This window comes from Argiope bruennichi, chromosome 3 (assembly GCF_947563725.1).
Source record: "Argiope bruennichi chromosome 3, qqArgBrue1.1, whole genome shotgun sequence".
Lineage (NCBI taxonomy): Eukaryota > Metazoa > Arthropoda > Arachnida > Araneae > Araneidae > Argiope > Argiope bruennichi.
The window spans coordinates 50,752,871-50,882,971 of NC_079153.1; the positions used below are offsets into that span (position 1 = coordinate 50,752,871).

A 130,101-nucleotide genomic window follows, 5' to 3' on the forward strand; every position below is an offset into this window, starting at 1 on the left:
GAACATTTGAAATATTTGTTTAGTTAACTTTAAAATATCAATTAAAGCAGACGATTTTAAAAGCCACTGGCAGCTGATTTTGTCCATAAATTAATAATATTTATTATATTTGCACAGCAAATTTTATTCACAAATGCTGAAATATAAGAAACATTTATAAAATATTTTGAAATAAATGCTTAATAATTAATTTTTAATTATATTAAAACACGAAAATAAACTAAAATATTAGTTTTCTTGATATAAACTGTTAGTCTGCTTTTAAAGTTTTCTCTTAGAATTTTGCTCCTCTCCTTTCGAAACAGCTCTTCATGTGTACGTTTGTTGTCAACAATAAGAAAGAATATTTAACATCTTTACCAAAAATTTACTTTCCTAGCCGTTATTTGAAATTCATTCTTTCAGTTGTTTTTATTTAATTATCATTAAAAAACTACTTTAAAGCAAGTAAAAATATTTTTAACTTATATGTATTAAAGTGAAATTTAAAAAAAAAATGGTAGTATTAACATTGCCTAGCAAAGCAGTACCAATAAATTTCCTTATTTCAGAATCACTTACTTATTATTTTTTTGTCATGAAGATGGTATAAAAATACATTTTCTAGAATAATTTTCTCCTAAGCTATAATGAAATAAAAGACAAAATTTTCTTCAATTTCACATATTCTTAAGTCACTTCTATTGTTGACCATTTGTTTCATTTCAAAAAGAAATTACTACTTTAATGCCGTTAAAAACGCTTCCAAAAGTTATTTTCAATATAAAAGAGAAATTAAAAATTGATAATATAATAGATCAAAGTCTTATTGTTACCCATCAAAAAGTATATATATATATATGTCAAAATCGCCTGCGTTAATTTTTTGAATTAATAACAATCGAAAAATAATTGCTCAGAAATGAAATTATTATCATTAAAGTACAAAATTTTGAATTTTAAGATAGTGTAAAATATTTTTTTTATATAAAAAGCCCTTTAGAAGTCACTGTGGGAAAAGTGCAAAACTTTGGTTAATTTCTAATTAATTGAATATTTAATTAATATTTGTTTTTTGAAAAGTTGACAGTATTCTTTCTATCGTTTTAAATCATAAGTGTGCAAAATTTGAATATGTTCGGGACAGTTGATTAGCAGGAAATGTGGAACAAATATACATACATGTATGTATACATATAGCCATAATGATTTTTATTTATATTCTGATAACGCTATCCTAAGATAGAGCCTAAAAATAATTTATTTCTTCATATTGTCAAAGTCCACCAATGCACACCAAATGTCAAGGTGGTTATTTCAGTATTCATTGAAGTGCAATACATTGAGGGTCACATGATAAAAGACAAATATGTCTAATTTATTCTGCATCTCTATATATCTTGCAAGAGAAAAAATTTAATATAGTATATAGGTTGAATTTAAATTACATATGCAATTATATATAAGTGAGCTAATATGAATAGAGTTGTTTTAATCCTTGTATTGAAACTATTGAAAAATAAAATCCAACTATTGAAAAATAAAATATTTAAATTGCAGTTATTCAAAAGTGCTTTCAAAATATTTGGAATGCATTCATTTCAATTTGTAAAAACAAAAACACATTCTTTGAGAAAGTTAATGTTTAACTGAATTTTAAAACTTAGCTAGCTTCATTTAAATCAAGATATTTCTGGACTAATTAAATACTACAGAATTTGATTTCAATATTTTAATACGATAGCCTTAAGTTAATAAAATATCCTTAAGAATTACTAAATAAATATCTATATTGGATCAGATCCAATTAATGAAGGAATGCGATTTAAAATAAATAGTTTCAGGGGCCGTTTTAAAATATCTACGCAATTAATAGCGAAGCCATTTTAATCGAAAAATATTCCTCGAATGGGATATTAATTTATGGAAATAGTATATTTGAGAAACTGTTATTTGCATAGTAAAATAGTTAATTTTATTTGTGAAATAAAGGTCATATAAATAGCAGAGAAAGGTAAATTTTAGATCGAAAATTTACATTTTAAAATTTATTAATTAAATATTGTTTAGTAGAAGCTTGTTTCTTTTAAAGCTCAAGTATTAAGAAACATAGAATACAGAGTTTCCTTTTCCATAAAAAAACCCTGCATATTCTGCGCCATTTGATTATTTAGCTATCTTGTCATCTATAAAGGTACTCAAATCTCAATTACACGTCCCCTCTGGTGTGGTGTGGAGAGGGGGTTGCCAGCTCAGGTGTCGTCCTCGTCATCCGAACGTGGTTCAAAATTACGAGGTCCGTCCCAAAAATAGCCCTAGTGTTACTTTACAATGGGACGTTAATATAACTAAACTAAACTAAACTCAATTGCACGTCATTGGCAAACTAGTATTAACCGCACCTTCGTGAACTTAGTCAAATTTTAATTATGATAGAATATAGTAGCTTGCGATCTTTCAATATTTTCTGCTTTCTTGTATACGTAGTATAGAGAACGTATAGTAACCGTCGAAAATTTCGAACCCCTGAATTTGACGAATCTCCATGTATCAAAACTTCCAGAATTCGAAAAACACATTTTTGGGAAATGTCTGTCTGACTATGACAAAAATAACTCAAAAACGCTTTGAACTAAACGTATAAAATTTGATATATGTTTTATATCAAATTTGTAGATTTCTGTCATATTCTGTATTAAATACGTTCAAAGAAGGTGTGTCTGTACGGTTATCCGAATATTCTCAAGCTACAAAACGAAGAGTGCTAGATAGATAAATTTTGGTACACAAATTTATCATTTTGCAAATTTTGAACTGAATCCAACAAGAAGTTGTCCGTCTGTCATTATGTGCTTTTAGAAACAAGTAAACTCGATAGCTCAAAGATGTAGTGACTTAAATACACTAAATTTGGTACGAGAGTTTGTGACTCAAGTATAGCTCTGTGTCAAATTTTCGTTTCAATCGCTTGGGATAAAACGTGTCTAAAACACAAATTCAATTATCGGATACTATTAATCGCATGCCAAAAAACTCGCCAAGGATTCAGTAAAAACGCCAAAGGTTAATATTTAGTGACCGTTGTACGCCAAACCCATGCAAGTCTTTCTCTGGGATAACACCTTTAATACAGAGAATGCGAGAAAATTTTGAGGAGCACATTCCGACTTATTTTATTTTGGCAATTAACTGCTGCTATGCGGTTTAGACGCAATTGCAGATAAACGCTTCTGAAAGAAATTAAAGCTCTTGGCTGTACTAATAATATAACAGGTAAATGGTTTCTCGCTTTCTCTTAAACGTCCTGAACAGATATATCCAACTTTTTTTATTCTAAACATCCTGTGTCATTAGTTTACCCTCTTATGTTACATTTACATCCGAATATATTAAAACGTGATAAGTTTGTGAGAATAACAAAGTCTCTACTTCACTCTCCAAGCATGCATGACACAAAAACTTTAGAATATGATAGGAAATATGACTACTGCTGTAAAACCAACAGAAATGATTTTCCGAACTTTTCCGCACATTTCCTTGTAAATAATTATCATTTCTCCCTCCCTCATAAAAATTGGGAAATCTGTGAAAGTCCACGGGTACTCAGAATTTTATTTTCAGAGTTACGCATATGAGTGTTTTTTCATTAATATTAAAGAAAAAACCTAATATACATTTTGGATGAATTTTTATACTTATCTGATGCAATCTGACTGAGAATTATTATTTTAACAGCAGTATAATTTAGTTTATATATTAAGTTTCTATTATTTAAGATATAGTGTTTTGTGAGTTATCGTTTTTATATAAATACGAAAGGGTGGCCTGAAGGTGTGGTCTCGCCTTCTAGACCAGAAGATTCCGTGTTCAAGACCAGATTCCACCGAAGAACCGTCTTGTAAGTAGGCTTAGTCCGGTACATCAGTCAAGCAAAATGTTCTCCCGCTGGTGTGGTACAGAAGTTTGGAGAGGGTGTGCCAACCCAGATGTCTTCCTAGTCGTCTGACCAGGGTTCAAAATTACGAGGTCCATTCCAAAATAGCCCGTGTTATTTTAAAATGGGATGTTAATATAACTAAACTAAAGTAAATGAATACGAAAGTACAAACCAATATTTAGTCATTTCTTTAAAAGATTTGGTTCAGTTTTGTGTCAAATCTATGTTCCAATCGGTTCAGAAAAACGTATCTAATGCGCACTTTTGATGTTTGATACTATTAACGTCACTCCAGGGATTAATCGTCAAAAACTCACCAAGATTGCACGAAAGATTCAGTAAAAGTGAAAATTCACGCCAAAAATTAATATCTCGTAACTATTGTAAGCCAATGCCATGCAAGGCGTTTTATACCATTACAGAGTATGCGAGAAAATTTGGGGGGGGGGGGGGGGCGGGGGCACTCACGCTGGTTTTACAGAAGAGGTTAAAATTGCAAAAATTCTAACCAAAAATCCAAAACCGTAGAAATTAATTTATTTGAAACAGTGAGAAATAAACGTCATAGATTTGAACTGCAAGATTAAGGTCAGGATTCCTTACAAACAAAAAAAATCCCCAAGGTGTTAAAAAAGCATCGTTTATTTTTTATTTTATTTTATTTTATTTTATTTATTTATTTGGGCAGATCATATTAACTACAAGTGAGATCGTCCCTAAAAGAGAGCGCTTACTTGGCTACAATTTGGAAAACAATTTACTAAAGAAAATCAAGGATTTAGAGTTAAGAAAAAAATCAGCAGAAGTATTTTCACATCGAAACTTTCTTATTATAATTTGGCATTTTTTTATATTTCATTGTACAATAAAGAAAACTGAGGACATCTGCCTTTTCTACGACTGAAACAAAAATTTGATACCATCGTAGATTTTTGAGATAAGACCATATATTGAATTTCATTTGCCTAGACCGTTGTACTCATGTTTTATAATAAGTTACTCGAGAAGAGACAGATGAAGAAACAGTCAAACGTTTGATGGATTTGGCCGAAAATGTGATACTGATATTAACAGAAATTTGATTCTGAACTTCAGAACCAAATGCTAAATTTAACTCGTCTGCCTTCGTGCCCGTGAGTCATTGGCGAATCAAATTATCACTTCTCAATTCGATAAGCAATAATTGAATCACTCAAAAATGTTGTAATTCGATGCAAAAATGACTCATATTCCACATATTCTATAATTTCGTAGTTAAATCGGTGGCATAGCACTTTCCCGAAATAAAAGGTGTTATCTTTGTGATAGTCCATTTGAAGATAAAGCAGTTATGAGGTTAATCCTTTTAATACCTTGCGTTTTTTCAGGTGTCGTATTCATATGCATACAGACCAAAAGACAGACTTCCAGTCGACGAAAGAATATATAATTTTATAGAAATCTACGAATTTAACTTTCTTACCTCAAATTTTATCCACCTATGTAATATGTTTTAAAGCCGGCGTCCTTGCATAGGGGTAGCGCGTCTTCCCCGTGATCTGGACGTCCAGGGTTCGAATCCCGGTTCGGGCATGGTTGTTCTTCATCTGTGTTCTGTCTGTGAGGTGTGTAAATGTGTCCCACTGTTAAAAGGGGTTGTGCGAGCGAATGTGTGAGTTCCATCTTCATATGAATTAGAAGTCAGACTTCTGCCCTTGGGTGCTCAGGGGTCTTTACCCTCAGAAGCTACTGCACCCCCTTTCCGTAGTAACGCGGACACGACATCATCAATTAGTTTTAAAGCTACCGTTACAGTCTTTCACAGCCAGATATAAATCTAAAAAAAAGCTCCAGACTAAGGAAATCTAGAGAGTAAAGAACTATTAATCTCTTCAGTTCTAATTTTTTGACTATTACTAGAGTTTTTCCTTTGTGTTCGTATATGAGGTAATAAAAATAAACCAGCAGAAATGATCTCATCGTAACTTTATGGTATACTCTGTAATAATTATACTTGATGCATTGCTGACTTTATGCTATTGGTGAATAATAGTTACGAAACAGCTCACTAATGTGCGATCTTGGACAATAAATCGCTAGAATGCGGTTAATGCATAAGTACCAGAAAACAGAATATGTATTCTGGACGCCCTTTTCACATCTACAGAAATCAAAATTTTATATAAAACTACAATTGTAGTCAATCTCACGTATTTAAGTCATTGTGATTTTATGTTAACGCGCTCATATGCATACAAAAGTACAGACAGACAGATGGGGAAACCGTTGACGGATTTGGCACAGAATTGACACAAGTCTATATTTTAGTAGCTAAATCTGTATACTGAATTTTTATTTATTTTTAATTTCGATAGTTATCATATTACATTGTATTCAGACAGCTGGACAGTCAAACTTCCTCACTTGGATTTCGTTAAGAATTTGGTAGCTATATATACATATTTAGTGTAAATATTATATGTCATATTTCACCATTTAGCTCAAAGAATTTTTGAATTAAAGTGTCGATGACAGATATAATTTCAAAAATGCGCTTTTCGGACTCAGGGAGCTCGCAAAACGTTGAGATTTATGAAAATATCGAATTCGAATTTTTTGAAAATTACAAATCTTTCTGTTTATGCACGAAAAAAAATAATAAATCTAAAATAAAAATTGTTGTCTAGCAATGGAGTCTCTACAGATTTCCTATTTCAAAATCATTTGCATATCCCTAGTTATTTGTTAAATTTCAAAAATATAATAAAATGTGTGGGTATGAAACTGGCATCGACGAGAGGATTAAAACATTGGTATAAAAATATTTGTAGGTTAATTCCTTAGTAATATCAGAAAAATAAAAAAAAATTCGGTTAGTTTGAAATTAATTTATTATTTATAATTAATTAAATATTATTTATTTACAAGAAATACTTAAGTTGGTAATATTCTTTATCTTAGCTTAAATAATAAATGCATGAAGTTTCATTCATTTCAGTCCAGTTATTAAAATCAAGATGCGAAACATATGACTATGGTTTTTATTTAAATTAATGCTGATTATCTTTGGCTTTTCTTATTTGCGATGCATTCATTGATTATCTTTGTCACCTACTGCTCGCTCAAATTTAAAGTGTTGCTTTATTTTATATCTTCGAAGATAGTTTCATTTTTTTCCCCTAAAAAATTTAAAAATATTGAAACTCAGAAAAATGATTTCAAAAAACTGCACAAATAATCTTTATTAATAGCAACCCGGACTAAAAACTTCTTCCTTTTTTTACAAAAAAAGCTATAAAAATCAATTATAATGTTAACAAAAATTACGACATTACAAAAATGATGCAAGACTATAAATATAAACATGATTTTTAATTACAATAGACAAATTTTATTTGGAAGCCAAAAAAAAAAATCTAGTTGCTGAAAACGATTTTTAAATCAAAAATAAACGACTCTGTATCAGTTTGCTACTTAGCTTTGAATAAAATTCTCTGCCTCTTTTTCGCAGATTTAATTCGTGTTTGCTTTTGTCAGTAGAACAGTCTATTAAAATTCGCTAATGAACCGCTGAAAAACTGGAAACACTATTTTATCATTACGCTTTAAGATATCAACGGAACAACAAAGAGCCAGTTGCGCTTTTTTGCAGATACAAACTAACTGGATGAAAATTCTAAAACTTTTTTAATGATGGCCCACATTAAAAAAATAAAATATAAAAGTTTCGATCGTTAAAAATACTTTTCAGTTAACTTTAATGTAAGGATGCGTTGCAAAAAAATAATAATGATGCATAGAAAGAAAAAGAGGAAAAAAACTGAATTGATAAAAAGATTAGACTATGTGAACTCCAGCTAAAGATGTATTCAGATTCTTTTAATTAAGAATGTAAATAAAGAATATTCTAATCCGAAAGGAAAATATCTTTTTTTTTTTTTTTATATTCATTGCATTTCCTGCTTGGCGATGTTTTACAGCAACAAATTTATTTTCTGAGTATCATGCATTGTTTAATATGTTAATTCTCTTGGATTGAAGGAAAATGTGGCTATGATTTAAATGGAATGTGTTTTTTTAACTCCTTTGTTGATGATTTGGAGATAGGATTGAATAAAATGTTTTTGTGGAGATTTTGTTTTTGAGTATGAAATAACAATCTTGATTTGTACTAGATTTCGGATTATTATTAAAAAGTGAACTATAGGAATGTTAGGACAACTTTAAATTTAATGATTCACAAATGAATGGAGTAAGAAATTTGTTATTTTCATAGAAAAAGCAGAAATGAAAATCAGATTTTTTTTTTGTTATGAAACCATTACTTATTGGTACATAGTATACAATTTAAATTTTAAATTCTTTTGCAATTGTTGGAGAGATACGTTGCAAAGAATAAGTCAGGGGGGGGGGGTTACAAAGTTCTTTTGATAGCAAAAAAAATTACTGCAAAATTTGTCATATTGTTGTTTTGATATATTGCAAAGATGTTTATATAGTTTTTAATAAAACCACTTACTTCAATATGAGCCCTATAAATAACTCGAAGAATATCAAGACAATATTCCAATTTTCGCTAAGTAATGTCCAACACTTCGGCTGTCACACTTGATAAAGCATCTATGATTCAGACTGTGAGTATGTCAATATCTTCTATGACTTTGTAAGCACATTATATAACTTCCGAATTGGCATTGAATAATAGGGATCGCTTTGAATTCATGAAAAAAAAAACATATTAAACTTTTTCATCCGTTGATGCCATTTTACTAAATAAATGTAAAACCACTATTTATGCATTAGTTCGAAATCTGTTGAACTAAAAAAAAAATAAGAGCACAACTACTCTATTATAAAAATTTTACGATTAAGAACCGAAATTTTTCAGCTTTAAACGCCATTTCAAATAGTACAACAGTGATAAAAAGGGTACAACAGCCATAATATATCGACAGTACAGGAGCTATAAAAATGGTATTTGACACAGTGTAATTTTGTAATTTCTTGTTTGGCAGTCGAGTTGGTGAAAGGAAGACGGCACACTGAGCATATGCAAGCAGTTACTCCATTTACGTTTCGATTATCTTATTCTTCTGCCAATAGCAAAAACCTCAGATAGCTCATGTTTTTTTTGTAAATGATGGAGGAAAACGAGAAACTAGATTAATTGATGCCAATCAACTCTAGTTTCGTGACATAAAATTTAAAGTCTGATCTCTGATCTTCCATTCCAAACAATATCCTTAAATTCTCCATCTTCTATGAAATATTGATTTCTAGTTTTATTTTTATTCTGTATTTTATCATTATAATCATTCTTCAATTAAATTTTCACTTCTAACGGGTAAACAAATCATTAAAAATAAGACTTAAGATTAGCATCCGATTCCTCGCCAAGCATGACAAAATCGTGCTAACCACCCAAATTATCCGATATCTTGGGTAATTAAAAGAAATGGGAACAATGAATTTTAGGATTGAAATAAAAAGTATTTACGATTTTAAATATTGATGAGAAATCGGCAAACAAATTCGCCAAACAACAGTTTTGGCGACAATCATTATTCTTAAATCGCGCCTAAGTATTAATTTTACTCGTCTATACTATGAATTTTTCAACAATTATAGTGATTTCGAACTTTATACCATACTTAAAAGATGACTGACGCATCCATAAATTAATTGCTGGACAAAAATTATTATAAAAAGGGTAGAAAGAAATAAAACTGGAATTTATTCGTAAATTTATAGATATTTCTATAAAATTAACAGAGTAAAGAAATCGGCACATATTTTCTCATCAGATTGCTTAGTAGATTGGGCAATTTTGTAAAGCTGATATTCATTAGATGATACTGTTTTCTTCCTTTATCAAAAATATACAAGTTTCTCTATTGCATTACACTTAAATTAAAATCGTGTTATAAAATAAATATCAATAGACAGTATTCACGTTCTTTTGTAACAACTTTATAAAATGTTTTAATCCAATATTTATTTTATAGATATCTTCTATTATATTGTGGCGGATTGATTTGAACGAGGATAGAACTTGGGACCTTGTGGTTCGCATCCCAGTAACATGACCACGATACAAAAGCAATTGCTCGTGTAGCGTAGCTGTTAATTGGCTTATAAGCTTTCACTAGACTCTCTCTCCAGTGAGTCAGAGGTGAGACGAACGATATGGCTGTTTAGTGGTGATGTATTTAGCTGTTGATTCTAATGCGCCTGTACCCATTTGAGTAGCGCTAAGCGTTACGGCGAGCGTGTGTGGTTGCTGTTGCTGCGTCAAGTGAATCTGACGACTTTGGTTTGCTGTGGGTAGATGGCACCACAACAGCTGTACGAAGGTTGAAGGTTCATCGTCCGAGGTCACCAACGTGGCGATTTGATATGAGCGAGGATGGAACTTGGGACCTTGTGGTTCGCAGCCCAGTAACATGACCACGATACAAAAGCAATTGCTCGTGTAGCGTAGCTGTTAGCTGGCTTATAAGCTTTCACTACAATATTTTAAATAGAAAGATAAACATAGAAAAATATCTGAAACAAATGAAGAAAAAAATGTATTTTATTTTCAAAAGGCTGTACATTTTATAATGTTGAATTTATGGAACATTTAAAAAAGGATTTTGCAATACGTATCATTTATGTAATTTTATTCCTTGCGAAATCACATGGCATATTTATACAAAATATTACAAATTCTTTTATAAATGTAAATCGGGTGGTTTTATGAAAAACGATTGAAAGATTAGATTTTAATACATGATTGAATTAATTTTACAAAATATATCACTCTTTGTATCGTGAATATGCTGTGTAAACGTTGACAGATTTGTACTAAAAATATTCTTCATTTACATAATAAGTACTTTATGAAGTTGTACAACAATATCCATATACAAAATAAACCGCATTCAAATATGCTTTGCGGTACAATTCCGGATATTTCGGCATATATAATAATCAAAATAGTTCGAAAATTTTCATACTAATAGAGTAAAGTTTCATATAAACAACAGACGAAGTACATAATAGGCAAACACAAAAAATTCCACCGAACGGATTTCTCGAAACAGATGGAAAAACTTCCACTAGTGTATGCATACAAAAAGTTTATATAACGGTGCCTGCAATCGTAATTAATACTTTTATGCTTCTAGCTTTCACGCTTTCCGCACAGAATGCTACGACTAGGTGGATACAGACGGTGGCACGGGCGATTCATATATGCTGATGGCGGCAGTTTTGTTGGTGGGACTCATCGAACAGTTGTAGAGACCATTGCTTTGTTTGGGAACATCGGCGAGGTTCACCTGCTGTAACATCGAGCTCAGCGTCTGGATGTGACGTATAGCTGCGTGAATGCGGTAATGGAGGAAGGATTCCAGGTGGTAATCGGTGTGGGCATGACTGAAATAAAGAAAAAAAAATGAAAGGAAGTTTCTTTTGGTATTTTTATTTTTGATAGTAAATGAGTTGTTAACCTGTTGACTACCATGTCAGATGACAACAAAAGTTCAGTTGACATGTTCAGATGTAAACGACAGTATTCAGATGACAGCAAAAATTCAGATGACATATGCAGATAGAGACAACAGTATTCAGATGACAGAAGAAGTAATGAGAATTGACAGTATATGAGCTGTTAGCATGTTGACTGCCCTGTCAGATGACAGCAAAAATTCAGATGACATATGCAGATATAGATAACAGTATTCAGATGACAGAAGAAGCAATGAGAATTGACAGTAAATGAGCTGTTAACATGTTGACTGCCCTGTCAGATGACAGCAAATGTTCAGTTGACATATGCAGATATAGACAACAGTATTCAGATGGCATCAAAAGTTTTCATTCAGTGTTCAGTTTGTGTGAGGTAAATGCCTATGTTTAAATCTTATTTTAATATGTTGCTTGTTTAAACAAGTGCTAATCGACTCTGACACCTATCTAATTAAATACTCTCTTTTCTACTAGAATTAAGAGAAAGCAAAGAAGTAAGCATCTTATTAAATAGTGGTCAAAATCACAGGCAAGCTTTTGGCAGCGAAAGTGTTAAGCACGTAATAAGCAGTTCGTGCAATAAACCTATCTAACAATGAACATGTTTGTTCAGACATGTATGAATAACTACGAGAATATCAGATCTTGTTTAAACTTCGTTCGATCAATGGGAATATCGGATATGCAAGCAATACCTGACCTTTCCAAAGGCCATGCGGCAACTTGATGGGACCTCTGGAGAGCAACCCCATCTAGCATGAAGGAACAATCGACACTTGATGATATTGGACACTTGCAAATAACAAAGGACCCCCTAGAGAGAACGCATATTGGTCTTTTTACATTAGAAGAGAACCAAAGACAGGAGATTTGATGAAATGTCCTTAATCGAAGATTTAATGACTGGAATTTTATCAGAGTTCTTCGATGTCAAAAGACGTCCAATTTTTTGGCCATCTGAGTCTGTGTTCTCGCCACAGTGCATTGGTTTTGATTAAGTGATTTATACAGCTTTCTTCAGTGCTACACTGACAAGTCGAAATTTTGTCAAAGAAACGGTTTTGATGTACAGAAAATACACCATGTCCAGTATATACTTGTTAAGATAAAAATCATCCGCAATTCGGTTAACAGAAACGTTTTTAAAATGTTGATAGGTAGTTCTCTCCCAGACGGAATTATTCCATCTCTATCGAACACATGTTCTAATAATGGGAATAATGATCGAATGACGAACATTATGGAGAACAAGCATAAAAAGTAGAAGAGTCGGTGTTCGCAATTTTTTTAGAATTGCATCTTATTACAAACTATTCATTTTACAAGAAATGAGTACAAATGCCAATGGGATATCAAATGGTTGCTGAGAAAAGCAGTGGTCTCTTTAGAAGTTAATGTAATGAATATTTTCGGACAACGAATACAAATCGGTCAACAAAACCAAATTCGGTTACAAAAACAAGTGGCATTTTGTGAAAAAAATTTTAGAGTTTTTGTCTTAACTGATATTTATTGAAGTCACAAAAAATATATTGGTTTATTCAGAAAAAATCTCGTCGAGCTCGGGGGAAAAAACTGAAAAACTGAAAAGAATAATTTTGTAATGATAATGAAGCTCATTCAATAATATATACAAACGTTTACGTGATAATGGCAAGTCATCATTTATGAAACTTCATTATCCTACTCACATAGAAGATCCTTGACTTATCTCTAAAAAAAACCCACCTAAAATGTTGTTCAAAATTCTCTAGCTAATTCAATTTCCCCCCTTTAACAAATTCTGAAATGAACAAAACAGATAGTTGCCCAGTATGGAGAGTAAAACATCCCATCTCTATTCCAATAACTTCAACGATGTAGCCAATTATATATATGGTTTAGCGCTATTCTGATGAAAGATTAACTTTTTGCGATTAGCCAATTCTGAGAACTTCCGATCAATGCTTTACTTCGAAATGTCTAGTTGGTTACTATGTTTAACCGTATTTCATTAGGAGGCGGTAGCTCGTAACAGATGTCGTTTTAATCTTACCGAAAATAGAAAATAATTTTCTATGCATGGATATTGATTGACCTTTAATGTGTTTGATGGCGTCTCATTCGAATAACTCCAAAGACCGTTTTCGCTTAGCATTTATGCAGATAATCCATTTGTCATCGCTCGTTACTATCTTTTGCAATAATACAGATGTTCGTTAATGAATATTGCAGCTTCGCAGGCCAATTAAAAGAAAAAACAAAGTGCAACCTTGTGTTTCATCGGAAGTCAAAAATAACAGTTGGAAGTTTACATTCAACACAGTTATTAGTGTTCTATGTGAATTTACCCAGAAATACAAATGATATTGAGGCGGTAAAATAACTCATTCCATACGTTTTTCTGTGTATCTTGGACTGAGGTTTTTGAAGGCTACAGATATGAGCGTATGGATGGCATAATCGATATTTTTTTCTGGGGATATAACACGTAAAAAGTGTTTGTTCTATCGTTATCAACTGTTGGTAACGAACATAAGGAACGTTCATCTGCAGCCTTTCAGATTTTCACACCAAACATGCTGAAAAAAACTTGTTGGATAAGTTATCGCCCCGCCAATCTAGAGAAGCTCATATTGAACACTTATAGTGTATTGAATTTAAGCATTCAACAATTATTTTTAATTTCCGGTGAGCAACAAGGTTGTGCTTTATTTTTTAATAACCCTGCAAATTTTGGGTTATTCAATTTTGGATCTCTGTATATTGTTTCGTTTGTGCTTCAGCAATAAATTTCACATGAAAATGCAGTCTATTTTTAAAATGTTCTTTTATTTTAGGGCGTACACAAACATCAATGTAATAACCGAAACCAAGTCCCATCAGATGCTTGTATTTGGTCAAATTTGATACTTCGAAACTCTTTGCTAAAAGATAAATGGAAATAAGATTATTTGTGATTATCACTTAAATCTAGCTGTTGTCAACCGTGAATTATCTACGGAGGTATTGCAGGTCTTAAACTTGAAATTCGGCCCGTCTGAATTTCATAAACCATTTGTACTCCGTTCATTTATTTGCAGCCTTATCTACGTTAATAATTCTTTTTTCCCACGGCTTGAAAAGTATTCTTGCTTTCACATTGGTGAAAAAATGAAAAGAAAATACTATTCATTACTAAAAGTATAATTTTCCAATCCTCGTGTTTGCTCTGATGCCTATCAAACACGATTAGATAAGTGTTGTTGATAGAAACAAATAATAAAGAAAATCCATCTTCCAAAAAGTACACCTTAGTTACAAAGGTTAATAACAGTAATTCAGCCTACCGTCAGTAATCAAGGCAAGAAATTGGAAAGCAGGAAAAACTTATAGAACAGCCAAATGTGAATGAAAGTGAAGTACTAAATGTTTGAAAGGATCAGAAGCGGAAGGAAGTCGAAAATGAAAAGTTTGAACTTGCATACATTTATAAATGACTTCTAGAACAAAATAAATAATTCTGCATGCATAGATTTTTAATGAATTATATAATTTATACCTATTATCTGACATTTATTAGCTGATTTTCTAAAATAATATTGTCACGAAGACGTAAAGAACTATACCGTTAGTTCAAACAAACAATTAGATTTATTAGAACGAAACAATTCACAATAGCACGAGACTGAGAACTTACCCATCACTGATGGGGCTCAGCTTTTGCACATATATAGAATATTCGAGAACAATCCAATTCGAATATTTAAGAAACATCTAGAAGCTTCCAGATCTTAGATAAACAATAGATTACAATTTATATAAAAAAATTCCAGTATTTATATAAACGTCGTAGTTGGTTGGCTTGGTTTGTCAGTTTTAATGGCCGAAGAGTCAGAAAAGGCTATGCTGCGCCAAACCGATGGCTAATAAAAAAGCCATGTTTTAAAAAAAATTCAAAGAGTCTTCAATAAAACAAAAGGTGCTTAAAAGTCAATGATAAAATTGTAAAAAAAATAGGATGATGGGTTAGACAATAAATACAATAGAGTTTTAGATAAGGTGATGACTACCAATTGCTTTCAAAAACTTAAGAATGTTTTTGTGTGGATTTTTCCCCAACAAGTTCGCATATCCAGGGATAGGGAGTTAAAAAAATATTAACGACGGAGCTTAAAATCAGGACATTCAATAAAAATATGATGAATTGTTAAAATCACCTGGCATTTTGAGCAGAAAGGAGCTTGATTGCCGAATAAAAGATATTTGTGGGTTAAGCGAGTATGACCAATGCGGAGTCGAGTCAACAATTTAACATCAAGTTCACGCATTGATTGGCAAGGCCATATTGTAGGTTTTATAAAAGGAGTTTGTTGCTAGTCTAATGATCCCATGTCTCCTGCCACTAAGTGTACAAATGATGAGCAAATGGTTGGTTGGAATTCGAACTATGGACTAACCAATCAGAATTGAGATACCATGTTGATTGAGCCACGGTTATTTGTGCAGCAATATTATGGAGGACAGTGGTGGATTTAGGTATTTCTGCAATCTATGCAGTACACTGACGCCCCTCTTTTAATAACATACGCAATTTAGTTTCACAGCACATTTTTAACATGTTGATGTTTTATTTTAAGTTAATATTACTTATTTTGTTAATTTTAAGAAAATGTCGCTTTTATCTATTATGACTCCAGATTTCCAATTATCCACGTTTGTACCTAATATTATTGAAGTGAAAGCCCGATTTTATAAGTAACCTAATAACTAAATTAATACAATGCACATGTAAGAGCCTGATTAATCATACTGGAATACGATTTCATATTAACCTAATATTTTATCACTGATAGAATTTGCAGTTTTTAAAAACTAATTTATTTGGCAACTAGGAAAATAAAGTTTTTAATTGACCTTTTTCTGGAACACCTCTCAACCTAAAGGTCCTGCAGCTACCTAATCCACCTAATTGGAAATCCGCCACTTAAGGAGAGTAACTTTGAAAAAATTATTGACAATTCTAGATGACTGTTGTAGCTAAGTTGTGTCATATTTCCAATCTTGCATACTACAGAAATTATACTTACGACCTTGGACTTAGCTGCTCTGAATTGAAAAATATGGATAAACGCTAAGGATAAGCACAGGAAAAATATATAATTATTATATTATATAAATCATTTTGAAAACTATTATATTTTAATTAATAAATTTTCCCTCTTGGCTTTTATTTCATGAAATAAAAATGATTCATATAACTTACCATGATCTATCTAACCACTGGATTGCTTCCTCGTAATGTCCTCTTTCCATGGCCATGTACCCTTTTTCAGCCATAGCATAAGTTGCCAGATAAATATCTTCACCCAAATGGCTTTCACTAAATTTTAGACAAATATTTGAATAAGTCCGAACGAATAAAAAAATAATCTATATTTAGTTAAGAATTCTTACAATATAAATTAAAATATAAAATACTTCGAGAAATACAAAAATGTCGTTTAAAGTATGCCATGCTATTTTCATTATTTAAAATAAATAGATTAAAATAAGAAAATGGCATTTCATATCGAATAAGCTATCTAGAAAACACCATTAAATTTCAACAAGAAGTGGATAAACTACGAAGAAAACCATGCTTATCTGACATTTATTAAACTTCTTCTTTCACCCGAAATAGCTTTTGATTTATATCAATTTCCAAAATTTCAATTAAAGTTATTTTTAATTGTGGATGAATGATCGAAAACGGCAAATAATCCGACACTTCATGTCACTGGAAAATGAGAACTTTTCTAACAGGTTACAAGTGCACGCATCTGAAAGTTGAGACATTTCTGTTCATGGAAGAAGCTGGCAAACCATAGCATTTCGTAAATTAACTTGGTTAGTTTAGTTATATTAACGTCCCATTTTAAAGTAACATTAGGACTATTTTGGGACGACCTCGCAATTTTGAACCTCAATCAGATGACGAAGATGACATCTGAGCTGTCTCACCCCTTTCCAAACTTCCGCACCAATCAGTCGCCCAGACGGATTTAAAATGCACCAGACCCGGTTACACGATGATCCTTCTGTGGAATCGGATCTCGAAACTGGAATCATTCGGTCCCGAATCAAGGGATTGACTCGGGACCAGAGTTTTATTTGAGTTAATCTGTCTGCTTAGATGATAGAACTAAGCTTCGAAGACACAATATCTGATGAAGATGTTAAAAGACGAAAGCCAATCAGATAGCGTGGTCTGCTTAGGAGTTGATAGAAGGGCAACCAATAAAAGAGCTGCAATTTCAAAAGTGTAGGAGGGAATGTTCATGATGATGTGTTTCTTTTTACAAATTTTTTTAAACTTTTAGGTATTTTCTAATATTTTTATTCCGTACAATCACAATGAGTCTAGTTATCGGATGGATTTGAATTTTAGAAACTATTCTATAAATGTGACAATCAGAATCAAGTTCCTTTTCCCTTTATTTCTTTTTTGAGTTGACATTTTACTGTCTCGATAAAAATCGTAATATTTGAACTACGAAAGCAGAAATGACATACACTTGTATAACCTACGAAATTGTTCTTTGGTGGAAACGAGTTTCAAGCAAAATTCTTTAGATCTGCATTCTAAAATTTCAAACCCATCAGCAGATCTAATGAACTAAAATACTGCTTATGATGACCATGCTGGTTTGATGGCAGAATCTCTATTTCCAGATCTGTCGATCATTGATTCAAAATTTGCTTCCATCGAAGACATATCTTAAACAGTGATCGGTTGGCGGAAGTTTAGAAAGAATAGCCCAAATCAAGAATCATCATCTGACAAGTGCTGAATATCAAACTCATGCAACCAAATATCCCTCATCCAACTCTGAATCCAGACTTTATACTAACTAAACCGTCTTCCTATTAGTTGAAGTATAGAAATGAGGGGATATCAAGTATCCTTCATATGGTTTTGCAACGAGAATCTAACTAAACTAAATTATGCGTTGTTCATGAGATAATTTATAAAAGATAACCATTGATTTCCCATGAAACCCTTCATAGAAAATAACAAACACTGGCCCATGAAATCATTCATAGAAGATAAATAATTTTTTTTAAAAATATGGCTTAGTTGAGGAACATAAATAAGAGGAAGAAAGTCCTGAGTTCTGTTACTGTGTCCTTATTCAGCATTATTCAAAGAATTAGTAGAACAAAGCACGCATGAACTGCAAAATGCTGCCTGGCTGGCCGATTGAATTTTCCCCATGAAGTGGAAGTATCAGTTAGTTTCTCCTAAAAGTCCACCAGAAATGCTACATACCTTCGTGAGCACGCACACACACATGCACATATATATATATAATATGAGAAGTCACACATCAGTTATGGGTGATCCTGGTTATTTTATCAATAAGAGTGGTTACATATTCCATTTATCATGAATCTTAGAACTTCTAAACAAAGTTGAATCAGTTAGCATTAAACTCACCACGCAATACTCAGTAAAGAGTTAACTTATCTTTTAAACGCAGAATTTTTTTTTTCCAAGAGACGATTTTATTTTTCTTGATTGCTATATACAAAGTCAAATTAGAATCGAACAGGAAATTAATATTTAACTTCAAAAGAAATTCGAAACCATTGCTAATAGCTATTTCATTAAGAGCTTCAAATTCATTTCAAACGCAGTCATTTGAAAAATGACTGCGTTCAATAAATAAAAAAAAGTGATAAAACTTAATATATTCAGCAAGATACATGTACATTATTTAGAAATAAACGGAACACTAACCATTTGGAAAAGGCGGAAATTAATTAAAAATGGAAGGTATTAATTGAAAATTTGAGACTAAAGCTGAGTATGAAGAAAAACTTAGTTTTAAAAAATAAAAAGCTATAAATGCTTTTTAAAAAAGCTTAAATGGAATCCAAATCGAAGAATTTGTAAAATATATTAGTCAAGATATTTCACATTTATAAAAATTAATTATTTATTTTGTTGTTTAACATGAAATTGGAGAAAAATTGATTAAATCTAAAATTAAAAAAGAGGAAATTAAATTTCAAAAATATCAGGATATAAAATTATAAGATGATATAAGCCGATATAAGACTATATAAAAGCTGTATTAAACGTGCTTGATTTTCATTTCCAGTTTTGATATCTTTCAGTCAAATTCATACATTATTTTACTTAATAAGATGTAAATTTATATTTAATTATTTAAATTTTTTTACAACAGTTTTAATACTGTTTCGTATATAATCCCAAGATTTAATAAGCATAACATTCAAATATTATTAATCCAAATGAGAAAGAAAGGAGTAAAAAACGTTCTTAATGCAGGAATTTTAAATAAATTCTAATGTGATGATAAGATAAATCCGAAGTATGGAAAGATAATTTTGAGATTGATTGAAAAATAACCCGAACTATATTTCGAATCCATCTTCTAACGAAACGATTCATTGTAATTTTAGACAAATTAGCATTCCCATAGGAAAAATTATTAAAATTATTATCCCATTGAGTAAATTACCATAGCGTTAGTTTGGGACTTAAAGACAGTGGCATCTTACTCTCCAATTATCAAATCATATCAACGTGAGAATATCTGATGTACTAAAATATATTTAATCAGCAACGCTCTAACACATAGATACGAAGCTTTTTACTTCCTAGTATATGTTGTATAGAGAAAGTATAGTAATCGTCAAATAATGTGGGCTGGAAGGTCTAAAATCTCCACGTTTTAGATCTTCCCTAAATTCGCAAAACACATTTTTGGGAAACATCCGTCTATTTGTGACAAAGATAACTTAAAACCACTTTGAGCTAGACTGTTGAAATTTGGTATACGGTCTTTATATCAAATTTGCCGATTTCCATCAAATTTTGTGTAAAATCTGTTCAGTGGAAGTCCGTCCAACTGTTCGAATAAAAGTTAACAACTACAAAGCGAAGAGACTTGGACAAATAGGATTCAGTACGTAGATTTAACACCTGTAGTGTAGACGAGGCCGCGGTGGCCTGGTGATAAGGTCTCGGCTTCGGAACCGGAGGGTTTCAGGTTCGAGACCCGATTCCACCGAAGAACTGTCGTGTAAGGAGGTCTGTTGCACGTTAAATCCGTCCTGACCAAACGTCCTCCCGCTGGTGTGGTGTTCTGTGGAGAGGGGGGTGCCAGCTCAGGTGTCGTCCTCGTCATCTGACCGCGGTTTAAAATTACAAGGTCCGTCCCAAAATAGCCCTAGTGTTGCTTTAAACTGGACGTTAATATAACTAAACTAAACTAAAACTGTAGTGTAGACACCTGTCAGATCTTGAGTCAAAACTAATACTTGGTTGACTGTCTGTCGGTCCAATGTCTTTCAGAAATATATAAACACAATAATTCAAAAACGCAGTTACTTAAATATATCAAATTAAGTATGGTATTTTGTGACTACAAGTGGAGTTTTGTGGATACTTAGGGCTTGGTTGCCAAATAACTAACCAAGGATGACACGAAGGAGTCAGTAAAAATGCCAAATTCACCCCAAAGATAAATATTTCGTAACTATTGCACGTCAGTGCCATGCAAGGAGTACTTTGGCATGACAAGTTTATTAGACAGTATGCAAGAAAGTTTTGAAGTGACCACTCCCACTTGTTTGCATTGGGATTCGTACGTATCTACTTAATTTATAATCAAAACTGTAAAATCCGGATAAGTAATTTAAAAATTGAATATAAACGAATCAGAATCAAAGCAACGGTTTTCGACGTTTAGAGCGGTAAGAGAGTTATCAGTTTTACAACCGAGCGGAGCTGTAAAAAATAATTTTCGAGCAAGTTCAATTGAACTCTCACTCTTCCTTTTTTTAAAGTAGCTTTACTTCTAAGTGGCTGAAAATTTTAAATTGTAATTATTTGAATTGTATTTAAGAAAATAATAGATGTGTTTTTTCAATGAGTCATTATTTTTTAACAAAAGAAAAATATTATTAAGCCAGATAAGTTTCTGTTGGAACAATATGAAACCGAAACCAAAGAAGGATAAAGTAGAAAAGACGAAAAAAAGAATTAAGAAATCAAATTCGGACCTTAGTAGAAGGGGAAGAGCTCCGTTAGACAACAAGGAACCGAAACCAAGAAATAGTAAAGTAAAAAAAAAGTGAAGAAAAACAAATCAAGAGAGTGAAGTTAAATTTTGGTGGGGGGGGGCTCATTCTGTTGGAACGATAAAAAAATTGAAACCAATGAATAGCAAAAATAAAAAAAATACGAAGGAAGACTAATCAAGAGAACGATAGAGCATCATGGATCATGGGCGTGAGGCGACTCCATTGCATCAACTTAAAACTGAAACCAAAGAAAAGTTACGAAAAAAAGGAGAAGAAATACAAATCAAGAAGGGAAAGTGAATTTTGAAAAGGAAGGAGAAAAAGTAAGCATCTGTTGGCTCAATACCAAATCACATAACAAAAATGGCAGCCAATCTTTGCGAAATTAAAAAAGAGAAAACGTCACTTTTTGCCCCGTGACATGTCTTAAGAGGTACACAAATTCGGAACAAATTTCAGTGCTTTCATAAGAATGCGGTATGCCTCTTCAACTTCTTTATTTATTTCCCTTTATCGTTATTATTATTATTATTTTGAATTCATTAAACAATTAACTCTTAATAAAAAATAAACAAATTAGATCTGAATGAAAATTATATATTTTTTAAAAATATAGGAAGCGATGAAGTTCTGCTATATTTATAAATAAACCACCATTAATTCAGACATTAGAATTAATTTATCTTTACATAAATAAATTTAGAACAATTATCAATGACATTTTTCAACAAAAAGTTTAAATGATTAGTTTTTGCAAAAATTATATACGAGTATTTAGAATAAATGAAAGTTTAGTCTATTCTATCTCTATCGATGTAAATGGTTTTTCTAAAGGTAAAAAAAAACTGCTGAGGTGAATATCGAGTCTATGGATTATGGTCCTGTTGTGATTTCTCTTAATGCATCAAAGGGCTGATGATAAATGAGCCATAATGGTTTAGACAGGAAAAAAATGAGTGATTATTCGGAACTAATGATGAAGTACTGTGCGGTAAGTCAACTTGGCAATAATTTGTCTTCCTTAAAACGATACCTTTTTATTCATCGCTGTTGTTGCCAATAGTGGAAGTATATTATCCTTTTCCTGTATATTAGCAAATAAAGTAATTCACAGCAAGTATCTTCTTACAATATGCTTGAAATTTTTCTTATTTTTATACAAATACCCAATTCAATTCGGTTATTTTATTGTTTATTTATTTTTTAATTCATTTATCTCTCTTTTATTTTATATATTTACTGTCAATCAAAATGATTCGAATGTAAATATTATAATAATATTCTGTTACGTTTTCTGTTTTATTAAAAGTGTTAAAAAAATCAAATTGCAACGATGTAAATCATTTATATTAGAAACCAAAACCGGCTAATACTTACTATTCCAGGAGTTCATCCAAAAGACTGTCAGCTTTTTCTGTATCGTCAAGAATCTTGTAACACATAGCTTTTAGCAGCAAAGAAAGGCAGTAATCTTCCACTTCTTCTTCAGTAAAATCTACAAAAAAGTAAAAGCATCATTCAATTCATTCATTTTCAGCAGATAAAAGCTTAGAGTGACAGAACTATAATACAAAATTTAAAATTAATTATAAAATTTAAAATAGGATAATGCATAAAAAATACAATTGAAATTTATAATGAATTTCGTATGGTTTAGATAAATAGCTTCACCATACACTGTCTAATAATAAAGACATTTTTTTAGAATTTTTAAACATAAACTTAAGAATAATTCGTCAAATGATTTTACATTCAAAAACGAAAGAAAAATAATAATAATAATTCTTCTAAAAACATAAATTAATTGGCAAATGTGAAATAGAATAATTATTCTAAAAAAATAATTTATGAACTTTTTCCGTTTTACCTACCGTATATGAAGCTCAATATAGAAGGAGCTAACATAATCCATTTATACATATATTCATAATTCATATATATTATACATAACTCCATAACTCAAAAATGCAACAAATTAGATGAAATGGATGAAATTATAAAATTTAAAGTTTAGGTCTTTATATCCACATTGTGGGAATGAATCAAATTTTCAACCCAATTCATCTATGAAAAAAAAGAAACTAAACATAAATGTATATCCGATTTCACTGTACGATAAAACTTTTTTTTAAAAATAAGGCTTATCATTTATTCTTCTACTCAAATTAAATAAAAAATTATGTATTTTTTTCAAATTTTTGAATTTATTTACCTTTGCATTCTCCTTTACGCCCAGCCAAGAAAGTACAATAGAATTTTATTTAACTCCACCATGTCATTTAGATTAGGGGAAATATTAGATACATTTGGCTGCAATCAAATTATTGTGGCAATAGTATTTTTTCAAATTTTGTAATATGTATTGTAATATGTATTTTGGCAATATGTATTTTTTTCAAATTTTTGAATTTATTTACCTTTGCATTGTCCTTTACGCCCAGCCAAAAAAGTACAATAGAATTTTATTTAACTCCACCATGTCATTTAGATTAGGGGAAATATTAGATACATTTGGCTGCAATCAAATTATTGTGGCAATAGTATTTTTTCAAATTTTGTAATATGTATTGTAATATGTATTTTGGCAATATGTATTTTTTTCAAATTTTTGAATTTATTTACCTTTGCATTGTCCTTTACGCCCAGCCAAGAAAGTACAATAGAATTTTATTTAACTCCACCATGTCATTTAGATTAGGGGAAATATTAGATACATTTGGCTGCAATCAAATTATTGTGGCAATAGTTTCATTTATTTTTTCAACGTGAAACATCAAAAAAAAGCACCTCGACAGTGGAACAATCCTCCATGAAAAGATAATATTTTGAAAATTTACCAATAAGTAAAAAATCGCTTTCTACGAATAAATGCAAAAAATACGAAACGAAGAAGCAAAAAAAGAAAAAGAAAAAAAAAGTACCAAACATTCAAAGGGAAAGGTGATTGTGTATAATGTTATTTTTATCGCTGCCATTCGAAAACGTTTGTTAAACAGTGCTTACGTAAAATCGCTTTTATCCACATGTTATTTGAAATATATGAGGGAACAATATTTTGATTTTTTTTAATGAATGAATACCCGTTCTCTTTAGCATAAAAAGAATGAGTTTCAAATAAAACTCGTCCTATTTCTTACCTTTGTCTTGGTTTACTACTGGAGCATCTTTCTCAATTATTGCGAGCATTCTTTTTATGGTTTCTGGATGTCTTTTAAACATTGGGAAGACGTTAAATACATACATCATTTCCTAAAGTAAAATTCAATAAAATTAATATTTTAATAACAATTTCTCAAAGAAAACGTTTTTATATAATCTATTTGCCTACTGCTAAAGAAAAAAACACAATTAACTACATATAAAAAGCTATAAGCTATAGCATGATGGGTAAATGAATTTCTACATGTTTGATGATGTGAGTTATTGTTTTTACAAACGCAATGATGAATATTTCTGTCTCTGTTGTAACTAGGGATTGCAATACTGGACCAAAATTTCAATACCGGTATTCGGTATTTTTTAAATGTTAATACCGGGATACCGGTTTTAATACCGGTATTAGAAATTTTAGAAAAAGAAAGAAAACACATGTGTTTCTTTGTTTTATTTGTCAATTTTGTTAGAGTGTAAATATCACAAAAAATAATTTGTAACTTATAAATTATAACAGTATATAATCACAAAAAAGTAAAGAAATATCTTATTTATTTAAATCACAAAATAGTGTAAATATCACTATTCAGTCTGTGATACTATTACAAATTTTTGAAATGTGATCTTAAAAAAACATAATGCATCCATTGTACTGTCATTAAGCCTGAAAAGTAATTTTGTGTAAAAATTACAGTCTATCGAAAACGCTCTTTCGGCATCTACGCTAGTTGGTGGTACTGTTAGCAATGCGCGATATACTTTTTGCAAGTATTTACCTCAAAATCCATCTTCTTCAAACAAATCGATTTCTCGTCGGATGGTTTTGGATGTAGCTGATTTCTGTATTGTGTTTTGGTTCGTTGAAATTTTTTTATTTATCGCTAATTCTAATTTTTGTTCAAGAGACAATTCCTTTTCACTATCGACATCATAAGTGATAATCTTCGATAATTGAACCGAATTCTTCTGAATGTGAATATGTTTGTGGGTGAAAAATTTTAAGAAAATTTACTCTAAACTTAATCAGATTTGAATTGGTTATATTCTTTTATTCTTTTTCATTTTTAAAATCATTATAATTATGTAAATACCATAAGACATTTTCTATTTCGGTATGCCTATCTTCTGTGCGATTTTCCAACGTAATATATAATTTTTCAGATAGTGATGTGTACTGTTCTTTCAGTGACTGCAACATGAAATTTATTGCTGAATTAGCTGTTAATAAATTAGAATCTCTCCGACATAATGCCTCAATAGTCAATTTTATTGGAAGTAGAGCTGACTCTTACTCTCTTCAAAGTTGGAATCCGAAATTTCTATATCCACAGTATTTGCTGATTATTATTTTTTTCTGTTCTTTATTTTTTTCGTATAATACATCTATTACTCCTAATTGAATTCCATGTGCATAGAACAACTGCTGATTTCAATAAACTTTGCAACCAATCAACTTTCCAACTTTTTTCATAATTGTTGCCCCATCAGTTGTACAATATTTTCTTTCAGCGATAATCCATGTTTCGCTAATTTAGATTAAAGCCATTAATTGGCTAATTAATTTCGCCCGTTAGGGAGACATAAAAACAAAAGCGTATACTATTTTTCTATGTTCGCGATACCTGAACATATAGTGGAGACAATTTTAAAAATTTCTAGTAAATACCGAAAAACCGGTATTTAAACTTGTGAATACCGGTATTACGAAATTGTACAAATGGCTCAAAATACCGGTATTCGGTATCCCGGTATACCGGTATTACAATCTCTAGTTGTAACAGTAAATAAATGTTTTGGTCTTTTCTGTCAATATAATTCTATCCACTTCTGATATTCAAAGGTTTAGATGATAACTTTGATTGTTCTAGAATGAAGAAGTTGAAGCAATTATAGAGGGCCGCGGTGGCCTTATGTAAAGTCTAGGCTTTGGAACCGGAGGAATTCAGGTTCGAGACTCGATTCCACCGAAGAAACGTAGTGTAAGCGGGTCTGGTGCACCCTAAATCCATCAAGGCCAAACGATTCCTGGAGAGGGGTGCCAGCTCAGGTGTACTCCTCGTCATCTGATCTAGGTTAAAATTTTCGAGGTCTGTCTCGAAATATCCCTAGTGTTGCTTTAAAAAACGGGACGTTACGATAATCTAACCAAACCAAGCTAAAGCAATTATAAATGAATTTATCAATATTAGTAATAAATGGAAATATGTGGCCTGTGCACTGTGTAACACTATATAAATCCTTACTGTTCATTTCAAAAAGCTACGTCAATCCCTCTTCGAGTATTTTGCACCTTGGAAAGATGATAAGGTTAGAGCAAGAAGAAAGCTTTTTTGAATATCCGAATGTAAATACCAGAATATAGAAAAAAATTATTTGCAATATTTTTAAAATTACTCCGAATTTACAACAAATAAGTTAATGAAAATAAAATGTTTCTGGAAATTAGTTAATAAAAAATAACTATCTCTTCTTTGATCTATCATCTTATTACTATTTTGGTGAAATGTAAATCAGTGATTACGTAGCATTTCTCTTTCGGTAGTAATGAGCTACGCAAGCGCATTGCATCAGTAAATGCAACATTATCTAAAATATTAACCGAACAAGCGTATTAGCGTTTGTCATGTGACTGTCATAACATTAAATTGGCTTCCTTATAAGAAAATAAAAGCAATTCAATACTTCGTTCTCATATTCTGTTTCTAATTAAAGGTGTTTTCCCTAATTCTGTCCATTTGCTTTCAAAAGTGGGAACCAAATGTCATCTCTAAATTTCAGATTAATCCGCGTTGTGTTTATTTGCAATTTAATGAGTAAAATCACATTTATTTTATATATTTAAAGAAACCTAATCAACATTTTAAGATCTGAATTCTTAACAGCAACATATTTTCTCATTTTAAATTTTAAATTACTGAATTAGCTTGATAAACAACACGAGTCTCGTAATATTAAGAATCCTTTATTCTATATTCATCTAATGAGAAATTATTTCAACGTTATCCTTTCAATAGAAAATTTAATACTTAGTAACTGGATAAACACGAACCCCTCCAAACTAATTAATTAATGATTTTAATTCGTTGTCTCTTTTGACAGAAAGACAGTGAAAGGAGAAGGGGATAAGCATCATAAACATGACAAGATAGAAATTATAAACCTTCACCTTCAAAATGCATTATTATAGAAATATATTAGACCGTAAATATTATTTTACAATTTATGCTTGAATGTCTAAGATTCGTGAAATTATCCGTTTAACGGAAGTGCAAAAGATTTAAATAAATATTTACAGATGATTTTTATCAAATTAATAACAATGGAATTTTTCTTTTTAAGTAATTATCGTCTGCATGCAAAAGTTTAGTTATTTCTATTTGAAATTATTTGCTTCGCTTTGTATTTTAATATGTTTTTGGATAATATATTAAAATTTATTGTGTATTTTATAAAGAGAAAGAGAAATATAGTTAAAATTTAGCTTATGACGCCAATTATAAAGTTTATAGAAAACTTTATATATGTCTTCACTAGCACTTGATAAGTTGACAAATATATTTTTTCCAGTGTAATTTTTTTTTTAAATTCTCATTTCTTTAAAACCTTGAAACATTAAATAAACGCTTTATTTAATCATAATAATTTTAATTAAAAACAGTTTTTAAAAGCTATTTTTTTATTTGCAGCAGAATTATATTTATTTTCAACATTTACAACTTCATTATTTATTTTAGAATGAAATCGAAATTTAATTTAATTAATTATTAAATAATATTTAAGTTCCGAAAATATCTAAAGAAATTTATCAGTAAAAGAAATACAGACTTCTACCATTTCAAGAAATGAGTAAATATTGTTATAAAAAAATTCATCCTTTTAAAGATGAAATAATAGTATCTTAAAAATAAAATTTCTACTGTTTATACTGTTTGAAAAGAGGGTTTGCAATTAAAGGAAGAAACTTTTGCATAATCTTTTATGGCATAATTACTATGACCATAAGAATCATGTACAATTTAAATTGAGACTTTATAATAATATATGATAGAAAGACTTTGTAAAAAAATTAGAAAACATGATTTTTTAATAATTTTTAAATGATTTATTTTTAATAACCGTCTATGGCTTCATTAGTTAAGAAATTATGTTTTTAGCTGGTTTAACTAAAATCTATCATCATTAGACCAAATCACCACTAATATCGAAAGAGATTCTGGACTTTCTGATGTGAATCAGAATCAACGGTGATTTTGAAAGGTCAATAAATTTTAAATTTAATTGCTAAAAAGATATGAATCTAATAGCAATAAAAATCAATGCATCAAACTTTCTAATAATCATCATCATACATATGTATAAAAATGCTTAACTATTTTTTAATTGAATAAATTTTTATAGACATTCTTTATAAAAGAATTACAATGTAACATCATATTTTGAACGTCAGAAAGTAATGCTGAATCTGTTATTAGCAATTTTTGGAAAAAATGAAAATCGATATTTTACATTTTATAATGAAACTGTTTTGATTTTGCTAAGTTTTCGTCTTTAATGTCAACTTATATATATATATATATATATATATATATATATATATATATATATATATATATATATATATATATATATATATATATATTATTTTCTATAAGATATAAAAGACTATTTTAAATACAAATAAATACTTTCCACTAACTGAATTTGATATGCTTAGAGTTGAAAACTATTTTGAAATTTCTTGCAATGTTTCAAATAAATGGAATATAAACGATTACTGTTACAATTAAAAAATATATCTGGTTCAATTAAATTTATTTTTAGACCATCATTCCAAAATATATTAGATTTCAATTCTTATTTTTAAGATAAAAACATTCCAAATGATTCTTTTCCAATTATCTTAAATTCTCAGCAATCCTTTTACATTTACAGCAGTCGGCCAAAACAAATTCTGTCGATACCGCTAAGTTCAATGGTGGCCGGGTGGTCGACTGTACACAAGAAGACATTTTAAATTTTATGACAAATCTGATACAATAATTTTTTTTAATTATTCAAGTCAAATATTCAATATTTTTTTTCCTAGCTTGGTACTAAATGAATCCACAATAAATTGTGGAATTTAATTTCCAAATATTCTATTCCAAAGTAAAATTTAATAATATCAGAATAACATTTAATGACTTACGAAGAAAGGGAAAATAAGTCTGTCGTTCTGATCAACGAATTTCTTGGCTTTGGCGACGACAAATTTTTCCAGCGGGAAGGATTTTCCAGCCAATTTTTGCTTTAGACTCGGTACTTTCCTAAAATAAAAGAATGTAAGTGAAATTATTGATTTTGAAACTTTTTCAAATCATTATTATCTTTTTAAAATCCTTATTATTACTATGAAATTCTTATGGTAATGAAATGTCAATTATTAAATCTTCAGTCATAGTGTTAAAATCCACAGTACCTAACCTAAAAGATGAATTCATGTTCGACTGATACACATCAGATGCGCCAGTTAAATTAATTTTGTAATCCACTGGGCATCTTGTAGGAGGAAAACGATCGTTGCAATACAACTCACAATAAGACAACATGCAGTACAATGATATGCGCGCTTACATTTGTCATATGACTGTGATGATGCGTAAATTAGCTAGATGCAGTTTGGCTCTCTATACTTTCTATTTCTTTACATTAAGAATCAGATAATTAATGAAGAAAATTAATCAACTATTGTGCGATCTCGCCGAGAAATATTTCTTAGAGTGTTGAATTAAGTGACTAATAAAAATATGTGATTATCTATGATATATGTATTAAATACAGGGTGTTCATTAATTGTTATCGGGGTTTCCGTACCTCATAACTTTCGAATAAAAAATATTATGCAAAAACCGATTACGTATTCGTAAATTACAACTCAAAGAATTTTATTAATGATATTAAAGTGTAAATCTTGCACAATTTGCACTTTGTAGGCATTCAGTTGAAGGCGATTATGTATTCGTAAATTACAACTCAAAGAATTATGAATACGTAAATTACAACTCAAAGAATTATGAATACGTAAATTACAACTCAAAGAATTATGTATTCGTAAAGTACAATTCAAAGAATCGCCTTCAGCTGAATGCATACAAAGTGCAAATTGTGCAAGCTTTACACTTTACTATCATTAATAAAATTCTTTGAGTTGTAATTTACGAATACGTAATCGGTTTTTGCGTAATATTTTTTACTCGAAAGTTATTAGGGACGGAAATCCCGACAATAATTAATGAACACCCAGTATTATGATATATACATAGTTATAAAGCTTTCACTCCGCTCTCGTCAAACATTAATTTCTTTCTTTATTTTTAGTCTTTTTTTTTTTTCACTTTTCGTATACGTAGTATTGAGAAAGTATAGTAATCGTCAAAAAATTTGTACACGAGATTTTGACGTACCTTCACGTTTTAGATCTCCCTGAGTTAGAAAAACACATTTCGGCAAAATTTCCGTTCGTCTGTGACAAAGATAACACATTAACGCTTTGAGCTAGACAATTCGGTATATGGTCTTTATACCAAGTTGCAAGCTTCTATCAAATTTTGAGCAAAATTTGCTCAGAGGAAATCCGTCTGTCCGACTGTTCAAATTTAACTTAATACAATAATTATAAAATGAAAAGAGCCAGATTGATAAAACTGGATACACTGAATTAACATCTATATTCCAGATACCTTCCAGAATCGAGCCAAGCCCAACACGGGATTGACTGTCTGTCAGTCTGTACTTTCAGAAGCATGTAAACATGATTACTCAAAGACACAATGATTTCTTGTTGTTGTTGTTTCTTATAGCACTTGCCATGGACAAGCCCGCTGTTACGGAGACAGCGATTTTAAGCCGGTGGGGGAGCGCCTCTTGTTTTTTATAGTGGCGCCAACTAGGGCCAAGAGTACGACTTTGCTACTCACGCATCACTCATTCGCTTGCACAACCCCTTTTTACAGGAGGGCACATTCACACATCTCACAGATAGAGCAACGGAAGAACAACCATGCCCAAACCGGGACTCGAACCCAGGACGTCCGGATCACGTGGAAGATGCGCTACCCCTATGCTAGGAGCCGGCACAATGATTTCTATATATCAAATATAGTATTTTGTGACTACAATTGCAGTTCTGTGCAAAATTTTTTATTCATCAGTTGGGAAAAACGTGTCTAAAACACAAGTTCGATTTTCGAATACTATTGATAACATGCTAGGGATTAATCGCCAAATAACTCGCCAAGGATGACAAGATAGATTCAGTAAAAATGCTATATTCATGCCAAAGCTTAAAATTTAGTAGCTGTAGTACGTCGATGCCATGTAAGGCGTTCTTTGGGAATGCAACTTTATTAGAGAGTTTGCGTGAAAGTTTTTGGTGGACCACTTTCTCAGGTTTGTCATTGTTTTCAATCTTTTTCTGGGATAAAGGAAATTTTGATTTATCTTTATAATAATACTACCATGAACTGTAAACGTTTTAGAATGAATTATTAACTATGTGGTCATTTCCTTATTTATTGCTTCATTCTATTCATAATGTGCAATTAAATTTTAACAGTGCAAGAAAAGATATTCTGCTGAGAATTCACCGCCATTCTTCAATTTTAAAAAAGAAAGTTTCCTTTTATTTACCGAAATGGTACTTCAGACTTTTATTTTGAATTCTATTAAAAGCTGCTATGATTAAAAACGGCTCTTTAGTACATATTATTTTTTTAAATAAAGAAATGACAGTAAATAACATTCTAATACATTTCGTATGAATCGTTAACAGCCAAAGCAAGCTAATGCAATGAAAAATGAAATTTAAGAAGAATCACGGGATCTTAATATTTCAGCAATTTGTTATCTATATTAATATGAGCCATTTTATAGCTATATTCATAATTTATTTATTGAAAAAAATGTTAAATTAAGGAAATAAAACTGATAATTTCTACAGATTTCAACTCATTGATTAGGATTTGCACCATATTACGCAATGCTTTGGTAATAAATATATATTTCAGATAATTTAAAATCAAAGATTATTAACTGCAGTATCATCAACCTGTCATAACAAATTCCTTTACAATGATACGGATAAGGAATTAAAATTGCTTAACTAGGAGATTTTTTGAAATACAATTATAACTGAAAAAGAAAACATATACCTCTCATAATAAATTTAATTTTAGAAAAATTATTTTTTAATAACCTTAATGTAACAAATCACGATAGTATAAACAAAGTTTTTACCATTATTAAAGACATTTTAACTACCAAATAATTTCTGGCACAAAACTTTTGCCCTGTCGATACATTCTCTCAAAGTTTTCAAATCATTCAATACTGATTCGCTCTCTGCTGCCATCTACCGAAATAAAAGCAAACTAAAGGGTTCTTCAATGTTGCAGTTTTGAATAATCGTTGAAATAATTTTGGGGAAATGGATGTAGCATCACAAATATGCTTTCATTGTAAAGTTTTATATTAATAGCTTAGAATAATAACTATCAAAATAAAATTTTAGCTTTCATCATTTTTTTATTCGTTAATATTAAGGTTCTCTGCATCTTTAAATTTCATATAGAACGTTCATCGGAAGAATATGATGATGATATCACTATATACCACTTTAAATGTAATTTCAGTTTTATAGTGAGACTGCAATTTATTAACAAAAAGTTAGGATTTTAGTTCAAAACGAATTTATTTTCTAAAAATATTAAACTGTCATCTTCTATCAATAGATACAAAAAGTGTTGTGAATATATTTTCAATAAAGCCAGTAATTAAAAATCACAGCATTGTACTAAAAAAAATGAAATATATATAAATGTATAGTAATTAAAAATTTATATATATATATATATATATATATATATATATATATATATATATATATATATATATATATATATATATATATATATATATATATATATATATATATATATATATATATACAACCAATCTAAAGTAAGAAATGGTTTGAAAACGGAACTAAAATGAAAACGAAACAAAACAGTTTCGAAATCGCAACTAAAAATTATTACCTATTTGATTTTCCTATTAACTTGCTTTTAATACTTTTGTGTGTGTATATATATATATATATATATATTAACCCTTTTCACTCGTATGGTGACTGTCGCTCATCATTAAAAACAGTGAATCATTTCGACGTTTTATTTATTTATTTTTAAAATTGCCAACAAAGTTGTAAAAAGATGTAGATTACTTTTTCAGGGAAATTCAACGAAACAAATATATATTTTTATTTCTCAGAGCACTAAACAAGGTAAGTATTAGGGAGAATAATTATGCATAAAATTACTTTTCCGAATGTAAAGGGTTATATTTTCATATTATAAGGTAAGTACTGCATTTTGTAATGCACTAAAATTTTCTAAAACAAGAATCTAAATGTAAAAAAAAAAAATGATGAAATGAAATAAAATCTGATTATTTCTCTTTCAGGATTTTTTTATATATATATATATGAGAATATTACGCTCACTTCATCAAGTCGTGAATCTCCCCTAAACTTTCATTGTCTGTTCGTCCACCCTCCAGATATTGCATGTAGAGAGTGAGGGCGTAAGCATAGGTGTAGATGGCTGGAGACCAGCGGCTTTCTTTTCTTAAGAAATCCAGATATTTCTGGGCATTCTTCCATTCGAATTTAAAACTAGAATGAAAAAGAAAAAATATAATTCCATTCTTTGAATGAAAATTTAAAAAAAAAAAGTATATTTTGCATTTGCTAGCAGAAAAATTAGTTATAAATTTGACTCGTTCTTCCAATTTTTCAGTAAACGATTTCATTTTGACAATTTTCTTTTTATTAATCTTTTTTCTTAAGTCCCACATTATTATCAGTGATGTGATTCTAAAACATTCAATACCAACATAAAGCAAAATTATATTTAGATTTTTTTTTTCTCCATGGAAAATTTAAAAATTTATAATAATCAATGTTCCAAATCTTCTTAGGAAAAAAAATTGATTTTTTTTTTACCTGTAGTCTTATTTTTCAAATCTTTACTAAATTTCTAAAATTCCATCTGAGTGGAATTTTTTTCTTTTACGAAACGTTGTGTATGCTTTAAGATACATTTCTGAATATTTCAAGACATGTGTTTCATATTTAAAAAGATTGAAAGATAAAGATAAAAATTTTTAACTAAAATCTATAAGAACACAGTTTCACAGAATATATCCCTTGTTATTATGTATTTTTCAATTCACTAATGCTATAATAAAGATATTAAATAACTTAAACATTTTAACTACATTAAAGTTGTTTTTTTATATCATGACAATATTATTAAAAGCTGTCTGAATCATTAAAAGTAACATCAATTTCTTCTTCTTAATTTCTCAATCAGCAGATCTATGATCATCTACAGAAACAATTAACAAATGTTTTAATGATTTATAAAGAGTACTATCAAAAAAATCTATATAAAATACCAAAAAGTTTATTAACTCAAAAAAAGATTCTAATCAGAAAAAAAAAGCGCATATTAAATATATGGATAAAAATTCCTGTAACTAAATTATTCGTTACTTGCATGATTATGATTTCATTCTGAGAAACGTGAATAATGAAAACGAAAAATTATTAATTATCTTATTCGCGACAATTATTTTCTAATAAATAATGAAATAAGTTTAAATTAATTTTCTGCTCTTCTTAAATTTTGAGCATATCTGATTCCAATGAAATCATATTAAAATATTTACATTTGAGTTTCAATTATACTTAATTCTTATTTTACCTGTAACACCACATTATTTCCCAAGATCCTAAATTCCTCATTTGGCGCCATGTGTCTTGAACCGTTAAGGAATCGAGCAGTAAATTGATTGACTGAAACGCAATAAAATACTTAATTAAATAAAGCCTAAATTTTAACAAAAATAATTTTAGAAAAATCATAGTAATTAATATTATACTTCAAAAACATCTTTTTTTTATAACTAAAGTACAAGTTCGGGAACATTAAGTTCAATGAATGACAGATGATGGTATTTTTGGGGAGGGGAGGGGGTTTTAAAAAAATTTATGAATGATATTGACACTTTGAGTAATTAAAATCTTCTTTTCTACGATTAGAATGCTTTCAGTTGTAAATTTAACCTTTCAATTGTTTTAAAAGAGTGGTTAATTTTTTCGCTAATTAAATATGGCAACATCAAAACTATGCCAAAAGAAGTATAATTTATCAGTTAAGAGAGCCATAAGTCAAAGAGATTAAAGGAAAAAAAGCTAAACTGTGTATCTTTTGGAGCAAATGTGATCTATGTTTACAATACTTTAATCAAGACGATCTTTACAAGATTGGAATCATTTAATTCTCCTCTGAAACTAATATAAATTGTCTTCAGTAGGTATTTTTATTAGTTAACAAATAATTTATATTTCAAGCATGAATATTATTATTATATAAATTGCTTTTTTTTTATTTTATGAATACATAGTTATTTTTTAAACAATTGCAAAATAAAATTTATTTTTATTAGTTGAATTCTCTCTCATCTGTATATGTTATAAAACAAGCCATTTTGATATGCTTGTAAACAAAAGATAAAGCATTACGATTGTCAAAAAACTGGACACCGAAATATCGCTGAATCTAGAAGCTTTATATACTTATATAAGAAATACATACTTCACTATATATACTTTTGGTCGAAGCCAAAATGATTACTACGTTTGAATGATCAGTACATGCAAAGTGTTTTAAAAATAATATAACTTTATAAATATACAAGTATATCAGAAAAAAAAATCATGCAACATCATTCAAATTATTCATTTGTTTTAATTAAAAAAAGAAAAATTGGCACAATGTATAGAAAGGAAAAATATTCATTCATATTGCATTTTTTTATACTTTCTTAAAAAGTTATATAGATTTCAAATATCAAGCATTATAGATAAACCTTTCGTATGAATAATGTTCATGAAAGATTATGCACGGTATTTGACTGATCTTTTCCGAGAGTCGAAGGTTTCGTGGGCTGATGGTGGTTTCTCATTTGGCTCTTTTTCATCGATAGTGTCCTCACGCTGTGTGTAATCTTCTCTCTGATTTAACTGTTCATGGCACATTGCTCCTTCTGTAGGTCTTTTAGTTGTTCTTTCAATTTATGTCAATATTTAAGCAAGTCTCATAATCTTCTTTGGAAAGTACTGCTAACTTTTGATTGGTCCTAATAAGACGATCCACATGGCTATCGAAATTGAACACTACTTATGAATTGTTGATTACTAGAACCGATAAATGTTCTGTGTATTTAAATACGGGAGATCCGTCCCTCGCTAATTTGAACAGTAAAAATGAATTATCTGTGGAGGGTTGTGATGCGCGAGGATAGAACCTGGGACCTTGTGGTTCGCAGTCCAGTAACATGACCATGATACAAAAACAATTGCCCGTGCTTGTTAATTGGCTTATACTCTTTCACTACAGACTCCCCCTCCAGTGAGTCGGAGGTGAGACGAACGATATGTCTGTTGAGTGGTAATGAATTAGCTGTTGATTCTAATGTGCCTGTATCCATTTGAGTAGCCCCAAGCGTTATGGCTAGCGTGTGTGGGTGAGTGGTTGCTGATGCTGTTGCTGTGTCAAGTGAGTCTGACGACTTTGGTTGCGGGTAGAGATGGCGCCACAACAGCTGTACGAAAATTGAAGGTTCATCGTCCGAGATCACCAATGTGGCGAATTTGTATGTGCGAGGATAGAACCTGAGACCTGGTGGTTCGAAGTCCAGTAACATGACCATGATACAAAAGCAATTGCTCGTGCAGCGTAGTTGTTAACTGGTTTATAAGCTTTCACCACAGATCACTACATCCGTGATCACAACAAGCAGCAACTACTTACTGTATTTAAGAAAATAGAAGGAAAAACAGCCCCACTGTTTTTTAAGCCAAGAAAAAAAAATGCTGATGATTATACTTCACATACATAAAAATCGATTAATACAATCAATATTTTTAATTATATTACCTGATCGAACTCCCCTTTGACTTCTAACAGACGACCATAAAGGAATAAGTACAAAGCGCCCTGAAAATTAGATTCAATAAGTTTATGAAATTCGATAAATTAGATATAAATATATTATTTCAAGCAACTATAAACATACAAACATAGAATATTTTAGTTTTAAGAAAGCAAAAATGCATATGTATAAATTTTAAAAAGCAGCTTATGTTAAAACAGAAATGCATCATTCCGAAAGCAAGGAAAATTCATTATTTTTCTAGTTTATAAACTATAGTAGAACAGAGTTAACATGTTTACAATAGAGATATAATTATATGCAATATTAATGCTAAACTAAAATTTTTCCGCATATTAAAATTAAGAAAAACTGATACTAAGTATAAGTTTTTATACTGAGTTTATACTGATACTGATAAGTAAGTGAAAAAAAAATCTTTCAGTTGAAAATGGCAGTAAAGATTCATTTTTAATTTTTAACAATTTTAATAGTTAATCCATAATAAAAATGTAAATGGTAAATAAATTTAAAGAATAAAATTCTAATAATTATAGCTTAAAAATAATTTTTCTGTTAGATAAATAAATAATCTTAACACATAATATAAAACAATTGTATTAAAAAAACATTCGAAATAAACCACTTAATTTACATCTAACGAGCTCACAGGATTTATTTATTTATTTTACTGAATGCATTGCCTTATAAAAAAGAACCGATACGTAAGCACAGAAAACGAGCGTATCTAATAAATAAACATTTCGGTATAAAAGTAATTTTTAAATTTTTAAAATTTTAATTTCGATTTGACCAAAAAGAATTAGAGACGACATTATAATAATGTTTTATTGGCATTCAAAGGGGGGAATTCAGACTACTATAAAAAATTGAAGTTTAACATCATTATGAAATTTAATGAAATATGTTTAAAATTATCATTATTCCAATGCTTATTGTTATGAAATACTATTAGATTCCTGTCCTTTCAAATATGCAATGAAATACTTTACAAATACACAATGTATTTGTAAAGTACATTATATTTAAAGAAATTTTTTTTGTTAATACATGATTAAATATGCATAAAGAATCAGCAAAACTTTATTTATCGTAAATATTTGTAACATGTTATATTAAATTATCTATTCGAGTAATTATCTGTTTATTATGATTAAAATAATTAATTTCAGAATTTCTCATAATGAATGATAAACAAATTCTTAAAATATACATCGACTTTTTTTTAAAAAAATCACCCTGTACAAATAGGTTTTGAAAATTCGTTAGTAAACATTGGAGGTAGGAAAGAGTTTAAATGTTTTATACCCTTGGATATTTCTTCAACATATTTTTCACTATGAATTCAGAAGACACCAAATCCCCATCAGCCAAACCTAAAGAAATTGGAAATAATATCAGTTCAATTTTTTAGCCCTCAAACGCATGTTTTTTTGTTGTTGTTTTTACGGAAAAAAATATGTGTTTTAAATAGCTACATATAATTTAGAAAAATTATTTAAAAATATTTATCATTAATTGTTTCTTGAAACTTTTTTAAATTAAAATGTTCCAAATGGCTATATTATGATTTAAATAATATCTTAGTGATACAAATAACATTATAACAATTTTGCAATAAAAATAAAAGTCTCTTTTTTGTTAATATAATTTTTACAATGCAAACAAATATTTTGATAGTATTTTAATGGTAATTAGAATTATTCATATAAGAGCCATCTTGGTATTTTTCCAAGTTTCCAGTTTAAATCTAATACTAGTACCATTGTTTCCATTGGTCTTTTCAACAAATGTTTATCAAAAAGGATTTTAAAAAAATATTTCCATACAACATTGTTCCCATGTGAAGTCATGTGAAGCTTATAAATGGAAATAAAAAACGTGTAGCCAAATGGCTACACGTTCAATTAATAAATTAATAAAAATTAAAAATAAACTTTTATTTATTTATTTGTATTTACAAACCTTTTGTTTTTGAATTGTACTTCTGTATTTACATAAACACAATGTCAGAATCTTCATTTGTATATTTACGTTTCAAAAAACAATTTCTATTGCATAAAAGGTAGAATCTTTCAATTTAAAAACCAAGATATAATTCTTGCTTCAGTAATAACAATATGGAATTACAAACAAAATTGAAGCTTTCTTTAAGATATGCAATTGATTTTTCTACAGATAAATGCATAAAAATAATCTACACATAAACAAATTGCTAGTTCTAAAGAAAATTTTTATTTCTATTTTTTATTTTTTTTAATATATGACAGATTGATTGATTAAAAGTATTATATATATGATTAATGAGTTGATTAAAAAATATTTTCAGCAGACATTTTTTTAAATACAAAATAATGTAACATATCATTGGTAATAATTTTTTAATCAAGAATTTAATTTAAGTTTGTACATAAATCAACTCTGATTAATTTATAAAAAATATAGTTACTGAGCAACTAAATTTAAACTTTTTATTAGCTTCAGAAATTTAAAAAAAAAATTTTTTTCAACAATTCTTAATAACTTATAGCAGCAAAATGAGAGCTAACCACAAAAACCTAAACAATTTTTAAAGTTTTATTACTTATTAACCACCTGATTTTTCTACAGAAAAACAAACATTTAACTATCAAGCTACGAAACTTTCTGTTTCTTCCACTGTTGCCATCAGAAAATCTGCATTACATATTGTAATTCAGAAAAGGTCCACCCTTAAGGCAAGATAATTTCGGAATGTTGCATCGGCATAATCAGCTCTGGCATAATGAGGCTTCTACCAATCCAAACAAGTACCAATTCTAATAGCTCTATCTTCGAGCTACTTTATGACAGTGAAACCTGTAGATACAACATGACTCTAATAACTTATCGTGCCAAGAAAGATCTAGTAGATTGACCCGCTAAACAGAGAAGTTGTTCTCTGTAAGTGGACCGGAGGCCCATTACGGGTCAAACCCTCAGGGTCTTGTTGAAGGTAGAAAAAGTACCGCGTTGAAGTTCAAGTTCACACAGATTGCAAAATGTTAGATAATATATTGGTTGCCAGGTTGTCTACTGAAATGACTGGGCCAGTGTTATGTAACATTTTTGTGTTTCACGACTAACCTAGAAATTTGAATGTAACAAGTGTGATCTTCGTAAAAGAGTGGAGATTTCAGCGATTTAAATGAGAAATGAATGATTTTTGTTTTTCTGAAAGGAAAAGACGTAATTTCTTAGACTTTTTTTAAATAAATTGTATATATTAATATCAAAAAAGATTTACTAATAAATTTAATATAAAACATCCGTATGTTTCATATGTAATTTTAAAAAGTAACTTCTTAATTATATTTGTTAAAAAGAATTAGAATATTAAATGTATCTACTATATATGCGTGATACGAAATAAGAATAAGATTGCGGTCGGTCGTGTTTTTGTGTGAAATGCGTTCATGCATCGTATATGCTTATTTATTAAAAAGTTCTGTATTTAAAAATTTAATTTAAAAGCTATTTATTTTTCAGATTATTAGCTTAACTCTAAAATAAAAAAATGCGTGTTTTGTGTGTGTGTGTGTGTGTGTGTGTGCGCGCGCAGGTGTTTAGAAATTTCTGATAATAAAAATTATATATTAAAATTATATCTGATTAAAAATTGTAAATTATTGTTAGTAGATTAAGAAATTTCGCAACAGTCGCAAAAACAGCAAATATATATTTGGTACCAAGGATATTTGTGGAAAATAATAACTATAAATATAATGTTCCATGGATTCACATTTTATTTAGAAATATCATTAAAAGCACGCATAAAACAGTTGATTCAAGAGCGGTAACAATATTAGGTTTGATTGAAGAAAAAGTGTAACAATTGCTATTAGAACATACATACAAGTTTTCTCATTTTATAATAAGCTCTTACATTAGTATTTACAGAAGCAAATCAGTGGGAGTAATATCCCTAAATCTTTCTCGTAATAAACTTGTTAGCCCAGAGAACGCCTTGCTAAGTATTGGCGTACGATAATTACAAAATATTAACATTTGGCGCGAATTTAGCTTTTTTACTGAATCTATTGCGACATCCTTGGCGAGTTATTGCGGGATTAATAGTATCCGAAAATCGAATTTGTACTTTAAATGCGTTTTCCTCTCTCAATTCCAACAAGAAATTGATACACTTGTACACATGACCATGAACTCTTCACCATGGACTTACAATTCTTCGAACAATAAATGTAAGTTTGGATGTTAAAAGTTTAATCATAAACTTTTGAATATTACTATATTTATTTCCGCGTTTTCAAAATAAATTATTAGTTAGGATTTAAACGAAAGAATGATACTCTTGCAACTCAGTTTACTGACTGTGTTCCGTATTTAATAATCTAGATTTTTCTTTAATTTTAGAAATATATGTAGGTTTTTAAAAATTAAATAACTACTGCAAAATAGTATACTCATACCTAAAATATCCACGGTTTTGGAATGATCGTTTACGGAGATTAAATTCATTGTCTGAGTAGTTTTCTACAAGAGTATGCTAAGCTGTCATTTATAATGAGATAGAAGAACTATTTTTTTCACCAATCCTTTAGCAACCTGATTACCGAAAAGAGGAAGTGGCATTAATAACGTTTCTGCCTCCACTCGTGTGTATCTTTTCATGAGAGGTAAAGAAGAGAACAATGTAAGCAGTATCATTATGATAGATAAGAGAATAAAAGAAAAATAAAGCTTTTTTATACACATTCAGAAGACAGCTGAAGTTTATTTTCTCTGAGATAAATTTCGAGAACAAGAATAAAAATTTAATAATGAAATCTCACATGTTGTTCTTAATAATCAGAATGTTGAATCAGAATCAGAATTTGAGAATGTGTGGTGAAGTCTAAGTTTCGTTTCTCTAGAATTAAAAGTCTGAACTCAATTGCACCAAAATTCTACCTAAATATGCCATCAAAAGCAAACAGTGGGATTATTGACTCAGGTATCATTCTTGTTATCAGGTAATGGCCATAAATTAAGAGATACTCGGGAAACATTTCTCGAATTGCCTCTAAACGGGACTTTAATATTGAAAATTAATTTAAAAATTCTTCATGAAAATCGCAGAAAATTAGGTATCTGAAATTGGCATTTGGACCTTACATTCATCTTTAGAGATTGTAATAAATTTTCATCTAATTTGTAAGTATTTCATCTGTAACAACTACTTTATAAAAACATAAATTCTCTTCTTAACTGTAGTTTCTTTATTCATACTAAATTTATTTCGCCGAATAATTTATTACAATATTACATAATAGATTTTGCAATTTACCGTTTAAACAAAGATCAATATGCTTTCATTAGCTGGTGAAATATCTGCAACATTAACGTCCCAGAATTTCAAGGTTATTAATTAAAATAAAAATTCATTTAAGATCAATATCAAATAGCAATATTTACCGAACAAATAAGTGATGATTGTGTTGTAACAAAGCAGAAACAAAGCTGTCAAAGGTGAACGAAGCGAGCCGTCCAAGGCAACTGAATCATACATATACTGAAGACCTGTTTCCTAAGAAAAAAAATGAAGAAAATAAATTTTATGCCAGAGGCAGACCATTTTAAGATGAATCATTCATATTCAAAGCTATTGAAATAACTTAATATGATTTACATTAAAAAAAAATATCGTTTGATATTAAAACAAAATATTAAATCAGCTGAATCAATATTGAATTTATAAAGAAAAATATCGTTTGCAAACGGAATAAATATTTTTTCTTTAATACTAAAATGTATTAACGCTTAGAAAACTTATCAACAGTATCAACATAAATGCAATTAATTTTATTAAAAACTGGTTTATTTACAAAATGCAAATCAAAAAATAAAAACGCTTCCTCTAAATAATGAAATAAAAATAAAAGAACACTTATACTTATATAGAGTTATTTATAGTTCAGCGATTTATAGCAATAAGGGTTGATATCTATTATTTTCCAAATAGAATCAAACTTGATAAATACAAAACAACTTTATTCCGCCATGTTTGTATATTCCAAAAATAACGTAAATCACTGTCACGGTTCACTCCATACATTTGTTTTCCTTAATTTTAAGTAATCAAAAGTATTTATTTTAATGATCTGCTGCAATTTATATTAAATGTAAAACTGCCATCTAATGATTATTTTAGCGAATGACGAATTGTTTCGGTCAAAAAAGGGGAGAGGAGGTCTAAAATAGAACATTTTTTTTCCCTCCTACTATCAAATTACAGCAGCTCTTTTTAAATTTTAAATGGTTAAATTTTTGTACATTGTAGCCAATGAAATGTATAATAAAAGAAAGTAGTTAAGGAACTGTATTTAAGGAGCACTGCATTTAAACCAGTAATTGCAACGACAATAAACAAAGCTAGGTAAGATTTTAAATATGTCAATATAAGTAAAAGCAATGCGAACGTTAAAAAAACGTTCTATATTCGTATTAATGCAGCTAGAAAATCAAATCGAAGAAAGGAATAACGTTCCTAACAGATGACAGACGTAGATTGTTTCCTCTTTTATTTTTGAAATCTTTTCGTGTTGAAAAAAAAAGTTTTTCAAATACTAGTGAACAAATGTTCTTTCACTGCTAAAGTAGAGAATAAACATTAGCAAAAATAGAATTCACATGTGTTTCTTGAAAAAACTGTTGGAACAATACAAAAGTAACTAGGAAAAGGAAAGAATATTTTACGTTAATGATATGATAACAGTTTTGTCTTGCCACTGCAGCAAAAGATGAAATGGTAGCCTTTTTTTCTATATTTTTAAATATTTTCAGCTTCATGAATAAAATACTATTTTGAGAATTTTCGATTAATTAAGCATTAAAAAAATGTATTAATATTCATTGATTCATTGTAAAGTAGAAGAAACATTCTTATATAATGAAACGGATAGTTAGACGAATGAAATGATTTATTAACATTAATACTTCATGGAAATTAGAGACAACAGTTACAGTATCTCATACAGTATAGAGACAACAGAGTACAGTATCTCATTTTAACATTGTAGTTTAGTTTACGTTAATTAACGCAAATTATAAATCACACGGTCTAATGTAAATATGCTTACTCAAGCAAAATCAACACCGAACACAAATGCATGCCCCAATCCTGCTGTCTGAGTTTAAATAAATTCAAATTAGATTCAATGATTTTCTGGATATTGTCTCTGTATGAATTAAGGAAGGTATGTGCGTTGATTATGAGAGTACATTCAATATTGAGCTGTTAACAATTGCAGATTATCAAAATTTCCGAACTTCATCCATTTGATGATTTATATCTAAACAATATCATAAGCATGATAATTATCCGTATATTTTCTCACACGTGATAAAAATCCTTACGACACGCTTTGAGGAGCTAATAATCGAAACTAGATCAACCAAATTTGACAGATTAATTTGGTTTAATTAAATAATAGATTAATTAATAGATTTCTTGGATGGATGCTTGCTAAGAAAATGTTTTTCAAAATTTTAATTAATTTTCTTTTATTAAATCTTTTTTAGGAGGGGGGGGGATTTTAACATCTTTTCTCATTGATTTTACAACTTAATATTGTACAAAAACATTTCAAAACTATTTTAATATTTAAAAAATTAGCGTTTCAGATCATGTCAGTTTTTAGCACAATTTTCTTTCCTAATTAAAAAAAATTGCAATATTTTTTAACATACCCTACCACAATTTCGAGGGTGTAGAAAAAAAATCATAGAAATTGGACTAGAAATGAACCAATAAGTATAAAAAACGTAAGCCGGCACAATTCATCGTGCAGCCTATGAAAGCTGACTGCACGATTGGTTGACTTTCTCGCATGTATTTAAAAGTCTAATCTCCCTTCATCCACATAAAATTGTGATCCTGGGTATAATCCAGAATAACTAACATAAATGAAATTGGTGAACGATAGTTAAGAAATATAGATTTTTGGAGAGAATCTGACATTTTTACCGAATCCATTGCGAGAATATGTATTTTGGACAACTTTTTGATGGTCGTCTGGCACCAAAATTTGACATAAAACTGCAGCTGTAATCACAGGATAATATCCCGAATTTCATTGATTTAAGTCATTGCGTTTATGCCTCTATATGAGTTTATATATCTATAGTTTAGAGATAAACCTATATACCAAATATTACCTACCTTGTCTGAAACTTGGAGATTCGTCAAAATATTGGAATCGCATTTTTTGACAATTACAATTTTCGTACAATACTTTCTGATTAAAATATTTCCTCTATACTTTATATATGAGAAAATAAAAAAAGGTACTTGAGCTACTTTTTAAAACATTATTAAGGTGAAGATTTTTGGGGGGGATCAACTGTTATAAATGATCACTCGTAAAAAATGATGGACGTTACATATTATGTATATACACGTTTTTTTATGTATATTTCTGGAGTAAAATCGAGATGACTGGACAAAGATGGCCGTACACATACGGTAAAAGACTCAGATACTTTTATCTTTTAAAATACAACAAACTTCATATGTGTATTTGAAATTAAAATTTTTTGGCTATTTAAGGTTATAGTATCTTTTTTTTAAGTTATTATTTCTTAGAATATATTTTTTGCAGTACTGCTAATTTTTAAATTGCCGAGCCATTATTTATCTGGATTTGTGTATACTAATAATAAAAGCGGAACGCCATTTTTCTCCGTATGTCCGTTTAGCAGTTAATCTAATGGCCGTTCTAAATAGAAAATATATTCATTCTTTGATGCCATACATATGTTCTAAATAGTTTTACAACAGAAACGTTTTGTGGTATACTTGCTTTAATTTTCTTTCAAAATCGAACCTATAGACATATGATAATACGCCATGATTATATCACAAATATTAAATATAATTTTAAAAATCCTAAACATTGTAGGAATTTCGCATCTTCTTGCATTTTGGGTTTGTAATCTTAAAGATTGTTTCAGTAATTGCTTCGAATTCTTTTCGATTAAGAAACAGATAAGGCTTAAATAAATAACCAATATCAGAAAGCCTTTCGAAAAAATTCCGTGTTAGCACTTTATAATTATTTCCGCCTTACGGTTCCGGAACTATTAAATATTCATATTTTTCTGCGAGATCCGCATTGAACTTGATCAAAGAAAACAGATGTAACCAAAGAAAATACTACAATTTATTTACATAAATAAATTTTATTCAGTTAATCTTCCGATTCATTCATATTTTATTCCTTATTATTTTTTATCCCAAGTTCGCTTCAATTCATATTAACTCGAAATTATTTTCAAACGATTTTTTTTTCCTTTCAAACAGCTACCGTGTTGCAGATGAAAATCTGTGTGATAAAGATTCAGTCTAGCGAATGAGCGGCCCATTTCAAACCTCAATTAAATAGAATGAACTCAGTGTTCAATGATCTAAATCGAATTAAATCTCTTTTTTCCTCGTCTTGTCTAGCAGATGGTTTGAATTTCAGTGTTTAGTGTGATCTTTTCGGGAAAAATTCGGTTCTGAATCCATCTTTGAAAAATCGAACAGAATTCGTGTCTTGTAAAGGATGGCATTCGTGTTCGTCTTAACGATTCTGCATTAACGAATTCGAGGTGGAAAAGAACGTGAGATCATTATTGTTCTACAAACACACAATTTTCAGTGTCATTTAGAGCCTGAGTAGAATATAAATATCGATTATTCAAATTTTCTGCTTTCTTCACCGAAGAATGTTTTAGAATTCATAACTTGTAAATAAATTGTGTTTAAATTGAATTTTTTTCACGAATAACTTTCATTATTTCAGTCCATGTATAATAACTGGAGTTGCAAAAGAATTAACATCAATGAAAAAAAAATCATTAAAATTATTATTTTTTCTTTTAAGTTAAATACACTTCAAATAGAAATTTTCGCCTTTTGATAAAAGTATATAAATCAATTTCAATGTCGGATTATATCTTTGTTTATAAATCTTCAAAACTTGATGATTTCTTCATAATATATTATTTTTATTAACATTCATAGACTCAAGACAAGATAAAATTCTTATACTTACAAGACAAAACAATCATTCAAACAATCAAACAATCAAGTTTATTCGAAATTAGTATATATATATATAATGGATTTGAAATAGTTTTGCACAATAAAGTTTAATAAGCACAAAAATTAATCTAATTATAATAGTATTAATTGCATCTTAAAAACGTGATGTTCAGCTGCCATAATCAAATACTGAAAAATTATTTAATATTTCACGATTTTATTGCTCGTATACAAGGTACACAAGGTTAAAGTGTTGTGATCATCCAAAAATTTATATTGTTGAGGAATCTTCATTTTTCAAAACTCTAAGAAACCAAAAAAACACATTTTTAGAATTCAATCTGTCTATGAATGTCTATATCTAAGAATCTACCTACAAAAGCGTCTTGAATTTTGACAGTTGAAATTTGGCACGTGACCTTAACGACAAATTTGTAAATTTCTGGTAAATTTTTAATGAATGCCATTGGAAAAAAGTCTGTCTAACCGAAAGCAGATGTATACTAAAACTACAAAATGTAAAGAGCCAGATGTATAAAATTTTCTTTCGAATTTGACAACGCTCTCTGCGAATATCGGTACTGATGTTACAGAGATGTTTTCTGGTTCCCATTTTAGTTTGTCTTGAATATCTTTAAAACTCCCCAGTTCTCACACTACAAGCTTATATCAAATTATAGGATATAAAATTCCTTACATTTTCAAGCTTTTATTTTCCTTCAAGTTTTAATATTTTTGCAAATATGGGTTCTAAACTACTTTTTCGTTTTCAGTATTTTACGACCCCCTAGATCATCAAATAAATATGTTACCAGCACGTAAAAAAACTTTTAAGAATTTGCTTTCACTTAAGAAAATATTTATAGTTTAAACACCATTTGTTATTTTTTTTATTAATTTTTTACTCTTTCCAACAGTTCACCGACTCTCTATATTTCTGAGATTTTCACCCCCTAAACGTCGTTTGGGATCCCATGTTGTATGGTGATTCTTTATCCTCCTGTTGCCTACTATCACCCCTCTGAATTTGTCGTTCGAATTCGGCAACACTCTGTATAAATAAAATTTGATATGTGATCCATTACAAAAGTTGTAGTTAAGTTTCAAATTTTGCTTTCAAATGATCCATAAAAAAGACGATCAAAATAATACTCGGTTTGTTTGTTTTTTACTATAAAGTGCAAAACGTTCATCAGTGGGATTATGAGAATCTGCTAATGACTTTCCCAACATTTTTCAAGATCCATAATTTTTATACTGTGAAAAGAGGAATAACAACTTTTTTAGGGAATATCTAAGAAAGTTTCGGTGTATTCAAGCCTGCTTTTTAAAAACTTTTATCGGAAAAGAATAGTTATTTAATAGGAGCAATCAGATCTATCTAAGTTAAACACACCATCAGTGAAATGAAATTGACAATTCAATGAATGTCAGTTCATTGAATTGTCAATGAAAAATGACGCACTGTCAGTGCAATTGAAAGAAATGTGATGATACACAACAAATGAAAAAAAAAATGTGGAATTTTGACATAAAATATTTTCTAAACCCTTTGAGATTCGTTCAATAGAAAGTACATCTCAGAATGGCATCAATTCATGTTCATGTGATATATGTCAAACGCATGCCAATTTTTATTTTAGAATTCATTGTGCCTCCAGTAAGAACAACTGATGCATCACAACACATGCGCAGCTACTTTATCATGGAATTGTAATAGGACATGATTTTATTTACTCATATTTAGTTACACAAGGCTAAGAAATCATTTTTTTAGCTTGATAAAATAGAATTCTTTCAAAACTAGAACACATTTTACATACTCAATGAAATTTTTTTTAAGTTATTTTTTTCAGAAATTAACAGAATCAAAAATTCTAGAAACGAATAAAGTTAATTTGTGATAAATTTCATTAATTTTTTTTGAGTAACAAAATAAAATTTATTCTTGTCTGAATCATTGCAATAATTTTCACTGCTACTTAATTTGTTCCATTTTCCTTCTGCTCGGCCATACAAAAGAACACCTTTTGACATTTCAGTATTTTGTACATTAATTGTCACATGCATCGTTTTAATTTTACTATGAGTTACTCTAAAAAAATATCATTATTTAATGCAATTTATAATGGAATTGAAGAATGTTGATTTCGTTGTTTACAATGAGCCGAAAAATAATTGATTCGTGTAATTTATTTAAAATTTTTATTTTTGATATATAGTCAGAAATATGATACCGCACAGACATGCTATCGAAATTGTGCTAAATTATTGTAATGTAAATTTTTTTAAAATTAAAATAGCTTTATTGACTTTTCCAGAGATTTAGCGATAAGCATACTTTATGAATATAAATAAAGTTATCATATTGAACTTTAAAAATAATCAGGCTTGAAGCAAAAAATAAGACACTGTTTGCTTTATAAAAATGCATAGTTTAAATAATACTGCACAGAAGTTTAAAATTGATTAAAAATCTTACTTTATCACCACAGAACCCAATCATTTCCAAAACTCGGATGATTCTGGTTGGGAGATGAGCTACAACCTACAAAAATAAAAAATAAAGTAGAATGCTTAACAAATATTCAATATATATATATAGGTTATATTTCCCTATCAGTTAATTCAAATATTACGTATTTTTAGAAAAGAATGTATCAACATTAACATAGTTCACAAATGGTCAGAATTAATTTATGCATAATTCAAAAATAATTGTGACGAGATGTCTCAAAAATTTCATTTTAACTGTGATCAACAATTCCTTTTGTTAACACAAAAATATATGCAAGATATCTGGTCGGGATATCTTGCATATATTTGCATTATATGATATCAGGATGCCAAAATATATGCTAGATTTATTCGTATTACCATCATTTTGTTTGTAGTAAGATTTCCATATTAATATATTAGATATAATTTTAATTAAAGCTATTGTTTTAATTTTTCGGATTTTTTTCTAAGCCTGGCTTAAATGGAATTCAGGCACTGAATACTGTACCATTCGATTTCCTTATTTTTCATATAATATGTTATCAACTAATACAGTTGTTATTATTAGTTAGTAAATGACTCCTATTTCTCTAAAAGTCAACAAATAACATATTGACAGGAAAAAAATAATGGAATAACCATAATGTAATTCCTTCACAGCATTCTAATTCTTGTAATTTCAATAATTTTGTATACTTAAAAACATGGAACTTATATAAAGCATGATAAAATAAAGATCTTATGTAAACAGAATGACTTATTTCTGAAGAATAGATAAACCAGAAAAAAGGAAATATGATATAGGGAAAAACTGATGTTACAATTTTTCGAGATTTTAAGGAAAAACATAAGATGCGTGGTCACCCATGACCGAACTGTGAGCGTAGCTATATTTCCACGTGCTAGATGGCATAGGAATGTATGAAATATCGATATATATTCGCGATGAATAGCGATTCGACGTTCTTGTGCGATGCTAGATGGGAGGCTTCAATTAGGGAAATTGGTATCTTACACATATTCTAGTGGATTTATTTTATAATAAATAAAATACGAACCATTTCATCTGCTTAATTCTTATGTCTTCAATGTAAATCAGTCACTAACACAGCATGACGTGTATGCACGTGATATTCCATTAAGGAGAAATTGTTTCCGATTACATCTCTAAATAATTTAACATGAGGACAGTGATACCATATATGTATATACTACTAATAAAAATGTATACACCACTGTCTTCATACCCTTGTCTTCCATAGAGGTTTTCATGCTTCTGTGCCTTATTATATTCATGTTGTAAAACTTTTGGAAATACTCACCAAAAACTATGAGAGTCACTAGCAAAGAGATTTAGGGTCCGGTTTGTGATATTTCATTCACGATATCGTTTTAACTGTCTCTATTTGGAATACTGAAATGGTGGAAGACGAATCTTTTTATGCTCATAGTATTCCTGCATAATCAAGTAGGACCTGTAGCTACAGCGGACTCATTTGCATTCTGGTGTGATACCATTTGTCTAGGCCATAAAAGTGAATTTTGGCATTTTTTCGTCAGTACCCATGATATCTGTGTTATTTATCCAGCAGTTTATAGATTCTTAACGTTTCTCATTTGACTAATTTCAGGTCTTTATAGACTTGTAACAGTGTTTGCTCCGCTTTCTTTCTAACTGCAGATCATTTCTCAGAATACATTCAAATTTCTTCTTGACAGCATTTCAACAATTAAAAATTTGAAACCTCCTTTGTATTCCTTACAACTAAAGATTCTTCATGTTTCTATGAATCAAAGGCGAATTTCACTAGATTACATGATGGAGTTGATCTTCAGCTAGGAAACAATGACATTCCGTTGGGCTTTATCCAATAGAATTAACATCAAATATTTTTGTGTGGCTATTTCTTTAATTTTACCCATCCGAGGTATTAATGTGACAATTATATCATTGTATCTGTTGAATTATTTAATGCAAAAAGTAATGAAATATATATAAATGTAAACATATTTTAACAGTGAGAGGCCAAAATGATGGAAATTTGGAATTTTAACTACAATTTCTTTCAAAACGGGAATTATAATTTGTACCGAAAAAAAGGCGATAAGCGATGCGTCAGTTTATATCACAACACAAGAACAAAAGAGACAGAAATTATAATAAATTATAATTATATAAATATAATTATAGAAATTATATTAAAGGTAATTAAATAAAAGGTGGGAATTGAATCAGAAAATAAGAGAACGTTTTAGAATGAAATTAATATAGGCTAAATTAAGATAAAAATTAGGAAGTTAATTAGGATTTAATTTAAATTAAGAGATATCATTACACAAACATACAACTCATTACGGATTGGATCTTTAAAAAATCATCATACCAAATAGAATATACCAAGACCCATTCGAACACCGCTCTCGTAATGGCGTCTGTCCTCCTCGTCTTCCCATTTTCTGTTTTCAAGAATTAACGCAGCTTCCCTAAATCGAAAAATAGTTTCAATTAAATTCAGGATTGAAAATAATTTATTTATTCAAAGCATTTAAAAATGCTTATTCTTCAGCTATTGATGAAAAAATCAAAAGTTAAAATATGAAAAAAAATATTTTTACAATTATTTTTGTAATGGTTTAATACAATGTAATTTTCTTGTCGATAACACTACTAAATTTAATATTAATCAATAAAAACTTTTTGAAGTCTTTAATAATGATAATGCCTAAAAAAGTGTAGATAAATACAACATACCTGATTATTACGCTTTTAAATTTGAGGACCATCAATGGATTAAAATTATGAACTTAGCAGAAGTAACTGACTTACTTGTAAGCTCTGTAACAAGCTCTAATGCGGAGACCTCCTTTGATGAAATTAACGAAAGAATTGTCAGAAACGAACGTCAGGAGGGCAGTTAACAAAAGGCATTCGGCATAACATAATTCAGCATGTACCTCCTCTAAATAGGCAAAAAAGAAAAGAAAATGATAAAAAAGTACTTTAAATTATGTTAATAATATTGCAAATAAAAGGATTCAAGATAGTTTTTTTTTTTTTGGAAACTATTGCTGAAACCATCAATGAATGTAATTACTTATATATTTTTTTAAAAAATTCGCATTTCTTTTAAAGTTTTTATAAATATATTAAGGAAACTAATATTTTAATCGTTACTATAATTCATTAATGGATAAATTCTCAATGAAGCTTTGATATAAAATAAAGATTTATCGAAACATTTTCTGAATTTATCGATGCAAATGCAACTAAATTTCATTAATTGATTGAATTTTAGTTGAAACTTCCTTAAACGCCTAATTAAACCAAGAGTATTTTATATGAATTTATAGATGTAAATAAAACTGCAATGCATTCCCTGGTTTAAATTTTAATAAAATTCATCTATGTAAGAGTGTTTAACTCTTTCAGTACTTAATATAAATTTATTGAAGAAATTGAAACGGAACAGTAATCATGTAGTATCAAAAAAGTAATCAAATATTAATTTTATCGAATTAATTTTTTTTTATTATCTGAAAAGAAAAGACCAAATCTAAATACCGGGTGATTCAAAAGTCCGTTAACATCTGAAAACTTAATAATTCACGGAATAATGTAGATAGAGAGATAAAAACTGACACTTGCTTGAAATGAAGTAAGGTTTTATTGAAACAAAAAGAGAACAAAAAATGGGGGACAATGACTATTGTTTGTCTAATGTATTGGGGGCCAACGGAGCCCATTTCACACTCCAAGTGTCTATCAACTACCTCAACTACGGAATTTGGGCAACCGAAAATCCTAAAACTGTCGTTGAAACCCCATTGCATGACGTTGGTTGTGAGGTCACCTGAAGTCGTACGTCTTTGGTGACCGTTCGACCTCACTAGGGATCCTAAAAGATAGATTCCGACCACAAATTCTCATCACACCTACAGATATGCAGTATAGTGCTGCTCATAACATTATTCCTCGACAACAAGTATTGTTAGCGAATGACAGTCGACTTGTCAAGCATTTGTTATAAGGAACTTAGCCTTTGTTAAAAATTAGTTGTTATGCTAGTTATTGCTTTTGCTATTATATGAAGAGCCATCTATTGGCCGTTGTTTGCACTTGAAATTTGGAGGGTTTCAATAAAACCCCAGGGCATTTCAAGCATGTGTGTCAATTTGTAGCTCTCTACCTACATTATTTCGTAAATTGTTGAATTTCCAAATATTGACGAATATTTGAATCATCTGGTATGAACAGCAAATCATTTTCTGCATAAGAATCTTAAAATAGCTGCATAAACATTTGAAAACGAATATATACATGTTCACTGAATATATACTTTATTCTTGTAGAAAATTTATAGCATATGCATAATTCAATAATTCAAAAGCCCTATTTATTGGTTTTTGAGAACAATTGAAAACATTCTGTATAGTCAGTGGTTTTCGTGAATTAAAAATATTTTAAAGGCAAAGTGTTTTCTCACCTGTTGTGTACATGTTGTAATCCACTCCTCTGAGAAGTCTAGAGATATATACCAAAGTTCCTTTCCTTCTCAGTCTATTACAAACAGCTACACTTTCTTTCAGGATCTCCATAGAACGAGTTATATCGTCCTACAAAAGCATTTTTTTTTTTTTTTTTTACATTACAATATTCAGCATTTTGTAACTTTACGACTTACTCAAAAGTACACATTTATTAATTTATTTATAAAAGCATTACATTTGTTAATTTTTCAAATAAATAAAATTCCTTTTTTCTTCTGTTACATTCCATCGAACGAAGGACAATTCGAATAAGAAAATAAGAAGTTTCCAAATATATAAAGAATTCGTAAGCAGGTTGTAGATTCATCTAATAATATGTTAACTCTTTGTTACACGCAGAAGATCTCTCAGAGCTGAGCAATGACGGTGTGTGGAGGGGGGGGGGGATGAGGCATAGATGATCCGGCTGTCACGTCTAGAGAATATTAACCCTTCATTTATCGAAACGTTTTTTACTAATAATTTTTCAAATTTATTTTTGTACCATTAGTTAAGTTTTGGTTCAGATTAAACCCAAGAAGAAAAAAGAATTTTAATTAATTAAAATAACTTAATTATTTATAGTAATAATAAAAGATTTTAATGTTATTTTTAATTGACATCTGCTGCTTTCTACTGAAAATACATTCTTATTTTTCTTTCAAATACTGTAAGAAAAAGTAGTCATATTGTAAAGATATCAGCCGGATTTAAATGGTAAAGTAGATTCGGTCAATAAAGGTTGAGATAATAAGTATTAATTTTTTTATTTCATTTTTAAGGCCAAATATAAAAAAAATGGACGAACTTTTCTATAAAATGCTCAGATTATATATCGAAAGTTTCTTTTTAAAATAAGTTGCCAATGGCTTCGTGGATTTTTAGCTATGTTAAATCCTTAATTGTCACGCTCGTATACCGTGAGGACATCGAAATTTCTCTTCTCAGAATTATTAGTCACAATAAAATCTTTCAAATACATAAAATAATTATTATTCAATATAAAAATTAGATATAATCCATAAACACTTCAAATATTTCTATATATTCCTGCCCTGAATTGAATGAATAAGATAGCGCATTCTCAGAAAAAAAGTATTATTTAATTAGATAATAAAAAAAAACAAATTAACTACATAATCAATCAATTAATTAATTTCTTTATTAACTAATGCCACTCCTCTGCCAGCGCACCAGTTTTTCTATTCTTCCTTTTTTATTTTTTGGCGTATTTTTTAAACTATTGTAACTGTTTAGTACAAATATAAGAAATATACCTACATTAAGAACATAAATACTTTTTATCTCTTGAGTTGATGGCTAAAATAAGATTATCATAGAACAAAGGTTTTGTTAACTGTAGATTAAATGTTTCTTCAGCTTTCTTAAATATTATTTTTATATTGCTTAGTTATCTTAAATAATAAATAGCAATCATTCGATTTTTTTTTATTTTTCAACAATCAAAAATAATTTCCATAATTTTTTTCTTTGATTTGATAAATCATTTTTCTTCACAGATTGATTGATCAAAAGATTTTCAAGATTTTTTCCCCATCTTGAATGTGAAACTGAAATGAAAGCGATCCTTTGCAATTCTGATTGAATTTAAACCCTGAAGGTCGAGTTAAGCATTCCAAATTGTATTTTTTTTATTTATTTTATTACCTTCTGCAGTTCGAGTATCAATTACCATAAATTCTATACCTTGGAAATTCAACATACCTAATCTCAGCAAAGTAAGAAAACATTAATTTTTATTTTAAAATGAAATTTTCGAAACTTTCAGGGTAACACTAGTGCAACAAAATTGCATTTGTTGCTATAGAGATAGAAGTTTACTTTTTGTAACAAACAACTAACTTTCTTGCGACCTAACTGAAAATCTTTATTTTTATTTTATTTTTTATTCACATATAGTTTTCAGTATAACTTCTTCGATCTGAAATACTTCACATAACTTCAAAAGTTTACAAAACAACAAGAATAAAATGTTAGAATTTTGTACTCTGAAATTAATGTGAATCTGGAATTATGAAAGTTTTAGAGTATGAAGCATTTCCTGAACTGGAATTGCATTGTCAAATAAGAAGTTTGTGCTTATCAATTAGGAACTTTCTTGTAGCGTAACATTTAATCTTTATCTTTCTTATTCATAAATCATTACACATCCTCAAACCTTCAATACTTGAAAGAACTGCAAAGTCTACAAGAATTTAACTGTTAGAATTCACACACCGAGATGAACAATATTAGGAACACAAAACTCCTAGGATAAAGCTGCAATGCACGAGTAACTTCAACCTCAAATCTTTCATGTGTGAATATTTGTGCGGTCTACTCATCTGACAACAAAACGTAAATGATTGTTGCCCGAAATCCTTCTACTACATGACAAAGAACTTAAGAACCCAAATTCAACAGAGAGCTGTAATTTAAAACCATAAAACGCGTAATGATGCGTGTGTGATTGATGTATCACATTATATTTTGTAAATTGATATCTGTAGAGATCTATTGTGCTGAAACTGAACGCTGGTCTTTCGTTTGTTGATAGAATCAATCATGTTTCTGCCTCTCTTGACTTCACAGTATACGGATTAAAAATTCGAGAATAGCAACAACTATTATAGCATTTCTTTTTGATGTTATTTCAAAATAAAGTGTACATAAGCAAAAAGAAAAAAGTTGTCTCATTTTTATTACATTATTTGCACTATATAATTTATTATAATAAATCATTTTTTGCTTGAAATGTTTATCGTTTTACCTTCAAAATTTTATTTAAAAAAAAGAATTTTTAATTATTTTTATTTTACCATACTTCCGCTATTTTTTTTTTATCGTCTGCAGTTTAGTAGAGTCAGAAAAAATTAAATTTATTCTTTTTCTATTTCTATCTTTACAGATTATTTTTTTTAATTTAGAATTATTTTGCATTATATAATTCATTTAATTTTAACTACACAGTTAATAGATAAGGGTTGTTAAATCTCAATTAGTAAAATAAAGAGGAACTTCTTTTATAATCAGCATAATCTCAAGTCGAAACTATAGTAAAAGTCACGGTTTTTATCATTATGGCCAATTAAATTGTGCCTGTTTGATTCTGATATTTCTAAAAGTAATTGATACGATTTAACAAAATTTAATTTAAAAAAAACATCAATCAATATTCTCAGAAATTTATATTTAAATCGATAAGTATTTAGTTTTTTGGAATTCTTTTATTGTTAAAAGAAGGGCAGGAATTAGTATAATGTAATTTGATTATGATGTGATAGCTCGTAATTGTCCAGGATTTCATAACTCGAGTTGTTACTGATTATAGAAGGATATATGCTACAAACAGGTTATTGAAAAGGATTTGTTTTACTTACAGGATCGAATGAAAGTATTGTTTGAATGAAACACACAGTGGACTTTCCTAAGGCATGATATGAACTGCAATGTGCCCTAAAATTAAAAAAGAAGTTCTGTTAACATTTTAGAATTAAATAAATATTTATACAGTATTTATATATATGAGCCTTTTTACTTCTTAATGAATTGTTATTACTGCCATGTCTTATTATAAGATATTGCTATTACTTACCGTTGATTTTTTTTCAGAAGATTAATATAACGGAGAAATATTAATAATCCTTCAAATAACGACGAATTTTCTCTTTATCTTTATATATATCTCTTTCTTTATATATTTTTTCTTTATATATTTACATATTTTCTTTTTATATTATTATTTCTCTTTATAACGACGAATTTCTCTTTATTCGTCGCCCTTTTAAAAAAAAGCATCTAATATGCATCCAAAATGAAAAAAAAAAAAAAAAAATAGTAATTCCTGGGTTTTGACTTACACAGAGTGATTTAAAACTGATGGAATATACTTTAAAGCAGTGGTGGAGCAGTATTATAAGAAAAATATACGACAGTTTTTAAGAGAAATCGGATTTCAGCTTTCTCATTTCTTATATCATTCGAGTTCAGGCATCTGCGAACACTGGAATGCTTTATTTTCCTTCAAAGATCTCTACCTCTTTCAAAATACCACATTGACAACCCGTGTTTATATGATGGTTTGATATATAAAAGAAAATCTGACTTAGCTGAAGGTTACTAAGCAAATTAATGCTTGGACTTCATTTGCGAATTCTCATTAAACTTCCCTGTCCCCCAAACCCATCTGGATGAATGTCTCTAAAGAACAAAATATGAGCTCCTTGGAGTAAATTTCTCAATGATATTATAGACTTCTCGGGCATCCGACGTAGTTTCACTGAACTGGCGTTTGGGGCTTTTCAGGATTGATAGAAAACTTTGGCTCCGATATCGCAAGCTGACCACCAGGCCATGGTTTAAATGTTTGGTAAAAATCTATTTAGAAATAGAAATTACATTATTAGGCCTAAAGAAATAAGCGGTTAATTTTGGAGATTGTGTGCTCAAGTAGTTTAACAAAATTTTTATCGCCATCATCGTCCTGGCCATGATGGCTTTTCAAAGACGAAACATGCCACAGGAAATTGAACTTCAAAATGATTGTATGCCCGTTAATAGCTGAAACAAAACTTACCCATATTCAGTAAAAAATTTATTTACTTTTTTTCATTACGCTTTAATTTTAAATTAGTTTTTAGACTGTAGCATTTAGTTTTTAAAAAAATTCTCTGAAGAAAAATATTAAAAAGCTAAAACAAGACAAAAGAATTCAAATATTCTTAGGAATGAATAAAAAATATCCAAACTCTTGAAATAATATTGTCCATGTTTATGAAATATTGAGGAGATACTTACCATGGTTCCATTAGATCGAGTGCCTCTTGAAATTTGTTGTTCATAAAAAGATCGAGGGTTTGGAGGGTTTCTTGAATGCTCTCCTGTACTGTTGGCTTCTCCTCCGGAAGTTCGCTGAACAAGAGAGTTATTTTTCAAAAATATGTATTATTTATACTTTGGCTTAATGGCTTAAAATTTTGAGGGAAGAATTTTTTTTTTTTTTTTTTTTTTTTTTTTTTACTCCTAACAATATTTTTTTTTTTAAGATTGAGTATAATTCTTTAAGATCCATTCCAAGCAAGTAATGCTCATGTTTGCGGAATTTTAGTTATTTTATTTGAAAAAAAAATTTCTTGTCATTTCAAAGAAGGCCCATTTATGCTACCACAAAAATTCAAGGAATAATACAGCACAATTTTGCAATAAATTAAATAATTAACTATAAAGAACTCTTAATACAAGAGAATGTACTCCAATTTGTGGAATTCAGCATTTATACATTTAAGAAACGTTCTAGAATAATTATCTAAAAAACGAAAGTGCTAGAACATAAATAATATTTTGAATCAAAATTAGGACAATAAAAATGTTTTGCATCAAAATAAGGAAATAACAATTCTAAAATGGTAACCACTTTTGGCGATTAGTTGGTTCTTTAGGATTAATAGTTACGGAAAATTCAATTAAGTATCTTTTGGTCAATTATCGTTACTGGTTTCCTTAGTAAAAGATTTTCAAGCTTCAAATTTTAATGGATATATAACTCATACTATTTTAGAAACTTTACTCTGTTCTATTTATTTTGATATGCACTTCATTAATTTTCTGTTTATATCTTTACACACACAATTGTATTACAGAAAAAGGCGCCAATTTATGAAAATGGAGAACATTAAAATTTTTTTCATCATTATTTAATATTGAAGTTAAAAATTAATAGCAAATACAAAAAAAAAACTCAAACCAACATTTTGTAAAAATACGGTTCCTTCATACTATTATTATCAATGATAAGAAAAAAAGTCAGCACGAAATATTAACCGAAAAAATGAAAACGATTTGAGTTTTACTTCAAAAATGAAATACAATGTAAAATACGCTTAAAATATTTTTAAAAATTGATTAAAAAATAGAAATAATATATAGTATTGATATCATTGAGAAGATTATTTTTTAGAATTTCAAGATGATGTTGAAATTATACTTGTGCTGTAACAATTTCTGTTGTTATAAGACCAAATTGTGTTTAGTTTTTAATTAGTTCGAATTCTAAATATTTTACAAACTCGCTCGGATGTACACATTCCTATCCTCTATGTACCAAGTTTGGTAATTAAAAGTCAAGTGGTCTAAATCTATGAAATACCATTTTACACATACATCTTTATTATTAGTATAGAAATTGCTGTTGCCGAACAAATTAAAAATATTGGCACTGTGCCAAATAAGCCAGTGCGACTTACGGTAACATTTATTTGTGAAATAATATGTTTTGTTTTCAACATAAAAGTTTATACAGAGTGTTAAAACTAATCGTAACCCAAAGCAAATTTCGAAACATTTATATATAATCATCTACTGTCATTTGGAAAAATATTCTAAATGACGTAAAGAAATATATTTTATAATATAGAGATAAATTAATTGTTAAGTAATTAAGCATATTAAATCTTTACACAGTTCCTTGTCCCATTTTTTCATAATTATTAGAATATTCTTGGTTCACTTGGTTTTAAACATAAAAAGTTTTTCTTTTCTGCTTTTAAAACTAACTTAGATATGAAATTTAAAATACTATTATTTTAAACGACTTTAAACTATTTCATTAGCTACTTAGGGAATGATTTGCTGGTTAGTTCTGGGCATTTCCTCGAAATGATCTTTGATTGACATGACAGAAATTCAAAGCTTCATAACTTGGCCAGATATCAGTTTAAAGCTGAACGATTTTAATTTAAAATGCCAGTCCCTGAATAAAAATTTACTAAACAATACTAATAACACAATGGGATTATTTAAAAATTAAGACTCGTCGCTTTTTAGATGTGTTTTTATTGACTGAAAGAATTTAAAATATAATTCTTTACATAATTTTGAGCACTTCTTCAACTGCAAGTATATGCTTATTTTTGTTAGTTTTCAAACTAGTTATAGGGCCATACTTAGAGTAGACACCACAATTATACAAAAAAGTAGAGTTATTTGTATTTTTTTATTTTTTTTTCATTTTGTTAAATAAACTGGAATAGGTACGGTCAAGCAATGATTATTCAAAAAGCTTTCGGCAAAATGAAATTAATGACTTCAGAATTTTTAAGATTTCAGCAAAACATTCTAATACGGTTATATATTTATATTATCAAAAGCTTTTTAAATTTTAATCTAAATTACATATTATCATAAAATGATTTTATTAATATTTTTGAATAGCAATGATAAAGCATCTGTTATTGTTTTAAACTAAATTTTCAACAAAATTTGAATTTCTGAGGAATTTTAAGAAATTATAAAGTAGACGAGACGCATACAGGAAATGAATTTCTAAGAGTCATTTCAAAGATGATACCTATATCATCTTTGAAATGACAGGTTTTGTAGGGTTATACGGAACAGATAATATGGTATGTGAATCAAAATATAAATATTGCAATAATATCCACTATAAAAGCTGAAGAAGAAAGTAAAATGTAGTAAAATGATTTCTAAATAGCTTTATGCTTTAAAATTCTCAAGCTGTTTACTTAAAACTGCCTGTTGTAATATAAATCCCGTATTTTAACTAGCTATCTTGCAACTGTTCTAAAAGGATCTTTGCTTAGCTTTGGTTTTGTTCTCCATACTGATGTCCTCATACGTAAATTTCAATTTTCCTTATAAATAAACAAAATTGGTAGTTTTAAAATTGTTAACAACGCAGACTTACATTTCTGCTGGATCTGCTTCCCAGTCATCCTCGAATATCTGTAACAAAATGAAAAATATTATACTGTAAATTAAATTTGAGTTCAGTATATTAATGAGTACGTAATGGTATGCATATATTTTAATTACTTAACATCAAATGTTAAATACTCTAAAATTCTCATTAAAAACTTTATCTTAAACATAATTCTTACTGTATTCATTCACTTTAAGAGATGATGAATTTTGAAATTAAAAAGAATCAATAATATAAAAGAATTTCTATTTTAATGTTCCATCTCTAACTTCTATATTTATATGTGAATAAAATAACACTAAAATGTAGGTTGCTAATAAAAAGAATAGTCATTGAGTTAAAAAAACAATAAGTAATGAAGGTGGACATAAAAATATGTTTGCAATTACTTTTATTTTGTAATATAGACTGGTAAATACTAATAGATAATAGTAGTTTAATAGATAACATAAATTATAGGCTGTTATATTATTTGAAAGTTTCATATTGCAATCAGTCTGATGCCACATACGTGATGAAAAAAATCCGTTCTATAGAGCAAATAGGGAAACATAAAAGGACTAAAGTTGGTACATGATCATTTCTTGAATAATAAACGTTCTCTAATAAAGTATTTATCAAAATTTGAAATTTTCCCATGAATAATTTCTGAGCATATTATGACTCTATTAAAACGTTTTTTGCATAACTTTAAAATTAAAACAACAAACCCTTTAGTAATATCAATTGTTTTCTTATGATTTGTTCTCTAATTTAAAAATCTTTTAAACATGTTTAACAATAAAACTTTTTGTTAAGGTTACTGAATTGGTACAAACATTGCGAAAATTTTAAATACATTTTCGTGTCTATGCGTTATTACTGATATTTAATCAAGAGTAAATTTTAGAATAAAATGAAGAAAGATGTTGGAAATGAAGATAACAGTTATCATGTTATAAATAATCAGACTAAAAATTCGAATCTCCTGAAAAAAAAAATGCAGAATTACAGATTCAGAATTTTTTCAGATTTTCATGTCTGAAGTGCTTTGTGTCTCTGTTTTAGGTAATGGATTTAAAACATTTGAAGGAATTTCTATTATACATCGAAATACAAATGTCCAGATTGTAAACAATTAGCTGGACAATAGTCAAGGACAAAATAACACTATAATCTTTAATAATCACAATTTTTTTTAAAAAAGCAAACCGCTTAAAATTGGAATAAATACTGTTTATAGTAAGAGGTATGCGTATGTAGATTTTCTCCGATATTGTTCCTCCAAAGAAAGCAGATTTTGCGAAAACTGGATTGCAATCACCAAATGAATTAGTGTTAAGAATGGTACTGATTATCATTCTGAAAATGCCTAGAAAATAGACCGATACGTATATGCAGAGTCATGGTGTTGATCGGATTCATGATGAAAAGCCGCTTTTGCCTATATGTGGTTGGAAATATGATCACCCGACGATGCATTAATTAAGTTATATTTTTCCGTGCTCGTCTTTCCCGTGGTACTGTCAGTAAAGAGTCGGTTTCATAGACGACAAAAAAATAGTATTAGATACCGGCACACTTAGAACAACTCATTTTGGTACATATTATTTTAACCTGTTAACTGAGTATGACGAAATATTTCAATGTAAAACGAAATGAATATAATTTAATTACCCAGTTAACAGGTTAGCACGAAAATCATGTCATAGAGCAATAGTTTTTCAGTATTGTCTAAACAACGACAGCTAATAAGGAATAGCAGATTAAAACTTCACTGAGAATGCATCGGACGCCTTCGGGAGGCGAAATGTCAAAACATTCCAGAATAATAAGAATATTTTCAATCCTACGCTAATAGAGGAAGAAATTTGCTTTAACATCGCTTGGATAATATTGTGTCAAACATGCTTCGACTTATGAAATGTTGCATGAAGTTCCATTATGAACATATACCGACCTGACACCTTTAATAATGGTGTCTGCTGTCGATAGTATATATATATATTTAATTTATCAATATATATAGCATCAAATGAAATTTTTTTTAATATTTCAAAACCTTCTGTATATTCCAATACAGAAGGTTTTGAAATTCTTTATTATATTCTTTATTCAATATTCTTTATTATAATATCCGAACAAAAAGTATGGCAACAATCTTTTATCCGTTGGACCTCCATGTCTTCTTTAATGTTATGCTATATTGCAATTATAGATAAGTCCTTAAGAATTGTCCAACTAGTATATATGATTGTGTATTCATTTATGTTTGGACTTTATTTAGATAGTTAAAATGCAATTTTAGTTTTTAAAAATGCGTAATATTAGTGGAAATTCAGTAAACATTCATAAAAATTCGTCCTGAAAAATTAAGGAAATTAAATTTAATTAAAGAAACCAAACAAAAAATACAAAATTGATTTGACACATTTTTAAATGCTCATAATATAAAATTAAACAAAAATTCTTTTAGAGCATCACGAAAAATACAAATTTGACATAAAAAATACATTAGACATAAAAAACAAATTTGACATAAAAAATACATTAGACATAAAAAAATGTGAATATAATTAAAAAAAAAACAAATTTTATCTGAACATATTTTTAAGTATTAATGATATAAAATTAAACGGGAAAAAATTAATTATTGAACCTTTAGGTATTAAATATAAAAATTATATTGAGTTTTAAAGATTTTTATCGATATTTTATTAATCATGTTTTAATTTGTCTTGAAAGTTTAAAAAAAACTCAGCACGCATCTACCTTTTTAAAACAATAGTAAAATAATATAATTCTCTCGTAGGTTGCGTCAGGAAATATATTCTGGTTTTAAATATTACGAAATTTGCATTTAGACCTAATGCTTAAACGAAAGGGATGAATGATTAATGAAAATGAATCTAAGCCCTGAATTTTTAAGAACTAACCTGCTAACCTGCATGAGTGCTCTGATACAACAGAAATTTTTCACCGGAAAAAACGTCCGAACGCTGAAATATTTACTAAATATACGTGACCCAAGCCTACGTAATCTCTTGTATAAAAACTCAAGGTTAGGCAATCTAAGTTGACCGTTACCTGACCATACGACCTGTTTAACAAACCTAGGTCATTAGTGAAAAAAAAAAAAAAAGACAGAATCTAGAAGTTCAGAATATGCACAGTCAGATTGTTATAACACCGAACACTAAGCAGTTTTAGTTGTTCACACGTAACCTTGGGTTTGTTTATTTTTCCTTGTTAGTGCTTCTCTTGCTGATAAAGCATTTCCACGTTTTTGTTGGTCATTAGAAAGAAAGTTATTCAAGAAGTGAACGGGTGTTATTTGTATTTGAGGAGATTTGCTTTGTCTGCAAATATTGTTATTTGTAGATTAAACGTAGAGAGTGTCGAATGTTTATTGAACTAAATTTTTTGCATGTTTGAAGAGAGGAATTTTGTAATCTTTTTTTTTTTTTCTCACATTTTCTGATGCCTTGGAGTTCTAATGCTATTCTGTTGTCGGTTTCCTAAAAAAATAGTACTTTTTAATAGTTTCAGAATTTAAGTATCAATCTATTCATTTTGATTAAACTTTTATTCCATGTGATCAGCGCCATCTGGTAGTTAATTTGAAAAAAAATTAACATCAAATAGATTCCATAATAATTAAAATTACGAATTAAGTTAAAAAGAATACTGTCGAAAATAATATTTTGTGAAAAATGGGAAAACAGAAATTCTAAAAGTATAAATCTCAAAATATATAAGTAAAAAAAATTACCCTACACTAAATATCATAAGAAACATTCGTTAAGTATTAAATTATGACCTGAACCTTATTAAAATTCCATTTTATTCTTTTGGCATCTCAATCTTCCATGATTTTTGTTCTTAATTTCACACTTTTTTATAAACCTTGATAAACATTTGAAAAGGAAAGAAAAGATATTCTACACGATTTATTCGTATATTTAACTAATAAAGTTGAAATTTTAAAAAATTAAAATCAGAAACTGGATCATAATTTTTTTTTTATCATTTTCAGAATAATGATTAGATAATTTTAATTTCTTTTTTATTTAGTTTTTTTATAAAAATTTAATTTAAATTTCAAATATAATTTTAGCAGTCAAAGTAAAAATTGTTTTTTATTTACCTAAAATACACTAAGTACATACTGTTAGCTTCATATGTTTAAAGCAATTGCTAAAAAAATAAGAGTGTAAACATAGTACATTAAGAATTTTTTTAAAATCATTTGAACAGTTTCCACGTCTCTTATTCAACTGAACTTAAAAATATCAAACTCAAAATACTTCTTATTTGATATCTCCTCGTTTCTTATACACTTATTCACAATATATTTTCATATGCAAATATTTTATAATTTTAGATAGAAAAGATTAGTAGCTATCTTTATTTATAGTTATCTATATTTGCTGAAAATATAGTACATTCAGAATATTGAATGCTATAGTGTGTGTTCGGACATACATCCAAAAATTACACACTTATTATTGAATACAGGAGATAAATTCTGTCGGTTATTTATAATGCAAAAGTTACATATTTTGTTAAAAAGATAAATTTTTCTATTCTTCCGCCGTAACTTTGGAACAAATTATCCACAAGAAATAATTTTATACCATTTTAAATTTTATCTTTTCATTCATATCATTATTTCAATGAAGTTTTTATAAATTATACCATATTTAATAAATAAAATTGATGCAGACGATTTTGAAATAAAATCGGCTGCATCCATTACTAGCCGACAGTTAATTTTATACTTTATTTGATATTTCTGAATTATTTTTAGTAATATTTTTATTATTATTAAAAGAATTCTTAAGTTTATTTAATTAGAATTAAAAATTTCAGACGTTAAAATGTCCTCCCATCTTCATCCGGGTCTTCTGAGAATAGTGTAGAACTTTCAGTAACGAACAAAATTTGAAATATTTATATAATAAATATTAATAATTTATGAAAAAAATTAGCCATCGGCAATTTTTAAAAATCGTATGGTCAAGTTGATATTCTGCTTTTCATTAAGAGAAGCAGAATATCATTTCATATTCCAAACGATTAAATGATTTCATCTGTTATTCTTATGCAAGAGTACTTTCTTTTTACATTGAAAATATTAGACATGAAATTATTGTTTTAATTCCGATATTTCTCAATAAAACTCAATATTTCAAGTGCACTTTTAATGTATTGAAAAAATCATAAAGATAACCTCTTCTACGATGTTAATTATTACTTTAAGACAGCAATTAAACAGTACTCTATTGAAATTTCTCATCTTCTCACAATTATTTTTATTTCAATAATTCAATAGCGTTTTTTAACAACTTTGTCGAAACAATTTCAAAGCGAAACTAACCTGAAATACGAAAATATTTGTTTCAACCCTAGACATTTCAAACACCAGCTAGATACAACTCGCAAAAAAGCAACATTTCCACAAATTACTATGTAGTTGCGAGACTTTCCCATCTGGGTTAGTCGAATTACACTAAAAGAACAAAATTACGAAATCACTCGCATTTAAAACCTCTTAAAACTAGTCGTATTTAATGGAAGAGCACTTTGCATATCATCGTAAAACTACTTCTGAGTCGACGATACGTCATAATTTTCGTCAAGCAGTAGTAAATTTTGCTCCCCTTGGCTTAAAAACGAAAGAAAAATGTGTAACCTTGACATAAAATGTCATTCAACTTGCAAAAATGAAAATGCGGAAATTACTTCCTGATATGCATCGCTGATTGCTAAATTACACTCGAACGTAGGTAGAAAGATACTGAATTTTAAGAGCTGACATTCATAAACATATTCCTCGCGCTTCTGAAAGCTTAAACGATTGCAACAGTTGTATCTCACCTTATTTCTTTGAAAATGTAATTTAATCAAAAAAATGAGTTAAAGCATGATTTTTCATGTTGTTTGAAATTAAAATCTTTCTCCAAAAAGAAAATTCAGCTGTGTTAGCTAACGAAATCAGGTATTTTCATTCTCAGAAAGAATGGATACTATATCAAATTAGAAATTGAACACTGCAAATATGAAACTGAGTAATTTGGTTAGTTCAATCGTTTTTAATTCAAATTTTTCTCAAAAGCCTTGATTTCCTTATTAACATTAGATTAAAATATCGTCTGTAATTCGAATCTAATTTATTTAATTGAAAGTTAAAACTGATATTAGCAAAAAAAAAAAATCTTTCTGAACAAATGCGTCCTCTGCGAACATTGTAAGTAATATTTTAAGCCACTTTAATTCCAGTTATTTATTTCTGTGCAATCTATTAAATAAAAAAATGATAAAAAAATTTGCAATTAAAAAAATAGTCTGAATGGATCAGATTTGAATTGTTTTGTTAATTTTGAAATTTTATTGCACAATTGTTGGTTCAAACTTTTGTTTATCCTTTTAAAATTGCTCTTTAAATTCCAGATTTTCGTTATGATTAAAAATTTCAGTTGCGATTATTATTATATTTTTTCATTTATTAAAATTACTTATCTTTTATTTTTTAACTATGTATTACTTACTAAAACAGTCAAATATTAAAAGTTAATCGTTGTCCCATTTTCGTCTTTCATTCATTTTGCAATTCAAATTTTTTGAATTCGAAATTTTTGAATAAATCAGATTTTTATTGTTGTGCAATCGGCTTCGAATTAGTCAAAATCCACTGATAATTAGTTTACAGTTGAGTAATAAAATAAGTAAAGTAAATAATAAAGTTATAAAGTAAATAAAATTAACAATGGAAATCAAAAATAATAATGCAGACATAATTTAAGTGAGATAAATAAATGTAACGTTTGTATACAATATTATTATTATTTTATTGAAAAAAATAAGAAATTATCGAAAAATTACTTTTAATTTATTTTTTCAAGAAACATTCGTTGAAGGCTTGGAATTTTTAAGTTCAAATAATTAAATACAAAAATGAATTAATGAGACGTTAATGTATAAAAATGCTCTTTTAAAACTCAATAATCTTAAAATTTCCATGAAGTTTATAAATTGTCCTATAAACGGTTTGTTTTGGATTGCACTGTAAATCATTTTATGAATATTTTATGAATTTTCTTAAAAATGCCAAATACATAAATAAAATTGATTATTATTCCATTTTATAGTAACTTAATCATCATTTAAAATAACTTTTCTCATAAATTCGAAAGTGATAAAAACTATTTCAAATTTATTACTATTTAATGCCTTGCATTTTATTTATTTTCGATTTAATTATATTAACTATTTTATTGTTTTTTAACTAATAATTCTTTTACAAAAATTTAATGGTCTTTTACCTGGCTTACTAATAATCTAATAAAAATACTATTTACAAAAATACTAGCCACTTAATTTAATTCCACTAATTTTAGTTATATTGACGTTCATGGGTAATTTTGAATGGGTCTCATAATTCTGAGCCGTGGTCAGATGATAGGAATGACATTTGATGTTTTAATGCAAGTTCCCATACAAGCGAAAAGATATTTGGCCCTGATGGATTTAGGGTGAACTTGATCTGTTTACAAGGTGGTTCTTCGGTGGAATCGAGTTTCCTCTTTTATTATCAAGTACAATCGTATATTAGTATCATTATTGTTGTTAGCGATAAACCAAGTATCTACTCAATCTTAACCTCCTCAGTGCAAGTGCTAGAATCGGCATTCCACGATTAGTTTGTTGCAGTCCGACGTAAAAAAAAAGAATCGGTTACCGATTGAATCAGTTCGATTACCGATTCAGTTATCGATTGTATCATTATCGTATAATCGAGTATCCATATCAGGTATTATCGAGTATCAGTATTACCTATATCTGATACAATGAAACTAGGTATCAACTCAACCCTAGTTCCTGATACTTAAATATTATTCATATAAAAGATTAAAAAGTTGTAATTAAAAATAAATACTCAAAATTTAAGTCCTGATAAAATTGTTATTTCACTCATCTTCTTTTTTCTCTGGTGATATGTATATATCAGCAAGTTGATAAATATTTTTTATCATTCGAAATAATTAAAAATTTATATATATCAATTTTAAGAAAAAAAACGCAAAAGAATTATGTGAAAAAATAATGATGCGATTATGCTGTGTTCATATTTTTCTATTTTTTTTCTCGAGTTTTCAGTGAAAGAATAAATTATTTCATTAATTATTTTTCAAAAGATTAATTATTTTGTTCAAGCAGGAATTAGCGAGATTATTAACTTCTTATATTTAATAACTAATAGGTATTACTTAGAATAAATTAAAAATTTAACATTTCTTTTAATATTACAGCTAATTCTTGAAGAATTTCATAATTTTTTTTTATTTCGTTCATATCTCTTTGTGAATAATTAAAGCTTTTGATAAAAAGATTATAATAAGATTTCTTGAATTAAATTTTTAATACGGGATAACGGAATAGTCAAATGCATTTTATTTAAGGAATAAATTTATAAAAAAAAAGGATTTAATATTCCTCTGTCTCATAATTTTTAAAAATTCTTTTTTGTTACTTTCTTTTTCATAATCAATGTAATTTTAAGCAGCAGTGTAAAAGAGTAGCAGTTGTTTTTTAAAATCTTAATATGCTTAAAGCTACACAGGGAATAATTTTTGTCTAGTAAAAAACGATTGTTTAATTTGTTTTTAATAGCAATTTCAATGTTAATTAATTAGTAAGTTGAATTATTCTCAAAAATAATTAAGTAACTTAATTGCCAAATATAAATATAATTGGGTAATAAATAACTTTACACACAAGAGCAGTTTTATTCAGTTTTGACCATAATTTCCGTAGATTTTTCATTGTCCCTTCAAAAGACTTGTGATTTAACAATAAATAAGCTGAAACTGGTTTTATCCAAAATAAGTAATTAAATATAACCATTAATGATGAAAATTAAAAGAATAAAATTTTATAGGGGTTGTAAAAATATTTTAATGCTTTTTAATGAAATATATGCTAATCATTTTAAGTAAAACAATTGTAATTTTTCAGTAATTACTTCAGCGGTTTTTAAAATTTCGATTTGTTAATACAAAGTTAATTAAAATGCGTTGGTAAAATAACAATAGATGCATAGTTTTCATTTTTTTCACAAAAATGTCTATTACTGTTCAAAAACACTGTAAAAAGCATAGAATAAAATGTATTTATAAATAATTTAGTGTATTTTTTATTATTGAAGATGGAAAGGTTAAAATCTAGTCTATTAAAAAAAAATGAATTTTAAAAAAGGTTAACTTTTTCGTGTACTTTTGAGGTAAAATCTTAATTTTCAAATCAAATCTACTAAATTCTGTTTAAAAGTCATTTACGTGCTGAAAAAATGGAGAGAAAATTAGAAACAACCTGTGTGTATTCTTTTAAAAATAGCCTTGGAAAAATAAATGTGTTAAGTAAGTCCGTTGCATAACTGTTTGACCTTGAACTTCATAGAATAACTAACGGTAAGAAGTTATCATTTCCTTGATCACCGCATTGCGAAAAACTGTCTTCCATTATTCGACCTGAGGTCTCAAAGAACCCCAAAATGACCCTCACTGCGAGAAACTTGGTGATAGGACAGGTCATGATGCACACCAGGGAGCCAGAAATATCCAACCGGACGAATCGTCCTTGGAAGTCTAATTGTATTATTTTTTTCCTTTGTAATGTTTTTTTTTTATTATGACACTTTTAAGTTGGGTATTATTTTGACTACTATTTGCAAAATGCGTGTTGTGACATACACAAGACACAATGCATGATGCCACACGCAAGAAAAAAAGAAAATGCTTGGATTTAGATTTATAAAATTTTACTTGAAATTACTTCTTGGAAATAGGTATTAACTAGAAAAGACATTTTCGACGTTTAATTTAAATTTTTTAAATTAAAAGTTAATTACAACTTTTATGCTTTTCCACAATAACTTCTTAACTAACTAATGAATAAAAACCATTTTTTTTCAATATATCTTTAAAAAAAACTTTTTTGTGATACCGATTTTATTTTTTCACATTTTTTTTGTGTCCAATACATTTTTAAAAATATTTTTATGCATATTATTTAATATTTTCCTTGTTTCATTTATCGGATCGATACTCAACCGATATTAAACAAACAAATTTCGAGAGCACATTATCTATTCTCTATAGCTAAAAGTAAATTTTAAAACAATATACATACATGGAACGAGCATAAAATTCTATCCTGCTACGATATTCGGAAATTCGAATTTCTTTTAAAATTTTTATAAACACTATAATCTATTTTTATTAATGTATATATATTTTTAAATTGACTTATTTTATGTTTGTTAAAGGAAATTTTTTAGTCAATCTTTCACTCATTTCCTTGTATATTATAGCTCTGAAATTTTCTAAACTTGAATTTTCCCGACTACATTAATATTTTTTAGCATTTTCAGAACTTAATTAATCAGATAATCAATTTTTTTAATTGCAGTTTGATTCCGTAAGTGTGACGCTACCTGGTAGTGAATTTTATATTTTTACATATAATTTATATTTATTTATTTATTTATAATTTATAGATTTCAAGATTCTTTAATAATTATAATTAAGGATTAAATGAACTTTGATTTAAAAATTAAAAAGTAGAAAATCACAAAAATAAAATAAAAATTTCGACTTTTAAGTGCAATCATTTTTTTTTTCATTCCAGAAAACACGAGAAAACTGTAAGCTTTTGAACAAATATATTAAACATAATTAAATAATTTTTAAAAATTATTTCATGTATGTAAAAAAAGATGTATTTTAAAACAATATATATTGAAAGTTCATTTACTTATCGCATTTTATTATTATTATTATTATTGGCAACAAATTGTCTTTGAAACGTCATATTATAACATCGCTTCACATGTAAAACATTACTACTTTCAATCTATAATGGACAAGAATTATAGGAAGTAGAATGTTAAATAAAAACATTTTGTCCCTTGATCTACAAATTTAAAATACTCTTATCTATATTGACATTTACAAAAGAACTTTGCTTTTATTTATGAATAATTTTGAATGGCTCGCATAAAATGGGAATTATGTCATACTCTTGCCACAACTAACCTGAAAAAAAATGCCGCAATAACGAACTCAAATTGTTACCGAATCAAAATTAAATTGAAGCCTTCTGATGATGCAACGGTGCAAACGTGATCAGCTTGTAAAGGCAGATCCTCTGCGTTTAAAAGAGTGTCAATACACGAAAAAAATTCTTTAGTTTATCAAGGGGGAAAAAATAGGCTTAAAATTTCTCAATGAATATCGTTTCATAGTTTTTCGAAATGATGCATTATAATTTTATTCCTATTCAACTGATTTTTAACTGGAACTGATTACATAAATCAAATTTCGAATATTCAAAACGAAAGTTTTACCTTTCTTTAGTAAGTTCAGTTCAAAAAGAGATAAATGTTGTTCTATTACAGGATATGATATTTAACGTTACAGGTTACATTTTCATATGAATAATTCCTTCTTTTTCAAAAAATAAATATAGAATTTGTTTTAATATACATAATGGTAAAGTTCACAGTATTGATCGAAAAAAATTAGAAGCTATAAAAAAAATTATGAAAAAAATCCTTGAAATGAAATTGATCATTCAAATATTTCATTAAATCTTCGCACATTAAAGAATTTATTAAATGCAAAATTTTAAGATAAGTATAAGATAAGTTTAAGATAAGTACAATAAATTTAAAAGAGCATGTTCGAAATAAATAACGAAAGATACAATTTATCGGATATGATTCAGATAAAATTTAAAATATATTTAAGAAGGATTATTAAAATATTTTCCGATAAATTAATGTGAATTGCTTGCTCTTATATGAAATAGTTTTTATACCACGTTTTTATACCATTCTCTGCAACGTGACCAGAAATGAAATATCAATAAAATTCAAAGCCATTTTCCCTTATTTCTTTTATAAATTTATTCTTTCCCTAGGCCTTTCGGCGAATTATGTGATCAAATAATTACTTTAAAATATTTTATTGGATATTTTTAAATTATTTTTAAAAAAAATTTCTAATTGTTGATCTTTTAATGGATTCTAATAATAAAATAAATATTTCATGAGTTGGCGATATTTTCAGGTGATCAACCCTTTGATAAATATCTTAAAATCTGATGAAATCCAAACTTTAAGTGCTAAATTTGTATATCAAATTTTACCTATCTAATCTTCACTTGTATTAGTCCAGACTTTGGAATGGATTCCATGCCAAATTAAAAAAAAAAATCTAAAAATTTGATGTAAAATCCATATACCAGATTTCATCCGTCTAGGTCAGAACTATCGATTTTACAAACAGCAATAATTCCAAAAATGAGTTTTTCGAACTTTGAAATGTCTGAAACTTGACGACTCGTTAAATTCTTGATTTCAATTTTTTTGATGTTTAACTGTCTAACCTATGCTTTCTTTGTGTATAACTTTGAATACGAGGAATTAAAAATATAATACGATTAATGTATGGGAATTATATTACAAACTCGCATCTAAATTTATACTGTGTCAAATTTTCTTTTCAATATCTTATTTATTTATTTTTACATTCTGACGACAGTTTTCATATTCTTAAAATTCTTGTGACTGTACGAAACCGGAAGTTATCAACAAATATTTACTTTAAAAATTCATAACAGAAAGACTGATGAGAAATAGTAAAAAAACTTATTAAATAGAAAAAATTTTAGTGGGGGAAAAAGCAATTAATTTTTGTTCTTTAGTGGTGAGTAAATATTTATCAGATTAATCTTTTTGCATAAATATCTATATAGATAATCTACTGTACTGTGTCAAATTTTCTTTTCAATATTTTCATTATTTATTTTTACTTTCTGGCAACAGTTTTCATATCTTAAAATTTTCTCGATTGTACGAAAGCGGAAGTTATCTTTACTTCAAAAAATTCGTAACAAAAAGATGGATGAGAAATGGTCAAAAAAAATTTACTAAACACAACAAATTTTTGTGGAAAAGAATAATCTTTTTTGTTCTTTTGTGATGAATAAATATTTATCAGATTAATCTTTTTGTATAAATATCAATGCAGATAATCGACTCGGGATATAAAATTACTTTTAAATTACATAAAATAACTCATTTTTTTAAATTTATAACATGTTGGTATGGAGGCAAATTCTAAAACAAATCTATGTATTAAGCATTTAAAAAATACAAACGATTTTCCTTATGTATTATAAGTTTACCTCTTAAATAATAATGCTATAATAATAATGCTAATAATAATAATAATAATGCTAATTCGTAACTTTAACCAACTATCAACATGAGGAAGTTTGACTTTTCTATTGGCTCAACAGGATGGCTAAAATTTCGATTGAAGTACAACCGTTTCCTACTGAGTTTCCTTTAAAGAATTTCTCTCCACAAACTTTATGAGCCGGATATTCCGAACGTTGAACTTTTGCACATGAATATTGCACGAAAAATCCAGTCTCTTGCAGAAATTGAGAGAAATAATGAATTCGCTACTGAATTCTTAATAGAAACGAAAGATTCTTTTAAAGAACCGTTTTATTTATTTACCTAGTTCTATGTCGTTTGGTTTCAAGGAATTTGTGACTTCAAAATAGGATATGTGGCACAGACACATAAATAAATAAGTTAACACTTATAGAATTTTGTGAGTTAGCGTCAATAATTCTTTTTTTTTTTTTTTTAGATTTGTATTTGAAGCAGGTTTATAAATTTAAGAGTTCCTGTTTGTAAAATTCAACTCATTCTGTTCAGCTTAAAATGACAATATAACAACACGATGAAATATGATATTCTTAGTTTAACTTTTCACCAAAATCGTTTAATTGTGAATGAAATATTTCGGCATTGCATTTAGACCTAAAAAATTAGTTTTGATTACATATAATAAATTAAATTAAATTTTCTTTTATTACTGTGGATAATTCTTCTTAAATCTTTGCTAATATAGTTAAAATAGTTTTTGTCTATCTTAATAATTATATTTTCGTTAACTACCATGTTAGTTTAATTTTAGCGAAAGCATTGAATGTTTATTTTAAATTGCGTGATATGAATATAATTATAATTGATTAATATAGAAAACTTATTTTAACCAAAATATTTACATTATTTTTTTCATTTTATTTATTTTTCATTGCAAATTTGATTAATTAAAAGAAGTTCCGTCTAATTAGATTTTTGTTATTTATCTGTCCAAATTTCTTTTCTTTACTTTAAAAAGTATTTAGAAATGGATTTATTTATTTTAATTCAAGTGATGTAACTTATTTAGTTCAAACAGGTTTTTCAATTTTTTTTTTTTTTTTTTTTTTTTTTTTTAGATTTTTATTTTAAACTACGTTTTCTGATACTTAGAAATATTTCTTGAAAATGTTTCGGTGTGATGCAGTATTGAAGTATAGGAAAGAATTTAACATGATAATATTTATATACTTGCATGAATTGTATACTTGCTATGAATTCCGACATACGCAACACGACATGCATGACGAAAAAATCGTCCAAGGCAAGTAAAACAAAAATGTTAAGGGCAGATTGTTAGCATAACAGTTTTCAAATTTATCATTTACTTCTTTAGTAGGTACACATTAAGAAAAGGTTTCTCACTTTCATATTTCTGAATAACTTCGAAGCATTAAGAACAAAAAAATGGTATTTACAACATTTTTAAAATTGGAAAATAAACTTTTTACTCCTGTAACCTTTTTTTATCTTATTTTAATAATTTTTTAAAAATAATTTAAGTATATTTTACAGTATTATTTTTCATTATTTTTATTATTTTGTTTATACACATGCGTGTTGAAATAAATTTTTATACACAAATCAATGCATTTTTAAGATGCACTTCTTTGTATTAAAGAATAAATTACTAAAGATGGAAAAATCAAGCCTAAAATATTATTATGATACAATATTTTGGATTAGGCGTTCGTATCTCATTATTTTATTTTATTTATTTTTTGGAATACTTATGAAACTATATCTCAAAATATATATATATATGTTATGATATCTCTTAATCTAGTTTAAATCTTAATCAATTTCCTAATTTTTATCTTAATTTAACCCATATTAACTTCATTCTAAAATGCTCTCTTGTTTCCTGATTCAATTCCACATTTTATTTAACTACTTTTAACACGTGTTCTTCTAGAAAACTGATGAATTCAGCAGGTTCTCACGTTCTGATCGAAGGGATAAAAATCTTTAATGTTTACATGATTCTTTTAAATATACCTAAATTTCCCTTTCCAAAGTCGACATGTGTCAAAGAATCCCTATGAAAATCTCATAGTAAAACCACCGAAAGGAGAAAATTCTATCACTTTTGTGTTTGTATCGCGATGTAAATGGACGTCAGCTTATTATTATTCTTATTTGTTTCATAATTCTGCCTTCGGAAATAATAAATCGAAGTTATAAAATTTCAAAAGTTCCTTCTTCTCGACCAAACATCTGCCAAAATGCATTTTACATATAAATTTACTGATTATTCAGACTGTATTGCTACATCCAATTCGTCTGACATCTAAAATTTTATTTTTCCCCCATTTCATTTCCAACTTTTAGTAAGATCAACAACTTAGCATATAATCTTTATCCCAATCCATTAGAGACGGGTTTTTTTTCTATTGCTCTTACTTAACTTATTGCAAAAGAAATAAAATCCGAGCTGTAGCAATGTTTAAGTGGTGTGAAAAATAATTTCGCAATTTGCTCGGCTTCTAAAAAAATTATCAGCTTTTACAATTGACGCATTAAACAGTCACCTGCAGCTTTCGCTTGCTTCATGGCTCTTTGTTGATTTTCTTCCGGTTCTTTAGAAATATCCGTAAATGTGCTCGAAAAAAGTAGGGTAAAAAAACAAATCCACTCTAAAGATGTGAAAACACCTCGAAATTATGCACGAAACGTTTGACATTTGGAGTGCCAGAAACATTTAAATAAAAGCGCGGGAAAAATAACAGAAATGGAAAGAATACATAAACCTACACGTTTGAAATCATTTAAATAGCATGAGTGGATTTAATGACACTACAATTTGATACATGAAAGAATGGAAACGAATTTCCGGAACTCTTCAGCGATTATGAAAACATTTCAACTGAACTGAGTTCTAAAGTATACTATTGAATATAAAATAGAATTCCGCTGATTGTAGATATCAGCTTGAATTTAAATGCATTTACTACGGCGAATTTTAACTTTTATTCCACATTGAAATTCACAAGAAATATTTAAATGTGTGTTTGTATGTTAAATGTAAAACAAAAATGCTTTCATTCAGTTTTATTTCCTAGCATTTTCTTCAGTTTTTATCAATTTAAAAATTAATTTTAAACATATTTTTCTTTGATACTTTTCATGGTTTTAGTTTGCAGATTTTATATTCATGCATATTGTGATGACATTAAATTCTTGTTTTGTTTACATATTATTGATGTTATTTAATTAACACTTTGTATTCCGAAAAATAATAAAATGCATTATTATGTAAATGTGAGTATGAGGATTCCTTTTAATATTTAGAAATCTCGAAAATAATTGTAGGTGTGTTATAATTCCAAAAAGTTAATAAGAAAATTTTTACTGTTTAAATCATTATCCAACAAGAATGCAAAAACGATTCGTCCTGCATAATGGCCAATCACACTGGATATAGGAGTGCAAAGTTTAAAAATGAAAAATAAACCAAAATTTATTGTCATTTTACGAAATTTCTGACAAAATATTCGAATCTCCTTAATTTTTATTTATTTATTTTTGCTAGAAATTACAACCCTTTTATAATGTTTTTACAATAATGTTTAAAACAACTTTCACAAAAACGTAAATGAAAATACAAGATAAAGAGCTGGTTGAGTTCAGCTTAGAGGTATTAACTTTCCATTTTGAAGTGCTGAAAAACTGTCTCATTTTATGCCATATTTTGTAAAAAAAAAAAAAAAAAAAAATTATGATTAGAGACTTCAAATTTAATGTTGTTAGATTAAAGTCTTGTTCCCAATATATACGAGGCCTTTTTTTTATTATTTCAATTCAACTTCATTATTTTGAACTTTGGTCAAATAACTAATACGACAGTCGATCTACAATCTTTAATTTAATAAAGGCCATCATATCACACCAAATAGGAGGTTTTGATCCTGATGGACATCAGGATTTCTGTCTCGAATCCACAATCGTGTAATCCAGAAGCCTAGACACAGTTGCCAGGCCACTGGCCCCCTGAAGCTTCACGTGCCATCCAGATAGAATAAACCAGTTTAGTTATTTGGACGTGCACCTCAGGGTCAAGGTTCTTATGAAGCCAGTTCATAATTTTAATTCACCTTTGCCTGCAACAGTTCCAGATTTATCAGTCTTTCGTCTTTCACTCTTTCGTTAAATATCAGGATTAAGAACTTGATAGCTCTAGTTGTGACAGAAATCAATGCTTAATTTAGAGAGAACATTAGTTCACTATTCCTAATATTATGAAATTGCTTGGAAATATATTTGTTTAATCATATTATATTGATATTTATTATATATCGATGAATTGGATGTCTTATATGTTCTTCCGTTTTGACAGTTTATTTATCGCCGTGATCGTTATTTAAAAGCATGCAGTGGGTAAAAAAAAAATTTCGTAAGGAAGATAAAATAGAAATAAACTAGCATAATTTCTAATCTTTGCTTTTTATTTTTTTAAACTACATTAGAACAAGATTGAATTCAAAAGGGCCTATCAGAACATTTGGTGAGATATTTCACCAGAAACAACAACAACAAAAAAAACTTGTGTGTGTGTGTGTGGGGGGGGGGAGATTATACTACAACGCTTGAGAGAAGTGATAAAGGCCAAAGGAGGGTCTACCGATCATTAAATGTAAGTTGGACAACATGAAAATGATCTTTCATGTACTATGTAAATACCATATCTTTTTGTTTCTTATTAGTGACATTTTTTGTTTCTTTCTATTTAATCATTTAATTCCCTCTATATTTTTTCCTTTATAATATTCATAAATATTAAATGAAATTGCGTTAAACCAATTTTCAAATATTCTTTTTCATTTCAAAATATTTTGAGTCAAAAATTAAACTTTCATTAACAGTCATAGCTGTGTACGGAAACGTTTTTTTACCCATTGTATTTTCAGATCTAATATTCTGTAAACCTACTAAGAGAAAAAAATGAAACGAATTTACAGGTCACAATATATACAATAAAGTACTTAATTCAAATTCTATAAAAAGAACATGTTAGACACTAATTTTCATGCTATCCACTATCATGGAGTTTCTATAAAATTAAATTTTATTTGAAAAGCTGAACTTCAAACATTTTCAAAATCGAAACAAAAGGCTTAACGTTTTTCTTTGATTTTCAAAAATCGTACACAATTTAATGAAAGCAAATAAATCATCATTAACACATCAAACTTAATAAACAAACATTAACAGTAAAAAAAAGAAAAGCAAAAAACCCACAATATCTAATTATCTTATTTTCTAATTAATTCTAAAAAATATTTTTATTTTCTAATTTATTTATCTAATTTTAATGCACCAGGTGGTTTCTTTTTATATATAAAAATAAAATGCATAAACCGCATTATTTTTGTATTTTATATCAGTTCCAAATTTTAATATTCTAATAAATAATTTGAAACGGAACGTTCCAATTAGAATAAGTTTATGAGAAAGAATTGCGTTATTGCTGAACAAAGGGAATCTTTGTAATGAAGTATACAATTTCCAAGACTAATCGCATCCAGTAACAAAAGCAATGAAAAAAAATCGTTCGAATGTGAAAAAGAAAATCCAGTTTAAGAAAAAAGATCCATGGAAATGTAGTGAATCATGACGACCCACATTTTCAATGGCGTATCAGCGCTACTGCAGTTAGTTCCGAAAGAATAAGAACAAGAAAGGAATAGCAAAAAGAAGATTAGTTGTAACATGGTAACGGTAGGTATATCATAGAGGTCAGAACATCCATTACAAAGCTAATAATCTGTTGAACTCGGAGAGTGGAAACCCTGATCTCTAAGGAAAATCTGATCTATTTTTATTCCATGTAAATCGACATGTATTCAAAAAAAGACATCGTAACAAGATATTGCAGACAATCATTACGGTAAATATCGTCAGTCCATGTAAATTAGAGCTTGACATGTCTAAGCTACCGATATAAATACAAACTACTATGCTGTATTTAAAGCAGAAAGTAATCTAGGAAGTTTCAACTTTATTTTGTATTTTATAAAATATTTAACAGACTAATCAAATTAAATGTAAATTTATTCCGATATTAAGAAAATAAATTTATTTTTAAATTTTCCTCATTGTAATCATTGACAATTAGGAAATCGTAAACTCATTGAAGTGTGTGCAGCTGACAATCAAATTAAAAGAACGAATTAAAAGAAATAATCATTTATTCATCGGAATTACTTCTTTTTATTATTCGTATTTACGAAACACTTATTCTATTCACCAGAAATAGAACATACATAAAAAGTTTTGAGTTAAAAAAAGAAGAAGAAAAAAGACTGATTAGTTATGTTAAGGAAGCAACAAAAAACTGTTTGAATAACACCTAAATAATGTATATTTATTTAATGTAGATATCCTTTTATTAAACTTACACAAAACTTGCAAAAGATATCTTAAAATTTCATTCAAATTGCGCATTATATAATAATTGAATTACTAAGATTTACGAAATAAACTTGTCCTTGAAATCAATTGTAAAATATCATCTATGTAGTCTATCGTTTTCGTCTTGCACCATCGCTTTTTTTTAAATCGAATTTTAAATTAATTAAAGCTTGTCCTTGAAATCAATTGTAAAATATCATCTACGTAGTCTATAGTTTTCGTCTTGCACCATCGCTTTTTTTTTAAATCGAATTTTAAATTAATTAAAGCTTGTCCTTGAAATCAATTGTAAAATATCATCTACGTAGTCTATAGTTTTCGTCTTGCACCATCGCTTTTTTTTTTAATCGAATTTTAAATTAATTAAAGCACTTAGAAATGTTATGGAATATCTTTTTAAAATATAAATTAAACTGTTAAAAAAGAGAGACATTAAAATAGTATTTAGCAGTGATAATTGTTATAACTATTATATTTAATATTATCATACGAAAAAGAAAGTTTTGTTTTGAATAACATTTTAAATTGGGCTTAAAAATCATTAATATAAATAAAGAATTGCAACAACAAACAAACAAATAAAGTATTGCTGTAATTTTAGTATGCAATACTTCCTAGGACAAGACGGATTGAAGATATAGGCCCAAGTTAATTTATTACATTTAGTGTTTTCTTAATGAACAATATATTAAAAGAAAATAAATTGAAGGCAAATAAATAATATAATTTTAAACATTTATAATATTTTTATTTAATAAGAATGTCAACTCAAAAGATAAAATAACATTTTCTAATTAATTTAGTTTCATTAATAAGAAATTGATTATTGAATCCATCTTTCATTAAATTTTTCTTATATTTCATTGCATATGTAAATAAAATTAGAAGTTTATATTTTCAAGTTTGAATTTCTACATCATAAAAAAGACTTAAAAAATTTTTCCTGTTATATATACTGGAAGGTCCAGTTTAATAAATAAGCAAAATAGGAATTTCCAAGGGACTCCACAGCTTTAGAAAACCCAAAGTTGTGCAAGGAATTTTTTTTTTTTTTAATTTTGAAAATTACTTCATTTTATATTTTCATTGAATTATAAAAGCCATGCTATCGAATTCGTACAAATTGAAATTACGTATTGTTTATATTAATTTAATTCTGGAGCCTTATTCTCTTAAATTCTTAATTTATTATCGTTTGCTAATTTGATGTTATTTTATAATTTTAAAAAAACATGTTGCTTTATAATTCCTTTAAAAAAATATCTAAATCCTATCATTAAGTATTATTTAGATTGTGTTCAGAAAAATTACCAATTTTTAAAGAACTATTTTGTTTAAAATTATTTTCATGTTTCAGTTGAATTTTTTTTAAAAACATGATATGTTGAAGCATATCATGTTCGACAAACAAACGAATATAATAACAAATACCCCCAATAAGCGAGATTTTAACGCTGTTGGGTCATAATAATGTATGCAAAACAGATTGTGCAGAGTCTCATCGAAACATATTCAGAAGTGCATAGGCTGAAATCAGCGAAATACAATTAGAAATTCACAAGAAATAACATTTTGTCAGCCAACTTGTCTAAGTATAATATTTTCAATATGCTGACGTTTCCTATTAATATGATAATATTTCGGCAGCTTCAGAATTTAGTATGAAGAATTCATCTCTCCATGTTTTCCAATCTACACTTGGAATTTAGCGTCATTCCGTTCATTAGTTAACTGCAGGAGCCTCTAAGGAGGAAATATTATGCGCTCTCTGTTGACTTTTAAAATTCTTAGATAAATATTCGCACCACGGTTACAAGTTTTAACTTTAGTAAGTACTCACCAAAATTCATATTGGCATATAATAATTTTAAATATATTTTTAGATTTATTAATCTTTATTTATTTATCTATTCTCGCCATCGGAGAACAGTATAAATTAAAAGTTTGATGTTACGTAAAATGCCATTTTGTCTGCTTCGTTATCTAACAGCAATCCACGCCCATTTTGTAGGGAAGTTCTTTTTTCTCCCGAATTTAGTTCATTAAACTAAAAATAGGCATGAAATCCGAGAAATACCTAGAAGATATTCCGAAAGTGTTAAAAATAAGTTAGCGACCATTTCTGAGAATGCATTGCGAACGAAAATCGTTTGCAAAAACAAATATTGTGTAACCGAACATTCAAAACCAGTGAACAGCTGCAATGAAAAGAAAGAAGTAGTTATAAAAATAAATATATTAATGCTATGCATGATTGACATTGTTGAAAAGAAATCTAATATTGTTCTGAGAACAACTGACATTCGTTTAGAAAAATAGATTCTGTAGTAATTAAAATCGTTTTCATCCTGATCTTTCCTTGGGAAGGGTTTTATCGAAATAAATGTATAATAAATGTATCAAACATGTTTTCCTTTTCAATGATTAGCTGCCTTTGGCTATCAGTTAATTCGCTTGATGTTATAAAAAATCAACATTTGTTTCTGGGAAAATAAAAGAACATATTATACGTAAAAAAAATGTTACGTAATAAACAATTAATCCTATTTCATATTAATTGTTTTTTAATATATAATTGTAATGCAGTCGTGTATAATTATCGAAATATATATATAGTAATGCCATGTATATTCATTATTGTTAAAAGCAAATATAGTATTGTTCTGAGACTAATCGGTATACGTATTGAAATTAGAGCACATATTTAGAATCATTTTCTTCCTCGGATTTTCTTGGAAAGTCATATCTGGGAGCAAGCGAATAAACAGCAGATTAATTCGAGTCTTAACAACAAACATTAATAAATCGCCCAGATGGGAAAAATGTATATTATAGTGTTTTTTATTACCTACTAGCACCTTTAGAGAACAGTTGGTTCACTGGAAATGCTAATTATGTTTAGTTTCAATTAAATCTTCTGTACACAAATGATGTTCATATTCCTTGAACAAGCATTTTTAAACATCAAATTATGCTAGATATTTAAGCCTTGTTATTCATCTATTCTGTTTAATATGAATATGAACCTCTCTAATCGACTTATTTTTATTTGCAAACGATGTATTTACTCGTGTTATATAACATCTAATTGCATATTATGAAATAAGATAATCTCACTTTTATTTATTTCTAATATAAAAGGTGCAGTTGATTCAAACTTTAAAATTAATATATCAAGGCGTTCAACAACCTTTATATAGTGCAAAAATATGCCAATAAATCAATTATAAACTTATTAATAAGGAAATTAAAAAATAGTCAGTACAATATTTCAGCATACCGATAGCAATATATTAATTATTGTTTAACATTTTAAAATTTTATGAGCAAATTCAACAAAGATGTTAATGAAATAAAATAAAAGAATTAAAACTTCATAACGGCATTATTAAAAATATGAAAAATAAACAAAATATCAATTTCAAAGTTTTGAACAATAAAAGAAAAAATAGTGCGATTTAATATTTGCAGAAATAAGGGGAAAATTTTAAATTTATTTGTTGGAATGAAAGTATATTGTTGCAAATATTATATGAAAAGGTCAAATAAAGTACTGGGAAAAAATTGCCCCCAAAACTAAATTAAATCACTTAAGGGTTTTTTTTCTTCTTCTGAATTTTATGATGTTTCGGAAATTATTTTTGTTAGATACTATTTCAAAAAATTATTGGCAAGGAACATCAAAATTCTGTTTATTTTCAATTATTTAAAAAATGTCACTTCGAACTGCATATTCCTACCTTCCAAAGTAAAATTTGATAGATCTATGTGGATTCAGTGCTGTTTCCTTTAGAACGCCAGAATCCAAACAGACAAAGGCTCTTTCGTTTTCATTATTAGGTGAGATTAATATGCAATGAAGATAATAGATTGTAATTTAATGCTACCTAAAAGTCCGGGGTGATGATTTTTTTATTGATATCCTTAGTATCTGCCCACATCTGAGACTTTTTAAAGATTGTATACATTGAAAATAGATATTATTTAAAAAAATTATTTATCTTTGTTTTATTTATGTTTAATATAATACCATTTATTTCTTACTAAAACCTGACAATTAATGTACAGCTATTTTTTTTTTTTTGATAATATCGAAATTATCATGAAGTAGCAATTTTTTCAAAGGAGTCAATGATAACTTAAATTACAATCATTCTTTCACGAATGTTTAAAATTTAAATGCTTTGCGCATGTATCAGATGGAAAAGCTTGAGATAACACAGATTTATATGTTAGACTGACCGCCTTTAGCAACCATCTGATTCGCTGGTAATATTGATTCTACTTAAATGTAGTCAGATCCTTCATGCATAACTACATAAATTCCTCAATAGACAATAAAATTGTTTAATTAATTGACAATTAATTAACAACCAATTAACAATTAGTTTTAATAGTTGCAGCAGATTTGTTTTTTATGTATATGAAACTTCCTAAAGGAGTTAAGTCCTATGACACTATAGTACCATTAAAAACAAAACTGTGCAAAAATTCCTTCTCTAACAGAACACTATCCATGGTGGCCTTCTAACTTCGGCGGTAGTAATCTCCATTTCTTATTATTTTAAGCAAAATGCATAGAAATTAAGCAGAGGATTGCTATTTTAGCTTTGAGCTAATAAACGAAAATCATACTATTAAATATTTGATGACATAATGATTATTGTTTGAATTTTTAATACTTTGGATAATTTTGAACAATAAATTTCATTACAACAGTGAAATCTACGTAAGAAAATTATCAAAAAACAGATATTTTTATAACAGGACCAAAACTCAAGATAAATTTGTATGGTAGGAGAAATGTTACTATTATTAAAAAAACCAATTTTAAAATTAGTTTTGTGCAATAATATTTTAGAGACGTTATCAAAGAAAAAAACTAAGAAGAATTTTGATTAATTAAAATTCTTCTTGAAACTTCAAAAAATCTCACCGAAGCACACATTTTGGCTCTCAAAAATATGCTTGCATATATGTACAAAATTTGATCGTTTACTGGTCAGTCTTAAAGAGTATCAATAATTTTTCTATCGTTTTTGGAAAATCAGCGGAATTCACTCATCCTCGGTTACCGGACTAATCAGTCCTCTAATCTTCGGATTTAGTATTTTTCGGATTAGGACCTCTATTAATAATAAAAGCGAATGTCGGCCTCTTTTTATGCAACCATTTTTGCATTATTTAGGACAGACTACTAGACAATAAATTACTTTGCAGAATAAGAATAAATAATTCGATTTATACAATATTTTTAGTAAAATTTTAACTAATTAAAAATTATTTGAACTTTTATCTCTTTTTAGATAGCAAAATGTTGTATCACCCTTGACGGAAAGAAAATGTGATAAAACTTTAAAAAATCAGAAAATTATTTAGTCAATCAAGTCGGGTTTTTTATCTTATGATTCAAGTTCAAAATTTCATTTTGGTAAAGCAATATATTTAGTAAAAATAGCGACATACATTTTAGATATTAGTAAATCATGACATGAGAGATCCAAAACTGACTCAAATATTTATTTTTAGATGGAACGTTTTTTCAGTCTAAAAAAATTGCTCAGCTATAGCGAAACCTCAAAAGGTAAATATAAAGAAATGTAAAAACAAGTAGTTCAAGGATATTAATTGTTGAATATGCTGACACACTGAAATTTTTAAACTGAAAATGTGAGGAAGTAATTTAAAATTATTTGGAATGGCAACTGAAAGTAAGAATTTTTATAAAAAAAAAAAAACTTAAAATAAAAATTGCGATATTTTTTCATGTGTCATAAAATATTTATTCTTAATTTTTTTGTCACGAATAAAATTGAAAAATGGTTAAATTTTAATGCAATATTTTCTCAGAAATTGAGCATTAATTATGAAAAACGGTAAATATTTTTAGAAGAAACATTTTTTTTTAAAATTCAGTCAGTAACTGCTTTTTTATTTAAAAAATAAGGAGTCAGTAATCGTAGCATTCATAAAGAATTCCTACGTCATATATGTAAGAAAATATGAATAGATAAAGATACAAATCAACCAAACTTCATAACTCATTTTATATAAACAAATTTTAGAATAATTTGGAAACTTTGAAAGTAATAGAATATTACGAAAACAATGCAAAGGGTTGTTTTTAATCCGAATTTCATAAAAATTAGAAGAAAAGAAGAAGACAAGAAATAAAACTGTCCATCTCATCTAATTTAATTACTTGTTATATTGCTTCAAAAATATTGTCATTGAAAACGAAATGAAACATTTTTACTGTCTCACATTCTGATTCATGCAATTTAATGATTCTTCACAAAAATGTATTTATCCTGAAATTTTTTAATAAGGAATAAAGAATGATTCATAATCTTTTGCGAATAAAAATAAAAATTTTCTTAAAAAATAAGATAAAGATTTTTTTTTAATTTCTAAAAAATTAGAAGAAAACAAATGCACCTGTTAATTTCACCCATTTAGTTACAAAATTGCTTCAAAAATATTGTCTTTTAATAAAATGTAACACTTTCGCTGTTTCACATTCTGATTCATGGAATTTAATGATTCTTTACAAAATTATATTTATTGTGACATTTTTTTCACGAGGAACAAAGAATGATTCATAATCTTTTGAGAATAAAAATAAAAATTATCAAGAGTCATATCTATATATTTGCATATACCTTTTTTTTTACGGCATTGTCATGTTTGCTTTCCCAACCGCTAAATTTAAAATTGTCCATTCCTTTTGAAAAAGCTTGGTATTGGAAATTTTTATTTGACCTGTAATTCATTTTCAGTTTTGTTTTCGTATATGAATCTTACATATATTTTTAAATTAATTCTATTATTTTCTGCAATTTTGTAATGCATTTATAATCTCACGATCAATATCCAGCCATTTGTTTAAATAAATTACAGATATTGAAAGTTCTAAAGTTTAACTTCTCTCTCCTTATAGCGGATAAAAAGATTTAAAACAAAATATGTTCACATTTGTTTTTTTGATAATCTTGAAAAAAAAAACTTATAAAAATTTTTTCTCTCGAGACTCCATTTCAACCCTGCAAAATATTTGACCGCGGCTGAATATTTAGAAAAGGAATAAAAAGAAACAAATGAAGCGTTGCAGCATTTGTGAATGTAGACAATGAAGAGCAGCTGCACAGAACACGTATCTTCAATAAGCAGAAGTATGTACCAATTAAAATAAAGATTATTTAATGTGTTCTCGGTCAGCAATCTTGTTATTTTAATGTCATCTCTGTGACAGGAAAATTCTTGAATATCAATATCATAAATATACCATATTTGTTAAACAAGAATTTTGTATATATCATCATGAACAATTTTTCTATTAAAGCGATAACATTTTAATACAACAAGAACACATTAAATCCTTTATCTTTTGACTTGATTACTACACATTGATAATATATTGGTACATTTTGGCAATATGCTTTGGATCAAAATTATTTTCTACGCTATTTATAATACTATAGGGTACGCAGATTTGTCATGAATTTTTTCCCAACGTATCGTCTAAGCCATCTCATTAATTGCTGCATTGTATAGTAGTTTTATTGACGTTTTAAATATTTATAAGGCATTTTGCTGGATTCGATTTAAAAAGAAATCACTGGCTTTATAAAGAACACTTAGCGAAAATATAAATTTTTTTAATTAAATAATCAAAGTTTAGCTTGCTAAAGTTTTATTTTTTTAAAAATAAATTTGATTTTATTTAATCATTTCATTTGCCAATCCCAAGTTGATGCAACATTTTCAAAGGTGAATTGGAGGTCATATTTAAATTCTTTAGCTGAATGAGGTGAAATATTTTTGAAAGAGTAATTCAAATAAAATTCTAAAGAGTCTCTGAATAACAAAAAATCTATTAATCCTAGAATTTTCTTTAAGATGGCGCAATTTATTGGCAAATTGAATGCCGTTAAATGGGCACAAGAATCTTGCTTAAGTGCTCTTGTGCCAATTTGTACTGGAATAAATTTCTTTTTACTGCATGTCTCTCTTCAAAGCCAAACCACTCAGTTTTCAAATTATTCTTTTTTACGTATTATTTCATTCCAGAATTTTCATCACATGAACTGTTTTAACTAAGAACTTTATTTTTCGCTTATCGTTTTGAATCGTACTTTCCCGTTTTAGCTCGAAATTTATGTATTTGTTCAATTCTGCAGGTTATTCCCGGTTAATAATCGATCTAGTTTAACCGATAATCAGGCATTACTTTATTTCTAAATAAATTTAAACATATCTTCCTCCTTGTTTTTTCATCTCAACCCTACTTTGGCGAAATGCACACTTCTTGACGCATGCGCAAAAGCGCGGAAAATTTTTGTTTCAGAGAATAGGCATTATATCCTAACCTCTATGAGAGTCATCTCTTAGGTCTCTTAAAATTAGAGGCATGAAAAAAAATACTAAACGAGTCATTTTTATAGCTTAACTTCTGTAACGTTATATCCAGTTTTGGCACGCAACAATAAGTCAACAGGAAACTGAAATTCATTTTATTGATAAAATTTTCTTTTCACAATCTAGGTTGGTTATAGATTTATAACGACAACTTACAACTTCAGTATCATCTCTCCATTCGTTTCTTCGCCTTACATTCAAGACACAAAAAAAATGGCTATAAAAGCTTCTAACGAACCCCCTTTTTTCAGTAGGTTTTTAAAAGGCCCAAGTCCTTGTAAGTGCAATAAAAAATATATCCTTAATTACTGCATCGTAAAACTACTTTCTACTTATTTCGGGTCCAGTGAGCTTTTTAAAAATGGTGACCTGAATTTTCACGGGTCGTGAGTCTCCTTTCTGTTTCATTTTCTTTGCTACGTGACTTTTCATCTTTTAAAAACTTTAACGAAACGGAATGTAGAATCTACGTTATCCATTAAATATCAATATTACACAAACAAAACTTATATTGAAAAATTCTCCAAAATATAGTATTAACGTATGGCAGCACTGTACAATTTTGCAGCTGGAATAGGTTAAAAGGCATATTTTGGACTACCTCAACCACCCAGCCCCTTCCTTACCTCAACTACTGGAATCAGATATTTTTCCATTGATTTTAATTCTATTTCCATATAAGTTTTTTTAAGTATCAAATACATAAAGGCCATAAAGTAATTTTCTCAGTTTGTCGGTATCTGCATTAAAACAGCCGAACAGAACGCCAAATTTCATGTACAAAGGCGTGGTTAGATGAATTCCGTAAAACTAGAGAGATAATTTGTACTAAAAATCACATATTCAATATCTTTTGGCTAAAAGAAAGTCTACACATATGAACTGTACCACGTGTTCCTAATGCTGATTAATAAAAGAACATTATCTTTGAGTTTCATATTGTATGTACATTTTTTTTTCTATTATTCTCTTTTTATAGAAATTATCATAATACATTGTCAATGAGTTCATCATGGTGCAGTTTTTTTTTTTCCTACAGCAACTAAACCTCTTCTATTGACGATTTTTGTTATTAAATTCTTTTGAAAAATCCATCTCTCCATGCTTCCCACAGTTAGCATATGAATTCCATTTTATTTCGTTCATTAGATTTGGTTGTAGTTGCTTTTAAAAGAAGAAAATTATTTTACCCCCTTTTTTTACATGTTCGTATACGGAGTATAGAGGAAGTAGTAATCGTCAAAAAATTCGAACTCGAGATTTTGACATTATCTCCTCGTTTAAAACCTCCTTGAGTTCGAAAAACGCAGCTTTGGAAAATGTCCGTCTGTCTGCTTGTGACAAAGATAACTCTAAAACGATTTGAGTTAGACATATGAAATTTTGTATACGATATTTACACTATATTTGCAAATTTCTATCAAGTTTTGAGTAAAATCTGCTCAGAGAAGGTCCGTCTGTCCTATTGTTCGAATATAAGTTAACATGATAACTGCAAAACAAAGAGAGCTAGATGGATAAGATTTAGTACACAGATTTAACATTAATAGTGTAGACATCTGTCAAATTTGCGCCAAATCCAACAACGTGTCTACTGGACAACACTTTCAAAAATAAGTAAACACAATAATTTAAAAACGCGATTAATTAAACATATCAAATTTGGCATGTAAATGTGTTAATGGAGCCAATTCCATTGATGAAACTTAACTGTCTGCGGGATGTACTTTCAGAAAAATATAAACGCAATGAGTTAAATATATTAAATTTGGTATGGGATTTTGTGACTACAAATGCAGCTTTTTAAGAAATGTTTACTTCAATCTATTGGGAAAAACGTATTTAAAATACAGATTCGATTTTCGGATGCTATTAACCTCATGCCTGGGCTTAATCGCCAAATAACTCGCCAAGGATGGCACGACAGACTCCATAAAAATGCCAAATTCACGCGAAACGTTAATATTTCGTAACTATTGTACGCCAATGCCATATAAGGCGTTTTCTGGTAGAACACCTTTATTAGAGAGTATGCGAGAAAGTTTTGGGGACCCCCCCCACTGGTTGTATTAAACCAAACATTAATTGTAGATTATGTTCAAGAGAATTTGTTTCATATACCATTTATGTAAAACAATTAAAAGTAATTTTAAACAAAGTAGTAAAAACCATTTAATACATTTTAAATACTCATTTGCTAAATGTGCTATGATTGTTGGCTTGTAAGTCACAATGGATCAGATTGTTCTGTAGACGAATTTTAAAACATGAAAAAAAAAGTTACAAAAATAGTGTTCCGAAATTTAAACATTGCTTGATTTTAATTCGAATACGTTCGAGTACACTATCTTTAGTAATCAAATAAAGACACAAAATTGTCATAATAATACCTTCTGAAAGCTTTTTAATCGTCGGATCCCTTCGAAGTTGTGGTCAGTAGGCAAATACCTACTTTATTGATTTGATATTCTGACCTTGTACCTGTTCTTTATTAGATCAGTTTCGGGCCTGGTTTCATGATACAGCAAGGAGATTGAAGTACCCATTCTATGTCTCTTCGCTCTGACAAACTGGGTTCAAAACTTAATACAAATCTTCTTTATGACAAGACCACTTATCAAATTTCACCTTTCTAGCTTGTTGCGTGCCCGAATTATCGCTTTCATAAATAGCCGAATAGACAAGATAGCAGATATTCCTCCAGCTGATGGATTTGGTATTCTTGATAAGATTTGTTTCCGTTGCCTGCGGCTTGATTTGTCCAAGGTCGTAATCGGGAACTTATGGTCATTTGAAATCAAATCAAAGGAGCTGTTCCCATGGAGTGAATTTTAGCATCCGTCCGCTCGGTGTCTTTTGATGCAGGATTTTAATTTAATTTAGTTGTAATAATGTCTCGTTTTAAGGCAACACTAGGGCTATTTTGGGATGGAGATGGTAATTTTTAAAGTCGCCACAATGCACTTCAGTATATATCCAATGAATGCACTAATTCAAAAGAGTTATTTATTGTAATATCTACTTAAACATACTCTATAAAGTTAGCGATAAAAACTTATTTTTTAAAGCTCAAACTGGTGTAAGAATGGTCCTTATGAAATGATATGCTCCAAAGTGAGAAAAAATCACTAACATTTCGATTTATTTTAAATTAAATATTCTTAAAAAATATCTCTATTAGCATTTACAACCCCAAAATAATTAAGAGTTGAATTGATTGCTGTAAGTCTCTGTAGATCTGCCTGAACGATTTTCAAATTATAGTATATATGCAATGATAATCTAATTTAAATTTTAATTAATTTCCCAATTTTTATCTTATTTTAGCCCTACTAACTTCATTCAAAATGTTCTCTTATTTCCTGATCCAATTCAACTTTTTTTTATTTAAATAATTGTACACGCGCTCTGTAAAACTGATGAATTCAGCAGTTTCTCACACTCCGTGTGAAGAGATAAAACCCCATAATGCGTTGCTTCTTTTGCAGATACCTAAATTTCCCTTGCCTAAACCGACACGTCTCAAAGTAATCCCTAACAATATCTCAAAGTAAAATCACTGAAGGGGAAAATTTCTCTTTCTTCTGCTGTTGTGCGACGATGTAGACTGGCGTGTTTCTTACCACTTATTCTTTGTATGTAAATTATGGTGGGGGGGGGTCCTTACTCTCAGAAGCTACTGCATCCTCTTTCCGTGGTGACGCGGACACTTCATCATCATCATCATCCCCATGTAAATTAGACTTCCCGTGGTGAAATAAATCAAATTTTAAAATTGCAAAAGTTTCTTCTATTCGGCCACGCAACTGCTAAAATATGTTTACACACACACACACACACACACACACACGCGCGCGCGCGCGCGCGCAAAGACAGAGAGAGAGTCGCTTTACTTACAGTATACTTATACCGCTTACTTATAACATCCAGCCTATAAACGATAATGTGTTAACATTTTTTATTGTTTTTGCTTTCTTGATTCTAAAAAAATTGATAGAACTATTTGATTTCCAGTTTTTTATTCTGTGGGATCGTATTTCTGCCGTGCGGACATTTTAAGAACATGTGCACCAGATTAAGGAAAGACCTTGAACTTGGCTTACCCTTCCCAAGAAGAAAGTCACCAGGTAAACGACATACCAGAAGCCCTGGAGCGCCGTTGGCTACGATGTCTTATTTTCAATGGAAGAAACAGATTGCTATACAGACTATTACTTGAAAATTGTTTAACTCGAATTTTTTTCTTAGATCCGTGCATTTTAAATTTAAGGAAGGTTTACTGTCAAACTAATATTCTAATGTCAAAACTATTTTTTTTTTATTTCTAAGTAATTTCCATTAGTTAATACACCCGAATTTCTAATCTCATTGATCATTAATGAATAAGTTTTAAGAACTTTAATTCGCATAATGATTTTATTGCTGCACGATGTATATTCAATTAAAAAAAAACAATAAAAAATTCCTTAACTTTTTTAAATCTCTGAATTTATTGGTTGTGGTTTTTATTGATTATTTTGAAGCTTTATTTTCAAATTCTTGTATTTAAAATTTGTTTATTAAAATTACTTAATTATTTATATAATTTTTTAAAATTCTTTTTTGAAAAATTACATTATACTTATAATTATTTTATATATTTAAATCATTTGCGTTTTATTTATTAATTAGCCGGTATTTCTTGAGACTTAAATATTAAAAATGATTTTTATCATTGTTTTTTTTTGTTTAAAAATTGCCATTTTTTTTCTATATTCATTCTTAGATCCAGTAATTTTTCTCCATTTTCTTAATGAGGCCGCGGTGGCCTGGTGGTAAGGTCTCGGCTTCGGAACCGGATGGTTTCAGGTTCGAGACCCGATTCCACCGAAGAACCGCCGTGTAAGGGGGTCTGTTGCACGTTAAATCCGTCCTGACCAAACGTCCTCCCGCTGGTGTGGTGTGGTGTGGAGAGGGGGGTGCCAGTTCAGGTGTCGTCCTCGTCATCTGACCGCGGTTCAAAATGACGAGGTCCGTCCCAAAATAGCCCAAGTGTTGCTTCAAACGGGACGTTAATATAACTAAACCAAACTAAACCATTTTCTTAAGTTAGAGTTTTTGGAGATATCTAATTTATTGTATGCTCGTTAAGATCAAAGATATTGGAATTCATTGTATTTGCAAGTTACATAATTAAATACGCTCTCATAAAATTATAAATTAATTCGGGAAAAATCAAAACTGTTCATACCAATTAATTTAAAGTAAAGTGCAACACGAAAGTTAAACAAAGTGCTTAAACGAAAGTTAAACTAACACCTAATAACCTTACTAACCATTTCGCCATCCTCTCCTGTCTGCGAAAATTTCTTCCCATGGCCCTCAGTTTTTCGCCGCATTAGAACAAACAAACAAACAAAAATAAGTAAACATTTACAAAGCGTTTTAAACTGTAGAAGGACGCTTGAAGCGCGTTGCGGCTGCCCTGCAGAAGTTTCACTTGAACGCACTAGACATTTACAGACGACTAATAGGTTAATGCATTTTTATCTAAACCCTTCGCTTGATAAGAAAATTTCCACTGTTACCTATGTTCCTTATTTTACTAAACTATATAAATAACTAAATTCTTTTGATTTTAAAATGTGCTAAACACCTGAAATACAAGAACTGAGGTATGTAGTGCAGATTTGTAGTTCCTGAAGCATTGTATTATAACTTTGCCTCGTCATCATATTTGCTTTTATTCATGACATAAACGCAATAATGATTTAACTGTATAGCAATTGCACCCTAAAGAATGGAAAGCAGACATCTTTATCATCCTTTGCAAGCTGCCTCTTCATTGCAATACTTATATAATAATAATAAAACATTTCACACTTCTTCCAGAAAAAAATATTTAGGATCTTCCTAGAATAAAACTGTTAACATCATAGCATATTTCATTATTAAAAACATAATTATTCATTTATAATCCGATTTCAATGTGATTGAGGTCACCCATTTCACTGTAATTAAAAACCATTCAACACGAAGAAAACCACTTTTAATTACAGCGACGCAACAAACATTGAACTGAATTAAAGATTCTTCAAAGTTCCGGCATTAGTCGTCCATTGTGTTTTTCTCTCAGAATGGAAAAAAGTGATTGACAGAACCATTATTCAGTTTCTGAAATCTCTTTAAACTATTTATTCTTGCTGAGAATTTTTGACGGCGGACGGATGGACCTCTTGAAACTTAAAGAGTTTGTCTCTGCGGGGGATTGCCACCCATAATCTTAGCACAATTCCTTCCGCCATCGCGAATGGTTCATTTCATGACAAAAAAACTAGTTCAATTGGTTCGTATCCCTCAGTTTTAGACTCATTAAGCTCAGCTCGTAAATTCAGAGACAACAATCAACCCTACGCAACTGACAACGAGTTCCTATCTGAAGAGCTACCTAATACTCGTTGAATGGTGCACTATCTTTACCAGAAGAGTCCAATTTTCCTTGGCCGAACAAAGACAAGGCGTGTTTTGAGCACTTGTCCTTATTTGACCCGAAATCTAAGACTTTAAGGACACTTCCCTTTTCCGGAATTCACGCTGATGTGATTGTAAAATCGTGTAGGTCAATCGCTTGGTACTTGCTGTTGTTGTTGTTTCCTGGTACCTGTATTCTCATTTTTCGCGTTCTAAAATAGATCACTGGATTCGAAATTGCCATCGCAATTTCGCTGTCATATTTGTTTGGTATCATATTTTTGGATAAAATACGAATAAAGAGGTCACATGCATATTCTTGCAAGAATGACAATAGAAGGGTTTTGATACCATAACTCAATCAAAGATAATAAAACGAAAAATGGAGCCATAATAAAGCAAATTCACCAATTTTTGGATAAGAGAAGCAGAAAATGATTATTTTTTGCATAAATATATGAGATAATATTGAAAAAGGAATCAGCTAGTAAAATAAATTTATATTAATCGAATCAAAGATGTAGTAAGCTACAGTTAAAATTTGAATTAAATTATCTATCGCTGCTTTAACAAAACTGTTCCATAAAACAAAATTCTATTTTCGGTTATTCCATTTAAAACTTTCCTTTTCCAATCAAGGAAAAGATTCTGCAAGATTAGAAATAAACACATTAGATTATTTCTGCATAAATACTCTTGCAATTTAAACTGTTTTTGTTGTTTCAGTGTTCTCACTTATGCGAGAAATATCAAAAAATAATATCGTTTTCATTTCTTTAAAACTGAATCCACATTAGGGTTCCTTTCATTAACTTTCTTTGAATTGCTCAGGCTCTATAGATTAATAGCATATGAAAATAAAATGGATTCTTAATATGCTGAAAGTTAAATAAACTTGCAATGGCCTTTAAAATATTTTTCAACTTCTGACTAAGGATTCCCCCCTTTCCCTTCGTTGTCAGTTTTAATAACAAATATTCAGCTATAGGAATCATTAAAAACGTAAAAATAATAATCCTTTTCACCGAAAAATATTTCTTTTTAAATAGTTATTTGTCATCAACTCTAAAAACGAATAGTTATGATTATAAAAATATTTAAGTAGTTAAATGCTTCATTCTTCATTTGATCCTTCATTCATATATGTATATTTTTTATACTTAAGTTAATGTAATGAATATTTATATTCATTTTTGGTATTTTTTTTTCATTTTGGCATTCATTTTTGGTATTTTTATCTCATATTCTTAAATTTAGTAACATTGATTAGTAAATAAAGAATACTTTAAATTCTTTAATATAATTTTTATATAAGATACAAAGAGATTTTGTTTTCAGCACTTTTAATAACTTTAGGCAATGTTTAATATGGCATAGACTACCAGAAAAGAGGCGAGGATCACTATATATAGAGCGTAATGGAATCATACTAAATGGAGTAATAGTTTTTCCTCACAAAATAACATTAAATGTGTTGCACCAAATTTATTTATTGTATTCATAGTTTACCTTGTAGGACAAAAGTGTAAGACATGTGCAATTTTATATTTTTTTTATGATTATGACATTATATGCATCGTTGAAATTCGGTAACGATCACCAAAACAACTCAAAGATTACTAATGCCATTTTAATGCAGCTTAGTTTTCTTTAGACCCATTTCGAAGCAACACGAGAGCTATTTGGGGAAGGAGCTTGTCATTTTGAACCATTGTCAAATGACGTGGACATCTGAACTAGCGCCCATCTTACAGACCATCACGGCCCACCAAATTAAAGTATAAACTTTCAAAATAATGATGGTTAAAATAACCACTCTTTCTTAACTATAACCAGAGATACTCTTACACCCATGGTTAAAATCGAGTACACAAATTCCTGCACATTAACACTTGTAAAAACACTTCTAAATCCCTGTATAATAAAACGATAGAATAATACAATTTTTTATATAAATTTTCAGGAAAAATCGAAGACACTGTTCAGATCTATTTATGCAGTTTTTCATTTAAGCTGACTCATATACTTGGTTATATTAAACAGATCCCCATTTTATATATGATAAAATCTTGAAAAGAGAATCCTTCTATAAGTAAGTATTTAAAAGATAAAACCTGAAATCGTCTTTTCTAATATGAAATATTAACTAATTATATGAAACGAGGCATACACGTACATTTAATTTGAGTAAGGGATCTCTCTCTCTCTCTCTCTCTCTCTCTCTCTTTTTTTTTTTCCTTTTTAGTTCAAGATTATTTATTTTTAAGAGTCAAAGAGTTGAAGGGAGATTCAGCTCCAGTAAATTCGTGGCATTTGGTCACTTTTGTGAGCCAAATAATCAAAAATAAAAAGTTCAAGAGTTTATTATTATTATTATTATTACAAAAGAGAGGGGGAGATAGAACCTATATATGAGACATTTTTTTTTGAAATAATTACCCTATTCCATTATGCCTTTTTCCCCATTGTTCATACAAAAATATGCATTACAAATAGCCTTTAACCACTTTTTCCAGTGTCTTCCCCCTCCATTTCTTCATGATTTAAGAATTGTTGCCCCTTAAACAAATTTTTCATTTGAGAAAAAAGTCATACAAGGTGCTATTAGGAGAATAAAGGGGTTGTTTAATTACCGGAAGGTGATATTTTGGCAGATAATTTGCTATCAGAAGAGATCTGTGAACTGAAAGCTAATCATGTTAGAAGAAACATTTCGCACTTCAAGCAGCAGGATGTTATGAATGCTTTCAATCATGAACTCGCATGCTCTCAATATGTTTCAACTAGATGATTTATCATTTATTCTATGGGATATGGCATAATTCATTAATATTCGTAAAATATTTAAAACTCCGGAATTTTTTTGAGTGTAGTAATATAATGGAGGCCGGAAATAATTTCCTTTTATCTTAACTTACTTAAAATTAACTATTTTAGCTTTTTAGTTTAATTAATCTTTTTAATATGCCTTTATAGTGTTTATAAAAGCTATTTGTTTAAAAATTTGGGATATAAATAGCTAAAATATTAGGATGGTATTAAAATATTAAATAAAATTAGAATCCTCCATTTTAATTAAATTGATATGTAATTAAAATTCGAAGATCTTTTTAATCGGGGGTAAAAAGTCAAAATTTGGAATTGTCCCGGACAATTGGAAATATCTTGTTATCCTAGTCCAAGATTTATTTCACAAACTTTTGTTAAACGATTCAGTTTATTGATTAAATATCGTTTTGAGGCAACTGTCTCTTACAACAAACATTGACAATCAAGCAAATGCCAATTTTTTTTTAAATTTCGTGCCTTGAATCTTTTTAGTATCTAATTTACTTCCGAAATTCAAACTCAATTTAAATTAATCGTGTCACTAATATTAAAATCAGATTATATTTGGGTAATTTTTTACGGCAGCCACCCATTTCTCAACATATTTTTGCATAATATTTCCATATTCAATATCACAAAACTTAACGCATTAACACCTGCAGTCATCAAACGGCGATAAAAACTGCTGAGTTGACAGCATCGATCCCGTACCATAGCTAGGAGGGACAGCACGGTTTAAGAGTTTAAGACATTTTAAATGCCTTTTAGCGTGTAGCTTTAATGAGAGCGTATATCTGTCATTCGGACACGTTCCCCAAACAAAACGGGCAAACGTTAGTAAACGTTTCCTTGTAAAATGCGAATCGCTTCGATGGAGAGCTGTCAGTTTATATGGGCTATTAACACGGAAAGAAAGGGAAGAAAGAAAACTGGAGTGACGAAAATTGATTGCTTTATCAACATTGAAATGTAAAGACAAAATACCAATAACCAGCTTTTTTTCAACGGTACAATTTAGGAAAAGGGCGTCAAAGCGTATGCACATATGCTTTTGTTTGGTCTACAACGGGACTTAATGGACTTAGTTCATTTCTTACTTTCTCATATAAACGAAAAAAAATTATCGTGATCATCAAAAATCCGAATTCAAAATTTTGTCGAATCTTTACGCTTCAAAACTTCCTGAATTCGAAAAACTCATTTTTGTATTTGTTCGTGAACACGATAATTCAAAAACGCTTCGAACTGGACAGATGAATTTTTATAATATTTTAACACCTGATTTGTAGATTTTTATTAAATTTTGTTCGAAACCTTTTAAAAAGTAATTTGTCTCTCTACTGGACAAGCGCATGTAAACAAGATAGCTACAAAACTCCAAAAAGCTAAATAAAAATAAATTAATACACAGTTTTAACATCTTAGATATAGATCCATATCAACTTTCGTACTAAATCCATCAAGGGACGACTGTCTGCCAATCTGTATATTAGCATATATGTGTTTTTGTTTCTTATGGCACTTGCCATGGACAAGCCCGCTGTTACGAAGACAGCGATTTAAGCCGATGGGGAAGCGACTTTTGTCTTTTTTTAGTAGCGCCAACTAGATCCAAGAGTACGACTTTGCTACTCGCGCATCACTCATTCGCTTGCATTATCCCTTTTTACAGGAGAGCACATTCACACATCTCACAGATAGAACAACAACCATGCCCAAACCGGGACTCGAACCCAGGACGCCCAGCCAGAACCCTATGCCAGGACGCCGGCTCGCATATATGTAAACATTATAACTCAAATACGTTACAAATTTAGATAAATAAAATTTAATATGTGATTTTTTTATTATAATAGCAATTTTGTATCAAATTTTGGTTTTAATCGGTTAAAAATAGACATTCTAAATATATACTCAGATTTCTTCACTTTTCTATGAAACACAAAGCGCTATATGCGGGACAACCTCTGAATACTCGTGGCATTAACAACTTTTAAGGGAAAAGGGAAATAGTATCTTTACTAGGGAATATTTGAAAAAAGTTTCAGGAGGACCACGCTTGCTTTTTACTTTACCGTATGTGAAAAGAAAGTTTACCAACAGTCAAAAAACTGGATTTGAAATTATGGACATTCTATGTTTTAGATTACCTGGAGTCTGAAAGAATTATTTTTTTACAAATATATGTACCTGCCTGTGAACATGAAAACTCAAAGACAAAGAAAACTAGAAATAGAAATTTGATATATGAATTATATTTATATATAAACTGTAGATATCCAACAAATTTTGTCCTGGTCTGTTTATCAGAAGTCTGCCTTTCCGTCCACCCCATGAATTCATAAAATCTCAAAAACGCAAAGAACTATCTAAATGAAATTTAATATATTGTTTTAACACCAGAATTGAAAATATGTATCAAATTTTTGGCCGATATCTATCACGAGATCGTCTTCTTGTCAGTCATGAATATAAGAATGCAATAACTCGAAAATGCAACCAATTATCAAAAGAAATTTGATTTCTGATGTGAATGCAAAAACTGTATTTCTATTTCGCATCTTTCTACAAACCGGCCAAAAGGAAAATGCTTAAAATGCATATCCTTTCCTGTTAATTGTATATAACGTTGTTAAACATAAGATGAGGTACTTACATATTAGCAGTACGCCAGCGATTAATCACCAAACCTTCGCCAAAAAGTTCGTGGTTAATGGCAATCAATCTTCGCCAATATTTTACGGTTATTCCTATGGTCGCCAATGCATAAAGCAAATAAAGGATCACAATATGAAAGTATACAAAAATGATGAACGGAGAATATTCTCTTTGAATATAAAAGATAAAAATAAATTCGTAGTTGTCATATTAGAAAATAAGTTTAAAAAACCAAACATTCTTCAAGGATAACTAAAACTTGGTGGTTAAGATGCAAGAAACTGAAATTTCGGTATGGACATATTGATTTGAATCTTGGTCAAACGGTAAGGAAATTACCTTGGCCAACTCCTCTTCTCTCTGTGTGTGATCTCTATATCAAATCAGTTATGAAATGTTTGACCAGGATGATTTTTCACATCTAACGCACGTATCTTTAATACGTTGACTGTCGTGTCACCCATATTCGTGAGATAGCAAAAGTTCTCATTCAGTGTAGAATTTGATGGAAGCAGAACACTTCTTAGTTTATATCTCTTTCATTTAAAACGTTGGTCATCATATGAACCTCATCCAGTCACACTTACTATCTAAATCTCTTCTCACTACATTTAAGAGATAGCAAATAAGTAAGTATTTTATTAGATAGTGGTGCGAATTGCAAGCATGAATCATGACAGCTATGTCTTAATAAAAAGCCGCGATGGCCTGGTGGTAAGGACTCGGCTTGTGAGCCGTAGGATTGCAGGGCAGAGTTGCATTGAGACCTGATTCTACCGAAGAACCGTCGTGTAAGGGGGTCTGTTGCACGTTAAATCCGTCATGCCAAACGTCCTCCCGCTAGTGTGATGTGGTGTGGAGAGGGGGGTGCCAGCTCAGGTGTCGTCCTCGTCATCTGACCGCGGTTCAAAATTACGAGGTTCGTCCCAAAATAGCCCTAGTTTTGGTTAACAACGGGACGTTAATATAACTAAACTAAACTAATGTCTTAATGAAATCGAATTTCGAACATATAATTCTAGAATCAGTGATAGATTTAGGTATTTTGTTTGGTCTAAATTCGTTCGTTTTTTGGACTTCGTTCAAAATTTGATAGAAATATATAAATTTTATGTAAAGACCGAATACTCAATTTGAGCCGTCTAAATCAAAACGTTTTTTTAAGTTACCGTGCAGATAAATATATTTCCAAAAATATGATGTTTTTTTTTAATTGAAGGAGATATCAAACGTGGAAATTTGTCAACATCTCATGATCGCATTTTTTGATGCTTAGAATATTTTTTTCTCCATATACTTCCTTGGCAAAAAAGAAAATGTGATGAAAAAGTTTTAAAAAAAATGAAAGTATCGGTTAAAAAGATAAATATATTATATCTTTCAAAAATATTTCCAATTCTTGCGCAAATGAGGAAAGGTTAAAAAAGCGTATTTATCCACAAGATTTCTTAAATTCAAACCACACGAATTGTGTAATGTCACGAATAATAACTAGATACGGTGTCTAACTTGTAGCTTAATTCTGTTTCGAAATCTCAAAAATGCTTGATAAGTTTTCAAAATAAGGTACCAATAAAGTAATGTGAAATATTCGATGCTAGATTGCAAAAAATCTGTAACTAAACGTAATCAAATGTAGTCTACGTACTATTTCGATTTTGATATTTCTATTTATGTAAAAAAGTTGGGGAAAATACAAGTTCCAGTCTTTGCCATTAAATGCAATATAATGCTGTATACACAGATGTCGAAGTTAATTATAATTTTTACCATAAACTTTTATCTTCTCACCATTCATACACATGACTTAATACTTATTTTCATGTTAATTCAAATTAGTAATATCTGCCTGTGTAAAGCAATTGAAGTTGAAATTATTAAAAATGAATCTGCAATTAAATATTCTGTAAGTTTTAAAGCAGCATTTTATAGGTGAATGGATGGTTAGTGTCCTTGCAGATGACCATCGAAATATTGAAATATATTCCTTTGCTATTTTTGGTAGTGGGATCTTCTTAAAAAATGTGGTTTTTAAAGGGAACGTACTAGATAATCTAGCCATCTTGAAATAAAGGTATATCAACGCCCTATTTTGAAACATTTCATGGGCTATCTAAGAAAGAGTCTTGTATTTTTGAGCAAAAATCAGATGACGATATCAACATCGAAGCCGGCACTTCCTCCCATCTTGAGTGACTGAAATGGTCTAGTGTTAAAGTCTCGGTTTTGGAATTGGAATGCTCGAACTTCGAAACCTGATTTCATTGCAGATGCATCATATACGCATGTTAAATCTGACGTTATGGGTTAAATTCCTCCCTTTAGTATGGTGTGGAAATTTGGAGAGTTTGCCAATTTAGGTATAATCTTTATAATCTTATTTGAAATCAAAATAACGTCTGCTCCAAAACGGCAGTAGCATTGCTTCCAAAGGGGCATTAATATAATTAAACTAAACCCTACAATCCTGATGTATTGCATAATCCGCAAGTCCAACAAATCAACGTTAAGCTATTGTGTTTAGATGCCGAATATGTCATTCAAAATATACAATGGTTGTAATACTTGAACGGTCAATTGATTGAGCAATATGCATCAATGTTATTAAAATAAAATTTGTGGAAATTTTGATTTCTGTAATTCTTTCATCCAATTGACTAGCTATCTGCTTGTACACTGGTACATATTGCAGTTAATGGAGAAAAGTATATATATATATATATATATATATATATATATATATATATATATATATATATATATATATATATATATATATGCTGAAATCCAATATTCAGGGTTAGAAAACATATAAACCAAAACTAGTTACATTTAACGAAATAGATAGTTTTCAATATACTACAAACACATTTCATTATTTTATGATTCCTCTGCAATTATTTTTCTTTTATGTTAATTCACTCTGATAGGAAAGGATTTTTTACCGAACTAAAAGTATATTTTTCATATAAAAAAAAAGTTCAAAGTGGGTCTATTTTATAGAAAAGCATAAATTGTATGCACTTCATCTACAAGCTAAAATATTTTTAATAAAAAATATTTTATACGAAAAAAAAAAGTTGTACATTTACGCGAATAAACTGACCGAGCAGTAAAATTTTCATTGTGATTACTTTAAACGATTTTAGACTTTTTCAATGACAGATTTGAGGCATACCTTTCAGCCGATGCTAGGCACTTCTTCGGGGCAGACTTTTATTAGCCTGATTTTGATTGACTCAGACAATATAAAATGTGATCCTTTGAGTCATTTAAAGTATTTTTTGTTGGAATTAAAGTCATATATTTAACGGTTTAGTTATTAATTACTGGAGCATAATTATCCAAGGCGATATCTTTAGAGTAATCTAATTTTGGGCTTTCATTGAATTCACAAGGACCATGAATACAAACTTATTCAAATTTTAAAAAATCCAGTTTAAATTTTAAAACAATTTTTTTTCGGATATTTCATGCTTTTAAATTCCTATACAAATCTTTTTGGTCCAAGTTTTTTCGCAGATGGCTGAATTAATCTCAAATCAATAATTCTCTGGAAAATTTTCATTTAGAATACTTTGATTGTGTTAAACGAGTGGTATTATGATTATTTTTAATATTTTGATGAAAAATTTATTTATATTTCCATTTTTAACGCGAGATGATAAAAGCAACTCCTTAAAAAAATTGCATTTATTTTTTTTATTTCAATTCGTTGTAATATTTATCACAATTGCTCATACAGTGATTAAAGTAAAATGAATGAAAAAATGTATAGTTTTCAAAATAAGGAAAGACAATTATGAGGATGAAACTTGTATTGCCTCGGGGATCCTACAGGATTTAATCTGGCCTTGAGCATACAAATTATAGATATAAAACATGATGAGAATTCGAAACCTTTTGCTAATGATTCGAAAAAAATCGACTGCATTGTTTTTATTTTTATCTTCGTGTTTACTCACAACAATTTCATTTACATTGAGCTAGCTGATAAATTCGGCGTAACTCAAGATACAAATATTTTCATGTCTATTTTTCAAAATGTATCATATTTTTTATACAAAACATATTTTTATTTAAAATATTGATATACAAAATTTCTTATCGTCTGCAATTCTATTTTTAACTGAAATTCAGAAATCATTTGCACTAAGCAATTTTTAAATCTCATAGGCTTCTCGAAAAATTACAGATTATGCCAAACGATTTTTAAAAATCTGAATGGAAATATATGCCTGTTTCTAGCTGTTTAAAAATTAGATTCTAGACCGAGATTAGAGTGGTGTTGTTTATGTTTATTGCTGCGAACCTCCTATTAAACGCAGAAGACAAATGTTGTCTCTATATTTTAGAAATCCCGTTGAAATCTCTTCTAATTTCAAACGTTTATCATCACTTATAGGAAATAAGAAAAAAAAAGATTTATACCATCATTAACTAGTAGTAAAATGGAATCTATTCTTTCGGAACTTAGTTTAAACCATTTACCTGCACTGCGTAACACTAAAATACTTTTCCTTTTTGAGAAGATTATAGATTTTATTCCTTATATATCCTATTTTCTTTTATTATCTGGCAATAAAATTTCTCTAAATATGACATAAAAGACAGCAATTGTACTTTGAGTTCAGATCATATTATAATAATTTTATTCCGGTTTGTGCCAATGGATTCATATCAACCACCCAAAATGTAAATCAATTTTTTTCTTATATAATTCTGCAATAATATAAGAAAATAGGCGAAGAAGCAACTTCTCAAAATCTGATAAAAAAAAGAGGGCACGGGTTATATTACTATAATTTTATTCTAGTTTACATCGATACATTCATATCAAATACCCCAAATTTTATCTCCTGTTTTCTTGTATTATCCGGCAATAAAATTTCTCTAAATTTGACACACACAAGAAACAGAAATTGTTCTTTGAGCGCAGGTCATATTACCTTAACTTTATTCCGGTTTACACCGTTAGATTCATGTCATCCGTCCAAATTTCATTTGTTGTTAGCTTTCAAAGCACAATTCACTCTTTTAAATTTCCTCCATAATGTTCAATTTTCACTGCAGAAGTCACTGTAGCCGTGTGATTTCAAATAAACTTGCTGAATGTTACGTCTTATGCATCGATTAGTTAGGTGTTTTAAAATCATTAAAAATAATTAATTGCATCGCATCATTTCAGCCTTCCATCGAATTTTTACGATTTTAAATATCTGCAACTTTATTCCCATAGTTTTACCATTTTATATTGCTGAACTGTAGTACACGGTAGAATATATTGGAATGAACAGACTGATAGCGTTGCTAAATTCGAATCCATTTACGCCAATATAGTCACATCCACAAGCTAAAAACTGTATCAAAGGAATATTTTCTGCTAATTTATAAATATAATAGTATCTGGGAACATAAAACAAACCTCATGCTGTTAAACCTGTTATACAGGAATGACTTGGCTTGAAAAAACAGAAAAAGTGATGCTCTTATAATGCGCTTTAATACCAAATATCTCAGATTCACGCATCTTCATTTGTTACTTGGGGGAGAAAAACCTTTTATATAACCTAATCGAGATTGTACCATACATGTTTATTGAATCAGTCCCTTGCTCGAAAGTGTCTCATACAGCTTGGTCAGTTTACTGTATTTAATAAATTTCAAGACTTTAATAATGATTTATTAAAAACTTCCGATGTAATCAATCATTAGATTATCAAATAAACATTTGACTCTTTATTTTGTTTATAAATTGCTTAAAAGTAAGAAAATTATTTGAAGTTGGTGCAAAAAAAAACAAAAAAAAATCTATGGAAAGAATTACTTGTCATGCAAAAAAAGAGTCTTCTATTTAATGTTGCCAAAAAATGGAATGAAAGTATTTAGAATCAGTTTAAATAACCGTCGAAGAAGTGAACCAATAGATATGACGAGAAAAATCCGTTTCAGCATGAAGTTGCTTTTTAGAATAAAGTTATTTTATTTTATGTTGTTTAAATATTTGAAATGTCATTTTAAATTATTTGATGAAAAGTTATTCTAAAGTATAAGAAAAATGTAATTTTTCTTATCATTTTGATAAAATGTATATTAAAAAATTATGATTGTTATATGAAATTATGATTATGATTGTTATGTCTATTGTTTTAATTAATAATAGCTTAAGGAAGTAGATAAAAATTTCACCGAAATTCTTTTTTACCAAAATAGCGTATTCCATATATCCACTTGATAGTTTTTGGTCCTTAAGTGATATATTCTTTAAAACAGGAAACTTTTTTTCAATATATGCAAATTTTACAGATATAATGGAAATATTTGTACATTTTTTTAGTAATTATTCTGCAAACATATGTTATCTTTAATACTTTTTCACATTTTGTTTACATAGAAGAAAAATCAAGTAAAAAGTTTCATCTAATATTAACGTAACGAAATGGAATTTAATTTCAATAAGATTTAATAGAAAATAGAAATTAATACGATTTATTAACTTTTTATGAACAGAAGAAATATTATGATAAAAAAATAACTGCCTTACATACACGCATTTTCTCCCAAATAATCACTTAATAAAGTTTTCTTAACTCTTAAAAGTAATACAAGATAAATAATAATTCCACCCTAAATATTAATTAACAAATATATTAAAATAATTAATTTTATGTACTTTTATTACAGAAACCAATTATTAAAATTAAATAAATCCATACCTTGGGATCATTTAAATCTTCTTTCGTATCCATGGTATCCGTTTCGAAGCTTCTCTGAACGGTGTCTGAAGAAGACTCTCTGGAGAAAACGATGGTCCCAAGCGTGAATACTTTCGTGCTGCCACCTGCCGGCAGTAGTGTAAAGCAGTGACCCGTGGCTGCCCGGCTATGCTCCAAAAACCTCCAACTTAGCGACTGCAAGGGAGGGAAAGGAGAAACTCGCTTTTATTCTATAAGTTTATCCAATGAGGTACTTTCGTTTCAGCATCAAACAAAAGATGTACCGTAAACTCAGCGTTTTTATGAATTTCTGACATGGAAACGAACATGTACTTAATAATACTGAACAAAGGATCGTAGCTCACTGTTTGATGCCATTTGTTTTGCTGAAAAAATACCCCACTTTTTCACGATGTTTAATAACATGTCGCAAATTGCAGATTTTATTAATTAAAAACCTTTTTCGAAATTAGAATTTGAAAAAGAATATAAATGTGGTCCTTGTTTGGAAACTAACTCGTCTTCATGGTGCAATTGTAAACACAAGAAAAAAAATTCTAAGAACTTAATTTTTAATTTCTTTTATAAATTAAAAAAAATAATCTTTCCTTTTTGTTTACATATTTTACCGTTGTTTTTTTCTTTTTTCCTTATTAATTTATATCATTCATTCGCAGAATCTAAATTGTGAGTTTTGTTAAATTAGCACATCTTTTTATATTATTTTCTCGTAAGCATAGTACAGAGAAAATATAGTAATCGCCAAAAAAATTGGAACTCGAGATTTTGTCGAATCTCCAAATTTTAGATTTCTATAAGCTCCAAAAATACATTTTTTGAAAACATCCGTCCGTCTGTCTGTGATAAAGATAACTCAAAAACGCTTTGAGCTAGATGGTTGAAATTTGGTATACGGTCTTTGCATCAAATTTTCAGATTTCTATCAAATTTTGGGCAAAATTTGTTCAGAAATAGTCCATCTGCCCGGCTGTTCGAATATAAAACGAGCGAACGAATTACGAAACGAAGAGAGCTAGACAGATTAAATTCGGTACACATATCTAACATCATATTGTAGATACCTGTCAAATTTTGAACCCAATCCAACTATGCGTTGACTGTCTGTCGGTCTGTACTTTTAGAAGTGTGTAAACGCGACAGTTCAAAAACGCAAAGACTTAAATATATCAAATTTGGTATGGGAGTTTGTGACTACAAGTGCAGTTTTGTATCAAATCTTTGTTTCAATCAATTGAGAAAAACGTGCCTAAAGCACAAATTCGATTTTTATTTATTATCAACGCATGCCAGGGATTAATAGCCAAAACACTCGCCAAGGATGACAAGATAGATCCAGTAAAAACGCTAAATTCACGCCTAAAGTTAATATTTAGTAACTATTGTACGCCAATATAATGTAAGGTTCCCTTGCCATGACAAATTTATAAGAGAGTATGCAAGAAAGTTTTTAGGAGACCACTCGCGTTGATTATTAAAGCTAAGTCTCTGCTACAAGGAGCAGAACAATTAGCCGAGCTCCTGCATAAAAAAGAGAAGGTCATGGATTTGAGACTTTACCTTAACTAAGTTGGAATTAAACGAAACGTCATTTCATTAATGACGTTATATCCATCAAAATCAAATTCGTTAATATAAAAATCTGGAGAAAAGAGTTCCTGCTCAGATGCTATCTTCATCATCTGACAAAAATTTTAAATTATAGTGTCCTTCCCCAAATAATCTTAATTCAATTTAAAATTTAACATTTAACTACAACAAGCGGGAATGGCCACCCCATACCTTTCTCGCATACTCTCTAATAAAGGGGTTATGCGTGACTGGTATATAATAGCTAGGAAATATTCACATTTGGCGTGACTTTAGTATTTTTACCTTGGCGAGCTTTTGGCGATTTTTCCCTGTCATTTGGTTAATAGCATCCTAAAATTGAATCTATGTATTAGACGCGTTTTTCACAACCATTGAAACAAAAATTTGACACAAAACTATATTTGTAGTCATAAAAAGCCATAACAAATTCGCTTTTTTTAAGCCATTCCATTTTTGAGTTGCCTCGCTACGTGTTTCTGAAAATGAAACCTGACAGACAGTCAGCCTCTTGTCGGATTTGGCGCAAACTTTTATACGCTATAGACGCTAAATATGTGTATCGAATTTTATTTCTCTATCTGTTTTCGTTTTGCAGTTATCGAGTTAATATATATTCGAACAGCAGGATAGACAAACTTCCTTTGAACAGAGTCTGTTCAAATATTTGATAGAAATCTACAGATTTTGTGTAAAAGACCGTTTACCAAATTTCATCCGCTCAGTTCAAATAATTTTTGAGTTATCTTTATCACAGATAGACAGAAAAAAAATTGGTTTTTCGAACTCAGGGGAAAACGTGGTGATTCGTCAAAATCTCGAATACGAATTTTGTTGACGATTACAATACTTTCTCTATACTAAATATTGAAAAAAATAAAAAGGGAAATTAGAAGACAGATGAATCAGACAATTACATTTTTAATGGCGCTATGATATCATGAGAATCAGGATCCCTATTAGAAAGGTTCAATTAATAGATGAAAAACAATAAAAACAGAATGGCTTTAATGCTTGCCAGTTAGACGAAATCATAGACATGAAATTATATCTAACCAATTTCACCGAAATTAAATATAACAAATATCTCCGGCGAAGCTGCTGATCGCCAAGTGGGAATAATAAATTTAAAAAATTAAAATTAAATGTACGATCGCAAATTTCAAGTTATCATGTGAGAACATTATTATTTTTCAAGCCATTATTTGTCTTAATTAATTTAAGTCATTAACCAGTTTAAACGGGTGTGAAACAATCACGAGACTTCTCTATCGGTCTCTATCCCTCTCTCTCTCTCTCTCTCTCTCTCTCTCTCTCTATATATATATATATATATATATATATATATATATATATATATATATATATATATAATGATAATTTTTTTAAACTTTCATTTTCAATTTTTCTAGCTGGCAAACAAAGTTTTGGAGCTCGACTGATTTTGAGGTGAAATAACAGCTATGATGTCAGAGTTCAACGTCAACCTTTAAAAGAAGCATACGTAATAATAATGCAATACTGGTAAAAGCAGATAAAAAAAATATATGCGATTAAAAGATGATGACGAAAACTGCCATTACTCATTGCCCACGCGATTTCGAGCTTCAAAACCTCCTAACCAACATAACATCATGTTCTCACATGATAATAAATAAAATTTTAATTGGCCATTACAATACTTTTTCTATATTACATATACAAGAAAGTACAAACAGAACAAAGAAATATTCAAATGAAACTATTCAAAGTATTGTAATATTGAAAGAGGTGTCATTTTCGCTAACAGTGATTCGATATTAGAATAACCGACCCAAAACTATCTAATCAAATGAACTGAATTTAAAATAAACCCTAATGCACACGTTAGAGCATAGGTTCCCAAAGTGGTCCAGGTGGACCCTCAAGGGTCCATAGGGGACCACATGGGGGTCCACGTAGACGTGAAAAGAAAACAGGGGTTCACAAGTTGTAAGTGGGGGTCCACAAAAAATTTTCTGGTTTTCATAATAAAGAACAAAAATTTTGGCTTGGATTTACTTATCACCGTAGGCAGGTAGTATCATTCACTAGGTAGGTACTCAAAAATATTCGAGACTCAGTTCAAACACAGAATTGAATAGAACAATATGTAATAGATAAAATTCAATGACGTTAACTTGCAGTTACAAGGGGACAGCCTCAATTTAATAAAAACAAAGAGTGTAATTCCGGCTTTTCTTGGTAAATTGAAATTAATGAAGCAAAATATTAGTCGGTGCGAATTCTCCCAGTTTCCGCACTTTTCACAGATAGAATGTCTTGATGAGGATATTCAGACATACTCTCAACATTTAAATACCCTGCGTGATGACTTCAAAAATAGATTTGAAGATATTCTGACGATGGAAATACCACCATGGATCATAACCCCATTTGATGAAACGGAGGAGGCGAATGTGGTATTACAAGAGGAACTACTTGAGCTCGGCACCAAAGAGGAACTGAAGGTGAAATTTAAAAAAGGCTATCAAACATTTTGGCTGCAGGCAGAAATCCCCGAAAAATATCCTGGGCTGTGGGAAATTGCGAGAAAATTTTTGATAGCATTTCCCTCGTCATATCTTGTCGAAAGACGTTTTAGTGCCGTTACCAACCGATTAACAAAAAAAAGGAGCAGGTTGAACATTACAGAACGGGGAGATGTGAGATTACTTCTTACAAAACTGAAGCCAAATATTGATAATTTGCTGTCAATTCATCAAGTACATCCGTCTCATTAAAAGTATGACTATTTTTTATTGTTGATTTACATTTCAGAGTTCATTGTTGACTGTTTGTAATAATAAATGTTTTTAATTTTGTATAACCACAAGTATTATTTTAATAAATAGGACACAAGAAAATGTGCTACTTTTTTTTTCTTCTTAACACCCCCAATTTAGGGTGATATTTTTTAGGAGTTTTGGGAATACAGTAGAAATGTAGCAGCAGGGGGTCTACCGAAAATAGTAAAACTTTGAAAGTGGTTAACGAGAAAAAAAAGTTTGGGAACCTCTGCTTTAGAGCATAAAACAATATAAAATCCTTTTCCTTATTTCAGAGGAGTGGGCATGAAATGACCCATCAAGTCAAGAATGTTAAAATCCGCTTTTCTCATTCTGTATAATGAGATTATGCTGATAGCTCAGATGCAAATCATACACTGATCAAATCATAACGCTGATAATCAAGGTCATGGGTAACTTATGAAAAGTGAACAATAGTATCGATGCTCTGCAACCTTTGGGGGATGGCGTGGGAGGTTTTAAAACTTATTTTCAGGTGTTTTCGAATAATTTAATATTTTGTCTACTTTACAAAGGCATTTTTCAATATTTTATGTATGGTTTTTTTTTTTAGTATTTTTCATGCCGCAAATCAGTGTGACTCATTTTTACTTTTGTGTATGAAATATAGAGAACGTAGGTACTTTAAACCTTTAAAAAAAAAAAAAAAAATCGAATTCGAGATTTTAAAGAATCTCCACGTTTCAAACATCTCCGAGTTCGAAAAACATATTTTTGGCGTTATATCTCTTTGTCAGTGAAGACGGTAGCTAAAACATACTTTGAATTAGACGGCTGAAATTTGGTGTATGGAATTACGATCAAATTTGTAGATTTCTATCATATTTTGAACGAAATCTAATCATAGGAAGTCTGACTACCTGCCCTTTCGATTCCAATATGAACTCGCTAATTTCAAAGAGCAAAGCGCTATGTAAATAAAATTTGGTACACATATTTAGAGTCCGAAAAAATGATTCTTATTAAATTTTGAATCAAATTACTGAGATGGTTGAAAGCCTGTCTATACTTTCGCTTGAATGTAAGCTCAATAACTCATATACGGAATGACTTTGTGGTGAAAGCTTATAAGCCAGTTAACAGCTAAGCTACCCGAGGAATTGCTTTTGTATCGTGGTCATGTTACTGGGCTGCGAACCACAAGGTCCCAGGTTTTATCCTCGCTCATTCCAATCCACCACATTGGTGACCTCGGACGATGATCCTTCAATCTTCGTACAGCTGTTGTGGCGCCATCTACCCACAGTAAACCGAAGTCGTCACATTCACTTGGCGCAGAAACACAAAAAGACCGCAGCAACCCAAAGTCGTCAGACACTTGACGCAGCAACAGCATCAGCAACCACTCACCCACACACGCTCACCCACCATAACGCTTGGCGCTACTCAAATGGGTACAGGCGCATTAAAATCAACAGCCATATCGTTCGCCTCACCTCCGACTCACTGGAGGGTGAGTCTGTGGTGAAAGCTTATAAGTCAGTTGACAGCTACGATATCTGAACAATTGCTTTTGTATCGTGGTCATGTTATTGGGCTGCGAACCACAAGGTCCCAGGTTCTATCCTCCCCCATACCAATTCGCCACAACTTAAATCAATGAACTTCGGCATATTATCTTACGGTTACAACTATAATTCCGTGTCAGGTTTTGGTTCCTTTCAAAAAAGGCATTTAATATAGATATTCATACGATACATTCGGTAAAAAAAATTAGATTCCTTCCAAAGGTCTATATTTCGTAATTGCAATTCGCCAATGCCATGCAAGACATTAGCGGTCTTATCCAAAGTCCATACTTTTATACGAGGGGGGGGGATAAGACTTTGATGAGAGAAAAGTTTTTAGGAGACCACTCCTGCTTTTTCAGAGCAGCTGATTGATTCAGAATTTAATAGATCTAGCAAACTAAAATATTTAAATTATGGCCAAAATATATAAATTATATATAAATAATTTTATGCTTTGCTAAAATTTTGTATAAAATAAAACTTTTAATTTAATTTTTTTATACGTGAAATATTAAAGTCAGCTCTTATGATGATAATCCGATAACAAAATTATTTTGCTATTTTAGCTTGCTACAGGATTTGAAATTTAACATTTACCAACATAAATTAAAATCAGTAAACAATCTGGTATTGGAAGTTGTGAAGGGGAAAGAAAGGATCCGAAATTTCCATCGTCTAAAGGCTCATATAGGATTTTAATTCCCTATGATCAAAATAGCATTCAGTGTTTATTTAATAGGATCTTCATACCTCTGACGGTCCTACTAGAAATCCTACTCCGAATATAATCAGTTTTCACAGATACCCTCCACAAACCAGGATGAACCAGAATCGCTAGATTTGGAGGGGGACACGAGGGGGAAAAGGACATAAAATTTGCCTCCAAATACTCTACACCGTTTCGAGAGATTCAGGGTCAAGATTTATGGACTCTGTTTCCCTTTATACGAGGGATTTGCGAATAGATGCTGTGTTCAAGGCCTAGGCCATGTGACCTTTCAGAATTTCTTGAACATAAACTGCTTTATTTTACGTTCCATGCGGGTTTTAGATATTATATCACTTGACGATAAGAAGAAATGAGATATTATTCCAAGATCTGCGCTAAAAGAATTGTAAGATACTCTATGTACTGAATAATGTTAGTGAACGATGTTTAATTTATTTATTTCTATATTATTATTTTAATAAAACTTTATTTTATTGACTTTAAATATTGCACTCTCATCGTTGTCTTGAATTCAGGATAAATAGATCTTTGTTCATAGCAAAGTAGAATGTGTATGTATGCATTCATTTGTGTGTATACTCTTTTGGCGCTTTGCAGATCATTCCCTTTCAGTCAGAATTATTAAATTTGGCGCCAATGTATTTCAGAAGATAGAAATGCGCATTTTAAAGTGATTTTATTTAAACTAATTAACAATTTTGCAAGAGTTTAAATTTTTTCATAAAAAAAGATTTTAATATCTTTTTTAAAATCCAAAAAATTATCTTTTTAATTATATTTATTTAGTTCTTGTACATTTTTTTTTCTGAAATTTAATATTTTTATTCATTTTATTTTATTTTGCATAAGTTTGGACAACATATTTCATTTCTGTAATCAAATTCAACCAGTTTTCATTGTTTCATTCAATGAATCGTCTAATGTTTATTCACTGTTGAAAGCTATAGAAGAAAAATTCTGTTTATCACATGTGCAATTTACGTGAGGAATAAGAAAGAGAAAGTCGAGCATCATGAAAGGCAATGTGCAATTAGAAGATACTTAACTTGGTCAAATACATTTTTAATAATAGGTTAGAGTCAAAAGCGATTTGGCCAATGAACTAGGAAGGATCAAGTACATAATAAACAGAACAGATAAAAGATTATTAAAACAACAAGACTTAAATTTTTATCATAATTTGACGCTTAAAAGCATTTAATGATGGAAATCATTGATCATCAAATTATGCATGAGATTTCATAGAAATTAAAGCCTATTCTCGGCGAATAGCTAAAGACTGCAAATAAATTAATAAAAATAAATTGCTAAAAAAACAACAGCTGTAGTAATGTTCCCAAAACATTCTTGCAACATGCAACATTTGCCCTCCCATCCCCGCATAAAAATGGTATACTTACAAATGCTTCCCCTCCCCCTTTCTTTCAGTTTCGCACTTGAGCATTTTGTGTTCAGCATAATGCAAAAATCCGAGTATGCATTGTGAACATTTTTTCTGATCAATGAAATCCAAATTTGACATCAAACTACAATCTTAATAATAAGATGTCATGACAAACTTTATTTATTTACTAGTTACTTTATTTTTGGCGACTAATTGTTTCAGCGGCGTTATTACTTTTATTTAATTTTAGTGAAATCGTTTGGACCTAACTTCATTTCCATCATTCCATCAAATTGCCAAATCTTAAAGTCGCATTATTTTAATTGTCTTTCATCTGTTCATTGTACACATGAACCTTTCTAATAATAAAACCAAACTCAAAATATCATATGGCCATTAAAAATGTTAATGCCCGATTCATCAATCGTCTGTCTTTCCTGATATTGTAACTTCACTTTTCTCTTCGTTTTGTAAACTTTGTAAACTGCACAGACTTTAAACATAATCCTTTTTCCCCCTTTCTTCTTTTCTTTTCTTTCTTTCTTTCTTTTTTTTTCAAGTTTTCAATAATGGAATAAAATCGAGCTATTAAATGCATGATGAAGTAATGAAAACTCTTTAAATTTCTGGGAAACCAAATATTTGTGGAAATTAAATTATGTAGCACCTCTTTTTCCCCTTATGTAGAGAGTGTCTCCTAGTGGCGTTTTACAAAAACAAGCAGTTGAACGGGAGACCTGCATCCTGAGGTTGACTTTTTCCCATGCGCAACCCTGGCGCTAACGTCGACTGCTTTCGGCTGGAACCGGTGGAATCCCTCCACCATACTGTTTTCTTTAACTTACTTGTCTATGTGTATTTGTAAATTGTGTAGTGTAGCTGTGTTTGTGTAGATTAAAAATATTATATTTAAAACCGGACAGTTCATTAGAAAATCGCAACACATCCACTATAGATCTAGAATTCCAACAATTCCTGGATTTCATTTGGTGTGATTTTTACGAGAAATTACGTGCACACTCTAAGGTGTAAGTAATGAATATAAAATCCATTGAATGATAGATGATTCTCGATTCCAAAACAATATCCAATATCACTAATTATATAATTCGGCACTAAAAAATATTTACTTTTATATATAAAACGTTGATTTTTTTTACAAATATGCAATCCAAATCGCAACACACTCACTATAAAAATAGTTGTTGTTTTTTTTAAATTATCGAAATTTGGAAAAAAATTTGCATGATTATTAAATTTTCATCATTAAATAGACAACTTTTTTAAATTTTGAAATGACATAAAATTGATTTGTGTGCAATATTTTCGAAAGTTGCCGCAAAACAATACCAAAATTCTGCTTAATTTTTTAGTTAATTAATTTAGTTCATTCTAATTAAAAATTTTTAAAAATCACACCAAGATGCACATTTTCATCTTTTATTTTGTAGCTGTTGGTCAGACGAGCCTGCCTATTGAACGAAAACCAGCACTTACAAAAAACATTCATCTTTATTATTAGAGAAAAAATCATCGCTTTTTTTAGCTATTATGTTTGAATGCATGCAAATATATATACGAATGGACTAACATATTTACAGATTTGATTCAAAATTTGATGTAATCTAAACACTGGGTACTTAAATTGATTAGAACTACCTATTCTTTACGTTTTGTACTCGGATAGACAACTATTCATTGACAATCTTCCCATGAATAGATTTCATTTAACATTAATTAAAAACAATGTAGAAATTCCCTATAAAGACTACATACCAGATTTCATTAAATCAGTTCAAAATGTTTTGGAGTTACTTTCTTCACAAACACATAGATAAAGAATTTTAAAAATGTGTTTTTCGGACTCCGATCTCAAACTTGAAGATTCGATCAAATTTCGAGTTTGCTTTTTTTGACTATTTTTTTTTTCTTTGCAAACTTCGTAAAGTTGAAAATGAAAATAATTATTTTTCAATCATAATAAAGTTCTTCGTTTTAATGCTTGAAAATGAAGCAGATTAAGAAGCAGGAAATTCAAATCAAGTCTGAAAACATAAGTACTGGTTTTCTGTTTACTTTCGGATTATCATACAGCAGCATTTTCATGTAGATAAATCTACGCTACTCGCTAAGATATTTTTCTAGTCCATCACCGCTAGTAGGTACCGGATTCTCGAAGGCTCAGATTTCAGATGAATCTTACAAAGCGGAATATAGAATTTTGTGAATCTTTCAGCAGGTGTGTTTCAAAAACCGTAAATGATTTTCATCTGACCATAACGTGTTGCATGAATATGGGCAAATTATTCTTTTATTATTACGAATATCTAAAAAAAAAAAAAAAAAAAAAAAAAAAACTTCGATCAGTAGTTTTTTTTCTTTCTGAAATTGTGTTTTAATCTGAAAAAATATTTAGATACCAATCACATATTGATTACATATGAATATTTTTCAACCTTACCTACATATGAATTGGTCTTTTAAATAATCATAAATGCACTTAGTTTAACAAAATTATTCGAAAAAATCTGCTACATTACAGTATTCATTTTACAGTTTATCTATTATCACTTAGACTTTTAAGTTCACATTCAGTTTTACCATAGTGAAATCGGTTCGATATGATTTGCCAACATGAGAACAAATAGAAAAAAACTCCAATAGTTATAATATATATATATATATATATATGTGTGTGTGTGTGTGTGTGTGTGTGTGTGTGTGTGTGTGTGTGTGTGTGTGTGTGTGTGTGTGTGTGTGTGAGTAAAATAACGGTTTTTCAGCAAAGTCACCGATATAGATAAACTTAAAAAAGCAAAAACATCATTTCATTTTTCTTATAGATAGAGAATTTTTCCTGTTAAATTAAAATATTATCATCAGCAGCACATTACATTATTAACCGAAATCTTCACCTCTGTCAACATTTTTCAGATATAAAATTTTAATTTTGATAAGGGCTGGGAAAATAGAAAAAAATAAACCGAATTTTATAAAGTAGCATATAGTTCCCAATTAAGCGAAATATTGATTAAATTTTGCTTTCTTGCATACGAAGTAGGCAAAGAGAAAGTATTGTAATCGTCCAAAAGTTCCAACTCGAAATTTTGTCGAATCTCCACGTTTCAAACCACGCTGAGTTCGAAAAACATATTTTTGGTCTATTTCTTTGTCTGTGAAGACGGTAGCTCAAAAATACTTTGAATTAGACGGCTGAAATTCGGTATATGAAATTATGACCAAATTTGTAGATTTCTATCAAGTTTTGAACGAAATTCAGTCATAAGTAGTGTTACTGCCTGGCCATTCGATTACAAGTCTTTATCTGTTCGTCTGTTTATTTGTGAACACGGTAACTCAAAATCTCTCAGATGCTTTAAGCTAGACATATGAACTTTAGACTAAATTTGTAAATTTCCACCAATTTTTGAGCAAAACTATTGAAAGGAAGTTTGTCTGACCGCTCAAATACAAGATAATTCGATAGTTTCAAAGTTTAAAGAGCTAGATAAATGAAATTTAGTACATAGCTTTAGCATCTAAAATGCAATTTCTTAATCAAATTTTGAATTATTCAATTGGAATATTTTGTATATATTTAAAACTTCATACTAGATATGCAGCAAAAAAAGAGTGGTATAAGTTATCATATCTGTTTGATGTCATTCGTATTTCTGGAAGAGTTCACATTAAACACTTGTAACTGTGTTAAAGTTCCCAACGTCATTTCTTGATTTCCGATGAACAATAAGGTTGTACTTTGTTCTGTCCCTTTTAATATCCCTACAAATGTGGGATATCTGTATCTATTGGCAACAGCGAGGACCGAAGTCGCAACGTTTGGGTCCGTAGCTAAGTAACATGACCACTAGACAAAAGTGATCACTCCTGTCCAGAGGTTGTTATCTAGTTTATAAAGCTTCCCCACATATTCACTAATGAACAACGCCTTGTAGTTATAATCTCAAATATGCATATCTTTATGTTCATGATATCTTTTCTCAAACCATGTTTAATCCCAAAATTGAGAAAATTTCTAATGGAAGTCTATAATTCTAATGTAAAAACCTCATAACAAATTTCATCGTTCTAACTATTTGAGTTTCCTAGGTCTTGTGTGCACAGACAGACAAAATCCCAAAAATGATTGCTTTTTAGGACTCGAGGTGGTTTGAAATGTGTAAAGTTATCAAAATTTCATGATCGAATTTTTTTATATTTACAATACTTTTATTTTGTATAATTAGTATACGAGAAATTAACAAAGTAAGATCATAATATAAGTGGACTGATGGATTCTTATTTTATCGGATAAAAAATAACAACAGAATTTATGTATTTATTACTCTGTTAAGTGTTTGAAATTGTTATTTCTATTAACTTTTTACGAAACTAATTGTTTTGCAATTTGCAAAAAAAAATTTTACAATCTAATAATACACAATAATTTATTTCGAGTGCCTACGCCAGGAATTTTATTTTATTTTGAATAGTTTTTAGAAATTCGATACTTTCATGGTAATAGCATAAACATGCAAATAATACATATAATTAAAACTAAATTTGATGCTTGCACAATGATTGATTTCTGCTGCACACACAAGAATTACTCAATTAAAAAGCAGTAATGGGAGGAGGATTATCATTATTGAATAATTTAGACCAAAATTTTTAAACCGTTCTCCCAGAAAATCATTGTTTTTTTTTTTTTTTTTTTTTTGTATGACTAATAATGGTTATGCAAATTCAGCTACTGTTGAATGGCAAAGTCATTTCGCTCACTTGTATTTATAGTCCAGTGAATCATATTTTGGTATGGAAAAATAAGTCACAAAAATTTTATCTGTTTAAGTTATTGAGCTGTTTTTTTTTTTTTTTTCAAATACAGTTTTTAATTTTCATCCGGATGTGAACGGAGTGGAATTTGATCATCGGTTTTTCGTTTTAAATAAAAAAAAATATTTATCTGAGAAAGAAAATTTAAACTAAAAAAAGTTGTAGATAATAAAAAGATCTATAAAATGAGTTATCAGAATTTTATAATAGTTTAATTTGGTCAGAAATAATTTTTAAAAAGAAAAATTTATAAAAAAAATCTTTTTTTAAAACTTGGACGACATTTTTGGATTCTACTTAATTTGTTTTTAAATAAATAAATGTATATTTTATTGTACACGCACATGACTCTTCCATAATTTCATTTTAAAGTTCAAAATTTTGCATTGTGATAAATAAGAAACTTGAATTTCTCTTATATATAGATATATATGGTACACGTGAAAACGCAGGCAATCGAGATCCAGAGCTGTTAGGCTTTAAAGCCAAAAATCAATAAACTTAAGACGGTTATTTTCTTTTTTTTTCCAAATATTTTTCAGCACATACAATTCAAATATTGAGGAGCGAAATTATTTTCATTCTTGGATGTACTTATAAATATAAGCAATTATTTTCATGAATGAAAAAATAAAAATTACCGCCAAATCTCAATGATTGGCATTCACCTTAAATCAGTTTTGAAATCAGTGACTGCAAACAATGTCCCTCGAAGCATGAAAAATAATATCAAAAATGTATGATGGTGTTTGCATGTGTGGGAAGGGATCAGTTACCTTTGATGATTTAACTAGAGGTCATAAACTTTCATGTGACATAAAAAACGGCGAACACGCATTGGGTTGGAGAACCTTGCTGTGCTCCCGCTCCTCCTAGATATCATACAGTTTTTAAGATTTTTTTCAAAATTAGGGTGAAGATTTGATAACCATTAATGACATATCAAGGGGTCATAAGCTTTCATATTAAATAAAAATTGGCAATATCGGGCAGGTTTCTGCAACAGGAGAACAGGTTCTTCAGGTCCCCCCCCCCTTTCTAATATTAAATATATAGATAATCTGTATGATTTCGGACATTATTTTTTTAGTTCAAGAAAATCGAAACATTTAAAAACATGACCAACAAATTTTACATACAGCAAGTTCTGCAGATGGCATCTTTGAATATGAGAAGTTAGTTCGAGACGCATATATTCAGTTACCTACGATGATTTTTTTTTTCTTTTTCTTCGACCGTCATTGGCAAGTCCCAATTTTCTGCTACTTAAGAGATTCTGTTGTAAAAGTAACATGATATCCTTTAGCTGCGTCAGGTAGAAAGGTATTTTTAATTTCATCATTGGTCTGTAAAAATATTTGCTCAGGTGTCGTCTAGGATTTTATTAATTTATCCTTTCATCAAATAACCATTCACATTATTCGTAGATTTTTATATCTGTCGTCTTTTACAGAATATTTATAGGTACAACACAGTTTCGTCGTGTTATGAAATATTAAGAACAAAATTTGTGTTGAATTCTATTAAAAAAAAGCAGTTTAAAACAACAAATGTCTTCAGAGTCACATTGTCTGGTGTTTGACCATTTAGTAACAAAGATGTCGAAATAATGCAACTCGAAAGATGATTTCGCCATGGATGATTTAATAAAATGTGGTCTATTTTTTCTTTCATAATTAGATAATTTAGTCAGCGATTCTAAGAATATTAGCTTTAAAGCAGTTATACACACTAGAAGACTGATTTAAAAATTTAAGGAAAAATATTTCAACAGTTATATAACACTGAAGTGATTGTTCGTTTTACGAAATATTGCTTAGTAAAATATTTTGTGTTTTAGATAAGCGAAGTCGCAGTCGAAGAAGCAATGGAAAATAATTACGGAATTATCCGTTAGGAACAAAGGTGACAGAAATTTACAAGGAGTTGAGTTTATTTTATTATTATACTTATTATTCACAAATAGGACGAATATTTCAAAACTGAAATTCATGCACATTTTAGTTTCTAGTAAAAATAAATATCTAGTAAAAAAAAAAATCTATGTTTCTTTTTTTACAGCTAAAATTTCGTTTTTTATTAACTTTCTTGAAATATTTCCTAATTCTTTTTTATATTCTGATTAGATAAATGCAATTTGTAAGTATAATCTGCTGTTAAACCACGGAGTTACAAAGCAGTATAACAATCTTTTTTATTTAAATATCGAGCAGCGATTCATTGTTGCTCATTCAATACAAGTGAAGTTTTTGCTTTAAACTCACAAACAATCTGCAAAAAAAAAAAAAAAAAAACCATTGGAATTTTCGAATAAAAATTAGAAAGATAATGTGCAAAGATAAAAATATGTTATTCACTACTTTGCAAGTGTCTGCTCTAAGCCAGCGGAAGTGTGTGTCCTCAACTGCCTCAAAGATTCAAATATGCATTCACTTCAGAGATGTCTTCAACTCTGAACATATAATGGAAGTAGGGGTATTGAGGAAGGCAATGATTCCTTCAAAGTCAGGATAAATCTGATGGAACTTTAGAGTGTGGCTACTCAATAGATAACCGTAGTATGTATAATCGTCCACGGTCTCTGCAATGCTAGCAGAAATTAAAAATATTCCTCGACCATTTGGTCTACTTCATTATTGGATGTGAAAATCCCAATATCTGTTTTGGTTTTAAATAAATCGGCCAGATTTTTTAAAGGTGTAAATTGACTAATTTATCATGTGTAAACAGAGCGAAACATGAATAAAAATTAGTTATGGAATGTTAAACTTGACATTTTATTTACGTTTTCTTTATTGTTTGCTTTTAGCAAAGGCCAATGAGCTTAGGAATACGAATTTTTTTAAAAATTTGTATTTATGCTGATTTATTATATTCTCACTTCAAGACTAGTTAGAAGCTATTGCTAATATTTTATTTCAGCATTTAATTTTATTTTGCATTCTGCTGAATGCATTTTTTTTTTTTTTGTTCGTGGATCGCAATTTCTTTTAAAGCGATTTTAATAATTAGTTTGATTTGAGTATTTATGAACATTATCGAGAAAAGATTCTACTGCAAGAAAACAGTAGGTAGTAAAGGATTAGTTTAGTTATATTAGCGTCCCGTTTTAAAGCAACACTAGGGCTATTTTGGCACGAACCTCGTAATTTTCCAACGAGGAATCCAACAAATGGACCTCGACACGTTAAGACCAATTGCAGTAGAATTTATAGACATAAAATCAAAAAAGCGCAATCACGATTTAGTCTCAAAAGCTAAATGAGATTAAAATAAATAAAAACTAGTCAATACATACACAAAAGCAATAATAAAAAGATCCCCACAAATTGCTAATGAATACAAAAGAATTTTCAATGGAAGGGATTTCCTTAGCTTGTTTTTAAGTAATATACTTTTAAATAATTCATATTTTTTAATGTGAATTTGTCAAGCAGTCGAATTTTTTTTCTCAGGTATCTTAAATTTTTTATAAGGATTCCTTTTAATGCTTAAATATCTCAGAAATAGTTGTAGGTTAAATATAATTCTTAAAAATTAATGAGAAAGGTTTTGGTAATATATGGTTTCTATACAAATCCTGATCTAAAAAAAGAATTTAAAACAATGCATCCTGTATAATATTGCAGTCAGATTGGACATAGAAGTACAAAGGGTTAAGTCATTGTCTGGAATTTAATTTAATAAATTTAAAGTCAAAATCAATTTTTATAAAAAAAAATTTAAAAAAATTGTATCTTTATCTATTATGTGTGATTAATTTTGAAGACCTTCAATTGCAGACTAGATTGGCGTATAATGCATTCAATCAATGAAGCAATGACTCTCCCTCCCCCTTCTTTTTTTTTTTAAGTCTTCGAACACATTAGAAGTGAATTGCACTAATTTTCAAGATTTATTCACAATAATTATATTCAAAGCAATAAATACTATTTATTTATTAAAATTACTTTATAAATCCTTTAGTTTTTGCATTTTTAATATATATATATATATATATATATATATATATATATATATATATATATATATATATATATATATAATGCTTATATATATATATATAATGCAAAATGAAGCTGCATTTGTTAATCGTCATTTGACAATAGCTCGCAACTTTGGATTGTTTACATACTTGAGTAAATTTAAAACTTCAATGCTATTTTTTTTTTTTTTAGCAGGATTATACAAATGGTTTTTTATTTCGGGCAATTTGAATTATAAATCGAAATCATCGAGAAAAAAAATTAATGCAATTGAAAGTGTTAAATCATTCATAAGATCTAGTCGGAATGAGTGGTACAAAAAGTTTTAATACACGGAGTAAAATTTCCGAACTAGAAAAGCAACATCAATTTTCATCGACAGTTAATTTTGCCTCTTTGAAGCATAATTAACCACTCAGAATGCTCTAATAATATGACATTTTTTATAATGTAGTTTATCAAACCTAACTGAGATGGTTAAATTAATCTTATAAATACTGCCGTCTTCGGCGATTATTTCGATATTATTAGCAATATGTCGACCAATTTTGATGTAATACATCTTATTAAAAAAAAAGAAAGAAAAATTGAATTTTGATTTCTAAACATTTAAAAATTATATATTTTTGCCTTCTAACATATTAGAAATTTTATCTATCCGAAAATCAGTCATTTGCCATTAGAAAATTTTAATTTTAGAAATTAAATTATTTAGTTTTTAGTAATTGCAAAAAAATTAATGTTAGTAATTCATGCAATTTAAATAATTTATCTTTACTTTTAATAATGAATGTATTTACATTACATTCATCTTATTACTAGCAGAAATACATAATGGTATATCAAGGGAGTGAAGAAAGATCAGATCAAGCAGATTCCAAAGAAATTTCAATATTATCTTTGAGGCACCAATAGGGGGTGAGCAAAACCAACAGGGGGTATAACATCTTAGTTGTATAAATTTGTTATAGTTTCTATTATTCTTTTATAAAGATAGCTTATTTAAAATATATTATTTATTTCAACTTTTTCTTGCTGTATTTAATATAAAACTAGCTTTTTCAAATGCACATTTTTTAATAAATAATTTGTGTGTGTGTGTGTGTCTAATGGTTTCATCCACTTCAAATTATCCAAATTCTGTTGTTGCAACAAATAACTTACATGCAATTATTTAATACAGAATGGATCTTAAAATAATTCTTCAAGAGTCTAAATGCTTAATCTTCACAGCAGCAATTTAGATGCAAACATAAAAAAAGAACTAAAGTTCCATTTTTTAAATAATATTTATTTATCTAAACTAATATCCTAGAAGTGCAAATTTTATGTACATACTGCAAATACATTTTTTTAAATTCATAATATCAGAAAAATGCACCAGAAAAGAATGAATAAACTTCAGATTTTTTTTTTTTACAATAAATTTCATTGAATACTTTAGAACAAAAATAAAGTCATTAAAGTAAATTAACAATGCAGAGATAGATTAAAAATAAGAAATAAAATTTGATTCATCAACATATCACATTTTAGTGAGAAATGTATGATGATATATCACCATCAGCAAATAATATATTATGATACATCATCAGCAAAAACAATAAGCATGCATTTTTTAAAATTGCAATTCAATGTGATTGATCTATTTAGATAAAAATCAGATCACACTGGTGGATAAATCAAATAAATTGCAACCTACTCTCTTTAAAAAATGAAAATTTCCTTTATAGCAAACATAATGAAAACAATACATATTTCAAACAGTAAAAAGAAGAAAAACAAAATCCATGATTTGAAAAGAGCTTCTCTCTGCCCTGTTACTCTACAAATAGCATGAAAAATTAGTTTAAATTTTTTAAATAAAATTTATCAATAAAATCACATAAAAATTTAGATTAAAATTTATTTTCAGAGAAACGTGAGAACTACTATAAAATAATTTTAAACCAAGATCAGATAACAAGGATGATACCTGATATGACATTTCCCTCTCCAAATTTTCACACCAGAACATGTATGAAAATATGTACTGAGAAGAATATGTTTGATCTCCATCAAAATGTGCCAAACATATTATACCCATATATATGAGGGCTTTTCAGTGAAACTGGAATCTAAATCTTGCACTCCCAAAGAGAAAATTTTGCAACAAAGTTATTATTGAAGATTAATCAAAAGCCCTGAGATAATAGTTAAAAAAACGGTTTAAATATTCTAAACTCAATTTTAGAAAAACTTCTTAACTATCCATATCAAAACAGATCATTCAGCAGAATATTATTACTACTTAATCATTTCCAAAACGTATTTTACATTAAAAAGGTATAAAAGTACATACTAAAAGCAACAAAATCTGCTTGCAAGCATCTATGTCACAATATCTACAGCATATATGAGAATACAATGACAAATATTTAAAAGCTAAATACAAATTCATATGCAGATGAATATATACAACTGTATCACTTACACATTCACTTGAGATTAAAAATTCTCACAACCTGGTATACAAAAGAATTAAAAATTATATTAAATTCTTTAGAAATGTCATTTTTAGAGATACCAATTGATGTTTCATGATTTAAAAAAAAAAATGTTCTTTTTAATGTAGTTTTTATTTTATATTCTGAACAGCTGGGTATGAAAATATGCATTAATAATCTTACAATAAGTGTTTGATACAGGAATATATTTTGTTTCGACATTTAGCACCCAGATAAAAATATGGAATGCAAAACTGGCACCATAAGAAAAAAAAAAAAAAGATTCAGCAGGGGGGGGAAAAAACTTTTTAGGTGGCAACATCAAAAATGCAAAAAACAAAGACAAACTAAATAAACAACATTTTTACAAAATTGATACCATCTTAGCAAAAATTATCAAACGATATCTTCACATCACTACAAAAATCCCTAAAGTCTCTCTTTATGTCACTGATCTTTTTTCCCAGAAAATCAGTGTTGCACGTTACAAAAACACACTGAAAGTCTTCTACACAAATTGTCCGTGTAGTAAACAATAAATAACAGTTTAATATTCTAAAATAAATTAGATATGTTAAAAAATTGTATAGAGAAAGATGAAAAGTATATTTACATGAAAAATACAATGAAATATAAAATAAATAACAGAGTAACTTCAGACCAATTACTAAAATAATACATTGCAATGAAATATTTTACAATTTTCTTTTATTCTGTATGGGGAAAGAATATGAGTAAATAATAATTTCAATAAATTATACTAATTTATAAAGGCACAAGGAAATGTAACAAATCTTCAAATTATAACAGAAAAAAAAAGGCAAGAAGTAACACCTGTAAAAAGTTACAGTTTGAAATGTTAAATCTTAAAAGTATAAAAAAAAGACCAGAAGAAAGCAAGGAAAAGTGAAACAGACTGTCTTGGTCAGCAAGATTTAAATTGGGTCTACAATAACTATAATAATTTCTAAATCAAATTTTAAATGACGAGTTAATACAGGAACTCATACAATTGGAAAAGAACTTAAAAGTAAACATTTACAACATAATAAAATTTTAAAAGATATATGCAAAAGTACATTGCATGAAAACTTACATAGGAAGGCACCTTTATTTGGAGAGTATCTAATATAAAATAAAATATATAGTGAACTGATTTGCGCTTTCAAATATAATTTTTAAATTAAATTACTTTATCAGTATGTATATTTTTAATTATTAATGATCAGATTACTTTTCACATCTTTATCACAGAGCAAAAGCTCATATATTATAATTTAATTTTGTTGAAATCCCCCACTGGAATTCATTCATGGTGCAATGTCCAAAAGCAAAATGGTTTCTAAGATAAGCAATGTGTTTCAATAGTCATATTTAAAAGCTCTTTAAAATTTAAGTATATTTTATTATTATTATTTTGAGGATTCACAGATTTGTTTTTATTTCCAAAGTTTCCCCCAACATTATTTATTTAACAATAATGTCATTTATTTAACATTTAATAAAACTTAGCAGTCAGAATGTAT

At 28.9% G+C, this 130,101-nt stretch overlaps 1 protein-coding gene across 1 annotated transcript; it reads right to left on the bottom strand.

Annotated features, from left to right (window-relative positions):
* Nucleotides 1-10,451: 10,451 nt before the first annotated feature.
* On the bottom strand, nt 10,452-109,385 carry LOC129964131 (tetratricopeptide repeat protein 39B-like). The gene is made up of 18 exons (XM_056078822.1): nt 109,207-109,385; nt 62,446-62,483; nt 59,541-59,654; nt 58,124-58,199; nt 54,701-54,830; nt 53,044-53,176; nt 52,601-52,700; nt 50,200-50,265; nt 43,106-43,217; nt 38,981-39,048; nt 37,657-37,716; nt 35,419-35,510; nt 34,155-34,325; nt 29,805-29,922; nt 24,601-24,712; nt 22,841-22,958; nt 16,632-16,748; nt 10,452-11,314 (listed from the first exon to the last, which is right to left on the bottom strand). The coding sequence occupies exons 1-18, from the start codon at nt 109,237-109,239 to the stop codon at nt 11,095-11,097; spliced, it is 1,878 nt and encodes a 625-aa protein (XP_055934797.1). The 5' UTR covers nt 109,240-109,385; the 3' UTR covers nt 10,452-11,094.
* Between the last annotated feature and the right edge of the window lie 20,716 nt (nt 109,386-130,101).

Excerpts from the sequence above, each read along its gene's own strand:
- LOC129964131 (XM_056078822.1), bottom strand. The coding sequence starts at position 109,239 with ATGGATACGAAAGAAGATTTAAATGATCCCAAG. Across the intron at positions 43,218-50,199 it reads TTGGGTTCTGTGGTGATAAA|GAAACAGGTCTTCAGTATAT; the intron begins GTAAGATTTTTA and ends TTTTTTTCTTAG. Across the intron at positions 34,326-35,418 it reads GAAATAATGTGGTGTTACAG|TTTTAAATTCGAATGGAAGA; the intron begins GTAAAATAAGAA and ends TTTTCATTCTAG.